Source organism: Dasypus novemcinctus, chromosome 3 (assembly GCF_030445035.2).
Source record: "Dasypus novemcinctus isolate mDasNov1 chromosome 3, mDasNov1.1.hap2, whole genome shotgun sequence".
Classification (NCBI taxonomy): domain Eukaryota; kingdom Metazoa; phylum Chordata; class Mammalia; order Cingulata; family Dasypodidae; genus Dasypus; species Dasypus novemcinctus.
Genome location: NC_080675.1, coordinates 143,473,756 through 143,617,934, shown reverse-complemented (window position 1 = coordinate 143,617,934; position 144,179 = coordinate 143,473,756). Strand labels below are relative to the sequence as shown.

The 144,179-nt window shown below is 41.0% G+C and overlaps 1 protein-coding gene, 1 long non-coding RNA gene, 1 other non-coding gene and 1 pseudogene across 5 annotated transcripts; 2 read left to right on the top strand and 2 right to left on the bottom strand.

The window, feature by feature from the left end:
* Positions 1 to 49,863: 49,863 nt before the first annotated feature.
* LOC101423088 (eukaryotic translation initiation factor 3 subunit J-like) lies at positions 49,864 to 75,901 on the bottom strand (annotated as a pseudogene).
* A 245-nt stretch (positions 75,902 to 76,146) lies between these two features.
* On the bottom strand, positions 76,147 to 80,146 carry LOC139438719 (uncharacterized). The gene is made up of 3 exons (XR_011648447.1): positions 79,777 to 80,146; positions 78,828 to 79,472; positions 76,147 to 76,279 (listed from the first exon to the last, which is right to left on the bottom strand). It is a non-coding gene; the product is annotated as an uncharacterized lncRNA (long non-coding RNA).
* ANP32A (acidic nuclear phosphoprotein 32 family member A) lies at positions 76,252 to 122,220 on the top strand. 3 transcript variants are annotated; one of them, XM_004451045.5, is made up of 7 exons: positions 76,252 to 76,355; positions 113,817 to 113,966; positions 114,213 to 114,335; positions 116,857 to 117,055; positions 118,406 to 118,503; positions 120,659 to 120,722; positions 120,995 to 122,220. In XM_004451045.5, the coding sequence occupies exons 1-7, from the start codon at positions 76,302 to 76,304 to the stop codon at positions 121,054 to 121,056; spliced, it is 750 nt and encodes a 249-aa protein (XP_004451102.1). In that variant the 5' UTR covers positions 76,252 to 76,301; the 3' UTR covers positions 121,057 to 122,220. The 3 variants fall into 3 exon arrangements, with proteins under 3 accessions (XP_004451102.1, XP_058150390.1, XP_058150389.1); XM_058294407.2 differs by lacking the exon at positions 76,252 to 76,355 and adding an exon at positions 77,531 to 77,708 and having other exon boundaries at positions 118,406 to 118,485; XM_058294406.2 differs by lacking the exon at positions 76,252 to 76,355 and adding an exon at positions 77,531 to 77,708.
* On the top strand, positions 94,848 to 94,951 carry LOC111762485 (U6 spliceosomal RNA). The gene has a single exon (XR_002795588.1). It is a non-coding gene; the product is annotated as a U6 spliceosomal RNA (small nuclear RNA).
* Positions 122,221 to 144,179: the final 21,959 nt, after the last annotated feature.

The following is a 144,179-nucleotide window of genomic DNA, read 5'->3' as shown; positions in this document are numbered from 1 at the left end:
CCCATGTTTCTCCATATTCCCATCACCCTGCAACAGTGATATCCATCTGCTCTAGCTAACAGAAGGACTCTCTTGCATTGTACCCTTAACCACAATTCTCAACCGCCTCTGGGTTCACTGTGCTATTTAGTCCCTAGATTACTCTTTAGCTTTCTTTCTATTGACATTTACTTACCCAGACTATCTTTTTCAGTCACAATCCCATTTATAAACCAGTTGTTACTCACTATAATGTGTTACTATCAACTCTATCCATCTCCACACTTTTACAGTCAAGTTAATTAAAACTTCTACGTACATTAAGCATCCACTGTTCTTCTCAACCCTCCTCTTATCTCCTTATAACCTATACTCCAGGTTCTAATTCCATGTGTTTATTATTTGTATTTAGTTCATATTAATGAGACCATGCAATATTTGTTCTTTTGTGTCTGGCTTACTTTGCTTAGTATAATGTCTTCAAGACTCATTCATGTTATTACATATGTCCCAATTTCATTTCTTCTTATTGCAGCATAGTATTCCATCATATGTCTATACCACATTTTGTTTATCCATTCATTGGTGGATGGACACTCAGGTTGTTTCCATCTTTTGGCAATTGTGAACCACGTGGCTATGAACATTGGTGTGCAGATGTCTGTTTGTGTCATAGTTTTTAGTTCTTCTGGATATATTCCTAGAAGAGGAATTGCTGGAACATATGGCAGTTCTATCTTTAGCTTCCTGAGGAACCACCAAAGTGTCTTCCACAGAGGCTGCACCATTTTACACTCCCACCAACAGTGAAGGAGTGTTCCTGTTTCTACACATCCTCTCCAGCACTTATTGTTGTCTGCTTTTTTTAATAATGACCATTCTATGTGGTGTTAGATGATAAATCATTATTGTATTAATTTGCATTTCCTTAATAGCTAGTGATATGGAACATTTTTTCATGTGCCTTTGGCCATTTGTATTTCCTCTTTGGAGAAATTTCTATTTAAATCTTTTGCCCATTTTTTAATTGGATTGCTTGCTCTTTTATTGTTGAGTTGTATGATCTCTTTATATAGAATGGAAATCAAACCCTTATTGGATAAGTGGTTTCCAAATATTTTCTCCCATTGACTGGGCTGCCTTTTCATCTTCTTGATGAAATTCTTTGAATCACAGAAATGTTTAAGTTTGAGGAGGTCCCATTTATCTATGTTTTCTTTTGTTGCTTGTGCTTTTGGTGTAAGGTTTAAGAATCCACCACCTACCACCAGGTCTTGAAGATGTTTCCCTGCATTTTCTTCTAGGAGCTTTATTGTACTTCCTTTTATATTTAGGTCTTTGATCTATTTTGAGTTAATTTTTGTATAAGGTGTGAGATAGGGGTCTTCTTTCTTTCTTTTGGCTATGGATATCCGGTTCTCCCAACACCATTTGTTGAATAAACTATTCTGCCCCAACTGGGAAGGCTTGACAGGCTTGTCAAAAATCACTTGGCCATAGATGTGAGGGTCTGTTTCTGAACCATCAATTCATTCCATTGGTCTATGTGTCTATCTTTATGCCAATACCATGCTGTTTTTGCCACTGTAGCTAGGAAATAAGATTTAAAGTCTGGAAGTGAGAGTCCTCCAACTTCACTTTTCCTTTGTAAGATGTTTCTGGCTATTCCTTCCAGATAAGTTTGATAATTATGTTTTCCATTTGCTTAAAAAATGCTGGTGGAATTTTCATTGGGATTGCATTGAATCTGTATATTAATTTGGGTAGAACTGACATCTTAATGATATTTAGTCTTCCAATCCATGAGCATGGAATTTTCTTCCAATTATTTAGAACTTTTTATTTCTTTTAGCAATGCATTATATTTTCATCCTTGGTTAAGTTTATTCCTAAATATTTTATTCTTTTAGTTGCTATTATAAGTGGAATTTTTTCCCTGACTTCCTCCTCAGATTGTGCATTATTAGCATATAGAAACACCACCGATTTTTGCGTATTGATCTTGTATCCTGACACTAGTGAAATCATTTATTAGCTCTAGCAGCTTTATTGTAGATTTCTCAGGATTTTCTAGATATACAATCATATCATCTGCAAATAGTGAAAGTTTTAATTCTTCCTTTCCAATTTGGATGCCTTTTATTTCTTTTTCTTGTCTGATTGCTCTAGCTAGAACCTCTAGCACTATATTGAACAACAGTGGTGACAGTGGGCATCCTTGTCTTGTCCCTGATCTCAGTGGGAAAGCTTTTAGTTTTTCACCATTGAGTACAATGTTAGCTGTGGGTTTTTCATATATGGCCTTTATCAATTTGAGAAAATTTCCTTCAATTCCTTTTTTTTTGTAGTATTTTTATCAAGAAAGGATGCTGTATTTTGTCAAATGCCTTTTCTGCATCAATTGATAAGATCATGTGATTTTTCTTCTTTGATTTATTAATGTGGTGTATTATGCTGATTGATTTTCTTGTGTTGAACCAGCCTTGCATGCCTGGTATAAAACCCACTTGATCATGATGAATAATTCTTTTAATGCATTCTTGGATTCAATTAGCAAGTATTTTATTAAGGATTTTTGCATCTGTATTCATTAGAGAAATGGGTCTGTAATTTTCTTTTTTTGTAATATCTTTATCTGGTTTTAGTATTAGGGTGATATTGGTTTCATAGAATGTATTTGGTAGCGTTTCTTCTTGTTTAATTTTTTGGAAGAGCTTGAGTAAGATTGGTATTAAATCTTCTTTGAATGCTTGGTAGAACTCCCCTGTGAAACCTCCTGGTCCTGGGCTTTTCATTTGGGGGAGCTGTTTGATGACAATTTCAATTTCTTTACTTGTGATTGGTTTGTTGAGGTCTTCTATTTCTTCTAGTGTCAGTGTAGATTATTTGTACATTCCCAGGAAGTTTTCCATTTCATCTACATTGTCTAGTTTTTCAGCATAAAGTTGTTCATAGTATCCTCCTATGATCTCCCTTATTTCTGTGGGGTCAGTAGTAAGGTTCCCTTTTTCATTTTTATTTCATTTATTTGCATCTTCTCTCTTTTTTCTTAGTCAGTCTAGCTAAGTGTTTGTTGATTTTGTTAATCTTCTCAAAGAACCAACTTTTGGTTATGTTAATTTTTTCTATTTTTTTTTTTTATTCTCAATTTCATTTATTTCTGCTCTGATCTTTGTTATTTCATTCCTTCTACTTGCTTTAGGATTGGTTTGCTGTTCTTTTTCTAGTTCCTCTAGCTGTGTAGTTAGGCCATTGATTTTAGCTCTTTCTTCTCTTTTAATGTAAGCATTGAGGGCTATAAATTTTCCTCTCAACACTGCCCTTGCAGCATCCCACAGGTTCTGGTACATTGCATTCTCCTTGTCATTCATCTCAAGAAATGTGTTGATTTCTCTTGAAATTTCTTCTTTGACCCACTGATTATGTAAGAGAGTGCTGACTAATCTCCATACATATGTGAATCTTCCCTTTATTTGCCACTTGTTGATTTCCAACTTTACTCCATTATGATCAGAGAAAGTTCTTTGTATAATTTCAATTTTATTGAATTTATTGCGATCTGCTTTGTGTCCCAACTTATGGTCTATCCTGGAGAAAGATCCATGAGCACTTGAAAAGAATGCATATCCTGCTGTTTTGGGGTGCAATGTTCTGTATATGTCTATTAGGTTTAGTCCATTTATCATATTAGTCAAGCTCTCTGTTTCTTTATTTATCTTCTGCCCAGATTTTCTATCCAATGCTGAGAGTGGCACATTGAAGTCTCCAACTATTATTGTAGATATGCCTATTTCTTCCTTCAGTTTTGCCAGTGTTTGCCTCATGTATCTTGGGGCATCCTGTTTAGGCACATATATATTTATGATTGTTATTTCTTCCTGGGGAATCATCCCTTTTATTAATATGTAATGTCCTTCCTTGTCTCTAATAACAGTTTTGCTTTTAAAGTCTGTGTCATCTGATATAAGTATAGCTACTCCAGCTCTTTTTTTGGGTACTACATGCGTGGAATATCTTTTTCCAACCTTTCACTTTCAGTTTACTGGTATTGTTGGGTATCTCTTGCAGACAACATATAGATGGCTTATATTTTCTTATCCATTCTGCCAGTCTGTGTTTTTTGATTGCGGAGTTTAACCCATTAACATTCAATGTTATTACTGTAAAGGCAGTTCTTATTTCATCCATTTTGATCTTTGTGTTTTGTCTGTCATTTTATATTAGACACTTTTAGTTACTATTACTGATACAGTGGTCATTTCTAGACTCTCTTCTAGGCCTCTCTCTCCTGTCTTTTCTTTTCAGGTTGTAACATTCCCTTTAGTATTTCTTGCAAAGCTGGTCTTTTTGTTATAAGCTCTCTCAGTTTCTGTTTATCTGTAAATATTCTAATCTCACCCTCATTTATTTATTTTTTATTTTTAAATTAATAGATCACAAGGAATGTTACATTAAAAAACATTAAAAAAAAAATAAGAGATTCCTATATAACCTACTCTCCACTCGCCACCACATCATTTTTGTAAATTGTATTTTTTTTGAAGATATATACATCACAAAAAAAAACTGTTACACTAAAAAATATAAGAAGTTCCTTTATACCCCCCACCCCACTCCTCCCACACCAACATCCTCCTTCATCATTGCGGCACCCTCATCGTGCTCAGTGAACACATTTTGGGGCACCGCTGCACTACACAGATAATAATAGTTTATCCTGTAGTTCACACTCTCCCCTAGTACATTCAATGGGTTATGGCAGGATATATAAAGTCCAGCATCTGACCCTGCAATATCATTAAGGCAACTCAAAATCCCAAAAATGCCCCCACATCACATCTCTTCTACCCTCTCCCTGCCCTCAGCAACTACTGTGGCCACTTTCTCCACCTCAATGCTAAAATTTCTTCTATTACTCATCACGATAGTTTTATAATAGAACATCAGTAAGTCCACTCTAGTCCATATTTTATTCCTCCATTCTGTGGACACTGTCACCCTCATTTTTAAAAGATAATCTTGCTAGGTATAAAATCCTTGGCTGGTAGATTTTCTCCTGCAGTATCTTAAATATATCAAACCACTGCCTTCTTGCCTCCATGGTTTCTGATGAGAAATCGACGCTTAACCTTATTGGGTATCCCTTATATGTTATGCGTTGCTTCTCTCTTGCTGCTCTCAGAATTCTCTCTTTGTCTCTGACATTTGACATTCTGATTAGTATGTGTCTCAGAGTTGGTCTATTTGGATTTATTTGGATGGGAGTATGTTGTGCTTCTTGGACATGGATATCTATGTCCTTCACTAGGATTGGGAAATTTTCCACCATTATTTCTTCAAATATTCTTTCTGCCCCTTTTCCCTTCTCTTCTCCTTCTGGGACACCCATGACATGTATGTTTGCATGTCTCATTGTCATTTAGTTCCCTGAGACCCTGTTGAATTTTTTCCATTCTTTTCTTCATCTGTTCTTTTGTTTGTTCACTTTTGGAGGCCATGTCTTCGAGCTCACTGATTCTTTCTTCTGCTTCCTCAAATCTGCTACTCTATGCCTCCAGTGTATTTTTTATTTCATTTATTGCAGCTTTCATTCCCATAAGGTCTGCTATTTTTCTATGTATGCTTTCAAATTCTTCTTTGTGCTCATCCAATGTCTTCTTAATATCCTTAATCTCTTTAGCCATCTCATTGAATTTATTAAGGAGATTTGTTTGAACATCTAAAATTAGTTGTCTCAACTCCTTTATGTCACCTGCAGGCTTATCTTGTTCCTTTAACTGGGCCATCTCTTCCTGTTTCTTGATATGGATTGTAATTTTTTGCTGGTGTTTCTGCATCTGGCTTGCTAGATATATTTATTCTGCATGCAGCTTCTCCCTTTAGTTTAGGGATTTCTTATCTTTTCTCCCTTGCTGGTTGTTGTAGTAGGAGCCAAGGATGTAGTTGGTGCTGTCAGCTATGGATGCTGAAGCTGCCCACATTGCGCCAGGAATTGATGAAGATTTTCCCACCTTTCTCCTTGTTGTCCAGAGAGGCTGTGGAGACACTAAAACCCTCCTATCCTATTGGGGGTGGAGGTAGAGTCATAGGCATCCAATAATCCAGTCCATGCAGGCTGTAGGTCTGCTGTTGCCCAAAAAGGCTGTGGAAAGATCAGCTCCCTTCTTTCCTATTGGGAGGTGAGGGTGCATATACAAGTACCCACCAGACCAGGCTGTATGGGCCAAAATCACCTGCAGTTACCCAAAGAGGCTGGGCAAACACAGTCTGTCTCTTGTCCTATTGGGGATGGAAAAGGAGCCAAGGTGCCTGACAGTCAGACTTATGCAGCCCAATACTGTTGCCCTGAGAGGTTGAGGCAACACCAGCCCCCTCCTATCCTGTGGGGGGACAGAGGTGGAGATGGGCTCAAAGGTACTCAACAAATCTCTGTGGGCTGAAAACTCCTGCCATTGCTCAGAGAGGCTGAGGGTATCTAGCTCCTCTCCTATTCTCTTGGGGTGCAGGAATGCAGCCCCAGGTGTCCAACTATTCAGCCTCTGCCAGTGGAGAGCACTTGCAGTTGCCTGGAGAGCCTGGTGCAGGTCCCTCCAGCTACCTCTCTGCTGGAGGTGGGGCTAGAGACTAGGCTAGGACTGCAGTCTAATCTTGGTGGAAAGAAGCCTTTCCCTAACTTCAGTGGATTTCAGTCAGCCAGGTTCCCCCTCATGCTGGGGGCAGAGTCAAAATCACAGCCACCGGACTCTTTCCCACTTGTACAGGCTCAGACCCTAGCTGGCTCTAGGATTATACTTAAGCCAGCTGAGTCCACTAATCAATAGCTGAAGTCACTGGACATCTGTCTCTTCCTCCACCGTTTGTGGGAAATGGAGCTTCCAGCTCCAGCCACAGAACAGCTCCTGAGGCGGCTTGCGCCCCTAGAGTAGGATGGGCAACACCAGCCTCTGTGGCATGGCTTACAGCTTCTCAGAGAGGTGGTGCAGGTTCCCCCCAGCTTCCTCCCTGCTGGAGGTGGGACTGGGGTTTAGGCTAGACCTGCAATCCAACCTGGGTGGAAGGAAGCTGGTCCTTACAAGCACTGATTTTCAGTCAGCGCCACTTCCCCTCCTGCCCAGGGCAGAGTCAGAATGTCAGCCACCAGCTTCCCTCTGACCTGGACATGCTCAAAGTTTCGTTGTTCCTAGGATTCTACTTCAGCCCACTAAATTCACTAATCAATAACTGAAGTTGGTGCCACACCATGTTTTCCTCTCATTTTTATTGGGGGAGATGGAACTTCCAACCGCAACCATGGAACAGCTCCCAAGGTGGCTTGCATGCCACAGGAACCAACCTCCATGGTGTGGAGTGCTCTACTCACGATTCCTCTGTGCGGATGGGTAGTCTCCTCCTTCCACACCATCAAGGATGTTGCAGGATACTCCTCTGGTCTCCTGGGTCCTCCAAAAGCTGCTTTAGGTAGCTCTGGGTGACCACCAACTGCCCTGTTTCATGAGCTGACTCCAGGAGCTCCTTACTCTGACGCCATCTTGGCTCTGCCTCCCCCCATACTTTTGATGTAACTTTTCTGTAATCTAAAAATAAAGTGTATTTTTTTAAAAAAGAAAACCATAGGGAAGAGGAAATATATTAAAAGTCATATGTTCAGTACACATATTTATAAAGAAAAAAATATTATAGGGAAGTGTGGCAGTTTGATATTATTTATGAATTCCAAAGAGAAATATTGATTACATTTGTAAACTGGTCTGGTTCCTCTGGGCTTGAGAACCCTTTGATTGTACTAGATTCAGGTGAGGTGTCTGATTAAAGTATGTTAAGATTAGAGTTTTGATTCAACCCTGTCATTAGAGTACGACTCAGTGTTGAGTCCCCGCCTCTTGGGTGGACTGATAAAATAGCCTCTCATACAGAAGTAGATACACAGAGAAGAAGAATACAGAGGAAGAGAGACAGATCATTAGACATGGCAGACGCCCCAGGAAGAGAGATGAGCCTGAATGTCCACAACTGACCTTGTGAAGAGACTAGAGCAGCTGAACCTGGAATGAAACGAGCCCCAGAAAGAGAGATGCACCTTATACCAGCCTACAGCTGAGATGAGATCAGAAGAATCTGGGACCACGGAGCCTTAAGAGGAAGAAGATGGCTGAACCCCTGCAGACATCACCATCCTGCATCAACAAATGGCAACAGATTTTGGGTGAGACAGTACCTCTTAAGTAACCTTGAGTTTGACTCTAGAGCAGTATGACTGTAAGCGTCTACCCCAAATAAACACCCTTTATAAAAGTCAACAGATTTCTGGTACTTTGCATCAGCACTCCTTTGGCTGACTAATACAAGAAGGTATTTTACAGAAAGTCAATTGGGTTTGTCTTGTATCTTCTCATGATTAGACTCAGGTTAGTCTTCTATAGCAAGAATATCACAAAAGTGATGCTGCATTCTCATTACACTCTCTCAGGTAGCACATAGTTTTAATTTGTCCCAATATTGTGATATTCACTTGAATGTTTGACTAAGGTGGTATCTGTCAGGGTTTTCCACTGAAGTTACTTCTTTTAATATTTTTAACTTACTTTCTAACTTATAATCAGACAAATTCACTCCTTTACCACCACCACAGTGAAGCTAGAGAACAGTCCCATCCCTCCAGAAAACATTCCCTCATGCTGCCCCTTTGTAGTCAAATCCTCTCCCCATCCCTAAATTTTGGCTAATGGGAGTCCTTCAAGTTGGCTTCTGTATCCTTTTTTTAATTTGTAACATTTTAATTTTGTACTAACCAAATATAAATATACAGTCTCAAAAGATGCAAAAAGCAAGATCTACACAACATGACTAGAACCAAAAATGTGTGTAAGGGAATTCTCCGTGAATACACTGAACTGTTTTCAAACTGTAGAGGGAAAAACAGACAGGAAGCCCATGTTTGTGGACTAGGACAGTGGGAGCTGAACTGTCTACATTTGTTCAGTTAAGGCCGCAATGAATGTGAGCTTGAAAAGGATAATGTAATATGGAGAGGAATTTTCCAACTAGTTCTATGTCCTTTTGACACATCTCCCATCATTTCTGAGCATTTCCTGGCTTTCTGTCATGAGATGTCCCTAAGCTTACCTTGTACTAACTGCTTACCGGGATGCTGCTTCTCCCAGACCCTTTCAGTACACAGACCAGAGTTGTATGTATGTAAGTTTGTATATATGTATGTATGTATGTATGCACATACATATAGTATACATACACATATATGTATATGGTACATACTCACATATATATACCTATATGTCCATACCAATATTTATTTCTATCTTTATCTATATGCATTAAAAACCCTGAGCTCACACTGATACCTTGATTTCCAGACCAACATCACTGGGTTCATTCGAGTTTTATCCCTTTCTGTGTTTGTACCTCTTCTCTCCAACAGTGAGAAACCTAGCTCTAATCATCCTTAAAATAAGTTTAGTTATTTGATTTGTTACCAATTCTCCATCACTGCCATCAATCCCTCTCTCATGCAAAGCTGCCATTTGGAGTTTGTCCTCTCACACTGGCCAGCCTGCGGTACGAACTCCCTCTTCACCTGCTTGAGCTTCATCACCGAAGGCCAGGCTGGTCTTCTACAGGCTGGTCTTCTACACCGAAGGCCAGGCTCTGAAGCCCCACCCTGGGCTTCCCACACCCCCGTGTGGGTGGCTTTCTCATCCTGCTCAGGCTCTGTCACCTCACCACAGAGCACTTCCCCCGCACAGGAACACCCTCCTTATTCTGATTCGCCTCCAAATCCCCAGGACGGGCCACCTGACTTTGGGTGCCCTCCCTATGCTGAGCACCCCCCTCAAATGCTCTCCTCACTCTGAACAGCCTCTTCGCCCCACCCTGGGCAGCCCTCCTCATGGGGTTCTGGCTCTGACGCTGAGCCTGGACCACCCTCACACGGAAACCTCCTCACACGGGCAGGCAGAGGAATCAAGGCAGATACCACCTCAGGCCAGCTAAGGCTGCTCAGTTTGCCTTTACTCCCAGGAATATGCTCTGTTCAAGGGCTCACCAGAAGATGAATTCTGCACTCTGATATTTGTCATCATAAATGGGAGACTGCCAAAATCTCTGCTTACCTTTTTAGCCCCTTAGGAACTTCCTGTTCATTTTCTTGGAGTCTCATGAGCTCAACTTAATCATCAGCGAAAGTCTTGAGAGAGGATTATAAATAGGATTTTAGGCTCACTTTTCCACAGTTCCCTTTTCTTGTGGGATCTTGACCTCACAAATTCTGACCACCTATGTAGCCCAGAACTCCAATTTTTGTTTCCACAGCTCAGTCACCTTTCTGAAGGTTCCAGGCTGCTGATTTATTGGGAATATGGAACACAATTCAATGTACTTCCCCCTTTTCAGAATAATGGTCTTTTAAGTCTTAGCTGTCTAACTTACTCTCCAGTGCTTTTAAACAGCTTTCATAAAACAGGTTTTTTAATCCAGTTTTTAAAATGGGTCTCAGTGCGAGAATAAATCTGATATCAGGGAAGCAGACTTGGCCCAATGGATAGGGCGTCCACCTACAACATGAGAGGTCCACGGTTCAAACCCCAGGCCTCCTTGACCCATGTGGAGCTGGCCGCTGATGCGCACAAAGAGTGCTGTGCCACGCAGGGGTGTCCCCCATGTAAGGGAGCCCCACGCACAAGGAGTGCACCCTGTAAGGAGAGCCGCCCAGCGCCAAAGAAAGTGCAGCCTGCCCAAGAATGGCACCGCACACACGGAGAGCTGACACACCAAGATGATGCAACAAAAAGAAACACAGATTCCCAGTGCCACTGATAAGAATAGAAGTGGTCACAGAAGAATACACAGCGAGTGGACACAGAGAGCAGACAACTGGGGAGGGGGGGGTGGCAAGGGAAGAAAAATAAATAAAAAATAAATCTTTAAAATAAATAAATCTGATATCAGCTGCCCTGTCATAGCTGAAGCAAAAGTCTGTATTTATATTTTGTTTTGTTTTGTTTTTGATCAAATGTTTCTTTAAGTTGGTAAATCAAGAGGTTAACCATCTGATTTGGGAGCAGGGGATAGGAATGGAGTGATGTAGACAACCATCCTTTTAGAGTAATTGCCTATTTAAGAACAAGAGGAAATTAGCTGTATTCTGTTCCTTTCTAGAAAGAGTTCATTCAGACTCAGCTAACGTGAAATCAGCCATCCTATAACAGGGTCCTCTGTACCCAAATGATCCAGATGTGAGAGGAAACAGTTTCTCTTAGCAGATCAGCCCATTTGTTCCATTTATCAAGTCTTCTAATGTATTGTAAAATTTAGAAATTTCAAATTGGGGTCATAAAAGTCAGAGCATATTTTAAATGTTTATATTTAACAAGTGGACCTTTTGAAAATACAAAACCTATTTAATTCTTTACATTGTACTAGTCACTTGATACTTACAAGAATCATTAGAGTATCAAGTCACAGTGTGCTATCAGCGCTGGTGTCCAGTAAGGGGCCACAAGTTTCAAGTTGTGAGGAAAGCTTTTTCCTTCACCCTTATCAATGTACCTTGTGAATAAAGAGATATCTTCATGTGAATATAACATCCACATTCTAAATGTCAATGTTATCCTGTGACATGTGAGCCACTGGCCAGGGCAGACCCTAACTGGGAGAACGGTCCTGAAGAAACAGAGGTGAGTAGGTTCTGACTGGGAACTTGCTCCCAGGCAGAAACTCTGAAGGAAAAAAATTAAGGTATGAAAAAATTACCAGTTTTAAAGTTTTTTAATAGGTTGTCCTCACACCAGAAGGCATATAGGTAATTAAGTTAACATCCGTATCTATTATGAGCCATCCCAGTCATTGCATGACGGCGTGTCCACCGGGCAGGACATGGGCTGTGAGTAGGACTGAGGTCTACATCCCAGGTCCATCCACAGCCATGAACTTTGTGACCTAGGCGAGGCTGTATAACCTACATGGGTTTGTTTCCCCAGCTGCAAAGAGAAATTAATATCTATCTCCCATGGTTGTTGTGAGAATTAAATGAGACAATGGTATACGAACACACAATTTAGTGACTATTTTCCAAGACTGTTAAAACTGTGTGAACACAGTGTCTGGATTATCTGTTCTGTATATAGAATACTCTCATTTTCTACAACAGCTGGCAAATAATTCAATCGACTCGAACGGTAAAAAAGGCTATATGTAACATATGCATATAAACGTTATTCCTGAACATTAAATGAAAAAGATGTGGAAGAGTCTTGATGATTTTCCTGGCTGAATCTCTTCATTTCACAGATGTGGAAACCGAAGACCAGGAGGGAAGGTGCCTGCCTGAGGTCCCCTTGTTGGTTTCTGGCAGAGCCTGACCGACATGTGAGGACCCAGACTCCGGACTTTCCTCCTGCTGAGTCCACACTGACCCTCCTCCCTTGGGGCCTAGTCTCGTAGCTGGCAGTTTTTCTCTTCTGTTTCATTTTAATGGCCAAAGCAAGTGGCAAGGCCAGCCTAGATTCAAGGCTGGGGAAATGGGCTCCACCTCCTGAGGGGATGAGCTACAACGTCACATTGCAAAGGGCACGGATCCGGGAAAGGGTGAAGAATCGAGGTTAAGTTTGCAAGAGCTCTGACAAAAGCTAAATGTCTTCAGTGGTGCTGATCTAGTGTCTGGACAAAAGCAGCCATGGGTTTCACACAAAAACAAGCATTATGTGTGCCTTTTGACTTTCTGTAAAGTGTGGAGAAGCCCTGGGAACACAGTTCAGGGAGAATCTTCCTAGTGCCTTCTGTGAGCTCAGCACCGTGTGGGGTGCTGAGGAGCTGCCGGAATCAGTGACCTGCCCCTGCAGGCTCCAGAGCAAGATAAGATACAGCGGGAACAATCATGAGACAGTGAACCACAGTGACTGGCAAGGGACCTAACGTGGGCAGGAAGAGGTGTGAGCAGCCTAAAAACAGGACAGCAAACGCTCCCGGAAGGAGATAAAATTTACTCCCAGCAGGGAAAGGTGGCTAGGACTTAGCCAGAGACAGGGAAATGAGAAATATTAGCTGTGGGAAATAGCATGATAAAAAGTGCAAAAGCAGGAAGTGAGCCTGAGTTGCAGGGGGAAGGTAGATGGTATTCAAGGTAGAATGACAGGCGAAGACAGAGATTAGAAACCTTTCATCCAGCGTGGCTGGGACGTAAGGAGGTGGTTGGAGAAGGACAAATCTGGTGGTATCAGTGAGGTGGGGCTGGAAAACTTCAGAAGCAGAGACCAATGAGAAACCTTTTCTACTACCCAGTGGGGTGAAAAGGCGATAGGGTTAAGGTCTGAGCCGTGGGCATCTGAAAAGAAAAATGCAAAGGTTTGTTTGAAGGAAGAATTGACGGGATGTGGAAACGTTGTTATTTATGTTGAGACACTGATGGCAAGCTATCAATATAAGATAATTCCGTGTTTAATGATTTTGAACACATATGTTGTAAAATTGAAGGGTCTTTTCTTCTGGTTATCCCTGCTCTTTTGTCCTAAATGCAACTATCTTGGTCACTTATTGGTATATAAACAAATTTTTTTCAGCTTATTTTTAATTCCCTGAAAAAACTCCCAAGCAAAAGTAGATCAAAAATACACATGAGCAAAGTTCACTTTTGAAATTTTTGTATTTGTTACTGTTCATCTGTAGCACTTAAAACCAATTCTATGTAGATCCAATATTTATATTCTAGATTCATATTGTCCAATATTTAAGCCACTATTGAGTACTTGAAGTGTGGCTAGTCCAAACTGAGATGTGCCAAAATGGTTAAAATATATACTACATTTCAAAGACAGTACAAAAAAGAATGTAAAATATCTCTTTCATAATTTTTATATTGATTATTTGTTGAAAGGATAATATTTTGAATACATTGGGTGAAATAAAATAGACTACTAAATTAATTTTACCTGTTTCTTTGCTTTATCAATGTGGCTATTAGAAAATTTAAAATTACATATGGGGCTAACATTTGTGGCTCACCTTATATTTTTATTGGGCAATGTTATTCTAAACACTGCATTTTGACTAGAAATATTACGATAGGGTGTGGCTGATACTGTACTTAATGATATTAACAGGTGGAGAGATTTTGCACGTCCAGTGAAAGGAAAAGTTGTTCTGTGCATTTCTATTTTCTTAACAACCTGAATCTGTGCTTCAGTGATAAATTGCACAAATATCTTGACACATATGCTGTATTAGTTGCTTTCAAAGATAGGTATTTCAGAAGTGGATTTGGCCCAACGGATAGGGCATCTGCCTACCATATGGGAGGTCCAAGGTTCAAACCCTGGGGCCTCCTGACCCGTGTGGAGCTGGCCCACGTGCAGTGCTGATGTGCACAAGGAGTGCCCTGCCACACAGGGGTGACCCCGCGTAGGGGATCCTCGTGTGGAAGGAGTGCACCCCGTAAGGAGAACAGCCCTGCACAAAAAAAGTGCAGCCTGCCCAGGAAAGGCTCCACACACACGGAGAGATGACACAGCAAGAGAACTCAGCAAAAGGAGGCAGCAAGAGGAGACACGGATTCCAGGTGTCGCTGACAAGAATACAAGTGGATACAGAAGAACACACAGGGAATGGATATAGGGAGCAGAAAACTGGGGGGAGGAGGGCGGGGAGAGAAGTAATTAATTAATTAATTAAACTTTTTAAAAGACAGGTTTTTAAAAAAGATAGGTATTTATATGATTATGATTTCTTTTCCCATAGGGGAGGGAATACAGAAGGGAACTGGAATAAAATTTTCCTTTTATTAAAAAGTTTTAATAAATATTGGAGATTATCACCAAAGCATTATAAATTAATGCACTTGCATCATTTTAGCACTAATTTACAAAATCTAAGTGCAGCTAACAATAGGCGCTTACTAAACAAGTGTTGGGTTTTGTTGTTTCTGTTATAGGTGTTATTTAATTGACTCTCAAGTGTTTTTTAATCTACAGCATTCCCCTTACTGCTAATGATCCTTTTTTCTTCATGACATTGACTTTTTTAATATTTTAGACCAATTACCTTTTAGAATACCATATGAAAGGCCCTTTGACTTGTCCCATTAGCCCCTGAATTTTTAAAAAATGGAGATCAGGTCTAAGAAGGTTAATTACCTTCATGCCACACATTTTAGAAAGAATACTTAATAGGTGGTGTTGTGTGATTCATATAGCATCACACTAGGAAGCACAAATATCAAGTTTTTCCATAATTAATGATGCTAAATTTGAGCACCTGTTTAAGGTGGTGATTGCAGACTTCTCCATTGCAAAGTTATATTTTTCCATTTGCAATTAAATTAATACGTGATCTGATGATTATCTGGTTTCCTAATAGTCTTTCACCTAATAGTTGTAGCATCTATTGCCAATCCTTGTCTGAATCAATTGTTTCATTAGAAGTTGCAAAATGAGGATTTTCTAATTCTATAATTCCTTTTACATCTATTTACTGACACTCTTCTGTAAAGAAACATTTTTTTCACTTTTTCTTTCCTCTTTGTAATCTTGAGTTCATGGATTTTAATTTACTGAATATATTGTAATCAATTACAGTCATTCTTCTTCTTGATGCTTAAGTTGTCCCAAATTTGGCCAGAGTCCTTTCAATACGTCCCATCATTCTTTGAGCACGTCCTCACTTTCAGACACAATGGAATGTCCTAGACTCACCTTGTACCTTCTCTGCTCCAGACTTGGTCCCTTTTGGTGAAGAAGTACATTTAGAAGCCAGGATCTGGACACTAGGTGAGCTCAGTGCTACTAGTATCTCTCAGTATTAGATTTGTTGTTTTTTTAAATTGAAATATAATACACACATACACACAAAAAACAAAACATTTCACATCATCCTTTAAAAGTATACAATTCAATGGTATTTGTATGTTCATAGAGTTGTGCAACCATCACCACTATCTAATTCCAGAATATTTTCATCACTCCAAATAAAAATCTATCCTCATTAGCAATCATTCCCATTCCCTCCCCACCCAGCCCTGGCAACCACTAATCTACTTTCTGTCTCTCTCTCTTTGCCTATTCTGGACATTCCATATAAATGGAATCCCATGGTTCTTTTGTATCTTTTACCTAGTATAATGTGTTCAAAGTTCATTCATGTCATAGTATGTATCAGTACATGGTTTCACCCCTTTATTAGAGAAGTTGTTGGTTTACAGAACAATCGTGCATAAAATACAGGATTCCCATACCCCATCCCACCACCAGCACCTTGCCTTGGTGTGGAACATTTGTCATAATTGATTATAGCACATTTTTATAATTGTACTATTAATTAAACTTCTCTCCCAGAAAAATAAACTATTAGGATTCACTGTATAGTATAGTCCCATGAGGGTTTTTTATTTTAATTTTATTCTGTTACTACATATACAATCTAACATTTCCTCTTTTAATCATATTCAGATATATATTCCAGTGCTGTTAATTGCATTCACAATGTTGTGCCACCATCACCATCATTCATTACCAAAACATTTCCATCATTCCAACTAGGACCCTGCACATTTTTTTTAAAGATTTATTTTATTTATTTCTCTCCACTGTCCCCCTTCTCCCCCCAGTTGTCTGTTCTCTGTGTTCATTTGCTTTGTGTTCTTGTTTTTGTCTGCTTCCGTTGTTGTCAGGGGCACGGGAATCTGTGTTTCTTTTTGTTGCATCATCTTGTTGTGTCAGTTCTCCGTGTGTGCCGTGCCATTCCTGGGCAGGCTGAACTTTCTTTAGCGCCGGGCGGCTCTCCTTAGAGGGCGTACTCCTTGCGCATGGGGCTTCTCTATGTGGGGGACACCCCTGCGTGGCAGGGCACTCCTTGCGCGCATCAGCACTGCGCATGGGCCAGCTCCACACGGGTCAAGGAGGCCCGGGGTTTGAACCGTGGACCTCCCATGGGGTAGATGGACACGCTAACCACTGGGCCAAGTCTGCTTCCCAACATTTTAAGCCCTAACTTCCCATTCCTTATCCTTACCCTGCCCCTGGTAACCTAGGTTCTGATGCTATGAGTTTGCTTATTCTAATTTTTTCAAACAAATGAGCTAATACAGTATTTGTCCTTTTATGTCTAGATTATTTCATTCAACATGGTGTCTTCAAGGTTCATCCATGTTGTCGCTTGTATCACGCCTTCATTCCTTTTTATGGCTGAATAATATTCCATTGTATGTATATGCCACATTTATTTATCCATTCATTGGTTAAGGGACACTTGGGTTGCTTCCATCTTTTGGCAACTGCAAATAATGCTGCTATGAAAATCGGTGTGCAAATATCTGTTTGAATCCCTGCTTTCAATTCTTTTGGGCATACAAATAGTAAGGGATTGCTAGGTCATATGGTACTTTTTGTTTGTGTTTGTGTTTGTGTTTGTTTTTGAGGTACCGAGACTGGGAACTGAAACTGGGACCTCTTATGTGGGAGGCTGGTGCTCAACCACTAAGTCCCATTGGCTCCCCTGAGTTGGTCTTTTTGTTTGTTTGCTTGTTGTTTTGCTTTGTTTTGTTTTTAGGAGGCACTGGGACCTAACCTGGGACCTCCCATGTGGGAAGCAGGTGCTCAAGCTCTTGAGCCACATTTGCTCCTCTATGGTAGTTTTATACTTAGCTTTCTAAGGAACCACAAAAATGTCTTCGACAGTGACTGCGCCATTTTATATCACCACCAGCAATGAATGAGTGTTCCTATTTCTTTCTTTTTTTTAAAGATTTATTTACTTATTTATTTCTCTCCCCTCCCCCCCATTGTCTGTTCTCTGTGTTTATTTGCTGAGTCTTCCTTGTCCGCTTCTGTTATTGTCAGCAGCACGGGAATCTGTGTTTCTTTTTGTTGCGTCATCTTGTTGTGTCAGCTCTCCGTGTGTGTGGCACCATTCCTGAGCAGGCTGCACTTTCCTTTGCGCTGGGCAGTTCTCCTTACGGGGCGCACTCCTTGAGCGTGGGGCTCCCCTACGTGGGGGACACCCCTGCACGGCACAGCACTCCTTGCGCGCATCAGCACTGCACATGGGCCAGCTCCACACGGGTCAAGGAGGCCCAGGGTTTGAACCACAGACCTCCCACGTGGTAGACGGACGCCCTAACCACTGGGCCAAGTCCGCTGCCCCCTATTTCTTCACATGCTCTCCAATACCTGTTATTTTCTGATTTTTTTAAAAAAATAGAAGCCATTCTAATGGGGGTGAAGTGGTAATTCATTGTGGTTTTTGATTTGCATTTCCCTGATGGCTAAAGATATTGAGCATCTTTTCATGTACTTTCTGGCCATTTTCATATCTTCTTTGGAGAGATGTCTGTTTAAGCCTTTCACCCATTTTTTTACTTGAGTTGTCTGTCTTTTTGTCATTAGGTTGAAGGATTTCTTTATATATACTGGATATATATATATACTTTACTGGATATGTGGTATCAAAGTATTTTCTCCCACTGTGTAGGTTGTCTTTTTTACTTTCCTAATAGAGTCCTTTGAGAAACAAAACGTTTTCTATTTAGATGAGGTCCCATTTATCTATTTTTTTCTCTTGTTGCTTGTATTTTGGGAGTGACGTATAAGAAACTATTGCCTAACACAGATGCTTTCCTACATTTTCTTCTATGAGCTTGATAGTTCCAGCTCTTATATTTAGGCTTTGATCTATTTTGGGTTATTTTTTAATGTGGTATGAGGTAAGGGTCCTCCTCATTCTTTTTTTTTTTTTTTAATTTTTTTTGCAAATGGAAATCCAGTATTTGCAGCACCATCTGTTGAAGAGACTATTCTTTCCAAACTGAGAGTCTATGCCACCTAGTGAAAAATCAATTGGTCATAAGTGTGAGGGTTGCTTTCTGAGCTCTCAGTTGGGTTCCATTGGCCTGTATGTCTGTTTTTGTGATAGTACCATGTTTTTTTTCATTAAAAAATTTATTGAAGTATGTCATTCATACATGAACATACATAAGCAATAAGTATATAGTTAAAGTTGTGAGCTTACAAAGCAAACATGCGTAACATCATACAGGGCTCCCATATATCATCCAACCACAAATACCTGACATTGTTGCGAAATACTTGTGACAAATTATGAAAAAGCATCATTAAAGCATTACTACTAACTATAGTTCATATCTTTTTTTTTTTAAGATTTATTTATTTATTTCTCTCCCCTTCCCCCCCCCCCCCACCCCAGTTGTCTGTTCTCTGTGTCTGTTTGCTGCATCTTCTTTGTCTGCTTCTGTTGTTGTCAGCGGCACGGGAATCTGTGTTTTCTTTTTGCTGCGTCATCTTGTGTCAGCTCTCCATGTGGGTGGCGCCATTCTTAGGCAGGCTGCACTTTCTTTGGTGCTAGGCGGCTCTCCTTACGGGGCACACTCCTTGCACGTGGGGCTCCCCTACGCCGGGACACCCCTGTGTGTCATGGCACTCTTTGCACACATCAGCACTGCGCACGGGCCAGCTCCACACGGGTCAAGGAGGCCTGGGGTTTGAACCATGGACCTCCCATGTGGTAGACGGACGCCCTAACCACTGGGCCAAGTCCACTTCCCTCATATCTTATATTTGGTGTATTTTTACCCAAACCCACCTTTGTTCACAAACCATATAATTTATCTAAAGTGTACAATCAATGCTTTTGGTATAATCACTGAGTTGTGCATTCATCACTTCAATCACTATTACAGCATTTTCATTACTAAAAAAAAAAAAAAGCAAACCACTATCATACCCATACATTAGCATTACTATTTACAAATCCTATCATGTGCTTTCACCATTTCTATTCATTTCTAAACAGTTGCAAACAACTTTCTACCAATTCTGCACAGATAAAATCTCAGGTTTCCATTCTCTACGTGTATTCTTTTCTCTGGTGACTTATATTCTAGTTATTAACTCCATGAATTTACTCATTATCTTTAGTTCACAATAGTGAAATCGTACAATATATGTCCTTTTATGCCTGGCTTGTTTCACTCAACATAATGTCCTCCAGGTTCACATGTTGTCATATGCTTCGTAAATTCATTTCTTCTTACAGCTGCATAATATTCCATTGTGTATATACCAGTTTATTTATCCATTCATCGGTTGATGGACACATGGGTTGTTTCCATCTTTTGGCAATTGTGAGTAATGTCACTATGAACATCAGTGTGCAGATGTCTGTTGGTGTCACTGCTCTTAGTTCTTCTTGGTACATGTGTAGTAGAAGTATTCCAGGTCACATGGTAGATCTATATCTGACTTTCTTAGGAACCGCCAAACAGTCCTCCACAGTGGCTGTACCAGTCTACATTCCCACCAACAGTGAATACCTGTTCCTATCTCTCCACATCCTCTCCAACACTTGTAGTTTTCTGTTTTGTTAACAGTGGCCATTCTAGTTAAGTGTGAAATGATATCACATCGTAGCTTTGATTTGCATTTCCATAATAGCCAGTGATGTTGAACAATTTTTCATGTGTTTTTTCACCATTTGTATTTCTTTTCTTTAAAGATTTATTTATTTATTATTTTATTTCTCTCCCTTCCCCCCCAACCCCAGTTGTCTGTTCTCTGTGTCTATTTGCTGTGTCTTCTTTGTCATCTTCTGTTGTTGTCAGCAGCACGGAATCTGTGTTTCTTTTTGTTGTGTCATCTTGTGTGTCAGCTCTCTTTGTGTGTGGCACCATTCCTGGGCAGGCTGCACTTTCTTTTGTGCTAGGTGGCTCTCCTTACGAGGCACACTCCTTGCGCGTGGGGCTCCCCTACGCAGGGGACACCCCTGCATGGCAGGGCACTCTTTGCGCGCATCAGCACTGTGCATGGGCCAGCTCCACATGGGTCAAGGAGGCCCGGGGTTTGAACCTCTCATGTGGTAGACGGACGCCCTATCCACTGGGCCAAGTCTGCTTCCCTTGTATTTCTTTTTGAGAAAAATATCTATTCAAGTCATTTGCCAATTTTTTATTGGATAGTTTGTCTTTTTATTGTTGAGTTAAAGCATCTCTGTATATATCATGGATATTAGACCCTTGTTGGATATTATTTCCAAATATTTTTCCCATTGAGTAGGTGGCCTATTTACCCTCTTCACAAGTCCTTTGAGGTGCAGAAGTGTTTAATTTTGAGGAGATCTCATTCATCTATTGTTTTCTTTCATTGCTTGTGCTTTGGGTTGTAAGATCTAAGAAACCACCACCTACCACAAGATCTTTAAGATATTTCCCTATATTTTCTTCTAGTAGTTTTATGTCCTGGCATTTATGTTTAGGTCTTTGATCCATTTTGAGTTGATTCTTGTATAGGAAGTGACATAGGAATCCTCTTTCATTCTTTCAGCATGGATATCCAGTTCTCCCAGCACCATTTTTTAAGCTGCCTCTTCTGTTCCAGAAAAGTGGACTTGGTAGGCTTATCAAAATTCAGTTGAAGACTCCTGGGAAGATGGTAGATTAGAAAGACAAGGGACTCTCTTCTATTCCAGAGAAATAGCAAGACGACAGGCAGAAGCAGCCTGGAAAAAACGTTCTAGGGTTTAGGACAGTAGGGGAAGGCTGACACCACTCAGAAGAAAGAGGGACACAAGAAAAGAATCTCCCTGGAAAGACTTTAAGTGGAAGCTGCAGCTGCAGCCACTGGCACTGTTCCCCCACCCTATGAGCAGACAGTTTTGAAACCTTTGGTCTTGGCCTGTGGCTATAGACAAAGGGTGATGCAGGGATCCACCTCCCAAGGAAAGGGGAGAAAGGGATGCAGCCTAAGGCTGATTCAACATTTGGCTCACAGATCTAGTCTGCCACATCCAATGAGCCCTTCCCATGCAGGGTGAGGTCATGTCATTGTTCACTCTGGGAGCCATTTGGGGACTAAAGAGATCCAACACTTTCAATCAACCTCCCTACTGACCAGGATTGGTTGTTTAGGATGCAGAGGGAAGAGGAATTATTTTGTACCAGGGAGAAGGGACAGGGCTGCCAGCAAAGTTTGGAGAACTGCCTCTAAGAAAGTTTGAATCATGAGGCTCTTAGCCTCCAGGCAGAATCTTCTGTCACATTGATCCTGTCCGAGTTGCAGTGAAAACACTTGAACAGGCTTTGAACTGAGAAGTCTGTTGAAAAGCACTGTCTGCTGGTTGACCAAGGATGTGCATTTGAGGAAATTAAAAGTAAATAAATAAAAAAAGATTTTTCTGGCCTTTACAGGCTCCCCACCCAAGGTCCTTGGAAATGAGTCTGCAACCCATTACTGGATCCAGGGCCCAGTTTTGAGCAACTAACAGGGACAATCCTAATAGACCCTGCACAGGTTGAACCAAGAATCAAAGAAGAGCAATAACACAGAGACTCCCACCACAAAATCCCTATGAAAGAGAGAGATATTGAGCATCTGAATAAACTCATCATCCTAATTATTAATAGAAGCCTAGACATCAGCAAAAAATTAAAAACCATACTAAGAAAATGGAAGAAATGGCCCAAGCAAAGGAATATATCAAGACCCCAGAAGAGATGCAGGATTTGAGACAACTAATCAACTAGACTCACACAAATTTCCAAAATAAAATAAATGAGTTGAAATGAAAGGGAGGAATTTACGACTGATCCCAAAGAAATAAAAAGGATCATAATAGGATATTATGAATAACTCTATGCCAACAAACTAGACAACCTAGATAAAATGGACAAATTCCTAGAAATGTACAAAACACCTACATTGACTCTATGAGAAATATGAGAACTTAACAAACCAATCACATTTTTTGAAGGAGGTACTAGGGATTGAACCCAGGACTTTGTACATGAGAAGCAGGTGCTCAGCCACTGAGCTATACCCACTCCCCAATAAGAATTATTTTCTTCATTTGTTTGTTTTTAGGAGGAGGTGGGGATCAACCCCAGACCTTGTACATGAGAAGCAGTGCTCAACCATTTGAGCTACATCTCCTTCCCCAATCACATTTAAAGTAATTGAATCAGTTGCAAAAAATCTCCCAACAAAGACAAGTCCAGGAACAGATATGGAAGAGGAGAGAATATTATCCAACACATTTTATAAAGCCAAGATCATCCTAATACCAAAACCAGATAAAGCTACTAAAAGAAAAGAAAATTACAGATCGATCTCTCTAATGAACATAGATGCAAAAATTCTCAACAAAATACTTGCAAAGAGAATCCAAGAGCATATCAAAAGAAGTATACACCACAACCAAGTAGGACTTGTTCTTGGTATGCAAGGGTAAGAAAATCAACTAATGTAATACACCACATTAACAAATTGAAAGAAAAAACAAACATGATTGTGGGTCCAAGATCCTCTGCCAGAATGGGGGAGTCAGAGTCGTTTGCAAAGAAGGCACGTAGAGCCACAGGGAGTTTATGCATTTTGAGTTTATTCCACGCTCTTTTCCACTTTTCTCTGCTCTCTCCAGTTCCTGCTCCTTTAAGCTTTCTTTGTTCTCTCTGCTCCTCTGTTTACATGGGAGCTACTTTTATGTTACTACTATCAGAATATATGACTGACTCTTACAGTGGCATACCTATCATGTTACATATACTGGCATATGGGTCATTTCATCCCGTGGAAGCTGAGTGCAGTTACGCTGTGTCACTGCATCTTGGATATTAGCAAAGAAGTATCCAGGACACTTAGGCCATTTAATTATTGGGGTCTAGCTACCCTTACAATGATCATCTTGATTCATGCAGAAAAGGCATTTAACCACATTATGCAAGGATGGATATAGGACATGTTAAATTACACCAAAAATGTATAGGGGCCTATAAGCTAAAATGTAAATCATAATGTGAAACATAAGAACTAAAATTTTGGAAAATTGTATAGTCTAAAATATAAACCACAATGTAAACCCAAGTGTAACCTTGTTTGAAAGCTATTGTCTCAATATCTGTACATTAGTTGCAGTAAATATAGTATGAACATGTAAAAATATTATTGCTGGGGAAGAGACAAGTATCTGATGTTGAATATGTGGGAGTACCATATATTGTATATATGAATTACTGTGGTCTAAAACTTTTGTGAAGACAAGCTTAATAATTAGAAAAAAAATAAGAAAAAGAAAGGACATAGACACTGAGGAAGAGATGGAAGAAGTTGCCTTGCCAATGTGCACACAGGGCAACACTTATTGCAGTGATGGAAGGCAAAACATCAAAAACAAAGCTTTTTCATTTTTTAATTTTTTGATACCCCAATTTATTTTTACTTTAATTTTTCTAAATTAGTATGTATTCTATATCTAACCTCTAAACCCATCACTATATTCCATTTTACTATTAATGGAACCTGGCAATATATTGGGCTTCATTTTCAGGAGGTTTTGGACCACAGAGGGGTTCGATGGTGGCAGGAGAGGAATACTGGCATGGGGTGTTATTGGTGGGGGGGCGCACGATTGGGAGGGAGTTCTCCAGGGCATATGTGCGGGTTGCATAAAAATGTTTGGATATTCTCATAGTGGTTACAGTTGGGAATGACGGCTGGGGGAGTGCTGAGTTCCTGACCGGGGGAGCTCTGTCACATTCCTTAATGGAACAGCAACAATCCCCTGAGTGCAATGGCTAAGACCAATAAGGAAGGATGGTCCAACAATGAGCCCTTGATGCTAATGACTATGCTTGTGAGCCTGTGTGTCTGAAATAAGAACTAGGCCTAGAGCTGCAGGGTGCCTAAGAGTTACCTCCTGGGAGCCTCCATGTTGCTCAAATGTGGCGTTCCTACTCAGCATGTAAATGCATTGCCTTCCCCCCAGTGTGGGACATGACTCCCGGGGATGAACCTCCCTGGCACTGAGGGATTACTACCAAGTACCAGCTGATGATGTGGCTGGAGAAAGACCTTGAATAAAAGGGTCAACCCAGACCAGCAGAATATCTCAGCCTACATGTAATATCAGGAGTTAAAAATGCTTTTTGACCTTGAATAAAAGGGGGAAATGGAAAGAACAAATGAGTTTATATGGCTATGACTATCCAAAAAAGAGCCGGGAGGTTATCAGAGTGGTTGCCCTTACACACACCTCAGCAGAGTCCCAGAGACAGCTGAAATAGATACAACCCCAGGTATTGGTTCTTCTGAGGGCTACAGAGACCCACAGTTTCTATGGTCATGGCAGATGGACTTCAGTGCCATGTCAGCTGGCCCTACTTTGGAGTTTGTGTGTTCCTGAGTGTGATGGAGTTGGACTCAGATGTGATCTTTGTTCACAAGCCTCTCCTGTTACTTTTACCAGACCTGTGGTTGGCGCTGGGGTTTAGTGTATACTCAGGGGACCTGAAACTATGGACTGTCCATGTGATAGCCAGGCCCTGAGCCTCAACAGACTAGCAACTCTTATCCTCTGGTTTATTGGACTTACCCCAGCCAGCTAACAGGGGGGTGAAGAAGGTCAACCACCACACCAGGGAGCCAAGAGTGCCTACAGCTGCAAACAGGAGAATTGCATCCATCATCCAAGTGGAATCTAAGCACCCTCTCGATACAGAGGTGGAGCAGACATAACCATCCCAGGGTCCACAGAATGGAGGAATAGAGTATGGATTAGAGTGGACTTACTGATATTCTATTCTGGAACTAATGTGATTAGTAATGGAAGTAAATGTAGCATTGGATGAAGAAAGTGGCTATGGTAGCTGTTGAGGGTAGGAAGTGGGAAGAAGAGATGTGCTGTGGGGGCATTTTCAGGACTTGGAGTTGTCCTGGGTGGTACTGCAGGGACAGTTACTGGACATTTTCTGTCCTGCCATGGCCCACTGGGTATACTGGGGGAGAGTGTAAACTATAATGTGGACCATTGACCATGTGGTGCAGCAGTGCTCAGAGATGTATTCACGAAGTGCAATGAATGTCCCATGGTGATGGAGGAGGTTGTTGTTATGGGAGGAGTAGGGTGAGGGGGTAGGGGGCATATGGGGACCTCATATTTTTTGAATGTAACATTAAAAATAAATAAATAAAGACAAAGAATTTTTTTTAAAAAGAAAAGAAAAGGCATTCAACAAAATCCAGCATCCTTTCTAGATAAAAAACACTTCAAAAGATAGGAATAGAAAGAAAATTCCTCAATATGATGAAGGGAATATATGAAAAACCTATAGCCATCATCATACTCAATGGGGAACAGTTAAAAGCTTTCCATCTAAGATCAGGAACAAGACAAGGATGCCCACCGTCACCTGTGTTATTCAGTATTGTGCTAGTTCTACCTAGAGCAATGAGACAAGAAAAATAAATAAATAAAAGTCATCCAAATAGGAAAAAAGGAAGTAAAACTCTCTCTATTTGCATATGACAAGATCCTATGTTTAGAAAAATTTGAAATGTCTACAACAAAGCTACTTCAGCTAATAAGTGAGTTCAGCAAAGTGGCAGGTTACAAGATCAACACACAGAAATCATAATGTTTCTGTACACTAGTATTGAACAATCTGAGGAGGAAATCAGGAAAACAATTCCGTTTTCAGTAGCAACAAAAAGACTCAAATACTTAGGAATCAATTTAACCAAAGAAGTAAAGGACCTATATGCAGAAAACTATAATATAAAACAATGCTAAAAGAAATTGATGAAGACTTAAACAAATGGAAAGACATTCTGTTTTCATGGATTGTGAAGATATCAATCCTACCCAAGCTGATTTAAGAGTCAATGCACCAACAAAAATTCCAACAGCTTTCTTTATAGAAACAGAAAAGTCAATTACCAAATTTATTTTGAGGGGAAAGAGCACCCTAATAGCCAAAAGCATCCCAAAAAAGAAGGGTGATGTGGGAGGACTTTCACAGCCTTACCTTCAAACATAATACAAAGCTACAGTGGTCAAAACAGCATGGTGTTGGCATAAAGGTTGACACATTGATCAGTGGAATAGAGTTAAGAGTATAGAAGTGAACTCTATCCTCTATGGCCAACTGGTATTTGACAAACCTACCAAGTTCATATTAATAGGATAAAACAGTCTCTTTAACAAATGGTGCTAGGAGAACTGAATATCCATAACCAAAAGAATGAAGGAGAACCCATATCTCACTCCCTATACAAGAATCAACTCAAAATGGATCAAAGACCTAAATATAAAAGCCAGGACCATAAAATTACTGAAGAAAATATAGGGAAATATCTTAAAGATCTTGTGGTAGGTGGTGGTTTCTTGGATCTTACACCCAAACCATAAGCAATGAAAGAAAAAACAGATAAATGGGTCCTTTTCAAAATTAAACACTTCTGCACCTCAAAGGACTTTGTCAAAAGGGTGAAAAGGCAGCCAACTCAATGGGAGAAAATATTTGGAAGTCACATATCTGATTAGGGTTTAATATCCATGATACATGCAGAAATATTACTACTCAACAATAAAAAGACAAACTACCCAATTAAAAAAATAATCAAAAGACTTGAATAAATATCTGTCCAAAGAAGAAATACAAATGACAAAAAAAAAAAATGAAAAAATATTCAACATCACTAATGATTAGGGAAATGCAAATCAAAACTACAATGAGATATCATTTCACACCCATTAAAATGGCCACTGTTAAGGATGTGAAGAGATTGGAACACTTATTCACTGTTGTTGGAAATGTAGACTGGTACAGCCACTGTGGAGAACTTTTTGGCAGTTTCTAAAGAAGCTGAATATAGATTTGCCACATGACCTGGCAATACCACTACTGGGTATATACCCAGAAAAGCTGAGAGCAGTGACACAAACAGACATCTGCACACCAACGTTTATAGCAGCATTATTCACAATTGCCAAAAGATGGAAACAACCCAGGTATCCATCAACTGATGAATGGATAAACAAACTGTGGTGAATATACATGATGGAATATCATTCAACTGTAAGAAGAAATGAAGTCATGAAGCATATAAAAAGATGGATAATCCTGGAGGACATACTGTTGAGTGAAACAAGTCAGACACAAAAGGACAAATACAGTATGATTGCTCTGTTATGAACTAAATATATTGTGTAAACTTACATATAAGCTTTTAACTAGAATATGGGTCACCAGAAAATAGATCGAGGTTAGAGAATGGAAAGCTGAGGGTTAACTTCTGCAGAATTGGTAAAAAGATTTGCATTAATCTTAGGAAATGAAAAGAAAAGGTGAAAGTACACAGCATAGTGTTTATAACTAGCAGTGTTACTATATGGGTATGACAATGGTTGAAAGGGAAAGTGTAAGGTCATATATATTACTAAAAGGAAAGCTAAAAATGTAACATGGGAATGTATAGCATAGTAAGACCTCATGTGAAATATGAATATGGGTAATATTGCATATATAAATCTGTTTTTCTTTGAAACTGAACAAATGTTAATGCTACAAGATGTTAATATCAGGCAAAAGAAAAGAAAACATAACAAAACATTATGCTATGTGAAAAAAACAGACACAAAGTACTATACATTGTATGATTCCATTTATATAAAATGTAAATATAAATCAATTTATAAAGATGGAATTAAATTAGTGGTTATGTAGGGGTGGGGAAGGATAGAGGGATTGAGGGGTGACTGCTAAGGGTTGTGGAGTTGATCTTTTTGGAGTAACAAATTGTTCTAAAATTTTTTGTGGTGATGAATGCACAGCACTGTGATTATACTAAAATCTCTTGATTGTACACTTTGGGTAGATTGTATGGTATATGAATATATCTCAATAAAACTGCTTTTAAAAAAATCAATTGACCATAGAGTTAAGGGTCTATTTCTGAACTCTCAGTTCAATTACATTGATCAATGTGTATATCTTTATGCCAATAACCATGCTGTTTTATAAGATACTTCCAGGTCAGCTAGCATGAGTCCTCCAACTTCACTCTTCTTTTTCAGGATGTATTTTGGCTATTTGGGATAATTTTCTTTCCAAATAAATTTTATAATTGATTTCTCTATTTCTGTAAAGTAGGCTGATTGGATGTTTAATTAGCATTGTATTGAATATATAAATCAGTCTGGATAGAATTGACATCTTCCCAATGTTAAGTCCCAATCCATGAACATGGAATGTGCTTCCATTTGTTTCAGTGCTCTTTGATTTCTTTTAGCCGTGTTTTGCAGATTTCTGAATAAAGATCCTTTACATTCCTGGTTATATTAATTCCTAGACATATGATTCTTTTTCTTCCTAATGTAAATGGAATTTTTTATTGATTTCCTCCTCAGTTTGCTCATTACTAGTGTATAGAAATGGTACTGAATTTTGTGTGTTCATTTTGTATCCTGCCACTTTGTGAACTCATTTATTATGTCTAATAGCTTTGTTGAAAATATTTCAGGATTTTCTAAATATAGGATCATTACATCTGTGAATAATGAGAACTTTACTTCCTCTTTTCAAATTTGGATGCCTTTTATTTCTTTTTCTTGCCTAATTGCTCTAGCTAGAACTTCTAGCACAATGTTGAATAACAGTGTAACAGTGGACATCCTTGTCTTGTTCCTGATGTTGGAGGGAAAGTTTCAATGCCTCCCCATTGAGTGCGATATTGGCTGTGGGATTTTCATATATACCCTTTATTATGTTGAATAACTTTCCTTCCATACCTAACTTTTGAAATATTTTTTATGAAGAAAGGATGCTGTATTTTGTCAAATGCCTTTTCTGGCAATTGAGATGATCATGTCGTTTTTTCCCTTTGATTTGTTAATGTGGTGTATTACATTAATTGATTTTCTTATGTTGAGCCACCCTTGCATGCCAGGAATAAAACCCACTTCATCATAGGCTATAATTCTTTTTATGTGCTGTTGGATTAGATGTGCAAGTATTTTGTTAGAGAGATTGGTCTTTAAGTTTCTTTTTCACAGTGCCTTTTTCTGCTTTGGTATGAGGGTGATGTTAGCTACATAAAATGAATTGGATAATTTTCCCTCCTCTTCAATTTCCTGGAAAAGTTTAAACAGGATTGGTGTTAGTTCTTTTTGAAATGTTTGGTAGAATTCATCTGTGAAATCATCCAATCCTGGATTTTTCTTTGTGGGGGACTTTTGTCAACTAATTTCATTTCTTTACTTGTGATTGGTGTGTTGAGTTCCTGTATTTCTTGTAGAGTCAATGTAGGTTGTTTATGCATTTCTAGGAATTTGTCCATTTCATCTCAGTTGCCTAGATGTTGGCATACAGTTTATCATAATATCCTCTTATGATCCTTTTATTTTTTATTTCCGTGGGGTCAGTCATAAAGTACCCCCCTTTCATTCTTAATTTTACTTATGTGGATCATCTCTCTTCTTTTTTTCTAGTCTTGCTAAGGGTTTGTCAATTTTATTAATCTTCTCAAAGAACCAGTTTTTGGTTTTGTTGGTTATTCTCTATTGTGTTTTTGTTCTCAATTTCATTTATTTCTGTTCTAATATTTTTTATTTCTTTAATTCTGTTTGCTTTGGGATTGGCTTGCTGTTCTTTTTTTAGTTTCTCCAGTTTTTCAGTTCTTTGATTTTAGCTCTTTTTTCTTTTTTAAACATAGGCATTTAGGACTATAAATTTCCCTCTCACTATTGTCTTCCCTGTATCCCATAAGTTTTGATAAGTTGTGTTCTCATTTTCATTCCTCTCAAGGTAGCTACTAATTTTTCTTGTAGTTTCTTCTTTAACCCACTGATTGTTTAGGAGTGTGTTGTTTAACCTTCATATATTTGCAAAAATTCCCCTTTCCTTTCTATTACTGATTTACAGCTTCATTTCATTATGGTCAAAAACAGTGCTTTGTATAATTTCAATCTTCTTATATTTATTGAGAGCTATGTTGTGACTCAACATGTGGTCTACCCTGGAAAAAGATCCAAGGGCACTTGAGAAGAATGTATAACCTGATGATTTGGGGTACAATGTTCTGTAAACATCTGTCAGGTCCAGCCTGTTTATCATATTGTTCAAGTTCTCTTTTTCTTTGCTCATCTTCTGTCTAGCTAGTCTATCTACTGATGTGAGTGGCAAGTTGAAGTCTCCAACTATTACTGCAGAGATGTCTATTTCTCCTTTCAGTGTTGCCAGAGTTTGCCTCATGTATTTTGGGGCCTCCTGGTTAGGTACATAGATATTGATAACTGTTACTCTTTCCTAGTGGATTGTCTCTTATATTAATTTATAATGGCCTTCTGCATCTCTTATTGTATTTTTGCATTTAAATTCTGTTTTGTCTCATAGCAAGTATAGCTATCCCTGCTCTCTTTTGGTTACTGTTTTTGTGAAATATCTTTTTCCAACCTTTCACTTTCAGTCTATTTGCATCTTTGGGTCTAAGATGAGTCTCATGCAGTCATTATATGGATGGCTTATGTTATCATATTCATTCTGTCAGCCTGTGTCTTTTGATTGGAGAGTTTAATCCATTGACATTCAACATTATTACTGTTAAAGGCATTACTTACTTCAGCCATTTTATCCTTTGACTTTCCTATGTTGTATTTTATTTTTGTCCATCTTTTTACCTTTTTGTTTATCCTTTCTGATAGTCTTCACTTCGGTGCTCTCCTCCAAGCCTCTTTTCTCTTTTCTTTTCTGGCTGCAGAACTCCCTTTAGTGTTTGCTACAGAGCTGGATTCTTGTTTTTGAACTCTCTTAGTTTATGTTTATCTGTGATTATTTTAAACTCACCATCATATTTGAAGGACAGTTTTGCTGTATAAAGAATTCTTAGCTGGCCATTTTTCTCTTTCAGTACCTTAATTATATCATACCACTGCCTTCTTGCCTCCATAATTTCTGAATAGAAATTGTCTTTTTCCCTTGCTGCTTTCAGAATTTTCTCCTTATATTTGGCATTTGGCATATTATGTGTCTTGGGGTAGGTCTATTTGGATTTATTCTAATTGGTGCACATCATGCTTCCTGGACGTGTATATTCATGTCTTTTATGAGAGTTGGGAAATTGTCAGCCATTATTTCCTCAAATATACTTTCTGTCCCTTTTCTCTTCTTGTCTCTTTCTGGAACTCCCATAACATGTATGTTGGTGCACTTTCTGGAACTCCCATAACACGTATGTTGGTGCACTTCATGTATTGTTCAACTTCCTGAGTTATGCTCAGTTTTTTCCATTCTCTTCCATCTTTTCCATTTCAGTTGTTCTTTCCTCTATGTCGTGATTCTTTCTTCCATGATTTCAAATCTTTTGTTGTGTACCTCTATTGTATTTTTTCATCTCATTTAGTGTGACTTTCACTACCGTAAGCTATGTTATTTTTCTATACAAGATTTAAGTTTTCCCTTTGTGCTCACCCTGTCTTCTTAATGTCTTTTTTTTTCTTTTCTGGAACCAGATGACTTTATTGGTAAATTCTTCCAAACTTTTTTTTTTACATAAACAATGAGAGTATAGTAAAAGTTGTGAACTTACAAAACAAACATGCATAACATCATACAGGGGTCCCATACATCAATGCAACACCAACACCTTGCCTTGTTGTGAGACTTTCTTTTTTTTACCAATTATGAAAGAATATCATCAAAATTTTACTAACTATTGTCCAGAGCTCACATATGGTATATTTTCCCCCCAACCCACCCTATTATTATTTTTTAATGTATTTTTATTACAAAAGTAATGAACTTATAAAATAATCATGCACAAGTGTAGAATTCCCATGCAACACTCCTGCATCAACACACCACACTGTGATGGAACATTTGTTACAGATTATGAAATAACATCATCAGACTACTACCACCAACCATGGTCCATAGCATACATTTGACACACATTTCTCATACTTCCCCATTATCAACACAATATATCTTTGGCATAGACGGATGAATATTATAGTATTGCTGTTAACCACATAGGTCTCACCAATTTTATTTTTCCCATGCTTCTCCTCATTCCTGCCACTCTGCAATAGTGACATACATCTGCTCTAGCTCACAGAGGGACGCTCTTGCATCTGTACCATCAACCACAATTCTCATCCACTTTTGAGTTCACTGTGTTATTCAGTTCCTAGATTATTCTATTTCCTTCAGTTGACATTTACATCCCTAGGCTACCCTTTCCAGCCACAATCCCATTTATAAACCAGCTGCTACTCACTATAATGTGTTACCATCAACTCTACACATTTCCAAACTTTTAAAGTCAAGTTAATTTGAATTTCTGAATTTCTACATGCAGTAAGCATCAGTAGTCCTACTCAACCTTCCTCATATCTCCTAATAACCTATACTCTAGGTTTTAACTCCATGTGTTTATTCTTCATATCTAGTTAATATTAATGGGACCATGCAGTATTTTTCCTTTCCTGTCTGGCTTACCACACTTAGCATAATGTCTTCAAGATTCATCTATGTTATCATATGTGTCCCAATTTAACTTCTTGCTACAGCACAGTATTCCATTGTATGTACATACCACCTTTTGCTTATCCATTCATTGGTTGATGGACATTTTGGTTGTTTCCATCTTTTGGCAATTGTGAACACATGGCCGTGAACATTGTTGTGCAGATGTCTGTTCATGACAGAGTTTTCAGTTCTTCTGGATATATTCCTAGCAGAGGATTTGCTGGATCGTATGGCAGTTCTATATTTAGCTTCCTGTGGAACCAACAAAATGTCTTCCACAGAGGCTGCACCATTTTACAATCCCACCAACAGTGAGTGTTCCTATTTCTCCACATCTTCTCCAGCACTTATTGTTTTCTGTTTTTTTAATAATGACCATTCTATGTGGTGTGAGATGATATCTTGTTGTTTTGATTTGCATTTCCCTAATAACTGGTGATATGGAACATTTTTTCATGTGCTTTTTGGCCATTTGTTTTTCCTCTTTGCAGAAAAGTCTATCTTTTGCCCATTTTAAATTGGATTGCTTGCTCTTTTTTTTCATTTTAAAAAATGAATTTACTGAAGTATGTGGTATATTATGCTGATTGATTTTCTTGCATTGAACCACACTTACATGACTGCTATAAAATCATGATGAATCATTCTTTTAATGTATTGTTGGATTCAATTAGCAAGTACATTGTTGAGGATTTTTGCATCCATATTCACTAGGGAAATGTGTCTGTAATTTTTTTTTTTTTGTAGTATCTTTATGTGGCTTTAGTATTAGGATGATATTGGCTTCATAGAATGAATTTGGTTCCTTCTTGTTCAATATTTTTGGAAGAAACTTGACTAAGATTGATATTAAATCTTCTTTGAATGCTTGGTATAACTCACCTGAGAAACAATCTGGTCCTGGGCTTTTCATTTTGGGGAGTTGTCTGATGACTGTTTCAATCTCTTGTGATTGGTTTGTTGCGGCCTTCTGTTTCTTCCAGGGTCAGTGTGGGTTGTTCTTACAGTCCTAGGAATTTTTCCATTTCATCTACATTGTCTAGCTTTTTGGCATATAGTTGTACATAGTATCCTCTTATGATCTCCCTTATTTCTGTGGGGTTTCAGTAATGTTCTCATTATCATTTTTTACTTCATTTATTTGCATCTTCTCTCTTTTTCCTTTGTCAATCTAGCTAAGGGTTGTCAACTTTGTTAATCTCTTTGAAGAGTCAACTTTTGCTTTTGTTAATTCTCTTTATTGCATTTTGTTCTCAATTTCATTTATTTCTGCTCTGATCTTTATTTCATTCCTTCTACTTGCTTTGGGATTTGTTGCTGTTCTTTTTCTAGTTCCTCCAGCTGTGTAGTTAGGTCATTGACTTTAGCTCTTTCTTCTTTTTTAATGTAAGCATTTAGAGCTATACATTTCCCTCTCAGCATTGCCTTCACTGCATCCCATAGGTTGTGATATGTTGTGTTCTCATTGTCATTTTTGTCTTGAGACATTTATTGATCTCTCTTGAATTTCCTTCTTTGACCCACTGATTATTTAAGAGTGTGCTGCTTAATCTCCATATATTTGTGATTTTCCCCTTTTTCTGCCTCTTGCTGATTTCCAACTTTATTCCATTATGATCAGGGAAAGTGCTTTGTATAATTTCAATCATGTTGAATTTATTGAGATCTGCCTTGTGACCCAACATATGAGCTATCCTAGAGAAAGATCCATGAGCACTTGAAAAGAATGTATATCCTGCTGTTTAGAAGTGCAATAGAGGTTCTGTAAGTATCTATTAGGTTTAATCCACTTATCATATTATTCAAGTTCTCTGTTTATTGATCTCTGCCCAAATGTTCTATCCAGTGCTGAGAGTGGTGTATTGAAGTCTTCAACTATTATTGTAGAAACATCTATTTCTCCCTTCAATTTTGCCAATGTATGCCTCATGTATCTTGGGGCATCCTGGTTAGGTGCATGTACATTTATGATTGCTATTTATTCCTGGTGCATTGCCCTTTTTATTAAAAGATAATGTCCTTCCATGTCACCAGTAACAGTTTCACTTTTAAAGTATATTTCATCTGATATAAGTATAGCTACTTCAGCTTTTTCTTTAAAAAGTTTTTTTTTTAAACTTTTGGTTACTGCATGCATGGAATATCTTTTTCCAGTCTTACACTTTCAATCTATTGGTATCCTTGGGTCTAAGGTGAATCTCAAGTACATAGCATAAAGTTGGCTCATATTTTCTTCCATTCTGCTAGACTGTGATTTTGACATTCATGGTTATTACTGTAAAGGCAGTTCTTTTTTCACCCATTTTAACCTTTGGGTTTTATCTGTCATATTTTACTTTCACCACTCTTTTAGTTACTTTTACTAATATAATGTGCATTTCTAGACTCTCTTTCAAGTCTCTCCTGTCTTTTCTTTTCAGGCTATAGCATACCCTTTAGTATTTCCTGCAAAGCCAATCTCTTTGTTATAAACTCTCTCAGTTTTTCTTATCTGTGACTATTCTAAACTTGCCCTCATTTTTAAAGAACAATCTTGCCAGATATAAGATTCTTGGCTGGCAGTTTTTCTCTTGCAATATTTTATTTTATTTTTTTTTTTTTTTAAATTTTTTTATTTTTTATTGACTTTGTAATAATATTACATTAAAAATATATATGTGAAGTCCCATTCAACCCCACCCCCCCACCCCCCCTCTCCCCCCCCCCAACAACACTCGTTCCCATCATCATGACATATCCATTGGATTTGGTAAGTACATCTTTGGGCACCTCTGCACCTCATATACATTGGTTCACATCATGGCCCATACTCTCCTCTATTCCATCAAGTAGGCCCTGTGAGGATTTACAATGTCCGGTGATTACCTCTGAAGCACCATCCAGGGCAGCTCCATGTCCCGAAGACGCCTCCACCTCTCATCTCTTCCTGCCTTTCCCCATACCCTTTGTCCATTATGTCCCCTTTTCCCAATCCAATGCCACCTCTTCTATGTGGACACTGGATTGGTTGTGTCCATTGCACCTTTATGTCAAGAGGAGGCTCAGATTCCACCTGGATGCTGGATGCAATCCTCCCATTTTCAGTTGTAATCACTCTAGGCTCCATGGTGTGGTGGTTGTCCTTCTTCACCTCCATCTTAGCTGAGTGTGGTAAGTCCAATAAATCAGATTGTAGGTGCTGGAGTCTGTTGAGGCTCAGGATCTGGCTATCACATTGTCAGTCCAGAGATTCAAATCCCCTAAATATATCTTAAACCCCAACATTAACTGCACCTCCAGCACATTAGCATGGAAGTCTTATGAAGGGAGATCCCATCTGAGTCCAGATTCATCACACATAAACACCATTTCCAAAGAGGGGCCATCTGCCCTGGTAGTTAACCCCATCGGCCATGACCATAACTCCCATGGGTCTCTTTAGCCCTCAAAGGAACCAATATCTGGGGGTTGTATCTGCTTTATCTGTCTCTCTGACTCTGCTCAGTTGTGCATGAGGGCAAACCTTCTGCCAGCCTCCAGACTCTTTTTTAGAAACTCGTAGCCATATAAACTCATTTCTCCTTTCCATTTCCCCCTTACTTTAGGTCAAACAGCATTTTAAAGTCATGGTATTTTATGTAGACATGGATATTCTGCTGATCCGCATTGAACCTTCCGTATAAGGTCATTTTCCAGTTGCATCATCAGTTGGTAGTTGATAGTGGTCCCTCGTTGCCAGGGAGGCTCATCCCCGGGTGTCATGTCCCACGCTGGGGGGAAGGCATTGCATTTACATGCTGAGTTTGGCTTCGAGACTGGCCACATTTGAGTAACATGAAGGCTGACAGAAGGAAATTCCCAGGCACAAAGTTGCTCTAGGCCTTGTTCTTATTTTGGGTTTATCAGCTCACAAGCATAGTCATTAGTATCAGGGGCTCACTGTTGAACCCTCACTCCCTCCCGGTCCCCACCACTGTACCTGGGAGACTGTCGCTGCTCCCCTAGGGACCACGACAGAGTACCACTGGCCAGGAACCCAGTACCCCCCCTACTGTGGTTTTTAATTGTTGCCACTATGAGTATATCCAAACATTACCATGCACCCTGGACATATGATCTGTACAGCTCCCTGTCAGTCATATATCACCTGTCATTGGTATCCCATACCAGTATCCCTCCATTGCCATTGTTGAAACACTCTGTGATCCAGAACTCCCTCTTGCAATATTTTAAATATATCATACCACTGTCTTCTTGCCTCAATGGTTTCGATGAGAAATCAGCACTTAATCTTATTGGATATCCCTTATATGTGATGCATTACTTTTCTCTTGTTGCTCTCAGAATACTCTTTGTCTTTGGCATTTGACATTCTGATTAGTATGTGTCTCAGACTATTCAGATTTATTCAGATGGAAGTATGTTGTACTTCTTGAACACAGATACCTATGTCCTTCAATGGGTTGGGAAATTTTCTTCCATTTCTTCAAACATTCCTTCTACTTTTTTTCATTTCTCTTCTCCTTCTGGGACACCCATAACATGTACGTTTGCACATCTCTCAGTGTCATTTATTTCTCTGAGACCTTGCTCAATTTTTCCATTCTTTTCCTAAATGACTTTTTTAAACATTTATTTTATTTATTTATCCCCTCCCCATCATTGTTTGCAGTCACTGTCTGCTTTCTGTGTTCATTTGCTGTGTGCTCTTCTTTGTCTGCTTGTCCAGAAACCAAACCCAGGACCTCCCATCTGGAAGAGAGGTGCTCAATCACCTGAGCCACCTCAGTTCCCTGGTTTGTTGTGTCTCTCATTGTCTCTCATCTTTGTGTCTCTTTTGTTGCATCAGTTCACCATGCCTGCCCACTGTGCCAGCTTGCCTTCTCCAAGAGGCACTGAGAACTGAACCTGTGACCTCTTATGTGGTAGGTGAAAGCCCAACTGGTTGAGCCATATCTGCTTCTCTCCATTGTATTTTTTATTTCATTTTTTGCACCTTTCATTTCCATAAGATCTGCTATTTTTCTATATATGCTTTCAAATTCTTCTTTGTGTTCACCCAATGCCTTCTTAATATCCTTAATCTCTTTAGCCATCTTATTGAATTTATTAAAAATATTTGTTTGGACATCTATGATTGGTTGTTTCAATTCCTTTATGTCATCTGGAGGCTTATCTTGTTCCTTTGACTGAACCACATCTTCCTGTTTCTTTGTGTGGATTGTAATTTTTTGTTGGTGTTTTGGCATCTGGCTTACTAGATGTATTTATTCTGGGTACAGTTTCTCCTTTTGGTTTAGGGCTTTCTTTCCCTTTCTCCCTTGCTGGTTGTAAATTAGGAGCCAAGGATGTAGTTGGTGCTGTAAGCTGTGGAGGCTGATGCTGCCCATGTTTCCCCAGGGACTGATGAAGTGTCCCATCTTTCTCCTTTTCCAGGGGTAGGGTCAGAGCTACAGTCATGTGTAATAATCCATGTCATGCAGGCCAAGACTGTCTGTACTTGCCTGGAGAGACTAATGAAGCTTCATGCCCCTTTCTCTCCTGCCTGGGGCAGGGATGGAGCTGCAGGTGTGGGCAGCAATCTATGCTGTGCAGGTCCAAAATGACTGCCATTGTTCATCTAGCTTGATGTAGTTCCAGCCCCCTTCCTCCCTTGCCAGGGGTGGCAATGGGCCCTCTGGACTGCCAAACAATCTAATTCATGTGGGCCAAATGTGCCTGCAGTTGCCTTGAGAGGCTGAGGGAGTACTGTCCCTTCTGCCTTTTAGGGGGTGGGAATGGAATGACTGATGCCCCATAATTCAATCTGTATAGGTTGAAAGTACCTGCCATTGCCCAGAGAGCCTGAGGAAATACCAGCCCCCTCCTATTCTGTTGCTTGGTGGAGGTGGATCCACACACAGACAGGTGTCCAACAGTTCAGTCCCTATAGGCCAAGAGTACCTGCCATTGTTTGGAGAGGCTGAGGATACACCAGCCCCCTCTTATCCTATTGGAGGATGGGGGTGGATCCACAGGTACCCACCAGTTCAGGCCTTGCAGGGCAAAAGTGCTTGCTGTTGCCCAAAAAGCCTGATGAAACACAGTCCCCCTTCTACCTTACTTGGGGGCAGTGATGGAGCTTTTGGTGTCTGACTATTCAATCTGTGTTGGCCAAAAGCAACTGCAGTTACCCAGAGAGCCTGAGGAATCACAGTGCCCTCCTTATACTATTGGGGGCCCGGGGTGGAACTACAGGTACCTGAGTATCCAGTCTGTGGGTGCTGAAAGTGCCTGCAGTTTCCCAGAGAGGCTGAAGAAACCCTAGCCCCCTCCTATCATATGGGGTCAGAGGGGTGGAGATAGAATTGAAAGCGCTCAGCAAACCAATTCTTGTGGGCTGAAAGTGCCTGCAGTTGCCTGGAGAGACTGAGGAAACACTGCTCCTCTCTTACCTTATTGGGATATGGGGATGGAGCCCCAGGTGTCCAACTATTCAATCTGTGGTGACCAAATATACCTGCAGTTACCTAGAGAACCTGGTGCAGGTTCCACCAGCTTCCTCCCTGCCAGAGGTGGAACTGTAGGCTAAGCTAGGGCTGTAATTTGATCTGGGTGGAAAGAAGCTTGCCCATACCAGCACTGTGATTTTCAGTAAGCTCCGGTTCCCCTCATGCCAGTGGCAGAGTTAAAATGGCAGCTACTGGCCTCTTTCTGGCTTGGACAGTTTCAAAATATAGCTGCTCTTAGGAGTATGCTTTAGCCAGCCAAGTTTACTAAGTAAACTTAGTAGCTGAAGTTGGTACCCAACCATCTCTTCCACCCTTGTTTTTGGGAAATGGAGTTTCCAATTCCAGTCACAGAACAGCTCTAGAGGCAGCTTGCACCACCGGTGGAGGATGGGCACCAGCCTCTGTGGCGTGGAGCGCTCTATACACAAACCTTCTCTGCAGATGGGCAACTCCTCCTTCCATTATTTCAAGGATGTTGCAAGATGCTCTTCTGGTCTCCTGGAGCCCCCAAACAGGTGATTTAGATAGCTCTGGGTGATTACTAACTGCCCTGTAGCACAAGCTGACTCCAGGAGCTCCTTACTTGGCTACCATTTTGCTGGTTTTCCCTCCCTTCTTAATGTCTTTTATTTCTTTATCCATGTTGTCTTTCAACTCCATGATTTGATTTAGGAGATTTGCATGAACCTCATTGATTAGCTGTTACAAGTACTGTATCTCATCTGGAGCATTGATTTATTCCTTTACCTGAGTCATATCTTCCTTTTTCATAGTATGGGTTTTTAATTTTTTGCTGATATCTAGGCATCTGATTCTGATGCTGAGTTTATTCTGATTTTCAGTTTCTCTTTCTTGCCTCGGGATTTACAGTTAAGTAGCTGTGTGCTAACAGTGTTCTTTGATTTTTGTCCACTTTTCTGATCTGGCAAGAAGAGGGTGATCTTTGGCAGACTGCTTAGCTCAGACCCCAGGTGCTGGGGGCAGTTGCATTCAGTGTAACTCCGTGGGCAGGGGGGCTGTGCAGAAGTAATGTCCTCATGGTGGACCAAGCCTCACAAGCAAACTTTCTCAAAGGCTGTTCTTCTCCCTTGGCCAGCCCCACCATCCTGCCTCTGCCCCATCAGCAACCAGCCTGAGGCAGTAAGGAGGGTGTTTAATAATGCAAATTATCTTTAGCTCCCACACAAAGAAAAGCCCAGGACCAGATGCTTTCACAGGGAATTCTACCAAACATTCCAGGAAGACTTAAATCCAATTCTGCTCAAACTCTTCCAAAAACTTTAAAGAGGAAGGAATATTATCTGTCTCATTCTACAAGGCCAACGTTACCCTCATACCAAAGCTGAATAAAGATACTGTACCATGAGAACCCAAAACTACAGACCAATATCTCTTATGAATATAGATGCAAAAATTCTCAACAAAATAATAGCAAATCAAATCCAACAGCATATTGAGAGAATTATAAACCATGATTTATCCCTTGTATACAAGGTTGGTTCAACATAAGAAAATCAGTTAATATAATATACCACATTAACAGAATGAGGGAAACAAGCAACTTGATCATCTCAACCAATGCAGAAAAGGCATTGGACAAAATACAGCACCCTTTCTGGATAAAAACAGTTATAACATTTGGAATAGATATAGGGCACACATGAAAAGCCTACAGCTAACATCCTTCTTAATGGTGAAAGACTGAAAGTTTTCCCTCTAAGATCAGGAACAAGACAGATGCCCACTGTCACCACTATTACTCAACATTGTACTGGAAGTTCTAGGCCCAGCAAACATGCAAAAAAGAAAGAAAAAAATAAGGCATCCAAGGGGAGCAGATGAAACTCAAGTGGTTGAGCACCTGCTTCCAATGTATGAGGTCCTGGATTCAATCCTTGGTATCTCCTAAAAAACAAAACAAAACAAACAAACAAACAAAAACTCACAAGCAAACAAACAAAAACATTTTTTAAAAAAGCAACCAAACTGGAAAGGAAGAACTAAAACTTTCCCTATTTGCAGATGATATCCTATATACAAAAAATACTGAAAAAATACACAATGAATCTCCTAGAGCTAATAAGCGAATTCAGCAAACTGGTGGGGTAAAAGATCAACACCCCAAAATCAGTAGTGTTTCTATACACAAACAATGAACATTTGGAACAATAAATCAAAAAATTTCAAATTTACAATAGCAACTAGAAGAATCAAATATCTAGGAATAAATCTAACCAAAGATGTAAAGGACTTGTACACAGAAGACTACAAAACATTGCTAAAGATCTAAATAAATGGAGTGATATTCCATGTTCAGGATAGGTTATTAAATATGATTAAGATGTCAATACTACCCAAAGCAATTTATAGATTCAATGAAATCCCAATCAAAATTCCAACAACCTTCTTTGCAGGAAGTGAAAAGCCAATTATCAAATTTATATAGTAGGATGTGGCCCCAAATAGCTAAAGCCATCTTGAAAAAGAATTAAATTGGAGGACTCATATTTTCCAATCTTAAAACTTATTACAAAATGACATTAATTAAAACAGCATGGAAAATGGAGAATTAGAGAGACAGAGGGATCACTTCTCTCCTAGAAAAAATAGCTAGAGGATGGGCAGAGACTAACTGGAGGGCTGCACTGGGGCTCAGGACACTGGGGAAGAATGAGACACTACCCAGAAGAGAGAGGGGTGAAGGAAAGGAGTCTTAGCAGGCTGAAAAATTCCACAACTAGAGCTGCAAAAGCAGCAGCAGTCACCCATCCCCCCACCTTTGGAGAAAACAGCAGTCTGTGGACTGCAGTGGCTGCAGATTGAGAGGGTTTCTCTTCCCCAAAAAAGGGGAAAGGGAGGGACACAGCCTACAGCAAATTCAGATTTTGGCCAGCAAACTTGGTCTGCTGCATTCGAGGGGTCTCACACTTCCTGGCCAGGTGGGACTTTGACTTTTTTTTAATGAGATACTGGGGATCGAACCCAGGACCTTGTACATGGGAAGCAGGTGCACAACCACTGAGCTACACCCACTCCCCTCTTCTTTCTTTTTTTTTTAATATTTATTTCTCTTCCCTTCCCCCCCCTCACCCCAGCTGTCTGTTCTCTGTGTCCATTTGCTGTATGTTCTTCTTTTTGTCTGCTTCTGTTGTTGTCAGTGGCACAAGAATCTGTGTTTCTTTTTGTTGTGACATCTTGCCACATCAGCTCTCCATGTGTGCAGCGCCATTCCTGGGCAGGCTGCACTTTCTTTTGCACTGGGCAGCTCTCCTTATGGGGCACACTCCTTGTGCATGGGGCTCCCCTATGCGGGGGGCACCTCTGTGTGGCACGGCACTCCTTGTGTGCATCAGCACTGCACGTGGGCCAGCTCCACATGGGTCAAGGAGGCCTGGGGTTTGAACCGCAGACCTCCCATGTGGTAGACGGATGCCCTATCCACTGGGACAAGTCTGCTTCCCATCTTCTTTTTTAATGTAAGCATTTAGAGCTATAAATTTCCCTCTCCGTAGTGTCTTCACTGCATCTATAAGTCTTGGTATGTTGTAGTTTAATTTTAATTTGCCTCAAGATATTTTCTAATTTCACTTCTGATTTCCTTTTCAATCCATTGGCTGTTTAAGAGTTTGTTGTTGGGGAGTGGGTGTAGCTCAGTGACTGGTGTCTGCTTCCTATGTATGAGGTCTTGGGTCCAAACCCCAGTACAGCCTAAAAAAAAAAAAGTATCCTGTTTAATTTCCACATATTTGTGAATTTTCCCTTTCTCCATTATTGATTTCTAACTCCATTCCATTGTGGTCAGAGAATATACATTGTATATTTCAATATTTTTTAATTTATTGAGACCTGTTTTGTGACCCAACATATAGTCTATTCTGGAGAATGAGAAGAATGTGTATTCTGTTTTCATTTGATGCAATATTCTATATGTGTCTGTTAGGTCTAATATGGTTTAGTTTATCATTCAAGTCCTATATTTCCATACTGATCTTCTAGCTAGATGTTTTATTCATTGAGAGTGTTGTGTTAAAGTTTCCTATTATTAATATAGAACCATGAATTTATCCCTTCAAATCTGTCAATATTTGCTTCATATATTTTGGGGCTCTGCTGTTAAGTGCATATATATTTATAATTGTTATATCTTCCTGTTGAATTGTCACCTTTACCAGTATTAAATAACATCTTTATCCCTCATAACCATTCTTTACATAAAGTCTATTTTGTCCAATATTAGTATAGGTACCCCAGTTCTCTTTTGGATAATACTTGCATGGGTATATATTTTTCCATCCTTTCACCATCAATCTACTTGTATCTTTGACTTTAACATGAGTCTCTTGCAGACAGCATATAGTTAGGTCATGCTTTTTGTCCATTCTGCTAATCTCTGTCCTTAGACTGTAGAGTTTAATCCATTTACATTTAAAATCACTACCAATATTAAAGATCTTTCTTCTGCCACTTTGCTATTTAGCATTTGTAAGTCTTATACCTTTTTTGTCCCTAACTTCCATTAAAGCCTACTTTTATATTTTATTTATTTCCTTTCTTCCGTTGTATCATATTGAGTGTCCTTTCATTTCTATCTGGATATATTTATTGTCTGTCCTTGTGGTTGCCAAAGGGTTAAAATTTAACATCTTATAAAATATAACAATTATATTTAGTTCAATACCAACTTAACTTCAATAGAATGCACATATACTTATCTTATACCCTTTTGTCCCCTACCATTGTTTTTATACTTGTTACCATTTATATCTTTGTACATTGTACTTCCAAAAACCTAGATTTATCATTACTTTTTATGCATTTGCACTTTAGCACCTCTAGGAAGTAAGAAGTGGAGATACATACCAAACACTACAATACAATCAAACTGACATTTATAATTACCCAAATGATTACCTTTGCCACAGATTGATATTTTTTATGTTGTTTTGAACCACTGTCCAGTGTCCTTTCATTTCAGTCTGAAGAATTCTTTTGAGCACCGCTTGTAGGGTAGGTCTAGTGGTGATGTTCTCCTTCAGCTTTTGTTTATCTGAGAATGTATTATACTCTCTCACTCGTTTTTTTTTAAGGAGGTCCTGGGGATTGAAACTGGGACCTTGTACATGAGAAGGAGGTGCTCAACCACTTAGCTATACCCACTCCCTTCTTCCTCATTTTTGAAAGAGAGTCTCACCAGATATAAACTTCTTGACTGGTAGCTGTTTTCCTTCAGCACTTTAAGTATTTCCACTCACTGCCTCTTGCCTCCGTGGTTTTTGATGAAAAGTCAGTACTCAATCTTATTGTATTCCCCTGTATATAATACATTGTTTTTTGTTTGCAACTTTCAGAACTCTTTCCTTGTCTTTTGCCTTTGATAATGTAATCAATATATGATAGGATATATTTTACATGTTTATCCTGTTTGGTGTTCTCTGAGCTTTTTGGATATTCATATTCACATCTTTCACTAAGTTTGGGAAGTTCTCTATCATTACTTCTTTGACTATTCCTTCTGCCCCTTTCTATCTTTCTTTTCCTTCTGAGACTCCCATAATGTGTATATTGGTACTCTTGATGGTGTCTCATGGCTTAGGCTATTTTAGCTTTTCATATTTCTTTTCTCTTTCTGTTCCTTAGCCTGATGTAACAGTTTGATATAGTTATGAATTCCAAAAATAGATATTGGATTAAGTTTGTAATCTGGTCTATATCTGGGTGTGATTAAGTTATGATTATGGCTTTGGTTGGGCCACATCATTAGGGCATAAAAGACATGGCAAAGAACAGAGTTGAAGGTTTTGATGTTGGAATTTTGATGTTGGAGTTTGATGCTGAAGCCTTAAACTGGAGCCCTGGGAAGGAAGCTCACAGAGGAAACAGAAGCAAGCCCTGGGAAGAGAGGAACCCTGAACTCAGAGAAAAGCAAGACCCTGGGAGAGAGGAACCCAGGAATCTTGAACCCTTGCAGTCATTGGCAGCCATCTTGCTCCAATACTTGAAAACAGACTTTGGTGAGAGAAGTAACTTATGCTTTATGGCCTGATATTTGTAAGCTCCTACCCCAAATAAATACCCTTTATCAAAACCAACCAATTTCTGGTATTTTGCATCAGCACGCCTTTGGCTGACATCCAACTATTTCAAGTGTCTGGTCTTCAACTTCACTGACTCTTTCTTTTGCCAGCTCCGTTCTGTCATTCTGCTCTTGAAACCCTCCTTGGTCTTTTTCTTTTCTTTTCTTTTCTTTTTTAGTTACTAGGGCCAAAGGTTGAGCCCAGGACCTCATATGTGGGAAGCTGGCATTCAACCACTGAGCCACATCGTCTCCCATGAGTTGGTTTTATCATGCATTTGCTTGTTGTTAGTTTTTTTGTTTTTAGGAGGCACCAGCAACTGAACCTGGGAACTCCCATGTGGGAAGCAGACACTCAATCACTTGAGCCACATCTGCTCCCCATCCTGGGCATTTTTTATTTCAGTTACTGTGATCTTCACCTCCAGTAGATCTGTTTTAAAATTTCTATCTCTTTACTTAAATTCTTGTACTGTTCATTCATTGTTTTCCTGATATCTTATCGTTCTTTCTCTGTACTTTTGTTCATCTCCTTAAGCATTTTTAAGACCGTATTTTAAAATAGGCCTTTTCAATATGTCCACATTCTCATCTTCTTCATTGGTGTTTTCTGTATTTTCATCTTCTTCCTTTAAATGGACCATCATTTCCTGTTTCTTTGTTTTCTTATACTCTTTTGTTGCATGCTGTACATTTTGATAGTTTGAAATGTTAACTCAGGAATTTATAACCCAGTATGTCATTTCCTGGTTTGTAATGAGCTGGTGATAAGACAGAGATTTTTCTTGATCTTCAGCCTTCCTACCAGGAAGGTCTGCCTAAGGGGAATGCACTGTGCAGGGTTTTTCTTGTCTTACTAGATCTCTGTCTTGTCCTGGGCTTTTGCTTGTTAGTTGTTTTGGAGTTCCCCTGTTTACAGGAGTTTGGTAGTCCCTTCTGGGTATCTAAAGCTGGCAGGCCTTTGGCCCAGACTGTCCACTTCTACACGCTCCTTTTGTTGTCTCAAGCTGCTTTTTCCTGGGGAGACAAATTCTGGGAGGAGGGTCACCTGGGGAGGAATTTCCCAATTCAGTCTTTTCCAGTCAAAACAGGGCTGGGGATCCGGAAAGGGGGCATAGACCAGCTCCAAGGTACCCTGTGGACAAAGTCTGGAAGGGCACCAAAAACTTCTCTGATAGGTTCCCAAAGCTGAACTTTCCTGGTCTGCCCAGAAAATTCAGACCTTCAGTTAACTTTCCCCTGAATCCCTGAGAAGGCCCCACATCTTTCAATCTCCATTGGCCCCCACCCCTGCTCAATGTAGTTTGAAACTATGGCTGTTGCTACCTTTGTTCATAGCAGGTTGAAACAACAGCTTCTCTCAGAGAGGGGAACCAGTGATCCAAATTTGCTAATCAAAAGCCATGATCAGTGATCAGTCATACACACATTTGATTTTGGGGTAAGAGGTTTTATGACCCTTTCTGTCAGCAGCAGCTAGCCAAGGTCTGGGCCCCATGGCAACCTGCTGCAAGAGCAGGGGGTGGGCACTAGTGCCTGCTGCATGGAGATAGCAGTTTACAGTTCTTTACAATAATTGATCAGTCTCTTTCTCTTGCTTTTCCCTGGATGCTGTACAGTGTTTTTCTGGCCTCTTGTGTTTCAAAATAGAATTCCATTGTATAGCCATATCACATTTTGCTTATCCATTCGTCAGTTGAGTGAAATTTGGGTTGTTTCCACTCACTGGCTATCATGAATAATGCTGCTATGAGCATTCATATGCTAGTTTTTGTGCGAACATGTTTTCAATTTTCTTGGGTATGTAGCTAAGAGTAGAATTGCTGGGTTATGTGTAATTCAATGTTTAACTTTTTTTAATGAACTGCCAAACTGTTTTCCACACTGAGTGCACCATTTTACCTTCCCACCAGCATGTATGAGTGGGAACACATTGCTGTATTGTTTCAGTGAACACTTCTTAATGTGGCCATTTTCTTAACTTTCTAAAAAGGTTATATAACTTGGTTTAAGTTATATAGAGTTTTGTTTTATTTAGCTTTGTAAATTTTAATTACATGAGCTGTGAATGCCACAGACATGAAAAATGAAATTATTTTTAGTAGTGAAATACATAGTAGAACCTCTGTTATCTATAGCCCAGATTATTTTGCCACTGAACCCTAACACCTATGACCTCCTGACTATTTACCTGGCTCTGACAGATAGGGACAGGGTGGGACTCAGACTGTCTCTAGCACTCAGCATCACTTCCACCCCTGTGCTATTAGATGCAACAAGAAACTACATTTCCCAGGATCCACCCCCTTTCCAGGTAAGGCAAGTAAGAGGAACTTAGGAGGAATTTGGAAGGAGAAAGGAAAGGAAAGCTATTATCCTCCAGAGGTGGTGACAGCCAGAAGTTGAATAAATGTGAGATTCCCCGAGGCTTCCCAGCAAGCTCTTAACAGCCATCTGTATCAGACTGAGACCTTCTGCACCCACTTCTTCCACCTTCACCGCAGCTGCCTTGAGCTTGTATTCTCTGCTCTTCTAAACAATCATGAAAGCCCAGTTCTATATCAAGCCCTTTATAACCAGAACACATAGAGTGGCTTCTGTTTTCCTGAATAAATCCTAAATAATACACATGTATTTGGGTGAGGAGGCACCATTTAACATTTAATATATTTAAAATACAATGAGGGAGAAAAAAGTACAGTGCATCTAACATTGTTTTTTCACCACCTGCAAGTTTCTGTTCCAGCAGCCAAACTGCCTTAGCTGTCCTTAATTCATTGTGAGAAAGCAAAGAAGGAAGGAAGGAAGGAAGGAAGGAAGGAAGGAAGGAAGGAAGGAAGGAAGGAAGGGAGGGAGGGAGGGAGGGAGGGAGGGAGAGAGGGAGGGAGGGAGGGAGGAAGGAAACATGTCATTAAAAATGGTAGGCTAATCTGTGGAATTGATATACCATAGTTTAATTAATTATTCCCAAAATGTTGGCATTTAGAATCTTGAAAATTATTATTTTGGCTATTAAGAATAATTCTGAAAAAAGTTTTCTTTCGACAGATTCCAAAAAGTGGTATTTGAGATTCAAAGAATATAAACATATTAAAGGTTATTGATATACATTGTTAAACTGGTTTCCAGAAATGTAGCCATTTACACTCCTACATGCAGAGAATACAGATTTGTCTTGGCACTCCATGACTGCCATCAAATGCTACCATGTTTGCTAATTTGGTAGATAAAAATTCAGCTTTACTTTTTATTTACCTTTTGGTTAGCCATTTGTGTTCTCTCTTTCCCTCTCTCCCTCCCTTCCTTTCTTAATTTTCCTCTTTTCTTCCCCTTTTCTCCCTTCCTATTTCCTTCTCCTTTTCTTCCTTCCTTCCTAGAATTCAAATCTTTTGCCTATAAACTTGTCAAATATTGTTGTTTACATAAATTTCCCCTCCAACTTCCTGTCACACTTAATTTTTATATTTATTAACATTATATATTTTAACATGGTTATGTAGTAAAATCCATGTTACATTTCTTTAGAGTTCCTAACATTGCTTTTAAATTGAGAAAGTTTCTTTGTCATTTAGAAATCAGATAAATATTAACCTCTCTTTTTTTATTATTTATGGTTTGATTTATGACTTGTTACCTTCATTATATTTTAAGATCCTAAACATTAATTTTTAATATTTAATACATGCTTGTTGAAAAAGTTCAAAAACAGAGATACATAATGTAGAAAGTAAAAGAAGTCTATCCCTTAGAGACAACCACTGCTGACAATAAAATTTTTTTTAGTTTTTTAAATTGAGGTATACTTTACAAAAATCATATGGTTAGATTTTAGGTGCACAGTGTGATGAGTTTTGACAAAATAGATATACATATATAACCACTGTCCAATCAAGATATAAAATATTTCTGTACCCCAGAAAGTTTCCTCCTCCCCTTTTCCAGCTGATCCCCATTCCCCCTCAAGGCAACCAACAACTGTTCTAATTTCAGTCTCTATAGTTTATATTTGACTCTTCTTGAACTTCATATAAATGGAATCATAAGTAATGTAATAACAGAGAGTTTACCTTCTTCAGTTTCAAAGTTGGAGGGTTTTGGTGATTTAATTTTTAAGTATCAATCTGGTAGTGGCTTTCAGTTACAGTATCTTCACACTGAGATAAGCAGTCTTCTCACAATGTATTTTTAATTTTTTAAATTTTTAATTAAAAAAAAATTTTTTTATATTTATTTCTCTCCCCTTCCCCCTCCCCCAGTTGTCTGTTCTCTGTGTCTATTTGCTGCATGTTCTTCTTTGTCCACTTTTGTTGTTGTCAGCGGCACGGGAATCTGTCTTTCTTTTCGTTGCGTCATCTTGCTGCATCAACTCTCCATGTGTGTGGCACCATTCTTGGGCAGGCTGCACTTTGTTTTGCACTGGGCGGCTCTCCTTACAGGGCACACTCCTTGAGCGTGGGGCTCCCCTACACGGGGGACACCTTGCATGGCACGGCACTCCTTGCGCACTTCAGCACTGCATGTGGGCCAGCTTCACCACACGGGTCAGGAGGCACGGGGTTTGAACCACGGACCTCCCCTGTGGTAGACAGATGTTCTGTCTGCTGAGCCAAATCTGCTTCCCTTCACAATGTATTTTTAATATCCTCAAACTCAACTCTCAGGCAAAGCAACTTTAATACTACGTGCACACCACATGCCCTTGCTGCAAACTGCTTTTCTTGACAAGTTATGAAGTAGTTCAAGGAGGTATGGTTAAGGTTTACTACTGAATGGTGCTGGTAAATACTACACAATTTTCTGTCATGTTGTGACCTGTTTCCAATTTAGTGACTGCTGCTATAGAATCAGATAGCAACAATGGCAATAGTATTAAGATTTTTTTTTTTTAACGATGATTTAGTAGCAACTGAAGTTCCCAATTTTAACCCCTTGGCAGCAAGATCCAAGTTTCCTCATTCACACATTAGCACCTAAATGCCAAAGGGTTAAATAACCAGCACAAACATACTGCACTCTGATTGTAGCATTTGGCAGAACTGAAAGGAAAGGAAGTTATGCTACATGTTGAAGGGATTGTGGGCAACAGAAGGACACCAGAAGAAGATAAAATGTCATGTGAAGTCTTCATTGTCTTGTACATATCCACCATCATATGCACCATAGTCTGCCAGATTGTCTTTCATGGTAGCCTTTAATCCCCTCCAGGAACCACATCTCTCTTCTTTTTGGCTTTGGTTTGCTTTTCTTGCTTCTGTTTTTCACTGCACAGCATGGTCAATGAATTAGTAATCTTTTTTAAGTCTGCAAATTCCAATGAAATACACACATCTTGAGCTAAGGTGTCCAAAAGAACTGGCATAATATAGTGACTTTTCATATTGTGTAATTTTATCTTTTAGTAACTTTCCAAATGCTGGGAAATCATCTCTTGAAGATGGGTTCATAGCATCTATTCCATAGACTACTATTAACACTAAAAGTTTCCTTTGCTAATTCAAGGTCTTACTCTTCCTGCAACTTCTTTAGCTGCACTTTATCTGCTAATTGTTCTTCTGATATTGGAGTTTTAGGTTCTTTGGGCCCTTCTAAACTTTTTTTTTAAATTCCCCACCCCCCTTTGCAGCATTTTGCTTGCTGTCTGTTCTCTGCGTCCATTTGTTGCACATTCTTCTGCGTGTGTTTGTTTTTTGTTTTGTTTTTTTTTTGCTTATCTCCCTTTTTGTTGCATCACCTTGCTGAGTCAGCTCTCCATGGCCCTTGCGAGCCAGCGGCACTATCTGGCACCCAGACCGGCAGCTCTCTGCAGCATGCAGGCGAGCCTGCCTTCACAAGGAGGTCCCAGGACACAACCCAGGGCCTCCCATATGGTAGATGGGAGCCTAACTGATTGAACCACAGCCGCTTCCCTTCTAACCTCTTTTTAATTTCTTCTTGCCTTTTCTTCTGCTCTGTTCTTTCTCTTTGAGCTTCTCTATTTTTTCCTTCTCTAAAACTTTTACTGGTTTTACTTCTGCTTCCTCTTTTTCTTCATCATTGTGGTCATCCCAGTTATCCTCGACATCCTCATCCTCCTCGCCTTCCCAGTGGTCCCCACCAGTGGTGCCTCCACCCCCCCACCTTCCACATAGGGTCCTCCACAGAGAATGTGTCCTTGTCCAGGGAGTCAGAGTCCCCCACTGCCCTTGCTGCTGCCACCTCAGTCCAGGTGTGAGCAGTGGATGCCCTTCTTGTATCACTTACACCCTAACTCCCCATACTGGACCGTCCGTACACAGGCACCCTCCTCATCCAACTCAGGCTCTAACTCCCCATGTTGGGCTATCTCAGGAATAGATTCTCTCTGCTCTTCCTGCTCAGGTGCTAACATCTCACACCAGCCTGTCCCTTGTGTTGACACTCATCTTGCCCTCTCATACTCTTATATGCCATGTTGGACCTCTTCTCTGGCGTGGTTGCCCCCCTCACCCTGCTAGAGCTCTGACTCTCCATACCAGGCAGTTTCCCACATGGATGTCCTCCTCAACCTGCTTGGGCTCCAATACCCCATTCTGGGCTGATGTCCTCCCCAACCTTACTAGAATGCCCCTCTTACCCTATTCAGGCTCTGACACCCATGCCAGGATTTCTCACTGTGGGCATGCTTTCCTCTCCAAGCTGACTGATACCCTGTTCTCACTCACCATTTCTGCCCCTGCCTCACCAAAGCCCCATCATGTGGCTCCTACCTTGCTTTGCTCAACATAGTGGCTTTAGGACTGAATTGTTTGGGAAGGAAATGGAAGAGAAGGGGGAGTGAGAATGAATGAGGGAAAAGAGTAGAACTATTATCATTCCTCTAAATGTGAGCTATTCTATGACCTAATATCTCATTACAGATTTTTGTTTGTTTGTTTGTTTTTTGATGTGGGGGCACTGGGGACTGAACCTGTCACCTTGCATGTGGAGAGCCACAGCTCAGCCACTGAGCCACATTGGCTTCCCTGGGTTGGTTTTTCATTTGTTTTGCTTATTGGTTGATTTTGTTGTTTCTGGAGGTACCAGGAACAAAATCTAGGCCCTCCCTGGTGGGAAGCTGGAGCGCAACTGCTTGAGCCACATCTGCTCCCTCATTATGTTTTTAAGTTGCATATCCCTGATGACTAATAATGTAGAGCAACTTTTATGGGCTTATTGGCCATTCGTACATCTTTTGTCAAGTGTCTTCTTGAGTTTTTTTGCCCATTTATAAAGCTATTTTTCTTTGTCTTATTAATTTGTAGGAGTTCTCCAGAGTCCTCCATATAGTCTGCATCCAGTTGCTTTTTAAATATATGTACTGAAAATGTTTTCAGCCATTCAGTGGCTTGCCTTTTTATTTATATTTTATTTTTATTTTTCTAATGGCATTAGTGAGCAGAAATTTCTACTTTTTTATGAAGTTCATTATATGTTTTAAATTTAAATTTTACTCCTACTTTTTGTGTCTCTCCTAAGAAATATTTGCCTACCCCAAATTCATGAAGATATTCTCCTGCATTTTCTTTTAAAAGCCTTAAAGGTTTGGAATTTATGTTTAGGTCTATGAACCATCTCAAATTAATTTTTGTGTATGCTGCGATGTAGCAACTAAAGTTATTTTTTCCATACAGAGATAGCCATTTGATCAATACAATTTGTTGAAAAAGTTCTTCATTATCTGATGAATGACCTTAGATCTTTTGTCAAAGAAACAAAAACAAATAAGTGGATTTATTTTTGGACTCTATTCTGTTTCATTGATCTATAGTCTATCAACACACCAATGCTTAACTCTACTTGTTTCCTGTAGCATTGTAATTTGTAAAATCAGGTGGTATAATCCTGCAACTTTGTCCTTCTTTTTCAAGATGGTTTCTGCTAGGGCCTTTGAATTTCCATATACATTTTAGAATCAAGTTGTTGATTTATTTTTTTTTTAATGCTGCCATAACATTGGGGAAAACTGTCACCTTGCCATCAAGTTTTCTATTTCATGAACATTATATACCTCCATTTATTTGAGTCTTTGCTAAATTTTCTCACAATTTTTTGTAGTTTACAGTGTAAAAGTCTTGCAGATCTTTCATCAAATTTATTTCCAATTATTTTACGTTTTTGAATGCTACATAAGTAGAATTCCTTAAAATCCAATTGTTTATTGCTAGCATTTACAAATATAGTTGATTTTTTGTGTATTGGCCTTGTATCCTGTGGTTAAATTCATTTTTTGTTCTAGTACTTTTTCATGGATTATTTAAGATTTTCAGTGTAAACAATCATGTTTCTTGCAAGTAAAGACAGTTTTTACTTCATCCTTCCTGATCTGTGTAACTCTTTATTTCTTTTATCTCACTGGTTAAGACTTCCAATCCAATGTTGAATAGAAATGATGATAGCAAGCGACTTTATCTTTTCCCTGATATTGGAAATATTCATTATTTTACCACTAAATATGATGCTAGAAGTAGGATTTTCTTAAATGCCCATTATCAGACTGAGGAAGTCCCCTTCCATCTCTAATATATTTTATGAACTAATGTTTAATTATGAATGAATATTCACTTTTATCAAATGCTTTTTCTGCATCTATTGAGATGATGATATGTATTTTCTCCTTTACTCTATGATTGTAACAAATTACATTGATTGCTTTTTCTAATGTTAAATTGCCCTTGCCAACCTGGAAGAAATTCCATTTGCTATATTTTGTTTAGGATTATTTTTCCTATGTTCATGAAAGATATGTAATTTTTCTTTCTTGTAATTTTCTTGTCAGGTTTTTTTTTTTTTTTTAAAGATTTATTTATTTATTTAATTCCCCCCCTCTCCCCGGTTGTCTGTTCTCTGTGTCTATTTGCTGCGTCTTGTTTCTTTGTCCGCTTCTGCTGTCGTCAGCTGCACGGGAAGTGTGGGCAGCGCCATTCCTGGGCAGCTGCACTCTCCCCCTTGCTGGGCGGCTCTCCTTACTGGCGTGGGGCTCCCCTACGCGCGGGGACACCCCTGCGTGGCGCGGCACTCCCTGCGTGCATCAGCACCGCGCATGGGCCAGCTCCACACGGGTCAGGGAGGCCTGGGGTTTGAACCGCGGACCTCCCATGTGGTAGACGGACGCCCCAACCACTGGGCCAAGTCCGCTTCCCTGTTGTCAGGTTTTGACATCAGAATTATACTGATCCCATAAAATGCATTAGGAAATACTCACTTATCCTCTCTTTACAGAAAAAGCTTGTGTAAAATTGGTTCTTTTTCTTTGATAAAGACCTGATAGTATTACTAGTGAAGCCATCTGTCCTTGGAGTTTATCTTTTGATAAGGTTTATTACTACAGTTTCAATTTACTTATAAGATATAGGACTATCCAGATATCCAATTTTTCTTGATTCTGTTTTGATAAACTGCTTTTCAAGAAATCCATTCATTTATCTAAATAATCAAATTTCTTGGCATAAAGTCATGCATAGAATCATTTATTTCTCTTTTTAGTGTTTTTGGAATATCTAATTATCCCCTTTTTCTCATTCTTGATATTGACATTTGTTTTCACTGTTTTCTTATTCAATCTTGGTAGGTGTTTTAGTTTCCTAGCTGCTGAAACAAATATCATATAATAGGTTGGCTTAAACAGTGTAAATTTATGAGCTCACAGGTTTGGTTTTGTTTTTAAATTAGCAGTTCATGGATATATTTTTTAAAAGGTTTATTTATTTATTTCTCACCACACAGACCAGCTTGCCTTCACCAAGAGGCCCTGGGCATCGAACCCGGGACCTCCTATATGGTAGACAAGGGCCCAATTGCTTGAGCCACATCTGCTTCCCAAGCTCTACTCTTATTTTTATTATTTCCTTCTTTCTGCTTGCTTTGGGCTTTATTTGATGTACTTTTTCTCTAACTTCCTGCATTAGAAGTATAGATCATGGATTTTCCACTGTTCTTTTCTAATATATGCATTTAGATCTATAAATTTATTTCTGAATTCTGCTTTAGCTTCACCTCACTAGCTTTGATATGTTGTATAACAATGAACACAAGCTATTTTATATTTTCCATTGTAAATATTCTTTGACCCCTGGAGTATTTTTTATTTTGTCCTTTCATCTCTAAATATTTTGAGATTTTAAAGTTATATTTCTATTTTTGAGTTTTAACTTGATTCTATGCTCATCAGAACCATATACTGTATGCTTTTAATCCTTTGAAATTTGTTGAGACTTGCTTTATGGACTTTAGTACTTTTATTTGATAAATGTTACATGTATACTTGAAAAGAAGGAGTATTCTGCATTTTTTGGGTATAGTATTCTATTTTTTTTTTAAGATTTATTTATTTCTCTCCCCTCCCCACCCACCCCAGTTGTCTGTTCTCTGTGTCTATTTGCTGAGTCTTCTTTGTCCTCTTCTGTTGTTGTCAGCGGCACAGGAATCGGGTTTCTTTTTGTTGCATCATCTTGTGTCAGCTCTCGGTGTGTGCAGCACCATTCCGGGCAGGCTGCACTTTCCTTCGTGCTGGGCGGCTCTCCTTACGGGGCGCACTCCTTGCGCGTGGGGCTCCCCTACGTGGCTCGGCACTCCTTGCGCGCATCAGCACTGCGCATGGGTCAGCTCCACATGGGTCAAGGAGACCCGAGGCTTGAACCGTGGACCTCCCATGTGGTAGACGGATGCCCTAACCACTGGGCCAAGTCTGCCCCCAGTATAGTATTCTATAAATACTAATTAGGTAAAATTGGTTGTTAGTGTTGTTTAAATACTTTAATTTAATGGTCTGATTGTTTTATGTTTCTAATTAATTGGAAAAGCTGAGTTGAAATCTCCAAATATGATTGTGAATTTGTGTCTCATTTTATTCTGTAAATGGCTGCTTGAAGTATTTTGGACTTATGTTCTAAGGTTCATCCAATTTTAGCATTGTTGTTGTTTTCTGTTGAATTGATCTTTTGATTGATATGGAATTTCATTCTTAGTTTCAAATAATAACTCTTAGCCTGGAAGTTTACTTTGTCTTCTATTAATACAGTCATATAAGCTTTCTTGGGTTAGTTGTTTGCATGACATATCTGATCCATCCTTTTACACTAAACTTATCTGAGTTTTAATATTTTGGTGTGTTTCTAGTACACAGCATATGATTAGGTCTTTTTTTAAAAAATCTAAAAATCTGTTTTCACATTGAGTTTTCAGTTCATTTACATGTACTAAAATTATGGAATAATTAAGTTGGGTTTAAATATTGCTATTTGTTTTCTATTTTTACCATTCTATTCTATTTCTTCCTCTCTTTTTGAATTCTTTTTAAATTTTTTTTAATTAGAGAAGTTGTAGGTATACCGAAAAAGAATGCATAAAGTATAGATTTCCCATATAACACCCTATTATTAATACCTTGCATTAGTGTGGTACATTTGTTACAATTAATGCAAAAAATATTTTTATAGTTGTACAATTATCTACAGTCCATTGTTTACAACAGAGTCCACCATTTGTGTTGTACAGTCCTATGTTTTTAAAATTTTTATTCTAGTAACCTAAAATTTCCCTCTAATTATATTAACATATATAATTCAGTGCTGTTACTTATGTTCACGACGTGCTACTATTACCATCATTCATTACCAAAACTTTACAGTCAACTCAAATAGAAACTCTATACAATTTAAGCATAAGGAAAATGTTCATCTTCACTGGTCGTCATGGCAATGCAAATCAACACTACAATGAGATACCATCTTACACTTGACTGGCAAAAACTCAAGACTGATAATTCAGTGTTAAAGAGAACGTGGATCCACAGGCTCTCATACGTGGATCCACAGGCTCTCATACACCTTACCACTGTGAATATAAATTGGTACAATCACTTTAGAAAATGGCCAATTCCCTTAGGTGGTTTGCATGATTGACTTCTTCCCATCATTCAGATTCAATTGTGAGGCCTTGACTCTCCTACTTACTTTATTATAGCACTGCTATAGCAATTACCCTGCTTGTTTACTTATCCATTCTCATCTCTCTCCCAACTACAAATGCAAATTCTAGAGAAGGGACCTTGTCTAATTGGTTCCTCATGGGACATAGAATAGAACATAAAAGAGGTGCTCAATAAATAACTGGAAATGAATGCACATTTCTTGAATGTGAAGTTGATCATCTTTTCATTACTGTAGCTCTCCTGTGAATTGTATGATCATATTCTTTGCCTATTTTTCAACTATCATATCTTCCTCTTATTAGTTTGTAAGAGCTCTTCACATATTATACATATTTACCCTATGTCCATTTTATGGCTTGTTAATATTTTCTTTCAGTTTGTCATTTCCTTTTAGGTTCTTTTTTGTTATACAGACATTTAAAATTTTTATGTAGTCAAACATGTCAGTCTTTTCAATTATTGGGTTTTAGGTCATTCTCAGGAATGCCATCCTACCCAACATTACAGATATTCTCCTTTACCTTCTTCCAGAATTTTTGTATTCTTTATTTTTAAGTCATTAATTATTTTCAAATTTTGTGCATAGTAGTAGGTAGAGACCTAATATTCTTTTTGCTTCTTTCAAATATTCCAACACCCATTTACTAAATAGATCACCTTTTCCCAAGGTGTTAAAAAGATTTCTATTGTAACCATGATTGCATAATTTCATTTTTAAATATTTGCTTGCAGGGTTTTTTTTCCATATTAGAGAATTTGTAGGTTTAAAGAACAACCATGCATAAATATTGGATTTCCATATACCGCCCCACCACCAACACCTTGCATTGGTGTGGAACATTTGTTACAATGGATGTCAGCATATTGTTATGATTGTACTATTAATTAAAGTCCATGGCTTAACTTAGGATTCACTGTTTCTGTAGTGTAGTTCAATGATTTCTTAAAAAATTTTATTCTGTTACCATATACACGATCTAACATTTCCCCGCTTAATCATATGCAGGTATATATTTCAGTGCTGTTAATTGTGTTCACAATGTTGTGCTACCATCACCACCACTGATTGCCAAAACATTTCCACCCTTCCAGATAGGTACCCTTACATTTTAAGCCTTAACTTCTCATTCCCTATCCCCAACCCATTGTCTGGTACTTATATTCTAGATTTTGACTCTATGAGTTTGTTTATTTGAATTATTTCATATCAGTGAGAACATACAATATTTGTCCTTTGTGTCTGGCTTATTTCATTCCACATGATGTCTTCAAGGTTCATCCAATTAATTAATTAATGCACACTTGGTTGCTTCCATTTTTTGGCAATTATGTATAATGCGGCTATGAACATTAATGTGCATGTATTCTTTTTATTAATCAAGTATTTTCTAATTCCATTATGTCAGTTTTGTTTTTCCTTTTACTATTACACTTTTAGCAGTTAATCCTAGACATTACAAAATGCATTTTTAACTAATTACTGTGTACCTGTATGCCACAAGAAATGCAAGAATCTTACAAAAGTTTATCTCCAGTCTATGGCCATACCACCCTGAACATGTCGGATCTTATCTGATCTTGGAAGCTAAGCAGGATTGGGCCTGGTTAGATGGGAGACTAAAGTTTATCTCCACTTACTCCCCATAATTTTTTTTCTTATTGTTTATATATATTTATCCCCTACCTATGTTATAACACTCACAAATACTTGCTATGATTGTTGCTTTTTTTTTTAAGATTTATTTTATTTATTTATTCCTACCCCCCAGTCCTGTTGTTTGTGCCCACTGTGTACTGTGTCTACTCATCTTCTCTTTAGGATGCACTGGGAACCAAACCTGGCACCTCTTATGTGGTAGAGAGGCACTCAGTTACTTAAGCCACCTCTGCTCCCTGCTTTGTGTTTCTCTCTTTTTCCTTTTAGTGTCTCTTGTTGCATCATCTTCTTGCGTCAGGTTGCTGCACCAGCCCATTGTGCCAACTCACTGTCTTGCTTGTCTTCCCCAGGAGGCACCAAGAACCAAACCCAGGATCTCACATGTGGTAGGCAGGAGCTCAATCACTTGAGCCACATCTGCTTCTCTGTTGTCTTCATAATCAACAGTAACTTATATTTACCCATTGTGATGATCTGGTATGATTGTTCTTCACACTGAATAATTTCCTTGGGATTTCTTATTATGTTAGTCTGTTGAGGATTCAATCCACCAGCTGTTATTTGTCTGAGTTTTTTTTTTTTTTCCATTTTCATATATGAAATTTTGTTTTTGTTTTTGGTATAGAGTTCTAGGTTGGCAACATTTTTTTTTCTTTCAGCATTTTAAAGATGTTATTCCATTGTATTCCATCTTCCATAAATTTTGTTAAGAAATCTACTGTCATCTTTATTGATTTTCCTTTCAAGATATGGTATCTTTTTTCTCTATGTTTAAGATTTTCTTTTTATCTAGGTTTTCAGAAATTTGAAAGTGATGTGCTTGGGTAGGTTATTCTATCATCCTGGTTGGGGCTTGTAAGGCTTATTGAGTCTATAAGCTTTATCATTCATTAGATTAGGAAAATTCTCAGCCAACACTTCTTCAAATATTACTTATGTACTACACTTTCTCTCCCTTTTTTTCTTTTACACAAATCAATTTTATTGATACATATTAATAAAGCATAGAATTCATTCAAAGTGTACAATCAATAGCACAAACAATAGTTGTGTATTTATCACTTCAATCACCATTAGCATTTTCATTATTTCCATAATAATAAAAATAATAAACAAAAGTCAGAAAAGAAAATTCACCACCTCTCAATCTCTCTCTGTTTCCCCTATTGCACATAGCTCCTATTTCTGGCCATCCCTGCACATTTATTTATTTATTTATTAAGCAGTTTCATTGACATATATTTACATACTATATGATTTATCTAAATTGAATAATCAATGGCTTTTAGTATAATCACAATGTTGTGCATTCATATCACAAAAAATTTTAGAATTATTTCATTACTCCAAAAAAACAACTCCACGTACCTTGGCATGCCTTCCCTAGCCCTACATAATCACTAATCAAATTTCATTTTTACAAACTGATCTATGTACACATTTTATATAAATGGAGTCATATAATATGTTACACAATGTATTTAGTTTGCAGTAATGCAATCATACAGTATTTATCCTTTTGTGTCTGGCTTGCTTTGCTCAACATAATGTCCTCCAGGTTCATCCATGTTGTCATATGCTTTATGACTTCATTTCTCCTTACTGCTGCATAATATTCCATCATGGGAATATAACATAGTTTGTTTATCCATTCATTGATTGATGGGCACATGGGTTGTTTACAACTTTTGCAATCACAAATAACAGTTATGAATGTAGGTGTGGAGATATCTATTTTTGTCACTGCTGTCAGTTCTTCTTGGTATATATGCAGTAGTGGTATTGCAGGGTCACGTGGCAAATCTATATTCAGCTTCTTTAGGAACTGCCAAACAGTCCTCCATGGTTTATCATATTGTTCAAGTTCTCTGTTTCCTTTTTGATTTTCTGTCTAGTTGCTCTATCTTATGATGTGCATGGTGTGTTGAAGTCACCAATGATTCTTGTAGAGATGTCTATTTTCAGTTTTGTCAGAGTTTGTTTCATGTATTTTGGGGCACCCTGGTTAGGTGCATAGATGTTTATGACTGTTATGTCTTTCTGGTGGATTGTCCCTTTTATTAATATATATTGGCCTTCTGTATCTCTTATAAGGATTTTGCATTTACAATCTGTTTTGTCCCATATTAATATATCTACCCTGCTCTTTTTTGGTTACTATTTGCATGGAATTGCTTTTCCAACCTTTTACTTTGAGCTGGTTTGTATCCCTGGGTCTAAATTGAGTCTCTTGTAAGCAGCATATGGATGGCTCATGTTTTTTTAATCCATTCTGTCAGCCTGTATCTTTTGATTGGGGAGTTTAATCCATTCACATTCAATGATATTTCTGTAAATGCATTATTTGCTTCCACCATTTTATTCTTTGGTTTTCATATGTCACATCTTATTTTCATCTGTCTTTGGTTATCCTTACTGCTGTTCTTTCTTATATTCTCTCCTCCAAGCCTTTCTCTCCTGTCTTTTTCTTTTAGGCTCTAAGGCTTCTTTAATATTTCCTGCAATGGTGGATTCTTTAGTTTCTGTTTGTTTGTGAAAACTAAATGAACTCCTTTAGTTTCTGTTTGTTTGTGAATATTTTATACTCACCTTCATATTTGAAGGACAGTTTTGCCTGATAAAGAATTCTTGGCTGGGGAAGAGGACTTGGCCCAATGGATAGGATGTCCGCCTACCACATGGGAGGTCTGCGGTTCAAACCCTGGGCCTCCTTGACCCGTGTGGAGCTGGCCCATGCACAGTGCTGATGTGTGCAAGGAGTGCATGCCACGCAGGGGTGTCCCCAACGTACGGGAGCCCCACGCGCAAGGAGTGTGCCCCAGAAGGAGAGCTGCCCAGCGTGAAAGAAAATGCAGCCTGCCCAAGAATGGCGCTGCACACACAGAGAGATGACACAAGATGATGCAACAAAAAGAAACACAGATTTCTGGTGCCACTGATAAGGATAGAAGTGGCCACTGAAGAACACACAGCGAGTGGACACAGAGACCAGACAACTGGGAGGATGGGCGGAGAGAAATAAATAAAAAATAAATCTTGAAAAAAAAAAGAATTCTTGGCTGGCAGTTTTTCTCTTTCAGTATCCTAATTGTATCACACCACTGTCTTCGTGTGTGCATGGTTTCTGATGGGAAATCCATGCTAAGTCTTAATGAACATCCCTTTTATGTGATGGTTTACTTTTCCCTTGCTGCTCTTAGAATTTTCTCTTTATCTTTAACCCCTGCTCAATTTTTTTTCCATTTTCTCTCTTAAATTTCAGCTGTTCTGTCTTCAGTATCATGTATCCTTTCTTCTATCATTTCAAGTCTGCTGTTGTATGCCTTTAACATGTTTTTATTGTGTCTTTCATTCCAATGATCTCTGTTACTTTTCTATTCAGGATTTCAATTCTTTGTGTTCAATGGCTTCTAGATGTCATTATCTCTTTAACCATATTGTCTTTCAACTCATTAATTTTATTTTGGAAAATTTGTGTGCATCTCATTAATTAGTTCTCTCAAATCCTGCATCTCTTCTGAGGCTTTGATATATTCCTTTCCTTGGGCCATATCTTCCATTTTTCTTAGTATGACTTGCAATTTTATGCTGATGTCTAGTCCTCTCATTAGGATGGTAATTTACTCAGGTGCGCAACTTCTCTTTTGTAGGGCTTTATTCATGGGAGGCTGCGTGTTACTGCTGCTCTTTGATTCTTGATTCAACCTGGATTATTAGGATTGTCCCTGTCAGTTGCTCAAAATTGGGCTCTGGAACCAGTAATGGGTTGCAGATGTTTTCTAGGGCCTTGGGGAGGAAGGCAATTAAGGCTGGAAAAAGCCTCTCTTATTTTTAATTTTTTCACATGCACTTCTTTATTCTACTAGCAGATGATGATCTTTGGCAGCCCTCTCAGTTCAAAGCCTGGTTGGAGTGTGCTTGCTGCCACACTGATCAATGTGATAGAGGTTCCTCCTTGGAGGCTAAAAGCCTTGTAATTAAAACTTTCTCAGAGACAGTTCTCCAGCCTTCTATGTCAGCCCCCTCCCTTTTTCTGGGAAGGGAATAATTCCACTCCCTCTGTGTCCTCAACAACCAGGCACAGTTAGTAGAGAAGGAGATTGGCAGGGTCATATCTCTTTAGCCCCTTGCCAGCTTCCAAGGCAAACCATGGTGTGGTCCCACTTGGCCTGGAAGGGCTCATGGGACAGAAGACTAAATCTGTGGGTCAAAGGCTGTGACCCTACCTCTCTCCTTTCCTGGGGAGGTGCACCCTCAACAATCAGCCCTAACTAGAAGAGAAGGAGATTGTGAGGGTTGGATCTCTCCAGGCCCATGCCATCTCCCAAGGCAAACAATGGTGTGGTCCCACAAGGCCTGGAAGGGCTGGTGGAACTCAAGAGACCAAATTTGTGGATCAAAAGCTGCCTTAGGCTGTGTCCCTCTCTCTCCCCTTTTCTGGGGCAGTGCATCCCTGGAGCTCCTTTTGTTTATAGCTTGCTCAGAGGCTTGAGAATTCTAAAGTGTCTGTAGTGTGGGGGATGATGCTGGCAGTAGCAGCTGCTTTCATCTCACAGTTTTCCTGTCATTGTGATTTCCCTCCTTGGTCCCTCTTTCCTCTAGGCAGTGTCTGACCTTTGCCTGGTGTCCTAAACCCTAGAAGATCTTTTTCCAGGTCATTTCAACATGTCTTTTAGCTATTTTTCTGGCAGAGAAGAGAGTCCTGTGTCTTTCTAGTCTGCCATCTTCCCAGAAGTCTTTCCTTTCCTTTTGTGAGACTACAATTACATGTATATTAGACCCTCTGTGCCTCTTATTTCTCTCATACTTTGTTCTTTATATATATATATATATTTTTTCTTTTTTCCTTCCATGCTTCAATTTAAATATTTTTTATTATCTTTGATTGCAGACTGGTACTAGAATAATTCAATTTTTGAAATTCAGACATTATAGCTTGCATTTCTAGAATACTGATTCTATTTATTTTTAAAGATTTATTTATTTATTTAATTCCCCCCTCCCCTCCCCCGGTTGTCTGTTCTCTGTGTCTATTTGCTGCGTCTTGTTTCTTTGTCCGCTTCTGTTGTCGTCAGCGGCACGGGAAGTGTGGGCGGCGCCATTCCTGGGCAGGCTGCACTTTCTTTCGCGCTGGGCAGCTCTCCTTACGGGGCGCACTCCTTGCATGTGGGGCTCCCCTACGCCGGGGACACCCCTGTGTGTCAGGGCACTCCTTGTGCGCATCAGCACTGCACATGGGCCAGCTCCACACAGGTCAAGGAGGCACAGGGTTTGAACCGCGAACCTCCCATGTGGTAGACGGACGCCCTAACCACTGGGCCAAGTCCGTTTCCCTGATTTTATTTTTTTTCATAGGTTTAAATCCTCTGTTGAAGTATTCTATCTTTTCATCCATCTTTTCCTCTCAGTTCTTTGACATAATACATTTTTTTTTTTTTTTTTTAGGTACTGGGGCTGGGATTTGAACCTGAGACCTTGTATGTGGGAAGCCAGTGCCCAATCACTGAACCACATTGGCTCCCCTGAGTTGTTTTTTTTCTTTTGTTTTTCTTTTTTTTTTTAGGAGGCACTAGGGACCGAACCTGGGACCTCCCACATGGGAAGCATACTCAACTGCTTGAACCACATCCACTTCCCTAATTATGGTTATTTGAAGTTCTTGTCTGATAGCTCCAATATCTGCATCATCTCTTATTGTTTTATAATAATGGTGATTGGTCATTAATTTTTTTTTTTTTTTGCATGTCCAGTGATTCTTTTTGGATGCTGGTTAGCGGTTAACACAGTGAAGAAGTTTTAGATTATGTTACATTCTTCTAAATGTTGAATCTTGTTCTGCCAACAAGTCTAATTTGAGCTCTTACTCCTTTTGTGTAGCACTACTAGGCCATGATTCTTGATCCTTGGGTGTAGCCTTTCTGGGGTTTCCACTAAGTGCCTAAGCATTTATGACATTTTCTCCATTCTGCTTGCCCAAACTTCTCATGTCTCCCCATTATTGTGTAACCTCTGAGACCTCTGTTCAACTCTCAGCCTTTGAGCAACTGTTTTCTACTAGGAATCCTAGTATAACCACATCTTAACAGTTGGTCAAGTACCTGAGGGGGATTTTTGTGCAATTTTTGAGAGTTCCTTCTCTGTTGCTTCCTCTGTAAGGAACCCTACCTTCTAAACCTAGCCGTGTTAGCAGTCCTGAACTCAATTTCTGTTTCCTTTGCTCACAGACACACCACTCTCTGCTTGGGTTCTATATCCCTGTGCAGTGATGAAAGTGAGGCTCATCTCATGTGCTTCCCTCTTCCGAAGCATAACAATCCTCCCCGGGTTGCTGTACAGAGCCTGCAAATTGTTGTTTTCTCTCATTTGTCTAGCTTTTATAATTGCTTAGAGCAGGATGGTAAATTCAATGCCAATTAGTCAATCAAGTCAGAACTGGAAGTGGATTTAATTTTTAAAAGTACTGAATTTAAGGAACCAATGTTTTTCTCATCTCCAGCTGCAGTGCAAGGCCAAACATAAGGAGCCTTTACCAAATGCTCTCACTCAAATACAGACTTCAAATTGAATGTCCTATGTTTTTATAGGATCTTATATTTTCATGCCTCCCATTAAACATTTAATAGTTTACAGAAAACACACTTAGGCTAATCTTTGCTAAACTTTCATATAATTGGAGTAAAGCTAAAATAGTTTACATATTAATTATCATACTTATAAACCATAACAAAAAATAGATTTCTTAGATCAAAGATGGAACATGGAAGTGAAAGTACTTAGATTTCCTTGAATTGTTTACGTATTTAATAGTGAAATACATACGTTTTGTTATCCCATTTCTTCTTGCTTTCAGATGAATGCAAAATCTAAAGGAATAAAAGTTGCATACCTTAACTTAAACTGGTGAAGAGACAAAATTAGAGTTAGGGAGCTCTGTAATTCTCATCTTTCCTACAAATTGCCTTTCAAGACAATTCAACTCCTGGGAAGGAGCCTAAAATAAAAGACAAGGCAATTTCTGGGTAGGAGTCTAAAATAAAACTTTCATAGTAGGAAAGCTTTGTGTTATGGTCATAGAAACTAGAATTTATTTTTGTTTCCCTCATGTTGGAAAGAATAAAGTTACTTAGCAATCCCAATTTCCCAAATACCCCTATTGTTATTTACTTGTCATTAAAGATTAAAATTATTTAAATGTTTCAAAGGGACTTTTAAAAGTAGGGTACCTACTATGTTCAAAGCATTTATTTAGTTATTAAATATATATGGAATATTGAATGTTCAATGGAGAGTTAAAAATGACTCAAACACATGTTCTTCAAGAGAGGGATAAATAAAGTATATGGAAGAAAGTGGTCATTTGCAAACTTTTCATAGTGTTATGAAAATTCAAGGAGACGAAAGATCTTATTTGTTTGGGTAGGTAGAATGGATCATAAAATATTTCATGGAAGCATCAAATTTGGTCTTAAATTTTGGATAGGATTTTGACTGGTAGGGGAAAAAAGGAGAGGGTATGCAAGGTGGAAGAATCAGAAAGTCAAAGACAGAAAAGAAAAGAGAATAGCAGAGGGTCTAATTTGCCTGGACATTAGAAATAAGACTGAAAGTTACCGTGGGGTCTCTTCGATGGAAACTGAAATGCCAGGTGGAGAGCGCAGACGACAGGAAACCAGAGAAGTTGCTGCTGGTTGGAGGAGCACTGTGACTGGGGCTGTGCTATGGAAACAAGTCCTTTGGCCATGAGAGGACACTGGGACCTCAGGGCAAGGATTGGTGCATAGAAGAGATTCCAATTATCAGAGGAGAAAAATTAGCACAAAGTAGTGAATTTTCGTAAAATTAAATTTATTTAATGTGAAGGACTATCCTATATCCTGTAGTTGGGTCCTCCCTACATTACCATATTTAAAATAGTCTACAGAGAAGTAAATGATAGTTTTAAGAATGTTTTTATCTGGCAAAATTACAAGTTGGCTATCTTATGTTAGTCCTCAAAACACTTTTTTTGAAATGTTATTGGTTTGAAAACCAGAAGCCTGGGAAAGTGGTATAAAGAGTTAATTAAGGCATGGGAAAGATTGGAGCTGGTGCAAGCACTCTTGGAGTAAAGTGGTGGAAGTGGAGAAGAAGGAGGAAAAGATATTTGGGAAAACCTAGAGGATGAACCAACCATTTGGCTATAGTCAATAGAAAGGACAATTCTGACGTGCCATAAATAAAAACAGGGGTCCAGAAGATGATGGTAGCTTTGTAGAGGCAGTTTAGACAGAGGCTGGCAGGGAAGATTATTTTGGTTTGGGAAATGTGTGAATGTTCCTACGGGAAAGCTGTTTGGGAAGGTCCAATGGTCATAAGAAGGACCATCTGGAGCTCAGGATGGGACTCCTTTAGTGCTAAGAGACCACAGAGATTTATTTGCCATCTACTATGAGCCAAGCACTAAGTTTGGGTGAAAGATACATTTCTATTTATCTTCTATAGACTTCCTTATAGCCATCTTTTCTTCATTAATAAATTGTTATTTAATATATTTTTCATCCTTTTTAATGGTGCCTTCTACAAACATGTAATTCAAAAATATATTACAAATATAGCAGAAATATTCAAAATTTACAGTTGGTCCACAGGACCATAAAGGAAAAGAAAACTAAGATTGAAAAAAAAGTATTAGTGTATTAGTACAGGTTATGCTACAGTAACAAACAAACCCAACTGTGTAATGGCACATCAAAGTAAAAGTTTCTATATTGGTCACAGTTTATATCTCGACGCACAGTTGAACAGGTTGGTGAACAGCTCTTCTTAGGGATCCAGACTGAGGGACGTTCCAACCTTATGAACACATGGCTTCTCAGGTTACTGTGTCACCTCCATCTTAGCAAGCATTGGAGATTTCAGGCCTTGAAGAGGCAAACATCACTCCCACTCACATTCCACTGGTTAGACCTCATTGACATGGTCCCATTTAACTACAAGGGCAGTTGGGAAGCATAGTCAAGCTTTGTGTCCAGGAAGAAGAAATGGATTTTGTTGAACAATTTGCATTAAATCATTTGAGAAAAAGTTAAATTCTAATAAACACAATGCTTGGTCACAAAGAACATTTTGTGTATCAATTACCAGAATCTTTACCACTGCTTCTCTGGAAAGAAGTTATTGCCATTTCATTTAACAGTTAAACCATGCTTTAATGGCAGTAAGAATAAAACAAGCAACAGCTGAATTCCTATAACATTGTTCAGTGTCTTTGCAAGGGTATCATTTGCTTTTTCCACCTGAAAAGCAATCTAAGCGAATTGACCTGAAATAATGGGGGTCAAGAGGAAAGAGGACAATATCCGAGTATTACCACCTTTTCTTAAAGCAGATCCTCTACAGACCTTCCTCTTTGTTCCTAGAAATATGGGTCTCTTTGATGTGTTTGTGGTTTTTGCATTTCTTTGCCATCAGCAATTTTTTCTTTAAAACTGTCCTTAAAGTGAGTGCTTCCTGCTATGGACTTCTACTTAGCCTGTGACCACTTGCCTATTTCCAATAAACTTTTACTACATATCTCATACCCTTCATTTTAGTTCTGCACTTGAGCCTGAACGTGTGTTCAAAGTAGCAGAAACCCACTAACAGTAACCCGTCATTACTCAAGCTCTTGTATCACTTGGTATCTAAAGATCTCTGCATTTAGTTATGAAATATAAAATGTAGATTATTCCTGTCTTTATCTTATCCCTCAGGACTAAATTCCTTCTAATTTAAAATCAAACACCTCTACTGGGGATCCTCCTCTCAAAGCTCTGCTTCACTGAGGTCAACAATGTCTTGTTCCTTCTGGCCTAGGATTTGGAAAGGGAAGCTTTTTAAAGGAAATTAAGGATTCAGATATTAGCTTTGCTTTAGGTTGATCTTAAATATACGTGATGCAATCGCTACCAGGTAAGTAGTAGGGAACAGGAGAGGAGTTAAGCTGAAGATAAGTCTGATCATTAGGAAATCAATCTTCACAATATTTCTTAAAGAGAACTACAATGGATTTTTGTTTTTTATTACCTAGTATCAGAACACTCTTTATTTGGGCAGAAACCTAAAATAGGTAGGAGGCAGGGTCACATATCCAACCGTGAAAGTTGAAGAGAGCAGATGATTTTTTTCCCTGACAGCTGGGGCATCTGCAAATGCTTCTTTCTGCTCAGGGCTTTGAACCTTAAACCAAGAAATGCAGAATCCTGAAAGATTATTCGCAGCAATCATAGAATGCAGATTCCACAGCATAGAGATGACTTCCAAGATATGGGGTCCTTTGTAGACTATGCTGAAGTATCATCATGGCTCTGTTCTAGACAGCCCAGCTTCTCCATTTCCGGTTCATTTCCCGGGCCTCTGTCTTCTTTGGGTTTTCTTGTATTGGTCAGGGTAAGTTTCTGATGTCTACAACCAAGAATTCTGACTAGCACAAACATCCATAATAACATCTACACCTATATTTTTCATTAAAATTGTTTTGCTTATTTCAAAAATTAAATATTAACTGAGAAAATTTTTTAAAAATTAGAGAAAAAGAAAAAACACTAACCCTATCACTCAGAGAAACCTCCCCCCACACCCCTTTTTTCTTCCCTCCCTTTTTTTCTTTCTTTATTATAAAAAGTGCTATGATACATTTTTGCACACTTCTATTCTGAATTTGCCTGCTAGTCTGCCTTCTCTATGACATGGCTTCTCCACATGAACAAAGGCATAATAAATTGGTCCACCCTAGTGAAAAGTATTTGTCACACTTAAGTTGCTTTAGCCTATACATGTAGAAATAATAAAATTCTCACATATTAGACAGATATAAAATGATTTCAGATATACTTTTCGATCAGAACATCAGTCCATTAGAGTAAAACATGTGTTTTGGATAAATGTGCTCAAGCACCTAACGTGGCTTTTTCATTTGGTCATGCTCAAATGAATTAAAAAATTTTGTAGTCACATTACTAAGATTCAGAATTTCTACAGAAATTTAGGGTAGAGGTATATACTACTTTCCTGAAAGGACCTGCTATTTCAATTAGAAATACATTTTAAAAACTTACTAATTATTATATGGGTATGTCAGTGGTTGAAAGGCAAAGTGTAAAGTGATGTATATTATTAGAAGGAAAGTTAAAAAACGTAACATGGGACTGTATAGCATAGTAAAACTTCGTGTGAAATACAAGTAATACTGCATATATGAATGCTTGTCTTTGAAATTAAACAAACGTAAGTTAATATTACAAGATGTTAATATTAGGCCAAAAATACCCCCAAAAAAACACATACATATTATGGTAAATGAAAGACACCTGACACAAAGTACTACATATTGTATGATTCCAATTATATAAAATGTAAACATAAGTCAATTTATAAAGATGGAATTAGATTTGTGGTTATGTAGGGTGGGGGAAGAATAGAGTGATTGAGAGGTGACTGCTAAGGGATGTGGAGTTTTTCTTTTTGGAGTAACAAAATTGTTCTAAAATTTTTTGTGGTGATGAATGCATACTATGATTATACTAAAATCCACTGATTGTACACTTTGGATAGATGGTATGGCATGTGAATATATCTCAATAAAACTGCTTTAAAAGTAAAAAAAAAAATAAAAATAATAGGGTGATATATGCGAAAAATACACCTACTACAAACATTGACTATAGGTAACAGTAATATCTGAATATTCTTTCATTAACTGTAACAAAGGTAACACACCAATGGTAAGTGTCAATAATAGGGAGGTATAAGGGATATGGAGTGCTTCATTTTGGAACAATGGAAATATTCTAAAATCAATTGTGGTGATAAATGCACAACTCTGAATATACTGAGAGCCACTGATCGTACACTTTGGATAGATAGTATGGTGTGTGAATATATATCTCTCTCTCAATAAAACTGCTTTTTAAAAAAACTTACGAATCTCTCAGAATGCATTAAATTTATTTCTAATTTAAGAAGAGTTGAAGAATATATTTAAAAATAGATAATTTCTTATAGGTACGAATAGTAACTGCCATAACTAAGTAGATAATCTGAGACGACAATTTTCTATGCATGCTTATAATTAGAAATACTACTTGCAAATGGTAAATATATTAAAAGTTCTTAGAAAGTCTGTTCTCTACCCCTTATCTTATTAATAGATTTTAGTATTATTTTCTTCATAGAGGTAAACTTCAACCCCACATGGATTAAAACAAATTAGCAGACGCTAAATGAATTGCATTTCTATTTTTCAATCTAGATTGCCTTTAGTCAGTCTTTTTCTACGGCTTCTTATTTCATTATTTGTTTTTAGGATATTTACATTTTTCCTTTATAACCACATTGTAGTACTAAAAATGAGAGTTTATACCTAACCCTGGTTTTCTTTCTGGTAAGTAACAAACAAATTTTCTTCTTATTGCTAACCCCAAACTATACTTAAACATATTTAAGAAACTTTCACAAAATTTCTAGTGATTATTAAACAAGCATGGAGGTTTAAGTTTTTTCAAAATAAACCATCTTTAAGCTCCTTTTAAGATTTTTTACTATTTACTTTTTAAATCACATACAACATAATGACTGTTTTCATGTAACAGAGTTCTTTGTCCATAACCAACTCCTTGATAGTCATTATTTGATTATGTTTTAAGTACTATCTAATGGTTTACTAAGCAAAAGAAAAAATAAGAATAGTAAACATAGCTCAACTTTTGAGATCTAGGGTCTCAATATTCCTTTGCTACTCAAATAAAAATGCAGGAGACTTCACATTTGTTACCATGGATTTCAAAAGAATAATCTACACTTCTAAAGGCTATTTATATAGAAAGACAAAAGAAAACATAATTAAGCTGGAGTCTTTCCATATCATTGTCTTTGGAGTCCAAGCAGTAGAACCATGATATAAGTGAAGAGTACTACGGCCAGGTTCCAATGTATGTGATTCAAGATAGAACAAAAAGTTGAACTGAGAATGCATTGCCTTGACTCATGAAAAGGATGCTAAGCAGAGGATGCCTGTGTTTATAGAAACCAAAGAATGGCAAATGAGGTAAAATGGCAGCAACAATGATGTGGATATTTATAAAATAGTACTTTCTAACACATCTCAAGAGAGGCTAAGACACCTATCCCTCATACTTCTTGGAGAACAAAATAAGCTTCTCATTTGCTTGAAATGTTACTTTTTGGAAAACTGTCTGGAAGGCAAGAAGATATCTTTTCCTACTTGAAGACCATTTTTCTTCCTAGGAGCTCAACCTAAACTGTATCTCATTTAATTCAGTGTGAAGCAAACCCAGTTTCAGAGCTTACAGATTCTGTTATCTTTCATAAACTCATTCCTGCCATAGAATCACTTTGCAGTTAGGAACTCAACCTGTTCCCACTCCATATCAAAATTAGTTGAGGTTTCAGTGGGATAACTCAGTGAGAATTAAGGCATCAAGGTCTCTCACAACTAATGTGATTCAAAAAACCTAAATCAAGCAAACCAAAAAAAACATTAAGTTCACCAAGTAGAGCATCCTTGGCAACCCAAACTGAACAAGGTCTGTAAAGCCCACATATTATCTTTTCCCCAGAAATGCAAGAGCTATTACCACCTTTCCATCTCTTACTACATCTTCTGATATGCAGAGCCATCCAGAGCATTTATTTACTACTATAATATGCATTAAAATATAATTTTAAGAAACAACCCTGTAAAAAGGAGTGTTAAGAGGAAATAATTTTGGACATTTGATCAAGTACCACAGGGCAAATGGCTCAGTTTACCTGTGCTATATCTATTTTTAAAAAACATTTTTGAAAAATTTTATTGTGGTCATATATATATGTATATATATGTATATATATATATACACACACACACACAGAGAAGTTTAACATTTTAGCTGGTACATTTATGATGGATTTCTATCATCACCATCCTTTACCAAAATCAAACTTAATATTCTTTTGATATTTAAAAAATCAAGCTCATATTAAAATTTCCTTAGAAATAAATTACCAACATTAAGTTCTATTTGTTGGGGGAGGGGAGGGGAGGCATATTGGAATCCCCTATATTTTTAATGTAACATTTTGTACTCTAAAGATTCTTTAAAATAAATAAATAAAAATTTGTTTTAAAAGTTCAATTTGTAAAAGTGAGAGGCAATCTTCTTTTTTAAAATGTTAGAAAACTGGGATGAAAAAATGTTAAATATTTTTAACAGGATTGACATCCAGGGAAGCCTATTCTCTCTGTTTTATAACACTAATACAACAGCTATTATTAAAATGTGTTAAAAGTCAAAATGCTTCTAAACACAACTATGCTACATTTAATATTTTGATTTAGTGGTCAGAACATAATTTTTCCAATTCTAAACTCTACTCCTCAGCTCCCGAGATGGGCTCATATTTTTTGTTCATGTACACATTTTTAATGGTTTAAGCTTCCAAGCCATCTTCTCCAGTGTATGAACTCTAAAGTGAGTTATTTGCTTCTGTTTAGAAGAACTGGCTAAAGTCTACCTCTACATGTGATTGGTAGGTTTTTAGGGATTCCTCTTCTGCAAAGGCACAGCTGATATCACACTGCAGGTGGTGTGGACTTTTGTGGTTAAAATTTTAAATGGAGTATGAACATTTACCATCAAAGAGGATGTAAAACTTCACAGCTCCTATGTTAACATAGATTCTACATACCAAATTGATTCAATGTTTGTGATGGAGTTTTTCAGAGTTCTTGTGAAACAACCTTAAATACCAAATCCAGAAATAACAACTGATAGAGTGGCAAAGAGAAGTAGTCTGGGGGTCACTCCTTATGTTTTAAACAGAAGCCAAAACCACTAAAAAAGAATGAACTCCAAACACATAAATAGCCTTCCATAAGATTAAGAAAATTGAAGATGACAGAGATGTCACCTAAGTCAGCAAGTTAAAAATATTACTACTTAAACCAGATGGATGAAATAATGGCTTTCAGTTTTTAGTTTGCATTCCTCAGCTACTCAAACTGTAAATATTATCACTTTAATTCCACTTATTTTTCTATTTGAAAGGATTTACAGAGTAAAATGCTTACTTTCAGGACTTTACCTTTGCAATCCACCAGGTTACAATAATAAAGTTACTAAGATTTCTTCCCCAGTCTAAGCTTATAGAAATGTGCTTTTTATTTACATTCTGTCACTTTTTATATCCTCCTAAACCTTATAGCTCAAGAATGAAACTGTATGGGTGTTATGCAACAATATTTCAAATTTGCAACATACCTACTTGTTTATCTCTCCCTTGAATCCATGTCCCTGAAAAATAAGCACAACTTATCAAAAAGAAAAGTTCTGTGTGGGATGTGTGGGGAAGTGTGTAGACACGTAGAAACGGAGACACTACAAAACAGTTGTGTGGAAGGGTAAGACTAATTTAAAGTAAAGATGAGGGTGTCTTCTGTATCTGTTCTTCTTTACAACGATCCCTATTTATTAATAGCCATCGGTAGCCAACTTAGTACCCGACAGGCCCCTACGCCTGGTCATAGAGTTGATAACTCGGTGGGAATTACGGCTTAAAAGGCGCCCCCACCCCCCCAACAACCAATGTGATTTTTAAAAATCCAAATCAAGCAAACCAAAAAACCTCGAGAAAGTGCTCCAAGTACAGCCTCCTTGGCAACCCAGATCGAACCAAATGACTCAGGTGGACGATTTTCTTGAACTAGGTCTGTACCGTTTCTTGAACAAGGTCTACAAAGCCCATGTATTACCTTTATCTCAGAAATCCAGGAGTTATTAGAATCCTTTTCCACATTTTAATATTCTATACATATATCAAGTTATCCCAAATCCAGTCTTCATTCATTTATTGCCTAAACAAGATCCGGAGTGCCTCTTGATGATCAGCCCTCCCAAGCTGACCGTATGTGACCGCAAAATGAAAAGCCTCTCTGTGGAGAGGGGTCGAGACCAGCGCATTAAGTAATCCGAAGGTGGAAGCATCTTGCTTTTTTTAACTTATTTATTCGAAGGGCTGCGGTGGCCACTGCCGGAGGGGAAGGGGCTCAAGAGGATGGACTGCAGCCAGCAGGTAGGCGGCCGCGGCAGAAGACCAGAGGTTGCGGGGAGCCACGCTCCTCCGGCTCAGCCGCCGGACCCAGAAAATGAGCGGCCCCTCCCCCTCTGCACCCTTGACCCCTCCCCCCCCCCCCCCCCCCGGCCCTTTTCCGCCCGCCTGCTGGCGGACCCCAGACCTCGAGCCGCCAGTCACCTTCCGCGATCCCGTCAGGGGGCGCGGGTAGGCCCTAGGCGGCCCAGCAAAGCCCTCGGCCCGGTAGAGACCCCGACCCTACCCCTCCGGCCGCGCCCCTCCCCCTCAAATAACGCACCTGCGGCCCCGCCCCCGGCCAAACGCTGAGGCGGCGGCGGGCTGGCCAGGCCGGGGGGCTCGGCCCTTGGGGCACAGTCACTTTCCCTTCCCCCGCCATTCCGCCCACCCCCCTCGTTCAGCCACCGAGCAGCCGCCGCGCTCCTCAGCCGCCCCGAAATCTAAAGGGGTCCGTCTCGGGCACCACAACCAAATGGCTGAACCTCCCTGGCCGGCTGCGCAGCCCGCGCATTGGTCCCTTCCCCCCCCGCCGCCGCCACCATTGGCTGTTGCCCGGAGACCCTTGGCGGGGATTGGCTCAACCTGCTGCCGCTCGTCCGCAGGGAGGCAGATCCCGCCTCCACCGTGATCAGGTTAGTGTGCGCGGCGGGTGCTGGGGGCTCGAGAACCGAGCGGAGCTGGTTGAGCCTTCAAAGTCCTAAAACGCGCGGCCGTGGGTTCGGGATTTATTGATTGAATTCCGCCGGCGCGGGAGCCTCTGCAGAGAGAGAGAGCGAGAGATGGACATGGACAAACGGATTCATTTAGAGCTGCGGAACAGGACGCCCTCTGATGTGAGCATTTGCCAAAAATATCCCTGTCGGTCCATTCTCCTACTTTGTGTGTGTGTTGGGGGGAGGCACTTTTTTTTGAGGGGGGTCGCCCGAGAGATATGGGCTTGAGGGTCAGAATGCAAATGAATTGCAAGGTTGGGGGGTTGCAATGCCATCGGAGCATGTTCCGGCTGCTGCCGCCGCTGCCCTTGGTGTGTGACTACCTGTGCGTGTGCTCCCGCTTGTGCGCGTCCGAGTGTGCGAATGTGGGTGCGAGTGTGCGTGCGAGTGTGCACCCATCGGGGGCCAGCGGGCGCACGCGTTTGGGTCGGAGAGAATGAGGGAAAATAACCCTCTGAGCTCGTTGCTCCCGTGACTCCGTCTGGGGGAAAGATTAACGAGGGAGGGGGAGGAGAGGGGCTGCCTCCTAGATTTAACAACAAAAAAAGGGGGATTTATATTTTATAAATGTATTCCCCTTTCCGCCTCCCCCCTCCCGCGCCTTCTCCCCTCCCTTTCTCTCCCTCTCTCTGTTTCTCTCTCTCTCTCTCACGCACACACACAATAAGTTTTGGGCTTCGCGAGTCCGGTTTAGTTTCTGATAAATGTGGGCCGAGGCCCCCGGGGAGAGCGTGTGGGGAGGGGGCTGCACTGGAGTTGGGAATGGATCGAGTTTAAAGTGCGTCTTCATTTCTTTGCAGTGATGAGGCGAGAGACGGGGGAGCCATATTTGTAACTTTGTAGTGTTCGTGAACGCGCCCTTTCTCTCCCTCCCTCCCTTTCTCTGCCTCCCTTCCTCTCCTCCTCTTTCTCCCTCACTCTTTCCACCCAACCTTCGGGCCAGATGCTGATGTTTCTTCTTTTCCGTACGAAGGGAGGATAAATTAGAAGAAGGGAGGAGGGGAGGGATTTTCGAACGAGAAAAGGCACCGATAATCCCTACTTCTCCCCACCTCGGGCGATCGCTATTGCAAGTTACCCAAAGGCTACGTCCCGGTTCCCCCCAGCCCCTGCCGGCCTCCCTCGGATGCCAGCCTTTGAGCCTCGGTTCCCCCCTCCCCGCAACACGATCGCCCGGCCCAGCTTTCTCTGGGGTGGGCCCTTCGGCAGCCATTCGGCGCCTGGCTAGTAAATGGGCATGGGAAACTTTGTCAGGACGTGAGCTGCCCAGAGCCGGTGCCCTTCCGTGGTGGGTATTGGCTGGGTCCAGATTCATGCGGGCATAGAACGCTCGCAGCTCCGGCAGGGGAGTTTGCCTTCTCTTCGCCGTTATTGATTGGGCAGCGGCGGGAGTACGGCCGGAGGAAACTTACACAGATGGGAACTGGGAGGCTCTGGCGAAAGCGCCCCCCCACCCCCCAAGGAGAGAGGAAGGTGAGGGTGGGTTACTTGAACACTCGTTTTTATTTCTGTCTCCCTCTCGCTTTTAAACATTAGTGTTTTATGCGAGTTGGCGGCTCAGCAGAGATCTCCAGGTTTGGGGCGGCGACGCTGGCCGCCTCCCCTCGTGGCTCCACCGGGGGACCCGGGGCGCGCGGACCGGGAGATCCCACCCACCTCCAGCCTCGGTGGCCGGGGTTTCGCAGAGTTGGGAATCTGGGTAGCACTGTGCGCTGACCTGTGTCCCTCCAGCCCCTTAAAACCCGAATCCCTGGCGAATGAAGGCCTTGCTTCCCCTTTTCCCAGGTTCCTCCTCCAAACATAAGTGAGACTTTTGAAAGCAAGATCCTTTTTGTGACCCACCCCCCACCCCAACCAAAGCGCAGCTGTGGACTGTAGACGTGAGGGTGCCTTACGGCGCGCAGGGCTGGGGGGTGGGGGGGGGCGGTGCTGAGGGAGGAGGGATTGCCCGCCGGGTGAGGCCCGACTTTCCGCGAACAAATTGCTTTCCGCGAACAAATTGCGGGCGGTTTTCCTTTCTCTGGCCGGTTTCTTCCCGGCTTGGACCCGGGGCCGGAGGATTTGGGGGCTGGGTGTGGTGATGGGGGAGGGGGCCGGAGGCCGCGCTCTTCCCGCGTACTTTCCGGAAGCCCCCAGTGCGGAGGGGGAAGGGCGCCAAGTAGGGGGCCGGGGTCGCGGCTGGTGGGTGTGGAGACGCGGTTCCCCCGGCGAACCCATAAACCTTGCTGGCCAACTGGGAGCGAGCTCGAAAGCGGGTCGAACCGGCTCTTTAAACTTCACCGAGTGTGTGGGGGGGGTGTGGGGGAGGGGAGCCGACGCGCCGAACAGGGAGAGATTTCTCACGCTTAGCCCCCTCGCCTCCTAGTCTCCCGGCCCACCGGCCTACCCCTGCCTTGAGGCGGGGTGGGGCGCAGGTGGGGGTGGAGGGGGCACTTGCTGCATATCTGAGGGAGCTGGAGAGAAGGCAAAGCTAATGAGGGACAAAAGAGGTGGGGGAGGAGAACGATTTTTTTTTTCAATCGGTCTTAATACAAATACCACCCTGAGAGCGCCCCCTGCGCCCCGACCCCCCCGGGGCCCCCACACACCCACCTTCTGAGCCTCTCCCAACTCTGTTCCGGGGTTTGGTGGCCACGCCGCGACGCCGAAATAGGACGAGCAGCCATGTTTCCCCGGGTCTCTGGCGGCCCGCCCCGCCCCTCCCCCATGGCGCTGCAGGCGCGGAGCGCGGGGCTCGGAATGCGGGCGGCGGGCTCCATGCGGCGCCGGGCGCGGGCGGGCGGGCACCGGGACGTCGTGCGCGTGGGCTAGGGCGAGGGCGCGTCGGACTCGGTCACCGGTCTGGCCTTTTGACTTTCCGTGGTGTTCCGAGCTCGAGGTGTTTTGACGATGGTTTTTTTTTTTCCTAAAAAACGGCCAGGTCCGCCCGACGCCGAGCCCGAGGGTCCTCGAGGCGTTATTAGGGAGCGGGGGCGGCTGCCAGGGGCCTTGCGCGCCTTTGGCACGACTGCCGGGCGCCGAGCTGCCATTTTGTCACCGTGGCTGTTGTCGCTGTGGGGGTGGGGGGGGAGTGGAGTCTTGCGCCATCGCCCCGATAGCCACTGGCGTGGAGGCGGCGTGGGGAGCAGCCTCCGTAGATTCTCCCTCCAGTTGTGCTCTGGGTCCTGACTTGGGGGGCTTCTCCCGGCGCCAATGGCCTGAGGCTCTGTTCTCTAGAGTGTCGCGTTGGCTGTTACACTGAGAGGGCGAAGATCTTCCCTTCAAATACAGCCCCCCCCCCCCCGCCCATCGCGCACCCTACTGTCCCCCACCCCTCTCCTATCTAGTGTTTCGCGCTTCCTTTTGCAAGCATTTTAGATGTACTTAAATGTGCCCTTAAAGATGAACCAAAACGCTCATTCTTGTGTTTGCTTTTTCAGCGGAACTGATAGGAGGGTGGGGAGGAGAAATTAAACGTGAGGTTTCTTTTTTTGGGAGGAGGAGGGTGTCGCGCACGCGACTTTGGCGGCCCTGACTGAAGCCAAGGACAGCGGCGGCTTACCCGGGAGGGACGAGTTGTCGGTGCATTGGGGAAACGCCCTCCAGGGCTGGGCTCTCCGGGAAGGTAGGTCGCGCTCCGTGTTTCAGGGTGTTTCAGGTGAACGCTGCAGCTCCTTGTAGGCTGCTAGGGCAAGTTCTGAGAATCGCCTTCTGTCCCCACCTCCCTATTTATTTTTGCCCAGGGGAAGCCAATTATAGTAGTAAATGTGACCTTAAACCAGAAGAGAGCGAATTACGTTTGTCTTTTTGAAAGAGTAAGTGATATCTTTATATTATTGACTGCAGAGCCAGGCAAGGCATGGCAGTTGAGCCCTCCGGATTCTGGCATCTCTGGGACTTTTTAAAGACGATGTCGGTGCTGGTCAGATGCCTCACTGCTTTCATGGCAGCGCCCAGCAAGGGCTGTCCAGGAATCCAGGTTTAACTTTGACCTTTGGAATACCTCGCATGATGTTTTCCAGGCTGACTTACTGCCTAATTGGGTTCAAGTAGCCTGATATTAACTCCAGTTTATGCAGGCCAACCAGGGATCCACACGCAGAAAACTGTGAACTGGATGGGTTGTTTCCTTACTGGATTGCTGCTGATGGTGGTTTTGGCTCTGGTGACTCTATCTTGAACTTGAGCCCTGGAACCACACAGTCCTGGGTTTGAATCTCCCTTGCCATTTATTAATCCTCTGACCTTGGTCTTGGGCAGGTTAATTTAACATTTTCCTAATCTGTAAGATGGGAACGGTTATCCCATTTGATAAGTAAGTGACAGAACTGGTTTGATCTGGTCCGCAGAGACTGTTCAGTATATGACAATCTGTTATTCTCAGAGTTAACAGGGTGAGATGAGGCATAACTTTGAGCCTCTCCATGGTTTAGAATATCATCATCAAAGATAATAGCTAACACATAGCACCTGTGTTATGTCAGGAACAATTCTAAATGGATTACGTATATTGACAAATTTACAATAACCCTATGCTACCTCCTACAATAAACCTATGAGGTAGTTGGCTGTTATCCTCATTAAAAACCTAAGGAAACTGAGGCAGAGAAAGGTTTTGTCACGTAACTAGTAAGTGGCAGAACTAACATATAAACCTCTGCATACTCAGCCTCTTCACTCTACTACAGTACTCCCTTAAAGTACTCTTTTGAGTAAGACAGTAGGGAAGAGCTTTTTCTTCTCTAGCTTTGAAATGGTGCCACTTTATGAGGGAGTTAGTTTCCTGTCACTGAAGATATTCACATATAGACAGGATAGCCTCCTGGTTATCTTGGGTGGGGGCAGGAAGGTTCAGTATCAGAAGCCTGGGTTGTCATTTTAAGGGGAAAGCCATACACTTCCTGAGTGTGATTTAGAATATTACTTCTGGTTAGACTGCAACAAATTTGGTCTTTTAGGTGTTGTATCACACCTGTCACATTTTTGGTAAAGAAGAGCTACTCTTAGGCAGTGGCTTGGATGGGATCTTGCATGTACTGCATTTTCCATTTTTATTAGTCTCTCTCTGCTGCCAAAACTGAAGAGTCGGCATGTCATTGGTGTCTGGGACTTAGTGTCATACGAACAAACCTCATGGATCATCTCACTTATTCCTCCCAACAACTCCTTAACAGAAGGCTCAGCAGTGTGGTGTCATCCCTGTTGTGAGAATGAATCATCTGAGGTTTGGGAAAGTAGAGCAACTGGTAAGCAGCAGAACTGGGTTCTCCTGCTGTAAACAGTAGGAACCCAGAGGGCTGTGTAACCCATTGGGTTGCAAACATGACCCATCATCAGAATTGCCTAGGGAACATGTAAACTGCAGATTCCTGGGTTTTGCTTCTGAAGATCGTCTGCCTGTGTTTGTATGGATTAAGAATAATTTGTACAGGTGAACATTGCAATCGATTTGATAAGGAACACTAACGTTGAACTCCAATTAAGCAAAATGTTATCCCTCCCCCAGAAATTCCATTTTTCTCATTTGCATACTTGTATTTTAAAAAAGCTATTCAATATTTTGAATTTTATCAATAAGAATTTTGTGGGAATTTGTTTTCCTTGTTTTATGTAAGTAGCTATGCAATACTCTCACTTTTGCCTCTGGCAAAATTTACTGTCTGGCCTTTTACAGAAAAAGTTTGCTAACCCCCTTGGTTTAGCAGATTGGGAGATAAGATCCTGGGATCTATATATTTTTTAAAAAGTGTGTGGGAAGTCATGCATTCGGGACAAATAAGAAAAGGAGTTTTGCCTTTCAGCAAACTACAGTACTAAAACACAGTGGCTTCTTAATACATTCATACAAGATGCTTACTAGTAAAATTAAATATTTGTGAATATCAGAAAAGTAATTTGGAAACAAAGCTTGGAACAAGGTAAATGGCAGGGTAGGGGAGAAGCTGGTTTCAGAACTGATTGTGTCATACCTGACACAAATGTTCACACCTTACATCAAAGAAGTAAAACAAAAATATTCAGCTACATTGTACAAAAAAAATTTTTTTTAACATAAAACATTATAAATCTTGAATAGATTTACTATATCTGAATTCTAAAACGTTTCCTATAGAATGGTGCTGGGATTCTGTTCTCTGTTTGCCTTTAAGCCATGCTGTTGCTTAAAAGTTGACACCAGGCACAATATTTTAAAACACAGTCAGTAAAGCAAGGAGCAGTAAGTGGATTTGAGCTTTTCCCAGATGTCCGTCCTGACGATGCTGCAATATTCCCCATCAAAATGTATAAAGCTATGAGTCAGTAACTGATGCCTGAGAGAGGTGACTTGTCATGCACTTGTATGACAGTTGAAATGACAAACAATGCAGTTTTCCCTTAAACAATGCTGTTTATGATAAATTTAAAGAACACTCCTGTTCTTAGACAAATTTCAGAAATCATATTTAACAGTTTGAAAAAATCATGTCCTTTATGCGTGCCTTTGAAACTGGTTGATGCCTAGTGAAAATCTGCCTCATTTTGAAGAACCCAAGTAGGAAGAAAAATGGTCCTTGTTACTGGTTTAGTATTGAGCACTCCTCTAACCAGTTTCTTCAGTGCAGTCAACCAAAATTCTTTATGTTGCATACTCAGAATATTTCAAAAGGTTTTTACCCATCTTGGAGTTGAATGGTTACTGTTAAATTTTAGATGTCTTCTCAGAGCTAGCAAGAAGCTTTGAATTGCAGCAGTTCTAACTTTGAGGCCTGGGAAAGGTGTAGCAGCTGTGTTACCCGGTAGCTGACATTAGTTCTTCAGAGCAGAGATAACTGAAAACCGCAGAAAATTCTGGAATCTCTAATTTTGGCCTGCTGCGTGTCCGCCATTGGTGTTTCTTGGAGAACGAACCAGCAGCATAGTAGCTTTGAGTTTCAGAGCCCTTGTTTCTACCTCCAGCCTCTTGTGCCGGAGCAAATGAGTAGAAAAGAGTACATATAAGGTAGGCCAGACTGAGGGAAGGAGGAGATAAATCCAAGGGGATGAATTCCAGTCCCCCTAACTGCAGGCCTATACTTCAAGGACAGCAAACCCCCAGACCCAGTTCCCTCTTGGCCACTGCTGCACCACCAGCCTCTCAAGGTGACTTATTCTGTACTTACACAATCTGCCATCCTTATTTGCAATTCCATGGGAAAGACACCTGATTGAGCCTTTGGGGCTGGCCATCCCAGAACTTTACTCCAAATTAATTATACCACATTGAAATAAAAAACTGGGGGCTGCTGTAGTTATCTTTTGTGAAGATTGCTTAGGATACTAATCAGATATCTCTTTGCCACTGTGCCCTCCCTACATTGGTGTAGTCACTTGGGAATGGGACAGAGAGCTTGTTGCTGAGTAGTAGTTGAGCCCTAGTCAGTGAACTTGGCCCAATTGTTTGAATTCTGACTTAAAAGAAAGTTCATTACTGTAGTGTCCTGAGGGAGTGCTCACTTCCAGGTATGTGCTGCTACTCCTTCAGTCCTTTTCACTTTCAGCCCCCTGATGCAGCTAGTTTTCTTAAGTTCCCTAGGAAGTACCTTGTATAAATCTCATATCACCTGTCTTCCTCTCACAAACAAGTAGAGAAACATGGACCTGACTCAAACTTTATATTACATTGAAAGGTCATTATACTACAAATATAAATATTCAACAATGGTGTTTTCATTAAAGAGATGCACTGTGACAGGGATGGAGACTCATGAAGACATCTGTTATTCAGTACTTTTCACTTAATAAAATTTACAACTAGATAAGCAAAGCACCTGTGGCTCTGGGCCACCTTCCCGAGTGTGGAAGCAGCCTCATTGTATGTAACTATTGCCTTGATATGTTAATATAAAGTCTGTAAACAAGGTTAACTATCTTTATTCTACTACACAAGCCCTGTCTCATGCCTCCTGGGCCATGACCTGCAACTCCAGTGTTTTCACTCAAATTTATTTTCTTTTACCTTCTCAACTGCCAGTGCCCTTATCTACTGGCTTCTTTACCAAAAAGCAGATCTAAAAGATCAGCTTACTTTACCCTTAGTTACCCTAAGGTGGATTAAAATCAACAGTTTTCTTTCCCAGAGAATTTTGTGTCTGGTGATTCTGGTTTGTTGAGGAAATGACCAGAGAACTATATAGACTTGGGTTCTGGATCCAGCTTTGCTATTAACTAACATGAACAAATGGTTTGGTTTTTTGAGCGTTTGTTTTCTCCAATCTAAAATGAAGGTGTTGAATTAGATAGTAGCATTCAAACTTTTTGATCTTACAGTAAGAATTACACCATTACCTAGTAGGTACATACGAAAAAAAAAAAAAAGGAACAAAAAGTTTCATGAAACATTACTGTCTTACAGAGTGTAAAACATTACTCTTAAAAGTATAAAAGACTTTTCATTCAAAATAAAACAAACTTACTGACTTTGGCCCATAAATTGATTTCATTACTTGTTAATGTTTGAAAGACATTAAAAGATGGCTAAGTTTCCTTCATGATCAGATATTTTGTGGTTTGGTTTTGGGGAATGAGAGGATACCCATTATAGCTTTGTGAAATCTTTCCACTGAGGGTCAATAAGTGATTTATTTATTTATTTTTTTTTTTATTGACTTTGTAATAATATTACATTAAAAATATATATGTGAGGTCCCATTCAACCCCACCCCCCCACCCCACCTCTCCCCCCCCCCAGCAACACTCATTCCCATCATCATGACACATCCATTGGATTTGGTAAGTACATCTTTGGGCACCTCTGCACCTCATAGTCAATGGTCCACATCATGGCCCATACTCTCCTCCATTCCATCCAGTGGGCCCTGTGAGGATTTACCATGTCCAGTGATTGCCTCTGAAGCGCCATCCAGGGCAGCTCCATGTCCCAAAGACGCCTCCACCTCTCATCTCTTCCTGCCTTTCCCCATACCCATCAGCCACCATGTCCACTTTTCCCAATCCAATGCCACCTCTTCTATGTGGACATTGGATTGGTTGTGTCCTCAATAAGTGATTTATCCTGCTTTTAGACTAGCCTGTCTCTGGATTCTTTAGCTAGTCTTCTTACTTCTAGCCCTTCCCCTCTCCAAACCTCATGGCGTTAAGGAATCATCATCCAAAATTCCTACCCTGGATGGGTATCTTCCAAGGTTCCTGGTTGTACCAATCATGTTCTTTCACCCCGTTCTCTGTATGCTTATTACCCCAGTGCGCCACACTTATGGAAGGTAACTTGGGACTCCCACAGTTTCTAGCACTGATGCAGAGAAGATTGTGGAGAGTGTCCTGATGAAGCTCTTGGCTTCTACTCTCCGCAGACTGTGCATCCTGCCTTTGCCACTTTGGCTGTGGACCTTGGGCAAGTCTCTTCACTTCACAGTGCCTTCTTTTTTCTTTTGGTCTGTAAAGTGAGGATCTAATAGTACCTACCATACAGTTGGGTACACAGTGAGCACCCAGTAATTGTTAGTGGATATTTGGTCTTTTCACTACAACACCACAGTTGGCATTCACTTTAAAAAAGTAATCTGGGGAGTGGATGTGGTATAAGCAGTGGAGTGCCTCCTTCTCACATGGGAGGTACTGGGTTCTGTTTCTGATGCCTCCTTAGAAACAGACAAGCAAACAGATGAAAAAGCCAGCTCATGGGAGCCCATGTCGCTCAGTGGTTGTGTGCCGGCTTTCCACTTAGGTGGTCCAGGGTTCAATCCCTGGCCAAGGTACCTCAAAAAAAAAAAAGTCAATCTGCAATTGTCAAAAACACATGTAAAGGGAAGCAGATGTGGTTCAAGTGATAGGGCTTCCGCCTACCACATAGGAGGACCTGGGTTTGATCCCTGGGGCCTCCTGGTGAAAATGGCGAAGAGAACACATTCCTACATGGTGAGCCCACTGCCCACACAAGTGAGTCATTCAGTGAGATGATGATGGAACAAAAGAGAGACAAAGGTGAAGCGCAGCAGAAACCAGGAACTGAGGTGGCACAGCTGACAGGGAGCCTCACACCATCAGAGGTCCCTAGGATCGAATCCTGGTGAATCCTAGAGAAGGAAAAATGAGAAGACCAAAAAGAGACAGATACAGAAGATCACACAGTGAATGGACACTGACAGCAAAAACAGCAGAGTGGGAGAAGGGGAGAAGGGAAAAATGAATAAATCTTGAAAAAAAAAAACCAAACATGTAAAAAGGGAATTGTTTCAATGGGAATAGAGGCTAGAAGCTAGAGTTTCAAACTTGCCAGTAGAGTTACTTTTCCTGCAAGCAATTTAATAGGAAGTATATTCCTCTTGTTCCTGATATAGCTGTAGTATTTAAACCTCATGGAGCAGACCCAGCATTGAATTCCAAGTACCTTCGGCAGGGGGTGGGAGGATGTCACAAGTCTCTCTCCTGGGCCACTCCTTATCTCACTGCCCCCAACAACTATTTCAGATCTCCACTCCTCAAATCTCTGCCCACTACCATTTCCCTCCAGCAACCTCGCCTTTGCAGCGAAAATTGAAATCTCTTGCTTTCTTAAGAAATTTTTAGACCTAAGCTGTGCCCAGCTCAGCTGTCCTTTGGGGGTTTCATTGCCTCTGTCCTTCAGTCTTCCCTTCTTCCTCCTTGGCATCTAGCCATTCCTCTACTTTGACTTCTTTTCTCATTTTAAGAAAAAGCAAATGGAAAGTCTTCCCTTGATCCTATACCCTAACAGTAGCTAATGACCAATTTTCTGTTGTCATCTCCATTCTCTCACCTCTTTCATGTCTAATGCTCCTCAGTCTGATTTGTCTCAACAACTCCTAGAATCCCAACAGCCTTCACCATATTCTTATGCAACTTAGCAGCGGCATTTGGCATGCTTGAACTTCATGAAATATGTTTCCCCCTTGACTCTCCCTTTCTCTGTTTTTTCTCCTACTGTTCTATGACTCTTCAGTTTCTGGTGTCCTCTTGCCCTCTTTTATATAGCCATGAAATATTGGATTTGGTCAAGTTTGAGGCCTAGGGCCCTCTTATTTCTTATTCCTCCCCCTTGAAATCTTATCTTCAGGGCGGCAGACTTGGCCCAGTGGTTAGGGCATCCGTGTACCACGTGGGAGGTCCGCGCTTCAAATCCCGGGCCTCCTTGACCCATGTGGAGCTGGCCCACGTGCAGTGCTGATGTGAGCTCAAAGGAATGCCGTTCCAGGTAGGGGTGTCCCACGTGGAGGGGAGCCCCACGCGCAAGGAGTGCGCCCCGTAATGAGAGCCGCCCAGTACGAAAGAAAGTGCAGCCTGCCCAGGAATGGTGCCGCACACACGGAGAGCTGACACAACAAGATGACGCAACAAAAAGAAACACACATTCCCGTGCCACTGGCAACAACAGAAGTGGACAAAGAAGACGCAGCAAATAGAGAACAGACCACGGGGGCGGGTTGGGGGTGGTGGGGAGAAATAAGTAAAAATAAATAAATCTTAAAAAAAAAACAAAAAACTTCACTGATAGCTGTATGCCATTCCATCTCCAACCCCAGCCTCTTGTCTAGGCTTAAGACCTATCTGATGTTTCCACCTGCATGTCCCCAAAGTGCACCAAACCAGTATGTCTAAATAGAAGTCATAACCTCTGCACCCTGCTCTCCCCTCACACATGGTCCTTTCCCTATCCCATCACAAGTCCTGTCCATTTAAAATACCATACTCTCTATTGCTTGCTGGCTTATCTCCCTGTGTCACCATGAAGCCATGCTGCAAACTACCTCCTAGGTCGACCACTCCTCTAGGTCTAGGTGTGGTTCTTTTGTTACAAAACCCTTGGAGATCTTTTCCTTCAAAGTTCTTCAGGTTGTAAAGTAGACATTCCTGGATGTGATTATTTAACTAGCACTTCCCTTTGTAACCAGTAAGCTGCTTGATATCAGGCATGTGTTTCGCTCATCATTGTGTAAGCTCAGAGCTTAGCACTGCAGTTGGCACATGGTGGGCATTCTAGAAGCATTGATTGGATGAAGGAACCATGGTACTTACATATTTTTGTCACTTTCATCACCAACTCTCTGGTAAACCAGGCACCAAGCCACTGAAACAAAGTGTGTGAAACTGCGCTGGTTTGTTGGCCACAGCTTTCTTCCTGGTTCGTGTGAGTTTCTCATTGAACTGACCTCTGGGTGGGCACCACACACTTTTTCAAGCCCAGTAGCCTTTAAGCCACTCTGATTTTTGTATCCTTTATTAGTAAAAAATTTACACCTGTGCCTTAATATGTCTACTTTTTTATTTTTATTTTTTTTATTGATTTTGTAAAAATATTACATTAAAAAAACAATATGAGTTCCCATTCAACCCCACCACCCCCACCTCACCACTCCCCCCCCACCAGCACTTACTCCCATCATCATGATACATCCATTGCATTTGGTAAGTACATCTCTGGGCATCTCTGCACCTCATGGTCAATGGTCCACATCGTGGCCCATACTCTCCCACGTTCCATCCAGTGGGCCCTGGGAGGATTTACAATGTTCGGTGATTGCCCCTGCAGCACCATCCAGGGCAATTCTAAGTCCCAAAGGCGCCTCCACATCTCATTTCTTCCTGCCATTCCCCATACCCATATCTACTTTTAGGTATGGATTATACACATAAACCATAGGTATAAGTATGTTGTGTATGTTAAAAAATATAATGCCAAAAAATAGAAATTTTAAAAGTTAGGTTAAAATATATTAAAAGGGCTAATATTTTCTTCCTGCATCCCAGTGTATTCTCTTGGGTAGTTGACTTAGAAGACCACATCAGTTCTCATTTTATTATTTTAATTTTTATTTGTTTATTTATTTTAAAGGAGGTACCAGGGATTGAACCGGGACCTTGTGCATGGGCAGCAGGCACTCAACCACTGAGCTACACCTGCTCCCCTCGTTTTATTTATGTACCCCACCGCCCCTGCTGCTGCTGCTATGGCTCCCTCATCTATTTGCTCCTTGTTTGTGCTCATTGTGTTTGTTTTTTCTTTAGGAGGCATCAGAACCAAACCCTGGAGCTCTCATGTAGGGAGGTGGACACTCAACTGCTTGAAATCTGCTCCCTGCTTGTTTGTTTTTGCTCAATATCTGCTCGTTGTCTATTTTCCATCTTTAGGAGGCACTTGGGAACTGAACCCAGGCCCTCCCATGTGGCAGGCAGGTGCTCAACTGCTTGAGCCACATCTTCTTCCCTTAATTTTTAATTTGGTTATGAAAGTTCATGGTATAAAAGAAATGCCCATACCTTGCTGAGCATCATTTCCTTGTCAAGTTCTTCCCAGCCCTGGTAGTTAACAGGGGGTGTGCTTTCATAATCCCCTTTCGATAGGGAAAATCCAGTTGCCTGCCTGAGATCCTCAGCAAATCAAGGGTCTATTGCTGCCTGTCACTTTGGAATTCACAGACCTACCCGAGCTCCCTCAGTTTATCTATTAGGGTCCAGCAGAAACAAACTCCTGGTCTGCCCCTGCCGAGGGCCTCAGGGGCCAAAAGTATCTAAGGTAAGAGTATTCTATCAGCAGTTAGGCTTAGGGACAGTGGGTGCGGATGCGGATGCTGGTGGGGGTGGGGAGGCATGCAAATTCCTTATCCTTAGTCTGGAAATAATGGAAAGGCAGAATTTACTACAGGAATGGAGGAGCAGAGTAGAAACCTGAAGGAGAGTAGACTGCTGGTGTTTCTGTGTAAGGCACTTAAGCACAGCCAGGAGCAAAGTTATGCTGGGACTTTGCAGCCAGCCAAACCCAGAAGGTCTCTTGCTGAATTCTGCTGCCTCCTGCAGAAGTCCTGAGAACTGCATGTGCATGTGTGTGTTTCTATGTGTAGGAAGGTTGGTAGGGTTAAAGGCCTATTACAGGACTTGTACTAGGAAGTTGAGAAGGATTACTTTCAGAATTTATGCATTGGCAGAGGGACTCATCCCCACATTATGTAATCAACTTTCAGTTAGCCATTTACCTTCCAGAAGGCTCAAGTGATGTGGCTGTGAAGGGGGGGAAGGGGAGGGAGCCCGCTTTCACTGACAGGACTGATGTGCCCAGCATCCAGAATGATGCAGGGTAGTTCTATGAATACTATGTAAGTATTTGTATAGCAAATTTAGTTTATTGAGTCCATTTTGCTGTGTTCTGGGGGCTGGACTGAGGGGTGGGTGAATGGGCATGTGGGGTTACAGAGGATGTATTGCTTAGTTCCTGTGGTGGAATTGAGGAGATAGAACATAGGCTTATGAAGAAAAGAAGGTGTGTGCTTAGTAAAGAGGATTTCAACCCCAGCTGTGTCTCAGAACCACCTGGGGAGCATTTTAAGAAATTCCCAGACTCTACTCCAACTTCTGACTAAGGCTGTGAGGGTGATGCCCAGTCTGTGTTTGTTTTTTTTTCTCTCTCCTGCCCTATTGTCTGTTCTCTCTGTCCGTTTGCTTTGTGTTCTTCTGTGTCCACTTGCGTTCTGATGTTCTTGTCAGTGGCACTGGGAATCTGTGTCTCTTTTTGTTGCATCATCTTGCTGCATCATCTCTCCATGTGTGCAGTGCCACTCCTGGGCAGGCGACGTTTTTTTGCATGGGGCAGCTCTCCTTATGGGGTGCACTCCTTGTGCATGGGGCTCCTCTACGCGGGGGACACTGCTGCGTGGCACGGCACTCCTTATGCACATCGGCACTGCATGTGGGCCAGCTCACCACACGGGTCAGGAGGCCCTGGGTTTGAACCCTGAACCTCCTGTGTGGTAGGCAGACGCTCTTATCAGTTGAGCCAAATCCACTTCCCCAGTCTGTGTGTTTTTAAAACACTCCAAAGGAGACTTTATAACGCACAGTTGGGCACCAACCACTCTGAGGTAGGGTGTAGAATTTCACAGCAGGTAAGAAGTAAAGTAAATGGATGTTGAAGAAGAGAAAATTGGAGCAAAGAAAGTGGGAAAAAGGAAAAAAGGGTACAGGATTTAACCTGGGGATGCAGGAATCTCTTCCTTGGTCTGCAGTGCCCCCCCTCCCCAACAACCTCACAGCTGTGCAGAACGCATATTCACATCCATGTTTGTGTTTATCACACTCATAATTTTTCATTTACCTGTATCTCTTGAGGCTGCTCTTGGAGGTTGTGTGGAATTTATTGAGCAAGATCAGACTTGACCCATCCTCATTCTCCAGAGGGTTGAGGGGTGTTATGGGTCAAGTTGTGTCTTCTGAAAGTTATATGAATCCTTAATCCCAGTACCTTAGAATGTGACTTCATTTGGAAATAGGGCTATTGTAGATGGAATTAGGCAAATTAAAGTGAGGTCATACTATAGTAGGGCAGGCCCCTTAATAAGAGAAAATTTGTACAGTGTCAGACAGTGGAGAATGCCATGATTTGCCAGCAAGCCTCCATTACAAGCCAAAAGATAAGTACACAATAGGTTTTTTTCCCACAGAATTTAGAGGAAGCCTGGCCCTGCCAACACCTTGATTTTGGACTTCTAGCCTCCAAAACTGTGAGAATAAGTATCTTTTGTTTTAAGCCAGTTTGTGTTATTTTGTCACAGAAGCCTTAGAAAACTAAGGCAGGAGGTCAGTGAGTCTAATGGAAGAAGGGAGCCCCAGAGCCCAGCAGCCAGATATAAGCCCCATTTCTTGAGGATATCTAGCAGATCACCTTTTTGAGCCTCAGTTGCCTCATTTACAAAGTGATGAATAAAGTAATATCTGCTTCCCAGGGGTTGTCAGGACTGAAAGAAATGTGGTTTGTGCCAGGTGTGTTTTGAACACACCTGAATGTGTGTAACTGGGCCAGGCTTCAGTAAGGCATCTGAATGGGTAGGGGTAGCCAGCCTGTCTGAACAATACTACATGTCTGAGTTTGTATATGGTGGGAACAGTTGTTGGAAGGGGTGTCTACCTGCCTCAGGTGTCTTGGAGTGGGAGGAATCTGGGGCAAGGGACAGAGGCCCCAGCATAACAGCCAAGCTGGAGCCATTCCTTTCCTCAGGACCTCCCTTTCCCTAGTGAGGTGAGGGATGGGGCCCCTGTCTCACTTGCCTTCTTGGTCTCCGTCAGCCTCTCTTGCCTCTCCGCTTCTTCCTGACTGCAGGTCTGCCCAGTCCTTCATCTTTCATTCAAACAACTCCTGAGAAGTCACGTGCTCCGGAAGGTGTTCTTCAACTTTCTGGAAGAAAGGGAGCAAATTGTGTCCATCCATCAGACATAAAAGTACATCCCCAGAACTTCCAGGATGCACAGCGTTCTCTCAGCTAGTTCTGGTAGTGCTCTGTTGGGTGTGCTTTTGGGGCTTTGCTCTCTGTTGGGTCTGGTCAGTGTATCTTTCCGTATCTCCTGCTAGAGGGCAGTGTTGAGAGTGTGTGGAGCTCAGTGTGGGTATATGGGTACCTCAGGCAGACTTTAGGATGATGTCACATGTGGTTCTCCACCTCCCGCCTGGCTGCCTGTGGAAAGGATCTGTTTGTTCTGGCACAGAGGGCCTGGTCCATACGAAGGGCCAGGAACTGGCTGTCACAGTTACCCAGAGAGTTTCTTCCTCATGTCTCCCCTTCCGCGTGGAGAATTGGGTCTACCCAGGGTGTGGCCTAGGCAGAGTGGGCAGGCATGTACATTAATAAAGGTCCCCAGCTTTCTCTGGTAGGCCTGAAGAAGCCAGTCTGCAGAGGCTGGCCTGTGGCCATAATGAATGGTTCTGCTCCTTTAGCCCCCATCTGGTTTGCTGCTCTGTTGCAGACATGCCTTCTTTGTGTCTTGGTTAAGAGTGCTGGTGTGTCTGTACATTCAGGCACCATCTGTGAGTTTAAGAAAGGAACACTCTCGGGGCTGCTGTTTGCAGTGGGATAGAGGAGCTGGTCTTGGAAGCTGGGCAGTGGGGTGGCAGGGGTTGGCATGGAATGCCTTCCTCTTAAAGCTGAAGGGGCACTTGGATTATGGCAGGCATTTGGCCTCCACCGGCCTTCAGGAGCCTCTGCCAGCCAGTGCCAGCAGCCAGTGTGGTCATTGTCAGGAGCAGCCAGTCGTAGGGCAAGGTCGGAGTAGAAGTGAGAACATAGCCTCTCTGTGTTTGGCAGGTTGCCATAGGCTCCAGTAAAGTCTGGATCCTTGTCTGAGAGGTGCCACTGCATCAGAAACCTGACTTACCTTGTTAGCCCAAGGAGGCTGATTACAGCCACAGATGTCCCTGATGATGGGCAGCACTTGGCTGACCAGTGCGTGATGTTAACGAGAGTTGGGGCAGGGGTGATTTTGGCAAATAGAAGATAATGTGGAGGGGTTGAGTAGCTTTCCCAAAGCCACCCAGAAGCAAATGGAGGTACAGGATTGAAATCCCTGTCTTTCTGATTGAACCCAGCTGATCTCTGAATGACCGGCTAATTCATTAAACATTATTTATTGAATGTCTGCTGTGTGCCAGGTTCTGTCTTAGGCACTATGTTTACAGTAGTGAACTGGACAGATAAATCATCTGTCCTGTCCACATGGAGTTTCCATTCCATTGCAGGAAACAATCAATAAACAAAAAGTGTGATAAATGCTATGAAGATAAGCTTGTGTTAAGGTGATGGGTGATCCAGGAAGGCCTCCCTGAGGAGGTGCCACTTGAGCATGCACTTAAGTGACCACTGGACTTCAGCCCACATGAGCCTTAGAATAGTTGATCTGGAAGTTCACTATGAGTTATCTTCCTGATGAGGAAGCTGAAGCCCAGTGAAGTTAAGATGCAAATTCATGAAGTGATTTGTAAGAAAGATCGAATGAACAAAAGTGGTACAAAAGCATAACAACTGGCTGATACTCTTTGCTCATATCCCCTTAGGCATTTCCCCAGGCCAGCTGACCCTCTTTTCATCCCAGAATATCTTTTATTATGGGGCGTGTGCTCTGAAAGAGTTGTATTTCCAAATTGCATTTATTAACAATTATAGATTTATTTTCTTGTTTATGGTGATGTGTTTTGGGAGGAGGTGGAAATTAAACACATCTGTATCTGCCAGTTAACTGCCAGGCAAATACTAACCACCTGCAGTTGATATTATTCTGGTCTAGTCAGATGTACTGCCCAATTTTGGTAACTGCAGGCTCTCATTGTAGTAGATCAGGGTAGGATTTCCATTGGTATTTCTGAAATGATTCTTGGAGGGCCCCTATTACTGAATTTTGAATTCCAGCTGTTGAAATTCAACACAGGCTCCCCACCCGGTTTGGGGGTCAAGGCACCTTTGGGTAGTTAGGTACCCTACCAATGTTTCTGACCAAAGATGGTGTGAGGCTGGACTTGGGGGACCTCCGAGATTTATTTTAAGGAGAAGCCCACAGCTAAGTCAGAGGTCACAAATCCAGCCACTGACTTAACCTCTCCCAAGGACTTGGATGGGCCATAATTGGCAGGTAGTTTTCATCTAGAAGCAGGTATTCCTGCATAAATTTGAAAGGAGCTTCTGGTGTAGTAAGCCCTATAGGAAAATGGCTTTCTAGTATTATGGGGCTGGATAGTGTGATGCTTCCCGCATAAGGCTATTAATTTTGCTTAACACTCTCCTCCAATCTTCTCAGCCTTCCTTATTCCTTTAAACCCTGGACCTGATCTTAATTGAGAAAGGTAGCAACCCAAGTTCAGAAAAATGAGCTAAAGAGAATATTATAGTGCTTGCTTTGGCAGCACATATACTAAAATTGGAATGATACAGAGATTAGTATGGCCCCCATGCAAGGATGATATGCAGATTCATGAAGTGTTCCATATATTTTTAAAAAAAGAGAATATTATAGGGAAGCGGACTTGGCCCAGTGGTTAGGGCGTCCAGCTACCACATGGGAGGTCCGCGGTTCAAACCCCGGGCCTCCTTGACCCATGTGGAGCTGGCCCATGCGCAGTGCTGATGGGCGCAAGGAGTACCCTGCCATGCAGGGGTGTCCCCGCGTAGGGAAGCCCCACACGCAAGGAGTGTGCCCTGTAAGGAGAGCCACCCAGTGTGAAAGAAAGTGCAGCCTGCCCAGGAAAGGCGCCACACACACGGAGAGCTGACACCACAAGATGACACAACAAAAGGAAACACAGATTCCCGTGCCGCTGACAACAGAAGCAGACAAAGAAGAGGAGGCAGCAAATAGACACAGAGAACAGACAATCCGGAGCGGGGAAGGGGAGAGAAATAAATAAATCTTTAAAAAAAGAGAGAGAGAGAATGTTTTAATAGTAATGTATTAATAATGTATGCAGAGACTTAAAAATAGATTTTTGCATCTAATTATGTAGTATTGCTGTTCTCCTTTGTGGCCCCCATTTCTAGTACCCGTTCTGGTGCTCCAGCAACTCACCAAACTAGGCCTGCCCCCATGCCTTTGTATATGCTGCACTGGCGCAGCATACCCTGTCTTCCCTTTTGTCTTTGGCAAACTTCTCATTATTCAGAGCTCAAATGCATCTTTCTCAAGTTCCTCTGCTGTTCTACTTTGGGCTTCTAAAGAGAAGGCACTACTTTTTCATCTTTTTACTAAATATTGAGAAAAAATAATATATATGTTTCATTTGTTTTTAACTGTTGAGTACTTATGTGTCAGGCACTATATACATTCTTATTTAACCTGTACAGAAACACTGCAAAATGAATGGGATTATTCCCATTTTAACAGATGAGGGGACTGAGGCTCAAAAAGGTTAAGTAATTAGTGCAAGGCCATAAGTATAAGTACTGAGGGGCTGTTCTTGGATTTCAATGCTTTGCACATCATCTTGTGTCTCAGGTTTGACCTGCCTTCCCCCAGCCGCTTGAGGGCTGCTGATAATATGGAAATATTCTAGACCTGACTTCCCATTTCTTTCTCTTCTGTATCATAAAGTCTGCTTCATTCCCCCTGAATCTCCCTAGAAAGCAAGCCGATGATGTTGAAATTTCTGATTTTTAAAGTAAATATTTTACTGTGAAATAGAATACAGAAAAGTAAAATGAATGGTCAATATTTTTTCTCATCCCCACCCCCCCTTTTATTTTATATCAGGGAAATCCCGGTAAAATCAGCTTTTCATGTGCCTGCCCATACCTTTCTATGCCAGGGTCTTGATAAATGTGTCTGGGTTTCTCCTTATGGCTCAGGCGTACTTCAAATGCTAGAGCTTGAGCACACAGATGAGAAACATAGCCAGGGGGGCTCAGAGATACTCAAGAGGATCTGAAAAGCCTCCCTGTGGATGGTTAGTTGGGGGTGGGAAAAAGGCCGAACCATTTTCCAATGAAAGGTTAAGACATAATTAGAGACTTAGGTTGTTGCTAAAGAAAAAGAGCAGTATATTCCAACCTTCCTTTAAAGGGTGTTGGTGTTGATGTGTTGGTGGGTGGGTAGGTGGGAGGTGGTGGGTGGTGGTGGTGGTGGTGGTAGTTGACTGGGTATGTAAATGCCCAGTTTTTTATCTGAAACACCTGCTATCCTTGCCAGATAGCAAGAGCACTTAACAGGATGGAAGGGAACTTACCTCTTATTGAACACCTGTATGCCTTGCACAATGCTAAGTATTAAGTAAGCATTACCTTTTTGATTCTTTAGAACCCCTGTGAGATTGGTTGACCACCCAGTTCCAGGGAAATGGCTCTCAGTGAGACTGGCCCTGAGAACTCAGATGGCTCTCAAAGTACCCTGAACCACCCCTAGGTGTTTTGACAGTTCCTCCTGTGCTTGTCCCTTCTAGACTGGACAGAAGGCAAAACCATCTTTATCATTGTATCCCCAGAACTTGGCCCAGAGCCTGGCACTTAGTAGAGGCTAAGTAGAATTTATTGAATGAGTGGAAGTTAACTGTCCACACAGGTAGAAGTGATGACCCCATTTAGACTGTAGGACTTCAAGGAAGTAGGATCCAGCGCCAGTCCTTTGTTAATAAGCTGGGGGTAAATACAAAGTGATATAATGCTCAGACCTATGTATTGCAAAATTATTTATTACAGGAAAAGATTGGGAGTGACCCAAATATTCATCACTAAAGGATAGGTTAAGAAAAATGATGGTGTACATCCCCACAGTGGAACTCTGTATAGTTGTAATTAAGAAAAGAGGATGGTTTTTATGTACTGATGCTAAACGTAGCCCATGAGAAAAGGCAAGGTGACCATCAGTTTATAATACGCTAGTTTGGGGTAAAAGGGAGAAGAATAAGATTCTGAATTTGCTTATATATATGTCAAAAAACTGGAAGATATTTAATGAGAGGGAGAATTAATTACATATACTTTTATACTTTTTAGTTTTGAAACCGTGTGACTGTTACTTATTCACTAAAATTAAAAAGAAAAATATTACATAAGTGACTTTGGATGAGATAGTCTCCTTATGTGGGCTTAGTTTCCCCATCTGTATAGTGAGGAGATGGGGCTAGATCAAGACTACTTAATCTGTAGTGGAATGTTGTGTGTATTGTATATTTCTCTGGCTTTCTTCACCTTTTCCAGGAGATTCTGACCATGTTCTAGAATGATGTGTGTGGTCTCCCTTCCATTGGTGGCATGGCTCATAAAGTGTGCTGTGGTTTAATAGGAAGAAAAAATGGCAGGTTTCCTTTTATTATTTTATAGTGCTTTTCTGTTCTGCAAACATTTGTTGGTGGGTGAGGGATTCAGAGTTATATAACACCCAGTGTCTGCTCTCTGCGGTGTGAAGTCTTGGGTAAGAGGTTTACTCATAAAATTTGTCACACTAACCTCCAGGATGACCCGGTTTACAAAGTGCTTCTGTGGCCATTATCTCATTTGATCCCATGGAAACTAGTAGGATTGGTAGGGATTCTTCTCCCCATTTTAGAGATGAGAAAACAGAATCTCAGTAAAGTCTTCTTGAAAGTCACACAGTTCCAAGTGGTAAAACCTGGAACTAAACCAGATTTTCTGACTACTTCTCATGTGCCCAAACTCTCAAAATATTTCCCAGGGGTGTAACTTGGGCCCTTTTCTACCTGGAAACTTTGGGTAAGCACAGTCCTGATAAAGCTTCTTTACTTTTTTCTTTTGCTCCTTTTTCCTTTAAGGCAGGGCAAGAGAAATCTAAGGCTTATGGCTAGGTCTTACTTCTTTTGCTCTGATCCAAAGAATTCTGTCTTCCACTGTGGTGGAAACCCCACACCCCAACCCACAATTACATACAGAATGTCCCCTGGGTATGTATGTAAGTGTGGGTATAGACAGATAGCAACCACTCCCGCCACCCTGGTCCCCCATCACCAACTCCTTTCCTTCCCTTCTTCCACAGATTTGTTTGCAGCCACCTGGCCTCCAGGCTTTATCCCATAAGGTCCAAGCATGCTCCTCAGTTTTTGCCCTGGCTGTTTGCTTTGCCTAGAAGGCACCTGGGGAGATGATCTCTTGGCTTCAGGTCTCCACTGAAAGCTCACTTTCTTGGATAGGCCTTCCCTGGATACACTTTCTAAAGTTGTGTTCCTTGTTATTCTTGCTGTATTCTTTTTTCCTTTATAGCATTTGTAGACTTAATATATAGATAGATACATTTATTGGGTGGTTTTGTTTTTGGTTTTTTTGGTTCATGTTTCCCCCTCTAGAAAGTAAACCTATATTTTGTTTACTGCTGTATCTCTGGTGCCTAGCACTATGGCTAGCATGTAATTGGCCCTGTGAATATTGTTGGAGTGATTCAGGGCCTGTGGCTTAAACAAGTAACATTTCTTTAAAGAAGTAAGTATCCAGAAGCAGACTTGGCTCAATGGATAGAGCATCCGCCTACCATGTGGTCCATGGTTCAAAGCCGGTGCCTCCTTGACCCGTATGGAGCTGGCCCATGCACAGTGCTGATGCGCGCAAGGAGTGCCCTGTCACACAGGGATGTCCCCCAGGTAGGGGAGCCCCATGTGCAAGGAGTGTGCGCCCTGTAAGGAGAGCTGCCCAGCGCGAAAGAAAGTTCAGCCTGCCCAGGAGTGGCGCCACACATGGAGAGCTGATGCAGCAAGATGACTCAACAGAAAGAGACACTGATTCCTGGTGCCACAGACAAAAATAGAAGTGGACACAGAAGAACACAAAGCAAATGGACACAGAACAGACAGCTGGCGGTGGGGCAAGGGGAGAGAAATAAATAAAAATAAATCTTAAAAAAAATTTTTAAAAGTCCCTTTAAAAAAAAAGCTCTTTGCGAACAGTCATTTAGTGGCCTCTGCTTCATATGCTGACAGAGACAGGGAGCTCACTAGTTTTCAGAGCAGCCCATTCTTTTATGGGACAGCTCTAGTGATTTAAACTGGGCAGAAAGCTGCTTTTGTAATTTCTGCGTACTAATCTTAGTTCTTGAACCACCTGAACAACACAGAATAAATGAATTTCCATTTGTACATGATAACTCCTTCAAAGAATTGAAGTTAAAAACAGTTATCATAGGGTTACCCCCACCCCCCAGCATCCATCTTGTCTTCAACACCTTCCCATCCTTGGTTGCCTTACTTAAGTTTTGAAATGCACAGAGTAGAATTTCAGGTTTGGTCCTATCGGTGTGGAGTGGTTGGGACTCTGACCTAGGAACTTGGGTTCATTCCACTTGTTTCTGTCAGCACAGCCTGGGATGGCCTTGTCTGGGTTGGCTTTGGGTCCTTCTGACCAAAACTAAAATCATTGGGTCCTTTTTTACATAGCTTGTCATCTGTCCTTTTTCTGACTCTTCAGGATTCATTAAAGTTATAAAGTTTTTGTTCTTGTTTTGTTTTTTAGCATTTTGAGATTAAAACAGCTGCAGTCCTGTGAACAATTAACTCTTAATCTGTATCCTAATTTAAAAAACAGTAAATATAGGTACAGTTCTATCACCAAAACCCGGGTGTAGAGGTTGGGACTTGGGAAGTTATCTGAAACCTACAAAACCTACTGAAACCTACAAACTTTGCTCTTTTTTCTCTTTTCAACTGCTTGTCTCTTAGTCAGTGTTTGACCTTGTTTGTCTGTCTCCATCTCCCTTCCCTTTTCCGGAAATCCCTTCTCTCCCCTTCCTTCTAGCAGTTCCTTACCTTCTCATTCCTTCCTTGTTCTCTCATTCACTTGCTTCTCGTTTGTCCCTCTTCCAGTGAGTAGAAATATGTAACTAACAGTTATTTCTTAGTAGTCCTTGTGCTTTAGTCACCAATGCTTTTACCATACGTATTTAATTTACAAATTTAGGCAAGTTGCACATTTCTCTAAGGGAGAAGGAGCTGAGATTAAATTGCTTCTTATGTGTGGCCCTTGGCTTAGTTGTTTTGTAGCCTTGGGTAAAAAAAAACTTTCAGCCCTAGCCTTAGGTTCTTCTGCATGATTGGTCCCTGGATCTGCCCAAATCAGCGGTGTCTGATTGGAGGTTGGGTCCTAGGGCGTCAGTGCCACGGTGTTTGTTCTGCCTCTGTCATTGCCAATGCTGCTGTCATTTTGGGTAGAGATGGTAGGAATGAGGCCAAAGTCAAGGGTTTTGTCTCTGAGGTTTTTAGCCCTCCCCTGCCTCTTCTGCACTTGGAGCCCTGTTGAGGTGTATGTGTGTAGGCTGGGAAGGGGAATGAGGGATGAGGGGGCCAAATCAGGCTTTATTTAACTCTGTTGGCTGGGACATTTGGCTGCTCTCCTAACAGCTACTTTTATTTTCTGTGCCTTTGTCCTCTTGCTTCAAGAAGTTAACCTGAAGAGGTTATGGCTTTGGGGTATGGACCCCAGAGTGGAGTTCTTGAGAACCCCCCAAGGTTTAACTCCATGGTGGGCTAACTGTGACCTTGGGTGAGTCCACTTAGTTGGTTTCCACCAGGCTTTGTCAGTTGCTGGAGGAGTTGGATTGGATCCAGTGGTTCCCAAGTGGTGGCAGTGATTGGTTCTTTAAACTCTTTGAAGCATTTTTTAATGTCCAACTGGAAATGAGGCAGGTGTCCACACTGAGGCTGTGGGAAGTGCCCCAGCCTCTGAGTCTGAATGCCTAGAGTCTTAGATGCCTGGAGGGCTGGGCTGGGCAACTTTGATTTGCCAGCTCACATGTGTCTGATGAGTAAAAATCCTATATCAGCTAGGACAGAAGGCCTAGGGAAGTCATTTTGGTATATTTTTGGTGCTTTGTCCCTGAGTAGTTTTAGTGGGGTGCTTTCACTCTAGGAAGCAAGTTTAAGGGACTAGTCTTCTAGAATCTAGGTGATTTTCCAGAGCCATTGCCCACCCCCACTCTATCCCTACCTCTGACTTAAGTGGTCCATTCACTTTTGACCACTCTGCAAGCATTCGCTGAAAGTCCTTCTCTGGTCAGGCAGAGACAGGTGTGGACAGAATTTTCGTCAGTAAGAGGTCTGAGGAAAGACTGCCAGATGTCCTGTTGCCTTCCACTGGCTCTCCTAGGGCCCTGGTAGACAGGGGCAGATCCTTGGAAAGGATGGAACAGATACACTTCCTATTGTCTGCAGATTCAATGAGGCAATGCCTGGGGAAGTATACAAACTGTAATGCACTGAAGAAATGCCAGGTGGTGTCACTGTTTTCCCTGTAGGTTAGGAAAGCTAGCCAGAGGGATGAGGTGGAGACAAGTTGCCTTGGGAAGGACTCTGCGTTTTCTTTGGGGAGCACTGATGAGTGGAGTGCTGGAAATCCTACTCTGGATTTGCATTTGATCCAGTAAAGGCTTTGGAACTGTGGGTTTGACACGACATGATGTGACCTAAGCAAAGCAGCATTTTTGGAAGATTTATCAGGATTTACCTCCGATAGCTCTCTAGGCCTTCCTCTGCTAGTCCTTCTTCTTCAATCTCTTCGTGGCTTTTCTGTTGCATGAGGACAGAGCTGTGGCTCTTTAATAAGATCACCGTGAATGGCTGTGGTTTTTTATGAACCACATAATTGGTGAGCTGGGAACGCGACACCACGAACTGAGGTGCCTGCTCCCTGCTGCCAGGGGGAGCTTGGAAGCCACCTGATGGCCTGTGAGATGAGATGACAGACATCAGATGGGACAGTGCCAGACCCCCACCTGGGCCTCCAGGGGCTGTTTTTGTGATCCTGGTGTGTTTTAAGAGACCAGATGATTGATTTTTGTAGTTCAGTAATTACCCTAGATAATTGCCCCAAGTCCCAGAATTCCTTTCTGACATCCCTAAATGATGACTCCTAGGCTCCTTTGGCCCATGAAATTTCTCCCTCCTTTTGGGGAGCAGTGACAAGTTTGGATGTGAAGTACTCACTCATGGACTAGAAGCATACAGACCCACAGAATTTTGGAACTGGAAGGGACCTCTGATCTGTGCCCAGGCTCCACTGACCATTGTGTGGAATAGGGGGAATGGCCAAAGCCCTGAGCATGGAGATGACTTCTTAAGGGTACCTTTAAGAGCCCAGGTTGCCTGATCTGCCTCTTAGGACTATACGTCTGTGCTTCTTATCCTCCTTTTCCTTCTCCTAGTTACCATTCAGCTACCACCTGCTTGGACTAGAGTAGTCACTAGACTCCGCTTCCAACTCCTGCTTCTCCAGGACTTCCAGCACCCACTGTGAAAGGTAGGAAGGAAACAACCATTTAGGAAATGGAGCTTAGATTTTTCAGTATTGTCACCCTCATCTCCCCCTTTTTCCACCCCAGACCCAGCAAAGTCAGACCCAAGATTCCTACTTTTCTGTTTCCAGGCCCCCCAAACAGCCCTCTGGGCCCATTTCCTCCTGTTCTGCACATTTCCTTTCTGACACATATTCTTAAAATCAGGCAGGCAAAAAAAAAAAAAGGAAAAGAAAATCAGACAGGCTAGGGTAGGTGCTGGGACAATCTGGGAAGGCTGCCTGCAGAGGGTGGGACTGACCACTCCTAAATTCAGTGGAAGGCACAACATGAGGGAGGGCCCAGCTCTGCCAGGGTTCAACAGCTGAACTGGCCCATTTACCAAGCCCAAAGCCCGTCTGTCCTCTGGTTTGAGGAGGCATTTGCAGTGGAACTAACTCCTCTGCCTTGTCCAGGCAGAAACCACATCCTCCCCACACCCACAGGAGGAGATAGGAAGCTGGTTGCTGGTGGTGCAGGATCTTGGTCACAGGGTTTATGTTAATGCCTCCTAGCCAGCCCTCCTCCAGCTGACTGGTTTAGCCTATTACCCCGACCCTCACCAACCCTCAGCCGACAGCTTAATTACCGGTGCAGCCCGCCTCAGTTTGGGTTACATGGTTCCCTAAAATAATGAGTGCCGTCACCTGCTTGCCTCGGCCATGTGCTCCACGCCTGTGCCTCTCCAGAGTTCTATTATAGAAAACAAAAAAATTCAGACACACAAGACACTTTTTTCTTGGAGAGGTTTTTGTTTATTTTTAAAGTAATATGAATTTTAAAGATCTTTGAGGTTTGGAGACCTGAGTCTTAGATACCCTTGAGGGTGCAGAATTGCCTTGTTAGCAGAAACTCCAGATCTACATAGATGATCTGTTAATTCCACTGTCTTACACTGGGGACTGTGATTTCTGATCCATGGATGTGGTGTAGCAGAAAAGATCACCCAGCCTCAGGTTCCTTGGCTCTATTCCTACCTGTGAACGTTGATTCTTTCTCTGGGAAAAGAAGGCTAAACTATAGGTCAGCATTTTGCAAATTTTACATTAAAAAAAGTTTTTAAAATGACAGAAAATAATAATTGTAAGTGTAAGTTTAGTTTTCACTTGAGTTTAGTTTCAGTTGTGTATACTTAAACACACAAATTTTGTGCTGAGCAAAGATGTAAAATGTATTTTTTAAGGAGGTATGGGGGATTGACTCTAGAATCTTGTACATGGAATCAGGTACTTAACCACTGAGCTACATCTGTTCCCCAATGAGAGTTGTTTGTTGTTTTTGTTTGTTTGTTTTTAGAAGGTACAGGAAATTGAACTGGGACCTCATACATGGGAAGCAGGTGTTCCCATAAAATGTATTTCTTGCTGTGGGTTGTAGTCAGAAGCTCCAAGGCCTTTCTAGCTTTTGACATGTCCAACTTTTCTCTCCAGAACCTTAACTTTCCCCTTGGAACGTGACTGATGTTGCCTCATTAGCTGTTAAGAGAAAACTAGATTTTGTGGTTAAAACAACAAAAACACTAGTATCTATCCCCACTAACACCTTTGTGAAGGCTATTTCCTCTCTGCCTTGGTTTCTCAAATAGTTGGCCTTCTAGCTAGAGATGGGATCTGCAAAAGGAGATGGCCCATTTTAAAGCTGACCTGTTTAAAACCCACGAGCACCAAAAAAACACAGGATCAATTTGATTTGTGTCTTCTCTTCTGTGCAAAAACTGGAACCTGAAAACTAATTGGTAAGGGACTGGTAAGGTTGAAACCACAGCTACAAACATTTATTGAATGCCTGCTCACTGAAGGAAGAAAATCAAGTCTCTAGATTAGTGGAAAAGGAAAACAAGTAAACAGGGTGCAGAAGCACAGCCTTCTGCTGATACAAAATCAAGAGGTTTGGGCATGGCATCTTGCTGCTCCCACTGGTTTGAGACCTCCTGTTTTCCATAAGTAACCCTTGCAGGTAACTTGAGTGACTGAGATCTACTAGCACACCTTTTGTGCCTATTGATGTGCATTGACTGTGGACATAGCAGTAAAGTAGCAATGGGTGAAGGGGAAGGCAAGTGGAGATTTGACCAAGTCTGTCTGACTCTAGAGCCTGCCTTCTGTCCTCAGAAGTGCTGGAAAAATAGTTTTCATTCTGAGCTGCTTCCTCTCCGGTTCCATCCTTGAGAAGACTCTGTTTTAGGCCCTAGCTGCCCATTTTGTCAAGGTCCACTTCATGGGGACCTGTGCAGTCATATAAGAAGGGAGGAAGGGCCCTGTATTTGGCTTTATGCTCCACTGTGCTCTCAATTCTTACTAATTTTTGAGCAAGAGGCCCCACATTTTCATTTTGCGCAGGGCCCTACCAGTTATGTAGCTGATCCTGGTTTTAATAGATCCCATCCTCTTTCTTGCTCCTTCTGGGTCCCTCTAGTCTGCCTGTATAGTGTGCTTATCCTATCTGGTAGAGGCATTTTGAAGAATGCACTCTGTCCTGACCTCAGTCCTGCTGCCTGGCACCCTCGTCTGTAGCTGTTTGTCTCCTCCTAGCCCTGCACTGTACCTCTGCTGGCAAGGACCCCAGCCTTGGCCAGCAGTGGCTGCCGAGTCCCCTTGGCATTTACCCAGGTGAGCAACATTTGCCGGTGTACCCTGTGTGGATGGGAGTTTCTCAAGGCTGCAGACCTGGTTCAGATCTGGAGCATTGCACTGTGTTGACTTGCCTCCCAGGAGCTTATTGCTTGAGTTGTCCCAACAAATAAATACCTAAAAAAAAACCATTTTTGTTGTTTATAAAAAGTAATACTTGTTCAACATTTACTCAACTAGTTACACTTCATGATTCACAATGGTTTGACTCACTACCTCATTCCCAGCATTTAATATTGAGCCTGGCACAATAAATAAGACATTTGTTAAGCAGTTGCTCTGATGTCTACTCCCTGCTAGGCTGATTACCGAGGACAATCCCTGACCTCCAGGAGGATTGGGTGCTTAATAGACAATTAAATGATTCATGTGGTGGCAGCCCTCAGAGCCCCAGGATGCTCAAGGCTGGGTGCTGGAAAGGTTTCCTGGAGAGGACAACTCAAACTAGATTTGTAGTGCAAGGGTGGAAGATGGCAAGTGATGAGATTGGAGGAAATGGGGGGTGGGAAGGGGAGGTTGAGATTGGACGGCTTTGTAGGTCATGTTTAGGAGCTTGAATTTTTTTTTTCTGGAGGCAGCCAGAAGCTGGGAATGTTTTCTTAGGCTAGAGTTTTTACTTTATAGGTTAAACAGATATTATCCCCTTTCTATAGAGACAGAAGCCTAAGCTCTTGGGTATATACTTCTGGCTTGACTCCAAGTAGAGGCCTTTTTCCACATAGTCCAGGCTGCCTCCTGACCACCTCCCTACCGGTGGTCACAGAGACCCTGCTTGGAGGCAAAAGTAGGCTTGCAGTGACTTGAGGTGATAGGGAGCAGGGCTGAGTATTGAGAATGGAGAGGAAGGTCAAATTTAAAAGATTTTTAAGGACATTCTTTCACAGTTTTGAAACAAGCATCAGTTGTCTTTAGAGTAGTAATGTGTTTTCTTTTATAATGAAAGTTTCAGCTCCCATTGTTGGGTCCCTGCTTCAGGATCAGGTTTTTCAGGAACTGCAGGGTCCTTAGCGTTGGTTGCTGAGCCCTTCAGCTGTTCACTGCCCACTCCATTCTCCACAATCTGACTTCCTTGGACTCTTCACTGGCTCCCCAGTGGGCATCTTTGGGGGACTGAATATGAATATGAGGGATCCTCTTAAATGTTAAAATTGAGGAAAGAAGCATGCAGTCCTGTGTGGCATTTGTTTTTGGAGGTTGAAAATTCTTTATACTGAGTAATTCCAGTTACTGGACTAGAGAAAGTAACCACATTCAGATATTTTTAAATAGCCAGTGGAATTATGAGAGTCTAAACCCAAAGTACAAATTTTCAGTTTAATTTTAACTCCTTTAACTTTGCACTTAGCTCACACCCAGGATTTGGCAGAGGAAATGGGCCTTATTTTTTTTCTTCTTTTTTTAAGCAGAACACACACACCCTGAATGTAAAAGGGATGTTCTCTCCACATTGAAGGATTTTAGAGCAGTGGCCACCAAGCACAGATGGAGGGTAGTGGGTTAGAACTGCAGCAGAAGGAATTCAGAGTTGGTTTAAGTAACTCTGGAGTCAAAGGCTTTGAGATGTGTTGACATACCCTAGGACTTTTAATAAAATCATAGGGTCAACTGTTGGACTAATGGTTTTGTTTTGTCTTCGTTGATCTGTTTTAGATACTTTATAGCAGTCTACCTGCTCTCCCCAATATAACACACTCTCTTGCCTTGGAGTGGCTTCTTGGTGATATCCCCAACCTCAGGATCTAAGCCCTAGTCTCTCCCTTTTCTCTTTTAATCTCACTGTAAACAGTGCTGAAACCCCTACCAGGAAGGAAATGCACCAAAAGGGGAGATTAAAGAAACTTCTCTGCCTAGACGATTAACAGCCACCTGGTCCTTCAGAAACCAGAGGATTTCTCAAGTGAATGGAAATATCCTTTAGCTATTATGGCGAAGAAGTTAGTCCCCAGATACCTCAGACCCCTCTTTGCAGATTCTTACTTCCTGACTGCAGCATCATCCGAGCAAGGACCCAGTTGAATTTCGTGATTTAGTTACCAAAGGAAGTATAACCAGGGTGGAGACCACTGGAAGTGACACCCATCCAGCTAATGGAACAGTTGGAAGAAGGGTTAAAGGGGGAACAGTTATAGTCAAGAGAACTTGCTTGTACAGTTGAGTTGGGGGATTCCAGGAAAGCTTGTGCCCTTATCATCTTACAGGCAGCCTGAGCACCTTGATGGAGTAGATAACTTTTATGGTCAAGTCCTCCGATTTTAGGAAAGGCGATTCACTACCCCCTCCCCCCTTAAAAAAAAAAAGAAAAGAAAAAAACTTTTTATTTTGAAATATTGTAATTTCAGACTCACAAGACAGTTGCAAAAATGATATAAACCCCATACAGAGAACTCCATTATACTCCCACTCCCCAGTGACGCAGATCCAGCAATTTTAACATCTTGCTACCTTTGCCGTATCCTTCTGTCTTCTTTTTTTTTTTTTTTTTTTTTAAGACTTATTTTTATTTATTTAATTCCCCTCCCCTCCCCCGGTTGTCTGTTTTCTGTGTCTTTTTGCTGCGTTTTGTTTCTTTGTCCGCTTCAGTTGTCGTCAGCGGCACGGGAAGTGTGGGCGGCGCCATTCCTCGGCAGGCTGCTCCCTCCTTTGCGCTGGGCGGCTCTCCTTATGGGTGCACTCCTTGCGCGTGGGGCTCCCCTACGCGGGGGACACCCCTATGTGGCACGGCACTCCTTGCGCGCATCAGCACTGCACATGGGCCAGCTCCACACGGGTCAAGGAGGCCCGGGGCTTGAACCGCGGGCCTCCCATGTGGTAGACGGACGCCCTAACCACTGGGCCAAAGTCCGTTTCCCCCTTCTGTCTTCTTTATATCTTGTCTGCCTATCTATCATCTATCTATATATATATCTTGTCACTTTTCTGAACACTTGAGCAGGTTGCACACATTTAAACACATGATATGTTCATGTACGTTTCTTACAAACAAATGTAATTATGTAATCATATTAAATACAGTTTCAAGTTCAAGAAATTTAACATTGATATATAAACTTTATATTCTATACTTCAGTTTTTTGTAAAGTGTGGAAACATATATATATAACAAATCTTCCCATCCCAGCCCTTCCCAAGTATATTATTCAGTGAGATTAATCACATTCACAATGTTGCCATATCCTCACCACCATCCATTACTGGAATTTTCCATTATCCCTGTTCCCCACCCCTGGTCATCCATACCGCGCTTTCTGTCTATGAGTTTGCGTATTCTCTCATATTTTCTTTGTGGTTCTTATGGGGCTTACGTTGAATATCCTAAATCTATAACAATCTCATTTGCTTTGATACCAACTTAACTTCTAATAGCATACATAGACTATGTTCCTATGCCCCTTCATCTCCTCACCTTTATGTAGTTCTTGTCACAAATTAAATATTTATACATTATGAATCCCAAACCATTGATTTATCCTTACATGTTATGCATTTGCCTTTTAGATACTGTAGGAAGTAAAAAGTAGGGTTAAAAAAATAAAAATACAATAGTACTCATATTTACTCATTTCGTTATCTTTGCTGAAGATCTTTATTTCTTCTTGTGACTTCAGTCCATTGTCTAGTGTCCTTTCCTTTCAACCTGCAGAACTCCATTTAGCATTTCTTGTAGGGCTGATCTAGTGGTGTCAAAGTCTGTCAGCTTTTGTTTAACTGGGAATGTCTTAATTCCTTTTTTTTTTTTTTTAATTTTAGTAATATATACAACCTAAAATTTACCTTCTAAAAGTAAAAAATAAAAATTTAAAAAAATGGGGTTTGGTTTGAGATATGAATACAGTTAAGCATTTTTTTCTTTTTTGTTTTCACTAATAAGGAGACCTTGAGTATGTCATTTTACTAATCTATGTTCATCTGTGTATCTTTCTGAACACTAGAGGAAACAACCAAGTTAGCAGTTGGAATTAGATAAGATAAAAGTACCTGAAAAAGAACTTTTAAGAAGTAATGTTTCCCTAACTTGTTGAGTTACCTTTTTCTGTTCTTTCGTTTTTGTGAATTTGAAATAAATAAATAATAAAATTTCCCCCTTTAACCACATTCAGAAATATAATCTGGGAGTGAGTGTAGCTTAGTGATTGAGCACCTTCTTCCCATGTATGAGGTCCCAGGTTCAATTCTGCTACCTCCTAAAAAAAAGAAAAAAATTACTCTCCATCATTTTTGAAAGACAAGTTTTGCTGAATACAGAATTTTTGGTTGGCAGTTTTTTGCTTTTAGCACTTTGTCTCTCTTCTCAGGACCTTCTTGCCTCCATGGTTTTCGATGAGAAACCAGCACTTAAATCTTGTTGAGGGAAGTGGACTTGGCCCAGTGGATAGGGCATCTGTCTACCATGTGGGAGGTCTGCGGTTCAAACCCCGGGCCTCCTTGACCTGTGTGGAGCTGGTCCACACGCAGTGCTGATGCATGCAAGGAGTGCCCTGCCACGCAGGGGTGCCCCCCACATAGGGGAGCCCCACATGCAAGGAGTGCGCCCCATAAGGAGAGCCACCCAGCACGAAAGAAGTGCAGCCTGCCCAGGAATGGTGCCACACACACCGAACGTCAAGATGACACAACAAAAAGAAACACAGATTCCCATGCTGCTAACAAAAGTGGACTAAGAAGAACACGCAGCAAATGGACACAGAGAACAGACAAGGGGGGGAGAAATAAAAAAAAATAATAAAATTTTAAAAAAATCTTATTGAGGCTCCCTTGTAGATGATACATAGATTCTCTCTTGTGGCTTTCAGCATTCTCTCTTTATCTTTGGCAACAGATATTTTTGGCTTTATCCTGTTTGAAGTTCCTTGCACATTCTGGATGTTATATTCATGTCTTTTGTTAATTTGGGGAAGTTTTCAGCCAGTATTTCTTTGAATATTCTCTCTGCTCCTTTCTCTCTTCTCTTTCTAGGACTCCCATAGTGCAAATGTTGGTATGCTTGGGGTCCCACAGGTTCGATATGGTCTGTACTCATCATTTTACTGATTTCCTTTAGTTCTTTGTCCATGTTTTCTTTTAGCCCACTGAGCATATTCAGGACCATTATTTAAAAGTGTCTGGTATATCACAGGTCTGTCCTCATTATTGATGGTTTCTGAGGCTTTAATTTTCTATTTTGCCTGGGATATCACTTCCTTTTGCTTTGTATGTTTTGTAGTCTTTTGTTGAAAACCTGGGTATTTTAATATTTTAATGTATTGTCCCTGGAATTTAGATTTGGAGGCATCTGTTCCTTAAGGTTGTATCCAGCTAGTTTTGTGACAGAGCTTCCTTGAATGCTAGGAGCGGAACAATGAAACACACCTTTCACAGTCTTGGCAGATTGACCTGTACAAGTGCTGTCCTTTAGAGTTTATCCATACAGTCAATTTAGAGAATAGCTCCAGGCCAAACCCTGGCACTACCTTGATCCTTTCTGCATATGCCTCTTATTTTAGGCTTCTGCTTGTTGTGACCCTAGGAGGTCCCTGTTTACATGTTCTAATGTCCCCTCATGGTCCTGGACACTGCACTATATGTCCTACACCCTGCAATCCCTTGCTTTTGGCTGTATGACTTGGCTACTTTCTCAGAGCTCTCTGTAAAAGAGCTCTGTGAGCTGTCTTCTATGTGCAGGGCAAGTTTTGGGATAACAAGTTCCCTAGGGCGGCGGACTTGGCCCAGTGGTTAGGGCATCCGTCTACCACATGGGAGGTCCACGGTTCAAGCCCCGGGCCTCCTTGACCCGTGTGCAACTGGCCCATGTGCAGTGCTGATGCGTGTGTAGGGAGTGCCCTGCCACACAGGGGTGTTCCCCGTGTAAGGGAGCCCAACGCGCAAGGAGTGCGCCCCGTAAGGAGAGCCGCCCAGCGTGGAAGGGAGTGCAACCTGCCCAGGAGTGGCGCCACACACACGAAGAGCTGACACAGCAAGATGACGCAACAAAAGGAAACACAGATTTCCGTGCTGCTGACAACAACAGAAGCGAACAAAGAAGATGCAGCAAATAGACACAGAGAACAGACAACCAGAGTGAGGGGGAAGAGGAGAGAAATAAATAAAAATAAATAAACCTTAAAAAAAAAAAAAAAAAAAAAAACAATTCCTTAGATCACTGTCAGACAGATTGGGCCAGACATACATACCCCCAGTGTGCGCAGAAGGATTACTCTGCTTCCTCTGGAGCCAGGACCAGAGATCCTGACTGGCTCGTTACCCAACTACTAAAGGATAGAGAAGAAGCCAACCAGAGCACCAAAAGATCTTACTGCTCTTAAGTGGTCTTTTTCTTGATTTGGTGCATACCCTATTACTGGAATCCTATTTTCTGGAGCTTTGAGAAAGATGTTTCTTCCAGTTCTTGCTGGTTGTTCAGTGCTTCTTTGGGGGGATGGAACCCTAAAATATCTTACTCCACCATCTTGATAAGAGCCTTTAGGATAGGTGGTTCTGATGTGATTATAAAGTGGGGAGAATACCCCACTACTCCATGGGGTTGTTGTGAAGGTTAAATGTGATAAGGTGTGTGAAACAACATTTAAGAGTGTGCCCATTAAGAGTTCAGGAAAGATCCTGTGATTATTACTAATAAAATTAGTAGCAATGGCTTGCATACTATCCCCAGGAGGAGTGGCTTGCTAGTTTGGGTGTGATGTTGGGAGCTGGGGACTGGCCTAGTCAGAGCTTTGAAACCCTGCCCTGTGTCTAGTATTCCTAGACTGCAGGCAGCATTGTGCCTCTCCAGGAAAGAGGCCCAGTTTCGGGAGGAATTCCCGTGACTCCCCAGCACTCCCTTCCCCCGTCACTGAGGCTCCCTTCTCCTTGGCTGATGGCAGTAAGAGGAGAAGTTCTTGCCTGTCTAGCAAAACCACATGTCTGAAACCTTTGAGGGTAGGCTGGAATCCTTTTCATATTTGTCTTTCTTTGGTAGAGTTTAAAAGAATTCCCAGGGCTTTCCAAGAAACCAGTTACTAAAGAAGACTGTGGACCTTGTGACTCCAAATTTACTGCAGATGAAGGCGATGGTTCCCCCTCCCCCCAATACAGTTAATTTCTCTACATTTGCTCTAGTTTCCTAAGGCTTGGCTTCCTGGCTCTACACTGCTTTCCTGTCCTAGGACAGAAGGCCTCACAGAATTTATTCCCAGGCAGTCTTGCCAGTGACCTTGAGAAGGTGGCTCGACCTAGGGGTTTTTGGGCCGTAGGAAGGGACTTCTTCCATCCAGAACCAATTTTGGAAAGGTAGACTTTGGTGGCTAGGGCCTAGGCCAAGAGCTTGTTAGCTCTGGAAGACAGTGACCATTCCTGCATTTTACCCTCTGGGCTATGCCAAATGGAACCTGGGAAGTGCTGATGTCTGGGACAGAGCACTGTGCTTCTGTCCTCAGGGAAGCCTGAGAACAGGGCAGCTGTGGCCCCCCCCTGCAGGACTCAGATCCAATAGTTTGGAAAGGGATAGACAAGGTCACAGACAGACTCTTGGGCTTTTATGGACCCCCTGAATTAGTGGATGGCCATTTTCTCCTCCCGCTTCTATGCTCAGGACCCAAAGAGCAACGTCTAGAGCTATACTGTCTAATATGGCAGCCATATATATATATGACTCTTTACACTTAATTAAAATTAAGTTTAATTTAGAATTCAGTTCATCACATTTATAGTGGTCAGAAGCCACATGTAGCTAGTGGCTACTCTCTCAGACAGGAGGAACATTTCTACCATTGATGAAAGTTCTTTTGGACAGTGCTGATCTGGAGCATTGACGGAATCGCTGGTCTGCTGCCCCTGTCATGGAGCAAGCCAAGTGAGTGACCATGGTGGCAAGTGCCAGTACCAGGTGGGCAGGCTCTGGTGACAGGAGCTGGTGAGAGCAAGCATATGTGTGCATCTTGGAAACTGTCAGCAAGCAGTGCGTCACAGGCACATGGAGGCAAAATGAAGGGGGAGCTCTGAGGGTAAGAATAGGTAGCTGGCCTCAAGAGGATGGTCAGGTTGGGGTCATGATGAGGCACTGGGGTCAGGGGCAATCTGATGGTATTGGGAGTCCTGGGCCCAGTGGTCTTCTAAACAACATTGAGGCTGGTCCTGGCATGGAACTGTGCTGTTCTTTTTTTTTTTTTCTCACGGGGTTCTGGGAGTGGCAGAAGGGCTGGAATAAGACCACCATCCCAGGCTGTGGCAGCAGGGCCTGTTGTATTTGTCTCTTCCAGTCTGGTGAAAGCGTCTGTCTGGAATCATGCCCTGGTTCTACAACTCTGCTCACCCAACCTTCCCTTCTCTCAGTACTGCCGAAGGCAGAAAGACCAGGGTGGGTGAATCAGTCCTTTGATCCGTGACAGGACAATGATCCAGAGAAACTGTTTCCATGCCCACCAAGAAGGTTTCTCTTCCATCCTTGCCCCTACCTCAGCCCTTTCTTTCTCCCTTCATTCATGCATTCTTCCTTTTTCAGGTGAAAGAGCTTGTCCTGGACAACTGTCGGTCAAATGAAGGCAAAATCGAAGGTCTCACAGATGAATTTGAAGAACTGGAGTTCTTAAGTACAATCAATGTAGGCCTCACCTCAGTTGCAAACTTACCAAAGTTAAACAAACTTAAGAAGGTAAATATGATAGTGTGGGGAGTGTGTATGTGTTGGGAGGAGGAGGTGGGGAGGAAGAAGGGGATATTATTTTGTGTCTAGGGAGCATAATTGCAGGTAAAAGCAAGGTGCATGCACCAACATGCCAGATAATTCCCTGAGATAATAACTTTCCCTTCCTTACTCTGTCTGGTTGGAGAGCCAGGCAGCACTAAGTACCTTTGTTTTAGGAGCCATTTCTGCCTTTTTTCTGCCTTCCTTGTTTAGCTTGAACTAAGTGATAACAGAATCTCAGGGGGCCTGGAAGTATTGGCAGAAAAGTGTCCGAACCTCACGCATCTAAACTTAAGTGGCAACAAAATTAAAGACCTCAGCACAATAGAGCCACTGGTAAGTCGTTTGAGCCGTCTCCTCTCCACGGTGGGGTGGGGTGGGGGAGGAATTGGTATTGAGGAATACTATCTTTGCATTTATATAACTTGCTCCCCCCTCCCCATTTATCTTACTTATTTGACTCTTATTATTGTGCTATGAAATAGAATTGGAGCAACTACTTTCTGCTTAGTCAAGAAACTGAGCTTGGAGAAGTTAAAAAGCTTGAGCAAGTTCACTCAGCCAGAATGGGCAGTAAGGGTGAAGATGGGGTGAGGACCCTGCTATCAAGTGCTAGTCTAGTGCTTTTCCCCTCATAGTTACTGCTTAGTTTTGGAAACCTGAGCAACAGTTTCTTCAGGCTTAGGGTATGACTTGTGCCCGTCTTGGGGATGGGGTCCAAGAATTAAGCTAATCAAAGAGGTAGGTGCTCTTTCTTCCTTGAGTCATTGACCTGCGACTGGTGACTGAATGGTGGGAGATGGGTCAGTCCTGACACAAAACCCCTGGATGATGAGGCTCTGCTGGGCAGCTTGGGTTCTCTCAGGAACCAGGGGTGGCAAAGAACTGCCTGGTATGGGAGCCTTGTTCAGGGTTTCCTCCATATGGCACGGAGAAGAAGGACTGCTGGCCTCTGGTCCTTGGTGTGACTGTAACTAGCACTTCAGAGACACGGGCTGAGTTTTGAGCTCTTCTTTTCTCCTCATAGAGCTAAGCATACCCCGTACTTAGATGGTTCATTAACCAGAAAGGGGCAAATCCTGTTCAGAATAACAATTACTGTATTTCCTTAAGGAAATCAACAGTAAGATATATATCACTGATTAATATAGACAACTTTTTTGAAATGTGGAAATACTACTGCATTAAATAAACATGACCATTGTAAATGTACATATAAGAATCACCTTCTAATAAACCATGTATAGAATTAGCAAAGACCACAAGGGCATTTTGCCAAATCTGTCTGTGCTTTCTTTTCTGGGTATATAGGGGAAGTTGAGGGTGCTCCCTCAGTTTGGGTTTGCAGGGTTATTGTCCAAAAGATACTCCTTGCTCCCCATGGAAGCTTGAGGGGATGGTCAGCAGGACCAGGGTGGCAAATCAGAAAGTTGGCATTTTTTCCTCTAGCTCAAGCTTTACTTGTCCATTTGTGATATTGGGTCAACTAATAGTACATTTCAAACAGAACTTCTTTTCAGATCTTCTCATCTCCTAGGAGCAAGCAAAAGTATTCTGATATACCTGGATATCTTGATTTCATAATTTCATTAGGAAAGGAGAAATCTGATATTCTGTGTATATGTGTATTGGGAACCAAGTTTTAGAGACAGTATATATAATATCCTTGTAAAATACTGTGATTTGGTCATCGTTAGAAATCAGAGGCTTCCCCTGCCCAGATCACACACCTTTGTAGCTTCCCCTTCCCTCGTTATCAGTGTAGTGTGCTAAACTCACCTTCTGGGAGTGGGTGGAAAACTTTATTTCCCAGGGGGTGAAAGGGTGCCTCACACAGACTATAACACATATCTTCCCTTCCCTTGAGTAGTCTGCTGAGAATGACCCAGGTCTCCATCATGAGGTCTTAGAGAGAGTGACCTGGCTTCCCATTGACCCTCAGGGGCAGTGGTTCTTAGACCTGGCACACATCAGAATACGGTCTCATTCTGGTACCTTGAAGACAGTGAAGGCACAGTCAAGATGCAGCTCTATTGCTTTCCAGCTTTGTGACCCTTTCGCCTCAGTTTCCTCAGCCATGAAACAGATAGTAGGGCTATACCCCATTTGATATAAAGCTTTGTCAAAGTAAATTGTGTTAACAACCATCCACAAAATCCCCCTTCCCTCCAAGAGCTTTTGTAGTTGTGGTGGTGGAAGGATTTGACCATCAGTTTTTCTCTTGTGCTTTTGGTAGGCTCTATTGCAGAGAGTAAGCACAGGTCTGAAGGTGGGCTGCCTGGTTAAATCCCAATTCTGTGACTTCAGCAGCTCTTCACCTCCGTATGTCTTCCATTTCCTCATTAGAAAAATAGGTTAATAATTATTGTTTTTATCTTTTAGAGGTTGTGAGGGTAAATTGAATTAATACATATAAAGTTATGCTGTGTTAGCTGCTGCTATTAATATTATCATTATTATTTGCAGAAAGGTTAGTTCATGTCTCCCTTTTACTTCCCCTGTGGCTTGTCCCTAGGGAGAGGACAGGGACATGTACCAAAGAGAACACCAAGTTCATTTCAAGCTGGTTACTGTTAAGGTAGAAGCTGTAATTGCAGAAAAAGTGTCAGCAATGGACGAGGTTTTAAAGATCCTCAAGTTCCAACCTACCTCATTTTCCAGATGAAGAAACCAAGGCCTACAGCAGGGGTGATGTGTCTGGCATGTACAATGGCTAAACAGAGCCAAATCAGAATTGCCTTATCCACCACAGGTTTCCTTGTCACCCCTGCCTATTTCCCAGGGTTGTTTCTGACCTCCCCTCACCATCCTGCCTCTTACAGATCACTCACTGTGCACTCCATTTTTCTGCTTACAGAAGAAGTTAGAAAACCTCAAGAGCTTAGACCTTTTCAATTGTGAGGTAACCAACCTGAATGACTACCGAGAAAACGTGTTTAAACTCCTTCCGCAACTCACGTATCTTGATGGCTACGACCGGGATGATAAGGAGGCCCCCGACTCGGATGCTGAGGGCTACGTGGAGGGCCTAGATGACGAGGAGGAAGATGAGGATGGTGCGTGTGAAGGGAAAGGGCCAGGGCTGCAGGTGTTTCTTGGCTTTGCAGAGTGGGCGAGCTGGGTATTGGGATGTCCCACCTGGTCACTGAGGGCTAGCTCCTGGCTATGCTGGAGAGTGGGGCTGTTGGCTTTGTTTACTGTTGCTCTGTAATCTGTCTCATTGATTGGTTCCCTTAAAAAAAAAAAAAAAAAAAACGAAAAACAAAACACAGGGCATGAGCCCAAAGAAATATCCTGAAATTTTTCAGCTGCTTAGAAAACCATCTCACGGAAATCCTTCTCACTTTAATTTTTTCCTCTTCCATAGCTCACCAGGGAGTGAGCATATATGGTGTGTCTCTGCTGTGTGACTGACCCTGGACACATTCTCAGGGAGGGGTTGAGAAGATAGAGGAGGCTGGGGTAGAGCCTGAGTGTCCCCTTCTCCCATGTTGGTGTCCTGCAGGGGTGAGGTTACCAGCTGGAGAAGTTGTGGGGCCCCCTGGTGGCTGAAGCCCACAGGACCACAGGCCAGGACTTGAGGGTGTGGCCTCTGCCGCCAGTAAGGCCAGGGGCCGCAGGACGCACTGCAGGTTGAGCTCCTTGCTGGAGGAGCCGGGAGAAGGGCCCTAAGCAGAGCCTTCAGGAAGGAAAGAAGGGAGCATCTCTTCCTGTTCCCTCCATACTTTTGCTTGTTACAAGCACAGTGCAGCTTCCCCACAGGTCCTCATGATCAGGGAAAAGTTGAAAATTGAGGCACTTGCCCATGAATTCATATACAAGATTTTGTTTTTGCCTGTTAGGTTGGGAGTACTTCACATGGTATTTAGATAATCTGTTTGCCTCAGCAGGGTTCTTGTTTTGTGGTAGAAGGGGCACAGGACCAGGTTCCTACACCCATTTTTGCTACTAATTTAATTCCTTGTGTAACTTTGAATGGGTCACTTCTCTGTTCCTCACCTTTTTCATCTTTAAAGTGAAAAGTTTGGACCAGATGTTTCTAAATGAATTGACTTCAGCTTTCCCAGGCCCTGTCACTTGTTCCTTCAATTGAGCCATTTCTCTGCAGTGTCAGCCTCCACAAGGGATCTTTCACTTTCATAAAACTTGCAAATTGCATTTCCCTTTCAGGTCACTTTAGGGTACTTATCTTTCATATTAACTGTAGCATGTGTTCAGTCACACATTTTAACCCTGTTTTTGAGAGCATGAAGGCATTCAGACTTTGGGCTGGAGTGGGTATGGGAGGGTTGTGGGCCTTACACTGAAGCCCCGACCAGGCCCATCAGTCTTGACACCTGTGCTGGTGTGAGGGCAGAGCCAGCTCAGTACCCATTCCCTTATTGTTCACCGTTTCATTTGCACAGAGGAAGAATATGATGAAGATGCTCAGGTAGTGGAAGATGAGGAAGATGAAGATGAGGAGGAGGAAGGTGAAGAGGAAGATGTGAGTGGAGAAGAGGAGGTAAGGAGCTTGGGCTAGAGGGGTACTATCTCCCTGAGTTCCCCTTGCTTTGCCTGAGTCAGTCTACTGAATGCCTCAGTGATTAGCCTTTGGCAGACTAGGAGCCCTGTTGGGGAAGTCGTCTCCGTTGAGAGCAGGGAAATAAGTCCATTTCAGGACCTTTTATTGGGTTGGTCTTGGGGAATTTGGATTAGGAGTGGGAAAAGGGGGATTCTGGAGGCATTTAAGGAGACTCATCTGTCAGTCCTTCATTTCTATGAAAATTCGTTCTTAGAGAAATAAGGAATCAGTGTCCCCGTTTTCTACCCTTTTGCATTTGTGTATTAGTCAGTGAATATTCACTGAGCACTTAAACAGTGTGCTAGGGAAAATCAAAAGGCCAGCACTGCCTTGAACAGAAAACGTCAGGTAGGAGGATAAGACACTGCAGGATCCCAAATTAGAGCAACAAGGATCACCTGCAAGCTGTGGAAAGTACATCAGGAATGGGCCATTATATTAGCAGATTGGCTGTTTCCTAGTTTTATTTTTAACAAAATTTATGAAAAATCTGTGAGTGATAAGGTATTATAGTACAGAGGTTAAGAGCACAGTCCCAGCTCTACTGCTTGCTAGCTGTGTGTCTCTGGGCAAATTACTTGTCCTTTCTGAGTCTGTTTCTTCATCTGTAAAATAAGGATCATGATATTTATCTCACTGGGATGTTAATAGGATAAAATAAGATGTTAAGTAAATGCTTAAGGATATTGTCTCACAAGGGATAAGTGCTTGACTACTTACTATTTCAGGCCTTCACATCCTTTTCCAACACCCTGGTGCTCTGTTCTTGGTTCTGTGTTTGGATGTTGATGTTCCAAGTCTCTATAATAGAATCTTGTTCAGAATTCTAAGTCAACTCTTGTAAATTGCAAAAGTTAGACCTAGAGTGGTTTAATATGACAACAGCACTGACAACAAGGTGCCTGCCTTTTCCCTTCCAGCGATTCCTGCCTTCTCCCCCAATTTCTTGTCTCCCTCATTTGAGAGCACAGACATCTACCTGCCACACAGATTCACTCAAGCAGGATCTCCCAGTTCCCCCACTTCAGACTGCTAGGAACAGGTCAAGATGAATATAAATGCCGATGAGCTAGGTTTGGTTGCTGTCTAGTTTTGCTGCTGCATTTCTTTCCTCCCTCGATCTAGGCTACTGGGCTCATCTAAAGAATATTGCAAGTATTTTTAAAATATAGACTTAGAAAAATGGGGTCCCCAAGGCAGTAAGTCATGTTGACTAGTGGATTTTTCTTCCTCTCACAAGAGGCACAGTGTGCAGAGGTTGCTTTGTTTTGTTTTGTTTTGTTTTGTAATCTCATTGACCACCTGGAGATTGCCACTTTCCAGTAAAAGTGAGCTTATACACAAAAACAGCCTTAGCAGACAGACTGTTAGGGAACTATTGGGTGACATTATAAAGGATATTTCCCTTGACAGAAAGAAGTCTATTACCAAGTTCTTTTTAAACAATGGGCTATCTGATGGTTTAGGAATATTCAATATTCAGAGCTTCTACTAGCATCTAACTTCAGGAGCAGCATAAACCAAGTGTCCTGTGTCGAATGAAGTTATATTTTGCTGAATCTCCAGCAAGTTTGAAGTGGTGTTCTCTGGGGCTTTGAATTTATCTTTCCCTTCTGCCCTTCCCAGTGAGCCAAGTCTGCAAAAGGGTGGTGAGAGTGAGGTGGACTTGTCCTCAGAATCTGGATTTGCTGAAACTGGGGTTCTGCTCTGGAAGCCAAAACTAGATTAAGGACAAATGAAAAGAATGGCCTATTTTACACAGCAAGGAGTCTCCTTGGGGAACTTGTTCCCCTAAGAGAGCATGAAGACTAGAAAGCTGTCTGAGTTATAGGGACTTCATTCAGATTGGGAGTTCTTAATCTGGAGAAGGGGTTCAGAGCTTTTCTATGGATTCTCAGAGGAGTCCTTGATCCAAAATAGGTTAAGAACCTTTGCTTTAGAGTCATCCTGAGATGGCAGGTCCTTGATATGGGGCTCTGAGAGGCTAGGGGTGACCCCTACCTTTTTGAGCTCAGTGTTAGGGAAAGTGGCCTGCCTCGGTGTACCCCTAGTCTGGGGGCATTTCTAATGTTCTGATGTCCATCTTCTCTCCTAGGAGGATGAAGAAGGTTATAACGATGGGGAAGTAGATGATGAGGAAGATGAAGAAGATCTTGGTGGTATGGCAGCTTTCTTATTCTCTACTGGTAGCAGGCTGGCCCCTTCAGTTGGCACTAGGTTCCTTAGGCCTGGAGCACTCTGGCAGTGGGAGGAACACACCTCTCTGAGGTCCCAGATGCCTTCCTGGCTTTGCCAGATACCTTGCCAGGGATGACAGGCCTCAGGCTACAAAGCTTCCCCGATGTGTGGTCCCTGCTTTCTCTGTGAGTGGGTTTAAGTTAAAGAGACGAGACCATTGTCTAATGTAAATGCCTTTTCCTTACTCTTCCAGAAGAAGAAAGGGGTCAAAAACGAAAACGAGAACCTGAAGATGAGGGAGAAGATGATGACTAAGTGAAATAACCTATTTTGAAAAATTCCTATTGTGATTTGACTGTTTTTACCCATATTCTCTCTACCCCAAATCCCGCCCCCCGAAACTTATTTTTTTCTGATTGTAACGTTGCTGTGGGAACGAGAGGGGAAAAGTGTACTGGGGGTTGCGGGGGGGAGGGAGGGTGGGGGTGGAATAAAATACTATTTTTACTGCCACTCTTTATTTTTTTTCCCCTACTTTCCTTTGTGTGATTCTGTCCCTGTAAATGCAATAGCTGAGTACACACCAAGTGAGCATTTGTTCCTTACTCTCAAAGAGGATGGTTTGGAGGTCTCTTACATTTCTGGTATTTCTCCACTCTTGTTGGTTGGAAAGCCATGGCTGTGACCTCAGTTTGGTTACTCAAAGCCCAGGAGGGGCTCAGCACCAGCCATATTTTAATTTTTATTCTGGTTCTTGTGATTTCTGCATTTCCTGGGCCTGCTAGAGGCATCAAAAGCCCTAGTTTGTAAATAGCAACCTGAAGGTGTATTTTGGCACTGGTTTGGGGATATTCCCCATTTCTCATCCCCCTTCCCTCTTCACAGATGGTGGTGGGCTTCACTCTACAAAGAGGACTCTATTGTTACTTTAAGAGCCAGAGACCTGAAAACGGCAGGCTTGTAAGTCATGAATAAAGTTAATTTGACAATTGCAATTAAAAGAGAAGATGCAAACCCTCAAACTTCAACCTCTTTAAAAAAACAAAAAACAAAAAAAAACTGCCCAACTTGGCCTGTAAAATATTAGAACGCTTTGTTTTACAAAATAACAAGAGAATTCTTCCACATGTACTTCTTGTGCTTAGAACATTTTTACAGACCTAAGCACAGGAGGTGTTGCTGCATGTCGGCTGGGTTTTTTTTTTCATACACCTGAGCACGGAAAAACTAATGCAAAATTGTATTTTCTTACCTAGTGGAAGTCTGAAATGACTGCAAATTCCTAGTGAATGTACAGGTTTGCTTTCATGTCCTTCTTCTGGATTGCTTTAGAAGTGATGTGTTACTTCCTAGCCCATGTTTCATCTGTATAAAAGAACATCTGCACCAATTTTTCTCTTCCCTCTCAGAAGAGCCAAACTTTGAGTTTTATGTCTGTTTGTCATTGATAAATTTCAATAAATCTTTTTATACAATTTCTTTGGGGATGACTTCTTTGAATCCAACAGACCACTGATCTTTCTAAGATGCATTCCAGATAACTTGCTAGCTGAGGGGAACTAGGGGAAACAACTTTACCTTTGTTACCTGAAAAAGTAGCTTTTCTTAGAGGATATGTAAACTGACTCTACATTTGGATACTTTTGGTTTCAAGGCAAAGCTCAGTGGTATGGTGTGCTATTTTTCATATAAAATGTTCATATATATGTGTATATATATGGGATATATGATATAAAAAGTTATTTAAGAAATAGCCACCCAAGCATTGGTGGAAATTGAACCCATGGAACTTTATTTTGAATATCTTTTGGGTTTTTTTCAGACTGAAAAGAATATGTGCTTGCAAACCTCAGGAATGTATAAAACTTTGACAAATCAGAAAACTTGCATAATGGTGCCTGTTTTATTCCTTTTATACCTAAGATTTTATTATGATCATTCCTCTCTGCCTTTAAATGTTCTTCAGAAGTATGTGTTTAAGGAAGTTGCTGTGGCTCAAGCAACTGAGCTCCCATTGACTATATTCGAGGTTTAATTCCCAGGACCTCCTGGTTAAAAAAAAAAGTCATCCCAGACCTGCGCGGTGAGGCACAGGCCCCTATGTGGTGCAGCAATGCACCAAAAAGCTAAGCAACCAGGTTTTAGAAAGTATTTATCTAAATGGCTATGTAATAGCCCAACTATATTCTGATTTGCTTGATTCTAACCAAGTAGTTGGGTATTTGGGTCATTTCCAACTGACCAGGAAAGTAGAGATTGTTAGGCAAGCAATTGCTCATATTTTTAATGGATTTCTTAGTATAAACTTGGACATAGAGCAGGATTCCATTATGTTTTCCAGAGGGGTTATATCAGTTTACTGTGTGGAACTTAATATACACTTGTATTCATCTTCCAGCCTTATAGCCTTGAACCCCACAGTAAGCCCTAGTTTCCTTAGAGTCTGTGATATCAACAAGGTGAGGTGGTAGCCAGGAAGAACTGCCTCATCTTACTCTCTCGGCAGTGCCCTGGTGCCTGCTCTTGGCCTTGGGGTGAGCATCCTCTGCCTCCAGTCACTGGATGTGGGGAGCTGGCCTCCTGTAGGCTAGGTGCTGTGCTGAGAACTAGGTCTTTGAAGATGAACCTAGCAGGTGTCCTCTCCTGCTCTCAGAGCTTGTAAAAAGAACATGGGGATAGGTGGGATCAAGAGATGCTCTGGCCTGATCTTAGGTATTCAGGCCCTAACTCCCTCCAGTTAGAGCTTTAAGGATGGATTAAAATATGGAAATTAATGCTACAAAGCAAGGTAAATGGGTGGTAATGAATGGGCTTAATATTGATCAGCCTAAGGGAGGGAAAACCCTTTTCTGTACCAGTGATGCCAAGTGTTCCCAACAACTCTTGAAGATGACCTTATTGTGCCGATTTTACAGATGAGAAAAATAGGTTGATTAACTTGGAAGTTGAGTAAAAGGTGGAGCCAGGGTTAAACCCAGGTCTATCTGAAGATATTTCAATTATATCTACCTTAGCAAGGATGGCAAGATTTTTTTCCTTGCCATCCTTGCTAAGGTAGATGTAATTGAAATAGGGTGGGAGAAAGAAGAGAGCTGATCTTACTGAGCTCATACTGTGGGCCAGGCACTGCTTTCATATGCAGTATCTCATTAATCCAATTGAATCTTCACAGCTTCCTTACATAAGTGCCATTATCCTTGTTACACAGGTGACTCAGTGATTTGCTTAAGGTCATATAGTCAGAAGAGCAACAGGATTCAAACCAGGTGTGTCTGATTCCAGAGCCTGCCCTCTTACCCACTTACACTGGAGTACCTCCAGACTTCTCCTTCAGGCGTCCAGCTTCCAGCTTTGCTTCCTGCCAAGGCTCTTCTGATCTGTGACCTCCTGTATGAGCCAGTTGTGTTGAAGCATTTTGTCATCATTGACCGTCATGGCTCCAGTGAGGAAGGTGTCACCACTGAATGTGCTATCAAATGACAAAGCACCCTTGAGAGGGAAGAGACTTAAGACATCACTCAGTCAACCCTCTAATTTGACAAAGGAGAAAATCAAAGCCCAAGAGGGTAAGTGGTGTACCCAATGTCTCACTGAAAAGCAGTGGTAGAGCCAAGCCTAGAACACAAGACTCCCATTCCTGGCATGTTCACCCAGTCTCATGCTGCTGTGCTGTGTGGCTGGTGAGGAGGCCACTAGTGTGGGAAGCAGGAGATAACACCATGCAGAATATCTTCCAGGAGGAACATAGCCAAGCCTTGGGTGGACAGGAGGTAATAAACTTTACCCCTTTGGGAAGCATCATATATATATTTTTAATATTTTATTTTGCAATAGTTTCAAACTTATGGGAGTTATAAAAATAATACAAACCCCATACAGAGGACTCCAGCCACCATTCATTGGGAGTACTCATATTTACACTGCTGCAGTATCAACACCTTCCATTGCTAAAACTTTCTCATCTCCCCAAACAGAAACCTTGTACCCATTATTCATTGATCCCCATTCTCCCTGCCCCCCAGTCTCACTCCTGGGAACCTGTACACACTCTTAATTTCTGTCTATGAGCTTGCACATTCTCTGGTATTTTTTTGTAGTTACCATGGGGTTTAAATTTAACATCCTAAATCTACAAAACTCATTTGCTTGGATACCAACTTAATATCAGTGATATGACAAACTATATTTCTATGTGCATCTCCATCCCCCATCTTAATGTAGGTCTCATTACAAATTGCTTGTTTATATATTGAGTCTAAAATCACTAATTTATTATTACATTTTATGCATTTGCCTTTTAGATCCTGTAGGAAGTAGAAAGTGGAGTTAATAACAACAAAAAAATAGTACTGGCATTTATATTTATCCATGTTGTTACTCCTACTAAAGGTCTTTATTCATGTGGCTTTGATCTATTCATTCTTTTTTTTTTAATTTTTAAATTTATTTTATTTTTTCTAGTGTTCTTTGTTTTTAACTTGCAGACCTCTCTAACACTTATTGTAGGACTGGTCTAGTAGTAATGAATTCCTTCAGATTTTGTTTATCTGGGAATGTCTTCATCTTTCCCTCATTTTTGAAAGACAGTTTTACTGGATATAGAATTCCTGATTGGCAGTTTTTTGCTTTCAGCACTTTAAATATTTCATCCCACTGCCTTCTTCCCTCCATGGTTTCTGATGAGAAATTGGCACTTAAACTTATTGAGGTTCCCTTATATGTGTCATACTGCTTCTCTCAAGGTTTTCAGAATTCTCTATCTTTGGCATTTGACAGTTTAATTATAACATGGTACAGTGTGGGTCTATTTTGTGTGTATACTATTTGGAGTTTATTGAGCTTCTTAGATACATATATTCATGTCTTCTTAAATACGGGGTGTTTTCAGCCATTATTTATTTGAGTGTTCTCTCTGTTCCTTTCTCCATAGTTTCTCCTTCTGGGACCCCCACAATGCATATATTGGTAAGCTTGATGGTGTCTGTGATTTTTTTTTTTTTAATAAAGACTTATTTATTCCCCAACCCCCTGTTTGCACTTGCTGTCTGCTCTCTATGTCCATTCGCTGAATATTCTTCTGTGTCTGCTTGTCTTCTCCTCGTCTTCTCTTTAGGAGGCACTGGGAACTGATCCCATGACCTTCCAACATGGAGAGAGGCACTCAATTGCCTAAGCCACCTCAGCTCCCTGGTTTTTGCATCTCTCACTGTTTCCCTGTGTCTCTTTTTTGTTACATCATCTTGTTACGCCAGCTATCTGCGCTGTGGGGACCAGCTTGCTTTTCACCAGGAGGCCCCAGGAATCAAACCCAGGACCCTCGTATGGTAGAAGAAAGACAAATCACTTGAGCCACATCCACTTCCTGTGATGATTTAAAGCTATATGGACCCCAGAAAAGAATGTTCTTAAAGCTAATCCATTCTTGTGGATGTAAACCTATTGTAAGAAGGTCCTTTTGATTAGGTTACTTCAGTTAAGACATAGCCCAGCATAGGTCTTAATCCTCTTAACTGGAGTCCTTTATAAGAATAAAATTCAGACAAAGAGGAGAAAGCCACAGCAGAAGCTAGAAACATGGAAACCCAAAAGAGAAGGGAAAGACCAGCAGATGCTGCCATGTAACTGGCCATGAGACAGAAGAGTTCAGAATCGCCAGCAGCTAGTCTTCAGGAAGAAGATGCCTTGATGATGCCTTGATTTGGACGCTTTCCCCATCAGAACTGTAAGCTTGTAAGCTAATAAATCCCCATTGTAAAAGCAAGCCCATTTAAATCTGTGTAGTATGTCTGAGGTCTGGTCCTCACTGATGATTTCTAAGGCTTTAATTTTCTCTCTGGCCTGGCCATCACTTTCTGTTTATTTATATGTTTTGTGACCTTTTGTTGAAACCTGGACATTGTTTTATCGATGGAATTTAGACTTTGAAATTGTCCATTTTTTAAGCTTATATCCAGCTAGTATTGTGACAGAGCTTTCTTTGAATGTTAGAACCTAACAAAAAAAAGAAAGAAAACTACCTTCCCCAGTCTTTTAGAAATGTTTGCTTAGATGGGACTGGGGCTGTATCAGCCTCAATGAAACTCTTACGTCCAGCCATGAATATGCTGGCAGAGAACTCAAGGAAGATTCAAATCAGATTGGCATCTGGAGGCTGTTAACTGTGTGGCTTAGGGAGCTGATGCCAGGGACATCTGTGGGGTTACCTGTCAAGCATCAGTTCCTCTTGGCCTAGCAAGAGCACTGCAGGGAACCATCCAAAGGACTCATGTGGCTGTGGACCATTCTCCATTCTTGAAACATTCAGATGGGGTTGACCCCCGTGCTTCTGGCTCCTGGGGTAAGTAAGTGACCCAGGCCTGGCCAATCAGTATATTCTAAACCCTGGCTACACTGACTATGCAAGGAAGGGCCTGGAACCCAAATTGGCCAAATAAGGCTTGAACCCTGGAATTTAGAAAATGAGAGACTTCCCGTTCGGGATATTGGGCTGGGAGGATGGAGACCTGGAGTTGTGAAGAGGCATTCCTTGGAGAGAGCCTGTGTATTAGTCAACCAAGGGGATGCTGATGCAAAATACCAGAAACCTGTTGGCTTTAACAAAAAGTATTTGGGGTAGGAACTTACAGATACTAGGCCATAAAGCATAGGTTACTACCCTCACCAAAGTCTATTTCCACTTGTTGGAGCAAGATGGCTGCTGATATCTGCGAGGGCTCAGGCTTTCTGGGTCCCTCTTTTCCCAGGGCTTGCTTCTTTCTGGGGTCACAGTTCCTCTCTTCCTGGGGTTGGCTTCTTTTTCTACTGTGTGCTCACTTCCTGGGGCTCTAGCTCAAGACTCCAGCATCACATTCCAACATCAAAACTCCAACTTTGTCCTTTGCCATATCTTTTATCTCTGAGTCCTCACCTACTGTGGAGACTCAACACTCTACTGAAATGGCTCAGTCAAAGCCCTAATCATAATCTGATCACACCCAGGTACAGATGAAGTTTACAAACATAATCCAATATCTATTTTGGATTTCATAATTGTATCAAACTGCTACAGCCTGCCTAAGAATGATGCCAGCACAGAAGAGAGCACAGCAAGTAAATGGGAAGAGACAGCTGTCCTCTGGATGTTTCCGATTCAGCCTGAAGAAATCCTGATTAATACAATGAGATAAGGGAACCAATAGATTCTGCTTGTTTTTCATTATAACCCTATCTGGTAGTCATAATTATCCCCATTTCAAAGATTAGACATGTAAGTGCTAAATAAATATTAACTGTTTAGTACCAGAGGTAACACTAATGCTTTATAAAAATCAACCTAGTGTTTCCCTAATTTTTCTAATAAGAATCCATGTGGCTTTTTAAGACTGCCAGGCCTTACCCCCTGGGAGCTCTGGATTAGGGCCCTGGAAATCTGCATTTTTAACAAGTACTCCAAGAATTCTCATCAGGGAATTTTGGGAGTGCTTCAATAATCTCAATACCAGCAACAGCTTAGTGAGGAAGGAATTATGGCAATGCTTGTATAAAGTTTAGGAAAGTAAGGCTCAGAGATTAAGTAATTTGCCAAAACTCACATAGGTGTTAAGTGGCAGAGATGGGATTCACATCTGGGTCTACATAACTGACACCTTTTAGAAAGGGGACAATAATAGCTACCTATGTACCTCACAGACTGGGATAATAGAAAAATGGGAAGGAGCATGGCAAAGTATAAAGAAAAAACTGCTATATAAAAAAACAAAAAACAAAATCTGGTTTACATACAGTAAAATTCATTCATCTGTCTTGACCACAGTCATGATATAGTTAATGGAAGATTTGGTTGTCAAAGGAAATGTATTTGCCCTCTGGGAGTATCCTAAATCTTGCTGGTATCCTTAGGAAGGAGTCCAGAGACCTGGATTCTCATCCCAGTTCTGAAAGTAAATAGTAACCTTTATGTCCTGTAAAAAAAAGCCATGCAGAGTAAAGGACTGCTGAAAATTCAGTCACTAGTCTGTTATATTATTTACCTCATTGCCCTGAGGCCTCTAGTAGGGTCTGTTGTGAACATGATAGCTTAGTAAGGGGACTTCCTCAGCCAAAACTCCGTGGTGAGCAGTAGGAATGGTTCATGTGGGAGAAACAGCCTTTCTCTGTTAGAGCAGGAGGCACTCTGGTGGAAAGCAAGGAAATTAGTGAAGTGGCCTTCTCTAATAGCCTGGTCTGTACGCACCTACAGATTGCATGCATGGGCAATCCAGCTGGGCCAATGAGGAAGGGGAGATAAAATTAATCTGCATTGAGGGCTCAATATGTGCCCAGATATTGACACCTATTATCTCATTTCACCTTCATAGCAGAATTCTCTTTGAGATGATTATTATCCCCATTTTGCAGATAAAGCAACTGAGGTTGCAAAGATTATGTGACTTGCTCAAGGTCACACAGGAAGGCTGGGAGCTGGTATAAGAGCCCATATTTGTCTATGAATGTTTTAATCTTGCCTCTGCATTGCACTGCCTTCAAGGCTTCCTGGTCTAAATGATGGAGATGTTCCTTCAGTTCTCAGGTCCTGTGCAGCCTAGGACTGCTGCAAGATTCATTTTACTCAAATCTTGTCTTGACTGATTTTACACCTTTTCTCAAGAATCTAGTTCTCAGGCCCAGCACAGCCCTTCCACTCATCTCAGCAAAATCAGTCTCTCCATAGTCCCTGGGAACAGATGCCTTGCAACAAAAATGGTTTGAACTTCAGGAACAAGGAGAATTAATCTACCTTGGATGGAGGGATGCTAGATGTTTTGAAACATCAAAAGCAGCTCCTTCCAGTACTTGAAAAATAAGAAGAGGCAGCACAATTAGTGGTACTATCCTGAGCTAGAGCTAGGGGACCTGTGAGACCTTAGACAAGCCACCTCTCTGTACTGTCTACCTCCCAGAAGCATCAGGAGATACGGAGCAAATTTGTCTGCTGATAGAGATGATCCAGTACAAAGGGAGGCACTGATAATCTGGTAGAGAGGGGGAGAATTGAAGAAAAATTGGAGGCATGGGATCTAGTATGTTAAGTAGAAGTTGGCTATTGATAGAGGAAAGGCCATGTTGTGGTTTGGAGCTATGTATCCCAGAAAAATCATCTTAAGCTTAATCTATTCCTGTGGGTGTGAACCCATTGTAAATAGGGCTTTTTGATGAAGTTATTTCAGTTAATGGATTAAGGTAGGTCTTAATCCATTAAAAGCAGAATGAAATTCAGACAGAAAGAGAAAAGTCTTGGGGAGCAAGGAGCTGAAGTTCACCAGAACCTGGAAGAGAAGGAAGAGGCTGCCATGTGCATTGCCATGTGACAGAGGCGCCCAGGACCAAGGGTCACTGGCAGCCAGCCCCAGAATGCCAGTCTCCAAGAAATCATTGCCTTAATGATGCTTTGATTTTGGACTTCTGGCCTTGAAACTATGAGCCAATCAATAAATGCCCATTGTTTAAGCCATTCCAGCAGTATGGTATTTGCTTTAGCAATGAAGAAACTAAAACAGGCCATTTTACCCTTGCAAAAGTAGAGGAGAGAAAGGATATAGATACAGGTAAGTTGGTAAATTTAGTGGAGGGAAGATGGGAGAGTTCTTGTCTGTTTTTGTAGAAAGTTTAAAGCAAGGTCACCAGTGGGGGATAGGGACAGAGGGAGTGGAATGGAAGTAGAGAGTTTGAGGAGAGACAGAAGGTGTGAGAAGCAGTTCTGGTGAGTGGGGAAACAACCACACCAGAGAAGCCTGGTAGAGCTGAATACCCATTTATTTGAGACTGGTGACCTTGATTTAAAGTGAGACCAATCGACATGGCTCAGCTGCTTGAGTGCAGGCATCAAAAAGGCAGATAGTTGGGTTTAACTGGCCAGATGATTAGAATGAATAAAGGGTGGGGCAAGGAAAATAAGTGGTTTATAAGAGTATAATGATGGGACCATGGATTCTAAGCTGGATGAAGAGGGAAATGAATTCAGGAAAATTAATGGAATTGAAGGATTGTTGGGGTAGGAGTACCAAAGTACGTGAACTAAAGGTATAGTAGGCAGCTGATGAAGAGTAGAAACCTTCCAGTGGAGATTTCCAAAGTGGTGGAGTTATTGATAAGAGGTCAATGATGTGACTTTTGATCTGAGGTGGGAAGGAAGAGCAGTTCTTCAAAGGAGGAAAGGCATCTGAAGGACTGAGAGGTCAAGCTATTGGATGGTTCATCCTTGAGGCTATTGAAATTGCTAAGAATGATAACAGGAATACCAATGAAATAAAAGATAATGAAGCAACTGTTAGAGTCCTTAGTGCTGAGGAGAGAGATAACAACACACAAGTGCCTTTTTGAAGGAGGAGAAAGGAGAAATGGAAGCAGTAATGAGGAACTAGAACAATTCTCCAGGTCCAGGCTCTGGGCACCTGAGGTGGGAAGGAGGGTAGCCCCCTTTGTGGCCTCCTTGTGAGAAGACTGCAGGGGAAGTGGGATCATCAGATTGGAGCCAGGCTTGAGTTAGGGCAAGAGAGTGAAGGGGCCATTTTGTGCACAGATTTTAGACAGAGAGTAAAGGATTTTTGCTTACTAATGTAATTTCAGAGGGTTTGAGAGGGTAAGGGATGGGAAATAGCCTTTGTTCTTTCCTGCTATAACTTCCACGTATTTTCGAGTTGGTGATGGAGAAGGGGTGGGGCAGATAAAAGGGCCAGATCCTTGCTGCTTGTTTTCTTTCTTTTGGTTGTCTTGTGTTTTGTTTGACTTCTCAGACATTTCGGAGCTTGCTAACCTCTCCCCTCAGGGGTCCCCAAGTCCCTGGGACACTCCTGCTCCCTTACTTCTCTGTCCTAACCAGGTACAGGTGGCAGACTCTGCTTGTTGACTTGGGCCCACCCACCCTCTGACCAGTTCTGCCAAGAATTTCACTGATCAAGAATCTACTTATGCTTTCCACTTACCACATGTATAAGTCAGATCCTCTCTTACTGGCACACTGTCAGCCAGTGTTCCAAACTTCATCTCCATCTCTAGGATTCAGATGGAAGGGAAGAAAGCAAGAAGCACTAGCCACAGCGTCTCTGGGTCCTAGCTTCTTTCAGACCACTGGAGAAAGCAGCAAAACTTCCTTTGTCACTCCAAATACAAACACAGAGGCTCAGCCGCTCAGTTGACTCTTTTGCTCTCTGCATGTCTCACCTTCGCCTCCCCAAGCAAAAATGAGCTGCCTGAGCTGGTCAGTCACCAGCAGTACAGAGTCTCCTTCTTGGTCAGGTTTGGACAGGTCACCAACCCCTGCTCCACTCATTTGACTCTGGGGCCCCTATTTTAATTCACAAGACCTATCAGTTGCAGCCTGAGCCTCTTTTCCCAGAGGAGGCTGTAGGCATCCTAAGCACGGAAGTTTGTGGACTACCTGAGAAATAAGAACTTTCAAGTTTTGCTGCCTATGCTTTCTGCATTTTAGCCCTTGTGATGGTCTGGGTGACCACAGTACCTGACTTTGCCTACTTCCTTAAACTCAGATTTGGCATGTTCTTCCCTGTCTTGATTGGCCTCCAGAAGTCTCTTTGACCTCTGTGATTTAGGTGCCTGACACAGTCCTTACTGCTATTGACCAGCTCCAGACTGTTGCCGTTCAAATACTTACAAGGCAAAGGAGGACAGAAATACAGAGACCTTACAGAGGGATCTGAAATAAGAGGACAGGGAAACGGATGTGGCTCAAGCAATTGGGCTCCTGTCTACCATATGGGAGGTCCAGGGTTCAATTTCCAAGTCCTCCTGGTGAAGGCAAGCTGGTCCGTGTGGCGAGCTGGCCTGAGTGGAGACCTGGCCTGCCTGGAGTTCTTGCCCACGTGGCAATCTGGCCCAAGCAGAGACCCAGTGCAACAAGATGATACAACAAAAAGAGACACAGAGGAGAGATAATAAGAGATGCAGCAGACCAGGGAGCTGAGGTGGCCCAAGTGAGTGAGCACCTCTTTCCCACTCCAGAAGGCCCCAGGATCGGTTCCCAGTGCCACCTAAAGAGAAGACAAGTAGACACAGAATGCACAGCAAGTGGACACAGCAGACAAGGGGCAGAGGGGAGAAATAAATAAATCTTTAAAAAAAAGAAAGGACAGATAAATGGTTCCGCTGACACTGTGAAGTCTTACCCCACACACCAATCTTCAGTGAAATGGACTACAAAACAGAAAATATCAAGCAAGCGGTTACTGACACCATCCTAGGTCATAGCAGGAGGTGCTGGATAGGAATATGAAGCATAAGAAGGCTTGTCTTCTGCCCTGTTTCAAGATGTAAAGATGTATGTAAAGTTTATTGTCATATGAAGAGAGAACAGGTTCCACCAGTAAATAAGAAAAAAAGTTTTAAAATAGTTAATTTCTTGTATAATATTTGAACAGACCATGTCACAAAGGAAGATAAAATGAACACATGAAAAAAAGTGCCCATCATTAGTCATCAGGGAAGTACAAATTAAACCCACAATGAAATATCACTCACACCTGCCAGAATGGCAAAAATTAGAAAGGCCAATATCAAAAGTTGCTGAGGATCAATACATCAGTCATGTATTATTGATGGGAATGTAAAATGGTACAAACTCTTTAGGGAAAGTTTGTAATTTTATTCTTCTATATCTACTGTCTATCCCAGCAATTTGACTCCTAGATATTTATTTACCCACAAAAAAGACTTGTCTGCGAATATTTATAGCAGCCTTACTTGTAACAGCCAGAAACTAGAAACAACTCAAAGGTCCAACAACACGTGAATGAAAAAACAAACTGTGGTATATCCATACTGTGGAGTACTATCAAGCGATAAAAATAACTTACTGTACATGCAACAACATAAAATAATCTCAAAGACATTATGTTGAGCAAAACTAAGCCATTCCTAAAAGAGTACATACCATATGATTCTATTCATAATAACAATAATCACAGGCAAAACGCATCTGTACAGACAGAAGTTAAACACCGATTTGCCCCCGGGGAATGGGAATGGGGATGGGCTAGAAAGGGATGTGAGGGAACTGTCTGGGGTGATGGAAACATTCCACTATTTTGATTGGGGTATGGATTAAACCTGTGTATAGCTTTATCAAAATTTCATCAAGCACTCAAGATTTGTGCATTTCACAGTCTGTAAATTGTAACTAAAAGACACAAATGCTAAACTTTAGTTAATAATATATGTGCTGAAGTACTGAATTCTGCAACTTATTTTGAAATGCATAAAAAAATAAGACATTGATGGATTTGTGATAAAGCAAATACAAGAAAATGTAATTTATAGAAACTAGTGGTAAATATTATTTATGTGTACTTATTTCAAGTTTTCTGTATATGAAAATTTTCATAATAAAATAATGGTGTAACAATAACATGCAAAACAAAAATATGGAATTAAGATGATGGCTAATTTTTTATCACATAAAACATTAACTTTGTATCTTATATTCAAATAAACTACTTTAACATAATTCTTATAGTACCAGAATAAAAAAAGCCAAAAAACTTATTACAAAAATTTTGAAACACGCAGAACAGCAGAAAATTTGTTTAATTTGCAATCCCATGACCCTCAGAAAGTCACTTATGACATATTACTGTATTTCTTTTTGTGCTGAACATGTCTTGAACATATTCTTCTGTCATTAGATATTTTTAAAAAACATGATCTTTAGGTAGTAGTATATTCCATTTATGTATGTACTATATATAACTTGTTTAATCCCTCCCTATCATTAGATACTGGCTTACTTCCAAGTTTTTTTTATTGCAGACAAAGCTGGGTGCATACAGCTTTGACCACATTTAGATTATTTCCTTAGGATGCATATTTTGGAATTGGGCTACTGGGTTAAAGATTAGGAACATTTAAAAATAGTTAATACTAGCAAATTGTTTTCCAGAAAGGTTATATCAATTTACATAACCCAAATAGTGTATGAAAGAGTTTGTGTCCCTGCAACTTGGTCACCTTTGGGTATTTATTTATTTCTCATTAAATGATTTTTTTGGGCCAATTTTGTAAGGGGGAAGATTGAATTATATTGTAGTTTTTTTTTAACAAATGAATTTTATTTATACATATTAATAAAGCATAAATCCATCCAAAGTATACAATCAGTGGTATTTGGTGTAATCATATAGTTGTGCATTGAATCATTATTAAAGAATTTTCATTATTCCAATAATAATAAACAAAAAACAAAGAAAAAACTCATCACCTCTCAATCTCTCTATGCTTCCCCTGCAATGCATAGCTGCTATTCTGTTCTATTCTGTTTCTATTTAGTTTATTTGTATTTATAAACAGTCTTACATATGCAATATTACCCATATTCATATTTCACATGAGGTTTCACTATATTATACAATTCCATGTTAAATTTTTTAGCTTTCCTTCTAGTAATACACATGTCCTTAGACTTTCTTTTTCAACCACTATCATACCCATATAATAGCACTGCTACTTACAAACACTAAGATGTGTGCTTTTACCATTTCTATTTATTTCAAAAGATTTACAAACAACCTTTTAACCATTTCTGCACAGATTAACCTCAGCTTTCCATTCTCTACCCTCATTCCATTTTCTAGTGACCTATATTCTATTATTAACTCCGTTGTGTTTACACAATATATTTAGTATACAATATCACAATCATACTGTATTGTCCTTTTGTGTCTGTCTTGCTTCACTCAACATAATGTCCTTTAAGTTCAACCATGTTGTCGTATGCTTTACAACTTCATTTCTTTCAGCTGCATAATATTCCATTGTGTGTTTACGCCACAATTTTTTTAAGATTTTTAAAAATTTATTTCTCCTCCCCCATTCCCCCCACCCCCCATTCCCCCCATTGTCTGCTCTCTTTCCATTCACTGTGTTCTTCTGTGTCTGCTTGTATTCTCATTAGGCAGCTCCAGGAACCAACCCTAGGACCTTCTGGAGTGGGAGAGAGGCAATTACTCTCTTGCATCACCTCAACTCCCTGTTCTGCTATGTCTTCTTATTCTCTCTCCTCTGTGTCCCTTGTTGTGTCATCTTGCTGCGCTGGCTCTCCACATCAACTGGCACTCCTGTGTGGGACAGCTTTCCCATGCTGGGTGGCATTCCCACACAGGGCAGCACTCCTGCGCAGGACAGCATTCCTGCATGAGCTTGCACTCTGCATGGGCCAGCTTGAAGCGTGGGCCAGCTTGCCCTCACCAGGAGGCCCTGGGCATCAAACCCTGGACCTCCTATATGGTAGACGGGAGCCCAGTTGGTTGAGCCACATCCATTTCCCTATACCACAATTTGTTTATCCATTCATTGGTTGAGTTGTTTCCATCTTTTGGCAATTGTGAATAATGCCACTATGAATATCAGTGTGCAAATGTCTGTTCATGTCACTGCTCTCTGTTCTTCTGGTTACATACCTAGTAGTTGTATTGCTGGGTCACATGGCAAGTCTATATTTAACTTCCTTAGGAACTGCCAAACATGATACAGTGGCTATACCATTCTACATTCCCACCAACAGTGAATAAGCATTCCTATCTCTCCACATCCTCTCCAACACTTGTAGTTTTCTGACTTTTTAATAGTGGCCATTCTAAAAAGTTTGAAATGACTTATCATTGTGGTTTTGATTTGCATTTCCCTACTTGCTAGTGATGTTGAACATTTTTTCATGTGTTTTGTTTTTGTTTTGTTTTTGTTTTTTGCCATTTGTGTTTCTTCTTTGGACAATGGTGTTTTCAAGTCTTTTGCCCATTTTTAAATCAGGTCATTTGTCTTTTTATTGTTGAGATGCAGGCTCTTTATATATCATGGAAACCAAACCCTTTTCAGACACACTGGGGAGAGCCACCTGGCCTGCAAGTGCCACAAAGAGCCAACTCAGCAAGGTGACATAACAAAAAGGGAGACAAGAGAAAAAAAAAACACAGAAGAGCACATAGCAAATGAACACAGAGACAGACAGCAAGCAAGCTGCAAGGGGGGGGTGGGGAAAATAAAAATAAAAAAATACAGACACAGAAGAATGCACAGCGAATGGACACAGAGAGCAAACAGTATGCAAAAGCCACAAGGGGGTGGAGATTAAAAAAAATAACTTGATTGTAGATGTGAGGGTCTATTTCTGGATTCTTGATTCAGTTTCATTGGTCAATCTATCTGTCTTTATGCCAGTCCCATGCTGTTTTTACCACTGCAGCTAAGTAATATGCTTTAAAGTCAGGAAATGAGAGTCTTCCAACTTCATTTTTCTTTTTTTAAAGACATGTTTGGTTATTAGGGCATCTTACCCTTCCAAATAAATTTGCGAATTGACTTTTCTATTTCTACAAAAAAGGCTGTTGGGATTTTTGTCGGGATTGTGTTTAATCTATAAATTGGTTGGGTAGAAATGACATCTTAGTGATATTTAATCTTCCAGTCCATGAACATGGAATGTACTTCCATTTATTTAAGTCTTCTTTGATTTCTTTTAGCAATAATTTCCTTGCCCCCCCCCCAAGATGGCACCCTCATCTGTTTGTTCACTCTTGTTGCTCATTGTCTGCTTGTTGTTCTTGCTCATTGTCTGTTTATTGTTTCTTCTTAGTAGGCACCAGGAAATGAACCCGGGACCTCTGTGTGGGAGGCAGACACCCAACTTCTTGAGCCCTCCTTGTTTTTTTTTGTTTTGTTTTGTTTTGTTGCTCACTGTCTGCTCTTTGTTTGTTCACTGTCTTGATTGGGGTTTTTTGCTCATTGTTTGCTCATTGATTTTGCTTGATGTCTGCTCGTTGTCTGCTCATTGTTTGCCTGTCTTCTTTAGGAGGTACTGGGAACCAAATCTGGGACCTCCCATATGGGAGGTGGGCACCCAACTGCCTGAGCCACATCCACTCCCTTTTAGCAATGTTTTGTAGTTTTCTGAATACGGTCCTTTATGTCCTTGGTTAAGTTTATTCTTAAATATTTGATTCTTTTAACTGCTATTATGAATGGTATTTTTTTTCCGATTTCCTCCTCAGATTGCTTATCAATAGAAATGCTATTGATTTTTGCATTCATCTTTTATCCTGCCACTTTGCTGAACTCATCTATTAGTTCTAGTAGCTTTGTTGTGGATTTTTCAGGATCTTCTAGCTGTAGGATCATATCATCAGCAAGTAGTGAAAGTTTTACTTCTTTCTTTCCTATTTGGGTGCCTTTTCTTTCTTTACATAGTTGAATTGCTCTCACTAGAACTTCTAGCACAATATGGAATAAAAGTAGTTTCAGTGGACATCCTTGTCTTGTTCCTGATGTCAGCAGGAAAGTTTTCAGTCTTTCACCATTGAATACAATGCTATTTATAGGTTTTTCATATATGCACTTTACCATATTGAGAAAACTTCCTTCTATTCCCATCTTTTGGAGTGTTGTTAAAAGAAAGGGTACTGTACTTTGTCAAACGTCTTTCTGCATCAATCAAGAGGATTATGTGATTTATCTTCTTCAATTTATTAATGTGGTTTATTGCACTATTTGATTTTCTTGTGTTGAACCAAGAAAAACCTGGGTATAATTCTTTTTTTTTTAAGATTTATTTTATTTATTTAGCGTCCCCCACTTGCCACTTGTTTGCTGTCTGCTCTCTGTTTCCATTCGTTGTGTGTTCTTCTGTGTCTGCTTGTCTCCCTTTGTTGTGTCATCTTGCTGCGCCAACTCTGCAGGCGTGGGCTCTCAGCTCTCCGTCGGCTTGGGCCATCAGCTGTCCACGGGTGCAAGCCAGTTTGCCTTCACAAGGAGGCCCTGGGAAGTGAAACTGGGGCCTCCCATATGGTAGATGGGAACCCAGTCGGTTGAGCCAATCTGCTTCCTGCTGTGTATAATTCTTTCAGTGTGTTTTGGATTTGTTTTCCAAGGATTTTTTTTAGGATTTTTGTATCTATATTCATTAGAGATATTGGTCTGTGTAGCAGTTTAATATTATTGATGAATTCCAAAAAGAAATATTGGATTATGCTTGTAATCTGATCTGTACCTGGGCATGATTGAGTTATGATTAGGGCATTCATGGCAAAGAACAGAGTTGAGGGTTTCTGATGTTGGAGTTTTGATGTTGGATTTTGATGCTGAAGACCTGGGAAGTAAGCTCACAGAGGAAAGAGAAGCCAGCTCCAAGAAGAAAGGAATCTTGAATCCAGAGAAAAGCAAACCCCAGGAACGTAGGAACCCAGGAAACCTGAACCCTCAAAGATGTCAACAGCCACCTTGCTCCAACACGTGGAAACAGACTTTAGTGAAGGAAGTAACTTATGCTTTAAGGCCTGGTATCTGTAAGTTCCTACCCCAAATAAATAACCTTTATAAAAACTAACCCATTTCTGGCATTTTGCATCAGCACCCCTTTTGGCTAATACTGCTTTTAATTTTCTTTTTCTTTCTTTCTTTTTTTTTTGTAGTATCTTTATCTGGTTTTGGTATTAGGGTGAAATTGGCTTCATAGAATGAGTTTGGTAGTGTACTTTCCTATTCAATTTTTTGGAAGAGCTTGAACAAGATTGGTGTTAGATTATCTTTAAATGATTGGTAGAATTCACCTGTGAAGTCATCTGGCTCTGGGCTTTTCATCTTTGGGAGGTTTATGATGCCTGTTTCAATTCTTTAATTGTGATTGGTTTGTTGAGGTCTTCTATTTCTTCTAGGGTGAGTGTAGGTTGTTCATGTGTCTAGTTTTTTGGTGTACTGTTGTTCATAGTATCCTCTTATTTCTTATTTCTGCATGGTCAGTGATAATGTCCCCCCTCTCGTTTCTGAGGAGAAATGCCTAAGATTGTAATTACTTGATTGTATGGTAATTGCATGTTTAGTTTTCCAATAAACTTCCAAATTGTTTTCCAGAGTGGCTATACCATTTGACATTTCCACCAGCAACATATGAGTGATCCAGTTTCTCTGCATCCTTGTTAGCATTTGGAGCTATTACTATTTTTAATTTTAAAAATTCTGATAGGTACATAGTAATCTCTCATGGTAGATTTAATTTGCATTTCCCTAATGGCTGAGGTAGAACATCTTTTCATGTGTTCATTTGTCATTTGTATAGCATCTTTGGTGAAATGTCTCTTCAAGTCTTTTGTCCATTTTCTAATTGGATTGCTTATTTTCTCTTTTCTTTTTACTATTGAGTTTTCAGAGTTTTTTATGTATACTACATCATTTTTGTCAGATTCGTGATTTGCAATATTTTCTCCTAGTCTGTAGCTGGCCTTTTCATCCTCTCAACAAGGCCTTTCACAGAGTAAAAAAATTTCATCAAATTTTTCCTCTAAAATTTTTTTTCTTTACGCTTTTGGTATCAAGTCTAAACTCTTTGTCTATGCCTTATGTTTTAAAATTAAGTCTGTGATCCATTTTCAGTTAATTTTTGTTTAAGGTGTGAGACTTAGGTTGAGGTTCATATTTTTGCCTATGGGTATCCAGTTGCTCCAGCACCATATTTCATAAGACTATCTTTCTTCCATTGGCTTGTTTTTGTTTCCTTACCAAAAATCAGTTGGGCATATATGTATGGGTCTATTTCTGGGTTCTCTGTCTATTGATCTGTTTGTCTATTTCTTTGTCAACAGCAACAGTTTTGATTACTTTAGCTATATAAACCTTAAAATTGGTAAACTGATTGCTCCCACTTTGTCATTTTTTTTTCCAAAAAATTTTTTAAAAACTATTCTAGTTCTTTTGCTTTCCATATAAAGTTTAGAAAAATCTTGTTTATATCTACAAAAATAAAAAATATTTCTGCACCAAATCTTATATATCAATTTGGGGATAACTGGCATCTTTACTATGTTGAGTCTTCCAATCAACTAACATAATGTGTCTCTCCATTTATTTAGATTTTCTTTCATTTGTTTCATTAGTGTTTTGTAATATTCAGCATCCAAGTCCTAAGTCTTATACATGTTTTGTTAGATTTACACCGAAGTATTTTTTTTGAGTGATCATAAATGATATTTTTTACTTCACTGTCCACGTATTTATTTCTAGTATGCAGAAATACAGTTGATATTTGTATCTTTATCTTGTACCCTACAGCCTTACAGAATTCAATTATTTCATTATTTTCAGGAGTTTTCTTCTTTTTTTTTTGTAAATTCCTTGGGATATTTAACATAGACACTCATGTCATCTACAAATAGGGACAGTTTTATGTCTTTTTTCCAATTTTAATGCCTTTAATTTTCCTTTTTTGCCTAATTGCTCTAACTGGACCTTCTTGCACTATGGTGAATAAGAGTGGTAAGAGCAAACATTTTTGCCTTGTTCCCAAAATAAGGTGGAAAGCATTCAATCGTTTATCAATAAGTATGATGTTAGCAGTAGGTTTTTTGTATCAAGTTGAGAAGTTCCCCTCTATTCATATTTTTCTGAGAGTCTTTATCACAAATGGTGTTGAATTTTGTTAAAAGTTTTTTCCTGATCAATTGATATGGTCATGTGATTTTTCTTCTTTAGCCTATTAATATAGTGAAGTACATTAATTAATTTTGAAATACTGAACTAGCCTTCCTTCCTGAGAATAAACCCCACCTTGTCATAATTTTTAAATATATTACTGAATTCTCTTTGCTAATTAGTAAGGATTTTGCATCTATATTTATAAAGCATATTATTCTATAGTTTTCTTTTTTGTGCTATCTTTGGTTTTGGTATCAGATAAATAATAGCTTCATAAAAGACATTAGGAAGTGTTTTCTATTTTTCTATTCTTTTGGAAATGTTTTGTAGAATTTGTGTTAATTCTTCTTCAAAAGATTGATAGAATTCTCCAGGGAAACCATCTGGGCCTGGAGATTTCTTTGTAGGAAGTTTTTTTTTTTTTTTTTTAAGATTTATTTTTTAATTTATTTCTCTCCCTTCCCCCCCAGTTGTCTGCTCTCTGTGTCCATTCGCTGTGTGTTTCTGTGACTGCTTCTATCTTTATCAGTGGCACCGGGAATCTGTGTTTCTTTTTGTTGCATCATCTTTGCTGTGTCAGCTCTCCATGTGTGCGGCACCATTCCTGGGCCGGCTGTACTTTCTTTCACGCTGGGCGGCTCTCCTTACGGGGCACACTCCTTGTACGTGGGGCTCCCCTATGCGGGGGACACCCCTGCATGGCAGGGCACTCCTTGCACACATCAGCACCACGCATGGGCCTGCTCTGCATAGGTCAAAGAGGCCTGGGGTTTGAACTGCAGACCTTCAATGTGGTAGGTGGACACCCTAGCCACCCGGCCAAGTCTGCTTCCCTGTAGGAATTTTTAAAATTATGAATTCAATTAACTTAATAGCCATGGGGTTATTCAAATTATTTCATAATAGGTGCATTATGGTAGTTTGTATCGTTCAAGGAATTTTTTTTAAATCTGAATTGTCAAATTTATGTGTATAGAGTTATTCATATTATTCCCTTATTTTCTTTCTAATGTCTGTAGCATCTGTATGATATCCACAGGTTCATTCCTAATATTGGTAATTTGTGTTTTCTTTCATTTTTCTTTTGTCAGTCTTGTTAGAGGTTTGTCCATTGTACTAATTTTTTCAAAGTACCAGCTCTTTGTTTCATTGATTTTCTCTACTGTTTTTCTGTTTTCAATTTCATTGATTTCTCTTCTTGTCTTGTATTATTTCCTTCTCCTACGTTCTTGAAGTGGGGGGCTTAGATTGTTCATTTGTGAATTTCCCTTTTTACTAATGTATGTGTATAGCACTAAAATCTCCCCTCGGCCCTTCTTTAGCTGTGTCTCACAAATATTGATGTTTTATTTTCATTTTAATTCAGTTCAATGTATTTTTAAATTTTACTTGATACTTCTTTGACCCATGGGTTATTTAGTAGTATATTGTTTAGCTTATACTTGTTTGAAGATTTTACTATTTTTCTGTTATCTAATCTGGTTCTATTGTGTTAAAAAAACAAACTCTGTATGATTTTAATTCTTAAATTTGTTGAGATTTCTTTTATGACACAGGATATCATCTCTCTTGGTATGTGATATGTGAATGCTTGCAAAGATTGTATATTCTGATATTGTTGGATGGAATGTTCTATAAAGGGTGATAAAATTTGGTTGGCTGTTTTAGTTTACTGGCTGCTAAACCAAATACCATGCAATGGATTGCTTAGACAATGGATATTTATTGGTTCACAGTTGAGAGGCTAGGAAAAGTCCAAAATCAAGGTGTCATCAAGTTTATGCTTTCTTTCAGAGGACTGTGGCTTTCTGAGGCTGGCTGCTGGTGATTCTTCATCCTTGGCTTTTCTATCACATAGCAATGCATATCATCCAAAGGTCCTATTTACAAGAGTTTGCCCACATAGGAAAGGATTAAGTTTAAGAATATGTTTTTCTGGGGTACATGGCTGCAAACCACAACATCATATTATTGTGTTTTTCTCTGTCCTTGCTCATTTTCTGTCTAGTTTTTCTATCAATTGTTGCAAGAGGATTATTAAAGTCTTCAACTATAATTGTGGATATGTCTATTTCTCCTTTCAGTTCAATAAGTGTTGCTTTATATATTTTGCAGCTCTGTTATTTGGTGCATACACATTTAGGATTACTATCTTTTTGGTGGATTGACTCTTTTCTTATTATATAATGTCCCTCTCTGACTCTGATCATTTTCTTTGCTCTGAATTATCTGATATTAATATAGCCATTTTTTAATGTTTGCATGATATAACTTTTTCCATTCTTTTACTTTAAACATATTTGTTTATGTGTGCATGATATAACTTTTTCCATTCTTTTACGTTAAACCCATTTATCATTATAGTTGAGGTGAGTTTCTTATAGACAGCTTATAATTGTACCCAGTTTTTTAATCCAGTCTGTGAATCTGTCTTTTAATTAGTTATATAGATCATTTACAATTAATATAAATATTGGCATGTTAGTGCTTAAGTCTACCATTTTATATTTTGTTTTCTGTTTATTTCCTTTGTTTTTGTTTCTCTATTTTCTTCTTTCCTGCCTTCCTGTGTGTTACTTGAATATTTTATATTTCTGTTTTGATTTATCTACAGTGTATTTAAGTATATCTGGATTTTTTTGGTGGTTGCTCTAGGGGTTACATTTTTCGTATATACATATATCACTGTCTAATATTGTCATAATTTTACCATTTTGAGTAAAGTGTCCACCATTTTTTTTCTTTTTTTAAATTTTTTTCCTTATTTCTGTTCCCCTCTCCCCCACCAGTTGTCTGCTCTCTGTGTCCATTTGCTGTGTGTTCTTCTGTGTCTCTTGTATTCTCATTAGGTGGCTCCGGGAACCTATCCTGGGGCCTTCCAGAGTGGGAGAGTGGTGATCATTCTCTTGCTCCACCTCAGCTCCCTAGTTCACTGAGTCTCATATTGTCTCTTCTCTGTGTCTCTTTTTTGTTGTGTCATCTTGCTGCATCAGCTCTCCATGTGGGCAGCTCCT

Coding starts and splice junctions, on each gene's coding strand:
- ANP32A (XM_058294406.2), top strand. CDS start 77,652: ATGGGAACTGGGAGGCTCTGGCGAAAGCGCCCCCCCACCCCCCAAGGA. Junction 114,336..116,856: donor TCAGCACAATAGAGCCACTG/GTAAGTCGTTTG, acceptor TTCTGCTTACAG/AAGAAGTTAGAAAACCTCAA. Junction 120,723..120,994: donor AGATGAAGAAGATCTTGGTG/GTATGGCAGCTT, acceptor TTACTCTTCCAG/AAGAAGAAAGGGGTCAAAAA.